We start from the raw sequence: 144,179 nt of genomic DNA on the forward strand, positions 1-144,179 counted from the left end.
CCAATGAGAATAAAGCTCTTCCTATCAGAACCTTTGGGACGCAGCGAAAGAAAGCACTGCTCGGAGGTCAATTTATATCAATAAATGTACATATACAAAAACAAGAAAGGGCCAAAATCAAAGAATTATCCCTAAAACTTGAACATAGAAAGAAAGCAACAAAAGAAACTTTCAGGCACCAGAAGAAAGCAAATAATAAAAATTAGAGCAGAATTAAGTGAAATAAAAAAACGGAAAAATAATCAAAAGAATTAAGAAGACCAAAAGCTGGTTCTTTGAAAAAATGAACAAAACTGATAAACCACTGGCCAAACTGACAAAAGAAAAACAGGACAGGAAGCGAATAACTCAAATAAGAAATGAGATGGGTGATATTACAACAGATCAAACTGAAATTTAAAGAATCATATCAGCTTACTACAAAAATTGTACTCTAACAAATTTGAAAACCTGGAAGAAATTAATAATTTCCTAAAAACACACTACCTACCTAAACTAACACAAATAGAGGTAGAACAACTAAATAGATCCATAACAAAAGAAGAGATTGAAAAGGTAATCAAAAAACTCCCAACTAAAAAACAGCTCTGCCCCGGATGGCTTCAATGCAGAGTTCTACCAAACATTCAGAGAAGCGTTAACACCACTACTACTAAAGGTATTTCAGACCATAGAAAAGGACAGAAAATTCCCACACTCATTCTATGAAACCAGCATATTCCTGATACTAAAACCAGGTAAAGACACCACTAAAAAAATTACATGGGCCAAGATGGCTCACTAGGTAGAAGCTACTGCAGACCCCTCTTGCAACAAAGACTCGGAAAAACAAGTGAATCAATCACATACATGACAATCTACAAACCCTGACCATCAAACACAGAACTAAGGAGTTGGCCTGAGCGACAGGAGCGAAAAGTCGCACCCTGGAGCAGTGACTGCTTCTGGAACCGGCATCCCACGCCACAGCCTTGAGCCCTCACAGTTCCCTGGTGCCAGAGTGGTGGGGCTGATTGTGGCTTACTAAGACGGGACAAGCATGGGATGCAGCCCTAACCCCTAACCCCCTGAAGTAACCTTGGTAGAGACTCAGCCAGCGCAAGCAGGCTGCACACTGATGCGGCTGACAAGAGAACAGGCAACCATGGGGAAGCAGTGACTGTTTTTGGAGCCTGGAGCCAGCGTTCTACCAGGAAACCTTGGCGCCGGGTTTTGGGCTAAGAACAGAGGAGCTGGGCACAGCTTCCCGAGACGGTGCAAACACGCAATGCAGCCCTAGCCCCCTGAAGTAACCTCGGCTGCACACCCAGCGGACACAGGCTGCACAAAGACGTGGCTCAGGTGAGGAGAAATCACGGGGAAGCAGCAACTGCTTTTGGAGCCTGGAGTGCAACATCCCAGCCAGAAAACCTTGGCACTGGGCTTTGGACTAGGAGAGGAGGAGATGCTCACGGCTTCCTGAGAGGGTGCAAGCACGGGATGTAAGCCTGACCCTGGGGGGCACTCTCAACCCAGCCAGTGCACACAGGCTATGTGCCCCTCTGGAATCTCAGAGAAAACAGTCATCACCAAGCAAGATAAGTAACTTTCTCTATATTGCCTTGCGCTACTCTCTCTTATCTGATCCCTCCCCTCCCTGCCCCAGGTGGCTTCATTAACATTGGAATTTCCTGGGCCAGAGAGTGAAGTGCTCTGCAGGGTTTTTTTATTTTATTTTGTTTTTCCCTAACCCTTTCTTCTGGCCTGAGAAGCAGCAATTAACAATCCAGGGGGGAAAAAATCATTCCCTGGCTTCCGTAAACTGGAACAAAAATACAGAACCAGCTCCAGCCAAGCATATTAGATCCACAGTCTTTGGTTTTCATCCCTACAGGGAACAAGGTCACTAATATAATGCAAAGTCAATTCCAATAGAGATCTGACTGTAATCATTTCAGTGGAGCAGTGGAAAGACAAGTTTTCGAGGTCTGATACCTCTCTACCTATTAAACAGAGCCCTCACTGATCCACAGCAGGGAACTGAGGGCTGAAGCTCCACCCAGACGACCTATGCCCTATGAGGATAGTGATACCTAGCATTCTTTAGAGGTACAAGTATTGGGTACCTAAGGTACAGCTGCAGAGCCCACCCACCAAAGTGCTCTAGGAATAGAGACACACCTACCTCACTGACACGTGGGGGAAGGCTGTCAGCATCCTGCCCTCCTTGGAGTGTGACCCTCTGACGCTACTAGAACCTGGTGAACACAACGATCACCACTACTCCTCTAAGCTAACAGGTGAGAGTCTACACCACATGCGTGGTGACCCAAAATCAGAACACCTAAGCTGATTCTATTCAAGAATACTCAATGGACTCTTACGCTTATATATCCGGTAACAACTCAAACCAGCTGGTAGTAAGACATAAGTGATTCAAAGACTACAACAATCAAGATAGCGCAATCAAATAGCCCATCCACGTATACTGAAACAAAACAAAACAAGAAGACTCAGCGAGCAAATATAAAATAAATCATTACAATATCTTATAGATGGCTCGGAGACAACAGTCAATATCAAATCACATAAAGAAGCAGACCATGATTGCTTCTACAGATCCCCAAAGTAAAGAATCAAAATCTTTCCCAAATGAAGACACACTCCTGGAATTGCCAGATGCAGAATATAAAAAATTAATATACAGAAAGATTCAAGACATCAGGGATGACCTCAGAAATGAAATAAGGCAATCAACAGAAAAAGCCAGGGAACACACTGATAAAGAAGTTGAAGAAATCAAAAAGATTATTCAAGAACATAGTGGAAAAATGAATAAGCTGCAAGAATCAGTAGACAGACAGCATTCAGAAATCCAAAAGATTAACATTAAAATTACAGAAGTAGACAACTCAATAGAAAGTCAGAGGAGCAGAACGAGGAACTGGAATGCAGAGAGGGGGAGTTGGAGGATAAGGCAATTGACACCAATATAGTTGAAGAAAAATCCGATAAAAGAATTAAAAGAAATGAAGAAACCCTAAGAATCATGTGGGACTCCATCAAGAAGAATAACTTGCGTGTGATTGGAGTTCCAGAACAGGGAGGGATAACAGAAAACACAGAGAGAATACTTGAAGATCAGCTAGCAGAAAACTTCCCTGGCATCATGAAAGACGAAAGGATATCTATCCAAGATGCTCATCGAACCCCATACAAGATTGAACCAAAAAGAAAATCACCAAGGCATATTATCATCAAACTTCCCAAAACCAAGGATAAAGAGAAAATTTTAAAAGCAGCCAGGGATAAAAGAAAAGTCACCTACAAAGAAGAATCAATAGGAATAAGTTCACAGTACTCAGCAGAAACCATGCAGGCAAGAAGGCAATGGAATGACATATATAGAGCACTGAAGGAGAAAGCCTCCAGCCAGGAATCATAAATCCAGCAAAACTCTCTCTCAAATATGAAGGTGAAATTAAAACATTTACAGATAAACACAAGCTTAGAGAATTTGCAAAAACCAAACCAAAGCTACAAGAATTACTAAAGGAAATTCTTTGGTCAGAAAATAAATAATATAAGATACCAACACAACACAAGGTCACAGAACAGAACATCCTAATATTGACTCAAATAGGGAAATCACAAAAACAAAATAAGATTGTTTTAAAAAAAAAAAAAAAAGATCAAAACAGGGAATCATTGAAGTCATTACGTAAAAGATTACAATAATTAAAAAAGAGGGACTAAATACAGGAGGCATAGATCTTCCATATGGAGAGGAAAAGAAGGTGCTACAGGATGATACAAGTTAGGTTTTTACTTAGAAAACTAGGGGTAAATATTAAGATAACCACAAAGAGATCTAACAATTCCATACTTCAAAATAAAAACCCAGAAAAACATAACGACTCAGCAAAAATAAATTCAACTACTATGAATATGAGGAACACACAATTTACAAAGAAAAACTTCTCAGTGCAAAAAAGAAAGTGGAAAAATGTAATTGTCAACAACACACACAGAAAGGCATCAAAATGACAGCACTAAACTCATACTTATCTATAATTACACTGAATGTAAATGGACTAAATGCACCAATAAAGAGACAGAGAGTCTCAGACTGGATAAAGAAACACGATCCATCTATATGCTGCCTACAAGAGACACACCTTAGAATTAGAGACACAAACTAAAACTCAAAGGATGGAAAAAAATATCAAGCAAACAACAATCAAAAAAGAGCAGGAGTGGCAATATTAATTTCTGACAAAATAGACTTTAAAGTTAAATCCACCACAAAGGATAAAGAAGGACACTACATAATGATTAAAGGGACAATTGACCAGGAAGATATAACCATATTAAATATTTATGTACCCAGTGACAGGGCTGCAAGATACATAAAGCAAACTTTAAAAGAACTGAAAAGTGAGATAGACACCTCCATAATTATAGTATGAGACTTCAACACACCACTTTCGGAGAAGGATAGGATTTCCAGTAAGAAGCTCCATAGAGACACGAAAGATCTTATTTCTACAGTCAACCAACTTGACCTCATAAACTTATACAGAACACTCCACCCAACAGCTGCAAAGTATACTTTTTTTCCTAGTGCACATGGAACATTCTCCAGAATACATGACATATTAGGACATAAAACCTTTGCAGAATCCAAAACATCGAAATATTACAAAGCATCTTCTCAGACCATATGGCCATAAAAGTAGAAATCAATAACAGAAAAATCAGGGAAAAGAAATCAAATAATTGGAAACTGAACAATACCCTACTCAAAAAAGACTGAGTTACAGAAGACGTTAAGGAGGGAATAAAGAAATTCATAGAATGCAACGAGAATGAAAATACTTCCTATTAAATCCTCTGGGACACAGGAAAAGCAGTGCTCAGAGGTCAATTTATATTGATAAATGCACACATACATAAAGAAGAAAGCCAAAATCAGAGAAGTATCCCTTCAACTTGAACAGTAGAAAGCGAGCAACAAAAGAATCCGTCAGGCACCAGAAGAAAACAAATAATAAAAATTAGATCAGAATTAAATGAATTAGAGAACAGAAAACAATTGAAAGAATTAACAAAGCTAAAAGCTGGTTCCTTGAAAAAATTAACACAATTGATAAACCATTGGCCAGACTGACTAAAGAAATACAGGAAAGGAAACAAATAACCCTAATAAGAAATGAGATGGGCCCTATCACAACAGACGCAACTAAAATTTTTAAAAAATCATATCAGATTAATACGAAAAATTGTACTCTAACAAATTGAAAACCTAGAACAAATGGATGAATTCCTAGAAACACACTACCACCTAAACTAACACAATCAGAAGTAGAACAACTAAACAGACCCATAACAAAAAAGAGATTGAGAAGGTAATCAAGAAACTCCCAAGAAAAGAAAAAAGCCCTGGCCCAGACGTCTTCACTGCAGAGTTCTACCAAACTTTCAGATAAGAATTAATACCACTACTACTAAAGGTATTTCAAAGCATAGAAAAGGATGGAATACTACCTAACTCATTTTATCAAGCCAGCGTATCCCTGATACCAAAGCCAGATAAAAACACCACAAAAAAAGAAAATTACAGACCTATATCCCTCATGAACATAGATGAAAAAATCCTCAACAAAATTCTAGCCAATAAAATTCAACAACAATTCAAAAAAATAATCCACCACCACCAAGTGGGATTTATACCAGGTATGCAAGGTTGGTTCAATATTAGAAAAACAATTAATGTAATCCACCATATAAATAAAACAGAAGACAAAAACCACATGATCTTATCAATTGATGCAGAAAAGGCATTTGACAAAGTCCAACACCCATTCATGATAAAAAAAACTCTCAGCAAAATAAGAAGGAAAATTCCTCAACATAATAAAGGGCATTTATACAAAGCCAACTGCCAACATCATCCTGAATGGAGAGAACCTGAAAGCATTTCCCTTGAGAACGGGAACCAGACAAGGATGCCCTTTATCACCGCTCTTATTCAACATTGGGTTGGAGGCCCTAGCCAGAGCAATTAGGCTAGACAAAGAAATAAAGGGCATTCGGATTGACAAGGAAGAAGTAAAATTATCTCTATTCGCAGATGACATGATCTTACACAGAGAAAACCCTAAGGAATCCTCAGGAAAACTACTGAAACTAAGAGAAGATTTCGGCAGTCTCAGGTTATAAGATAAACATACAAAAATCAGTTGGATTCCTCTAAATCAACAAAAACAACACGGAAGAGGAAATCACCAAATCAACATCATTCACAGTAGCCAAGAAGATAAAATACTTGGGAATAAATCTTACCAAAGATGTAAAAGACCTATACAAAGAAAACTAAAAAGTACTACTGCAAGAAACTATAAGGGACCTACATCACTGGAAAAACATACCTTGCTCATGGATAGGAAGACTTAACAGTAAATCTGTCTATTCTACCAAAAAGCCATCTATATATACAACGCACTTCTGATCCAAATTCCAGCGACTTTTTTTAATGTGATGGAGAAACACATCACCAACCTCATATGGAAGGGAAAGAAGCCTCGGATAAGTAAAGCATTACTGAAAAAGAAGAACAAAGAGGGAGGCCTCACTCTACCTCATTTTAGAACATATTATACAGCCACAGTAGTCAAAACAGCCTGGTACTGGTACAACAACAGACACATAGACCAATGGAACAGAATTGAGAACCCAGATATAAATCCATCCACATATGAGCAGCTGATATTTGACAAAGGCCCAGTGTGATTTAATTGGGGAAAAGATATTCTTTTTAACAAACGGTGCTGGCGTAACTGGATATCCATCTGCAAAAAAAATGAAAAAGGGCCCATACCTCACACCATGCACAAAAACTAACTCAAAATGAATCAAACACCTAAACATAAAGAATAAAATGATAAAGATCCTGGAAGAAAAAAAATAGGGACAATGTTAGGAGCCCTAATACAAGGCATAAACAGAATACAAAACATTTTTTAAAATGATGAAGAGAAAACAGATAACTGGGAGCTCCTAAAAATCAAACACCTATGCTCATCTAAAGACTTCACCAAAGGAGTAAAAAGACTACCTACAGATTGGGAAATAATTTTCAGCTATGACATCTCCGACCAGCACCTCATCTCTAAAATCTATATGATTCTGTTAAAACTCAACCATAAAAAGACAACACAATTAAAAATTGGGCAAAGGATATGAACATTCACTTCACTAAAGAAGATATTCAGGCAGCTAAAAGATACATGAGGAAATGCTGTCGATCATTAGCCATTAGAGAAATGCAAATTAAAACTACTATGAGATTCCATCTCACTTCAACAAGGCTGGCATTAATCCAAAAAACACAAGATAATAAATGTTGGAGAGGCTGTGGAGAGACTAGAACACTTATACACTGCTGGTGGGAATGTAAAATGCTACAACCACTTTGGATATTGATCTGGCCTGTCCTCAAAAACGTAGAAATAGAACTACCATATGACCCAGTAATCCCACTCCTTGGAATATATCCCAGAGAAATAAGATCCTTTACACGAATAGATATATGCACACCCATGTTTATTGCAGCTCTGTTTACAATAGGAAAAAGCTGGAAGCAATGAAGGTGTTTATCAACGGACGAATGGATCAATAAATTATGGTATATTCACACAATGGAATACTACGCATCGATAAAGAACAGTGAGGAATCTGTGAAACATTTTATAACATGGAGGAACCTGGAAGACATTATGCTGAGTGAAATTAGTCAGATGCAAAAGGACAAATATTGTATAAGACCACTATTATAAGATCTTGAAAAACAGTTTAAACTGAGAACACATTCTTTTGTGGTTATGAGAGGGGGAGGGAGGGAGGGTGGGAGAGGGTTATTTACTGATTAGATAGTAGATAAGAAGTACTTTATGTGAAGGGAAGGACAACACTCAACACAGGGGAGGACAGCACAACTGGACTGGACCAAAAGCAAAGAAGTTTCCTGAATAAACTGAATGCTTCGAAGGTCAGTGGAGCAAGGGTGGGGGTTTGGGGACTATGGCTTCTAAGTCAATTGGCAAAATAAATTCTATTAAGAAAACATTCTGCATCCCACTTTGAAGTGTGGCGTCTGGGGTCTTAAACGCCAAGCGGCCATCTAAGATGCATCAATGAGTCTCAACCCACCTGGATCAAAGGAGAATGAAAAACACCAAGGTCACAAGGTAATTATGAGTGCAAGAGACAGAAAGGGCTACATGAACTAGAGACTACATCGTCCTGAGACCGGAAGAAGTAGATGGTGCCTGACCACAACCGATGACTGCCCTGACAGGGAGCACAACAGAGAACTCCTGAGGGAGTAGGAGAACAGTGGGATGCAGACCCCAAATTCTCATAAAAAGACCGCACTTAATGGTCTAAGACTAGAAGAATCCCGTTGGTCATGGTCCCCAAACCTTCTTTTGGCCCAGGACAGGAACCATTGCCGAAGACAACTCATCAGACATGGATTGGACTGGACAATGGGTTGGAGAGAGATGCTGATGAGGAGTGAGCTACTTGCATCAGGTGGACTCTTGAGACTATGTTGGCATCTCCTGTCTGGAGGGGAGATGGGAGGGTAGAGGGGGTTAGAAACTGGCAAAACGGTCACGAAAGGAGAGACTGGAAGGGGGGAGCGGGCTGACTCATTAGGGGGAGAGTAAGTGGGAGTATGTACTATGTGTATATAAGTTTATATGTGAGAGACTGACTTGATTTGTAAACTTTCACTTAAAGCACAATAAAAATTATTTTTAAAAAAGAGAAAATTACAGACCTTATCCATATGAACTTAGATGCAAAAATTCTCAACAAAATTCTAGCCAATGAAATTCAACAACATATCAAAAAAAAAAAAATTTCACCATGACCAATTGGGATTCATACCAGGTATGCAGGGATTTTTCAACATTAGAAAAACAATTAATGTAATCCGTCATGTAAATAAAACAAAAGACAAGGATCACATGATTTTATCAATTAATGCAGAGAAAGCATTTGACAAAGTTCAACACACATTCATGATAAAAACCCTCAGCAAAATAAAAATAGAAGGAAAATTCCTCAACATAATAAAGGGCATTCATACAAAGCCAATAACCGACATCATCCTAAATGGAGAGAGTCTGTAAACTTTCTCCTTGAGATCAAAAATCAGATAAGGATGCCCTTTATCACCACTTTTATTCAACATTCTGCTGGAGGTCTTAGCCAGAGCAATTAGGCTAGAAAAAAAAAACTAAAAGACATTCAGATTGGTAAGGAAGAAGTAAAAGTATCTCTGTTTGCAGCGGATATGATCTTATACACAGAAAACCCTAAAGAATCCTCAAGAGAACCACTGAAAGTAATAGAACAGTTCAGCAGATTACCAGGATACAAGATAAATATACATAAACCAGTTGGATTCCTCTACACCAACAAAAAGAACTTTGAAGAGGAAATCACCAAATCCATACTATTTACAGTACTGCCCAAGAAGATAAAATAATTAGGAGTAAATCTTACCAGAGATGCAAAAGACTTATACAGAGAAAACTACAAGACACTACTGCAGGGAACCAAAAGAGACCTACGTAAGTGGAAAAACCTACATTGCTCACGGATAGGAAGATTTAACATTGTAAAATTGTCTCTTCTACCAAAAGCCTCTATAGATACAATGCAATTCCAATCCAAATTCCAATGACATTTTTTAAGGAGATGGAGAAACAAATCAACAAATTCATATGGAACAGAAAGAGGCCCTGAAGAAATAAAGCATTACTGAAAAAGAGGAATAAAATGGGAAGCCTCACTCTACCTGATTTTAGAACCTATTATATACCATTGCAGTAGTCAAAATAGCTTGGTACTGGTACAACAGATACACAGAGCAATGAAAGACAATTGAGAATCCAGACATAAATCTATCTACATATGAGCAGCCGATATTTGCCAAAGGCCCAAGGACAGTTTAATGGGGAAAAAACAGTCTTTTTAACAAATGGGGCTGGCATAACTGGATATCCATCTGCAAAAAAATGAAACAAGACCCATATGTCACACCATGCACAAAAACTAACTCAAAATGGATCAAAGACCTAAATATAAAATCTAAAATGATAAAGATCATGGAAGAAAAAATTGAGACAATGCTAGGAGCCCTAATACATGGCATAAGCAGTACACAACACATTGCTAACAATGCACAAACACCAGAAGAGAAACTAGATAACTGGGAGCTCCTAAAAATCAAACACCTATGCTCATCCAAAGACTTCACCAAAACAGTAAAAAGAATACCTAGAGGCTGGGAAAAAGTTTTGGTTAGGACATTTCCGATCAGTGCCTGATCTCTAAAATCTACATGATACTGCAAAAACTCAACTACAAAAATGCAAATAACGCAATTTAAAAACGGACAAAAATTATGAACAGAGGCTTCATTAAAGAAGCCATTCAGGCAGCGAACAAGTATATGAGGAAATGCTTACGATCCTTAGCCCTTAGAGAAATGCAAATCAAAACTACAATGAGATTGCATCTCCAACAAGGTTGGCATTAATCCAAAAAAACACAAAATAATAAATGTTGGAGAGGCTGTGGAGAGACTGGAACACTTATACACTGCTGGTGGGAATGTAAAATGGTAAAACCACTTTGGAAATCAATTCAGCGCTTTCTGAAAACGCTAGAAATAGAACTACCACACGATCCAGCAATCTCACTCCTTGGAATATATCCTAGAGAAATAAGAGCCTTTACATGAACAGATATATGCACACTCATGTTCATTGCAGCACTATTTACAATAGCAAAAAGGTGGAAGCAACCAAGGTGCGCATCAACGGATGAATGGATAAATGAATTATGTATATTCACACAATGGAATACTATGCATCAATGAAAAACAATGATGAATCCATGAAACATTTCATAACATGGAGGAATCTGGAAGGCATTATGCTGAGTGAAATTATTCAGTTGTAAAAGGACAAACATTTTATAAGACCACCATTATAAGAATTCGGGAAACACTTGAAACAAAGAAGAAGATATTTTTTGATGGTTACGAGAGTGGGGAGGGAAGGAGGGAGACAGAGGGTTTTAGCAATTAGATACTAGATAAGAACTATTTTAGGTGAAGGGAAAGACAACACAAAATACAGGAGAGGTTAGAACAACTGGACTAAACCAAAAGCAGTCTCCTGAATAAACTGAACGCCTCGAAAGCCAGTGTAGCAGGGGCAGGGGTTTAGGGACCATGGATTCAAGGGAAATCTAAGTCAATTGGCATAATAAAATCTATTAAGAAAACATTCTGCATCCCACTTTGGAGAATGGCGGCTGGGGTCTTAAATGCTAGCAAGCAGCCATCTAAGATGCATCGATTGGTGTCAACCCACCTGGATTAAATGAGAATGGAGAACACCAAAGACAGAAGGTAATTATGAGCCCAACAGACTGAAAGGGCCACATAAACCGGAGAGTACATAAGCCTGAGACCAGAAGAACTAGATGTTGCCCAGCTACAACTGATGACTGCTCTGACAGAGAACACAACAGAGAACCCATGAGGGAGCAGGAGACAGTGGAATGCAGACCCCAAATTCTCATAAAAAGAACAGACTTAATGGTCTGACTGAGACTAGAAGGACCCCGGTGGTCATGGTCCCCAGACCTTCTGTTACCCAAGACAGGAACCATTCCCAAAGCCAACTCTTCAGACAGGGATTGGACTGGACAATGGGATAGAAAATGATACTGGGGAAGAGTGAGCTTCTTGGATCAAGTAGACACATGAGACAATGTTGGCATCTTCTGTCTGGAGGGGAGATGGGAGGGTGGAAGGGGTCAGAAGCTGGCTGAATTGACATGAAAATAGAGTGGAGAGAAGGAGTGTGCTGTCTTATTACGAGGAGCACAATTAGGAGTATAGCAAGGTGTGTATAAATTTTTGTATGAGAGACTGACTTGATTTGTAAGCTTGCACTTAAAGCACAATAAAATTTTTTTAAAAATTATTCTAACACACACACAAAAGGAAAGAAATGATGAAGTAAGAGAACTGAACAGAAGATTTCAAAGGGCAGCTTGAGAAGACAAAAAGTAAAGTATTACAATGATATGTGCAAAGGGCTGGAGATAGAAAACCAAAAGGGAAGAATACGCTCGGCATTTCTCAAGCTGAGAAAAAATTCAAGCCTCGGTTTGCAATAGTGAAAGACTCTATGGGGAAAATATTAAACAACACAGGAAGAATGAAAAGAAGATGGAAGGAATACACAGAGTCATTACACCAAAAAGAACTAGTCGATGTTCAACCATTTCAAGAGGTAGCATACAATCAGGAACCAATGGCAGTGTTGGAAGAAGTCCAGTCTGCTCTGAAGGCATTGGTGAAAAACAAGGCTCCACGAATTGAGGGAGTATCAATTGAGATGTTTTAACAAACAGATGCAGCACTGGAGGTGCTCAGTTGTCTATGCCAAGAAATATGGAAGACAGCTTCCCAGCCAACTGACTGGAAGAGATCCATATTGATGCCTATTCCCCAGAAAGGTGATCCAACTGAATGTGGAAATTATAGAACAATATCATTAATACCACACGCAAGCAAAATTTTGCTGAAGATCATTCAAAAATGGCTGCAGCAGTATATCGACAGGGAATAGCCATGAATTCAGGCTGGTTTCAGAAGAGGACGTGGAACCAGGGATATCATGGCTGATGTCAGATGGATTCCGGCTGAAAGCAGAGAATACCAGAAGGATGTTTACCTGTGTTTTATTGACTATGCAAAGGCATTCGACTCTGCAGATCGTAACAAATTATGGATAACACTGCGAAGAATAGGAATTCCAGAACACTTAATTGTGCTCATGAGGAACCTTTACATAGATCAAGAGGCAGTTGCTCAAACAGAACCAGGGGATTGGTTTAAAGTCAGGAAAGGCACGTGTCACGGTTGTATCCTTTCAGCATACATTTTCGATCTGTATTCTGAGGAAATAATCCAAGAAGCTGGACTATAAGAAGAACAATGGGGCATCAGGATTGGAGGAATAGTCATTAACAGCCTGCATTATGCAGATGACACAACCTTGCTTGCTGAAAGTGAAGAGGACTTGAAGCACTTACTGATGAAGCTCAAAGACTACAGCCTTCAGTATGGATTACACCTCAACATAAAGAAAACAAAAATCCTCACAACTGGACCAGTGAGCAACATCATGATAAACAGAAAAAGTATTGAAGTTATTAAGGATTTCATTTTACTTGGCTCCACCATCAACGCCCATGAAAGCAGTAAAAAATCAAATGATGTATTGCATTAAGCAAATCTGCTGCAAAAGACCTCTTTAAAGTGTTGAAGAGCAAAGATGTCACTTTGAGGACTAAGGTGTGCCTGATCCAAATCATGATATTTTCAATCACCTTATATGCACGCAAAAGCTGAACAATGAATAAGGAAGACCGAAGAAGAATTGATGCCTTTGAATTATGGTGTTGGTGAAGAATAGTGAATGCCAGAAGAACGAACAAGTCTGTCTTTGAAGAAGTACAGCCAGAGTGCTCCTTGGAAGCAAGGATGGTAAGACTTCATCTCATGTACTTTGGACATGTTATCAGGAGGGACCAGTCCCTGGAGAAGGACATTATGCTTGGTAAGGTAGAGGGTCAGTGAGGGTAAGAAGACCCTCAATGATACGTATTGACACAGTGGCTGCAACAATGGGCTCAAGCATAGCTATGATTGTGAGGATGGTGCAGGACCAGGCAGTGTTTCATTCTGTTGTACATAGGGTTGCTATCAGTCAGAACTAACTCAACAGCACCTAACAACAACAACAAATAACATAAGGGAGAGCCATGTGGTTTTGATGAACTACTTTTCTCATTATAGTCATTTCAGCATTCATTTCTTGGAGTCATCAGGCAGAATTATTTAATATGTTCTGAATGTACTTAGTCAAAACTTTGACATGTTATTAGTTTTTGAAACATCTGATTCTTATATTAAAAGAGGGAAAGGAAAATTAATCTAGAAATTAGAACACTGAACATCAGCAATATTTTTTAAAAACCCTTACAGTAATTCTTTTACTCAGTCCCGCATAGCTAATTTTGGTTCCATGCTATTCTGGATAAGCAGCAACTTGAAAAACCTCATCAGTTTCTATACAAGAATTCTAAAAATCCTGATTTAGTCCAATTATGTACATGTTTGAAATATTTTGGTTAAGTGTTTTCAGTGAATCCGTAAAGAAAAATTTATCTGTGAATGACAGACTTAAAAATGGCTATGGTTAATTTATAATAATATTAATTCTTAAAAATGAAAAGACTTGATAGGCATTAATTATAAAAGTAATGCCAAGTCAAATAAAAATTTAAATAAAAATATCTTTAAACATGATGATTATCCTCATTTTCAAAGAGCTTCAGATGTAACACTTAATAATTTTGAGACATGGTACCATATAATCAGGACACACCAAGAATATATTAAGCTAAACATATGAATGGTAATAAAAACTTTATGGGTAAATGATTCGACTTCTTTAGTTGAAACCCTTGGCTTTGATGATGACAGATTTAAAGGAAACAAAGTTGTGACTGAGTAGCCATTGAAATAATACAATTATGACATAATATCATGTGCTTATCTGGTATTAGGTAAATATTATTGACATATAATTTTTAATTCAAAGGAAATTAAGCACTTTTCCTGATTTATATATATATATCCTTTTCTGTGGCATAGAAGAGTCTATAAACTTTAATTATAATGACTATTAGTCTAATATTAGTAAGTTACCTAGTAATTTAAGTTTATATGTTACAAAATATAACTACTGTAAGCAGTTTAACCTCTTCTTATTCTGAAATTAATAAAATTCTTTCTTTTTGCTAAATAAAACATTTTTTATATAATGTTGTTATGTGCCATCAAGTTGGTTCTGACTCATAACAACCCTATGTAAAACACTGCCTGGTCCTGCACCATCCTCAGAATTGTTGCTGTGCTTGAACCCATTGTCGTAGCCACTGTGTCAGTCCATCTCATTGAGGGACTTCCTCTTTTTCACTAACCCCCTAACCCTACCAAGCATGATGTCCTTCTCCAGGGACTGGTCTGCCTGATAACATGTCCACAGTACATGGGACAAAGTTTAGTCACTGTTGTTCCCAAAGAGCACTCTGGCTGTATTTCTTTCAAGACAACCTTTTCATTCTTCAGGTAGTCCATGGTATATTCAATATTCTTTGCCAACACAATATTTTAAAGCATCAATTCTTCTTTGGTCTTCCTTATTCATTGTCCAGCTTTCACATGCATATGAGGTTATCGTAAATATCATGGGCTGGCCACACCTTACTTAGTCCTTGAAGTGACATCTTTGTTTTTCAGTACTTTAAAGAGGTTTTTTGCATCATATTTGCCCAATGTAATATGTTGTTAAATATTACATAATAAAAAAGAAAAAAATACTTAGCTTATTCAGGAAGGTTTTGATTTTAATATTGACATTTCAGTCTTTATTAGAACAAATTCACCTTTATTAATTCCTGAAAATACATGGACTATTATTAATCTTATATAAGTGGCTATTTATTATTAAACCAATTAGAGCAAGTTCTTTGAGGAAATATTACAATCTAATTTAATAACTTAATAATACCATACAGAGGTAAGAAATTATTATATTTACATCATCCTGTTTTTTGCATGCTTCATAGGAATCTTTTGAGAAAGCAATTCAGAATAATTTGTTTCTTTATAATGCCTTGGTATACCAACCAAAATAAAACACTTTATCCTTTCTAGTGCACCTTTAAATAGACTGATTTATATCGAAGTTTCTCAAAATGTGTACTGCGATTCTTTGGTAAGATCGACCTAAATTTAACAGAAAACACATTCTCACATTTTTGTTTAAGTAGTTTTAAATTGCTTACAAACAAATTAAAATAGGCATACTTGCAAGCACTATTAACCTGCACATGCAAGCAAAAAAACAAAACAATAGTAGAAAGCTCAAAAATCCTGAAAGTAGCCACTAACCTAAATTTTTCCTAGTCAGGTAAAGCCATGTTACAGGACCAGAGCACAAGACAGGCAGGAGCTGCCACCTTCCCTTGGAATTGGCACTACCCATAGCCCTGGTGGCATAGTAGCTAAGTGCTACGGCTGCTAACCAAAGGGTCGGCAGTTTGAACCTGCCAGGTGCTCCTTGGAAACTCTATGCGGCAGTTCTACTCTGTCCTATAGGGTCGCTATGAGTCAGAATCCACTCGACGGCAATGGGTTTGGCTTTTTTTTTTTGGTTATTATCTCCTTAAAGGTTCCTGAGGAATGGGAGCTGAACCAAATACCCCCTTTAAGGTCCTTAGATGTGCACTCGAAAAGAAAGGTGAGTAACCTTACAAAACAGGCAAGAGCTGTCATCTCTCCCTGCGCATTGGAACCCATCAAAATGTTCAGAGAGTGAGCTAAAAAACAAAGGTACAAAAGAGAAAACACAGATAACCAAATCTGGCCAGCTCAAAATCCCAATTTAAAAAAAATGTAGGAGATGCTTAGAAAAATGAGCTCAAGTAGGAATAATATTTTAAAGGAGTTTCTTGGCTATAAAAACAGCAGTAGCATTGAAGCAGGGAAAAGCCTCAACTTAAGGGGAAAATATAAAAATTATCACTAATACAGACTTATAATTGTTTGAGGGTGGAAGCTGAATGAAATCTGCCATTGAAGTATTGGTAGAGGAAATCTCTCAGGGGGAATTTTAAAAGGTTGTCTTAATTTAATAGGGAGCAGATAAGACATTGAGAAGCCACTTGTTTAGTGGCTTCATAAAAGTGCCCTTACCAATATTTCTTTAAAATTTTTATCATTTTTTCTCAAATGGGAACCCTCATGCAGAGATCTAATTATGGGAACATGCTAATGTTTGGGTAAAACTAATTTGCAACTTGGCCCTGTTTATAATTTCATATCAGGGTCTTGTTAACAGCCTTCCTTTTTCTAGTTTTCCTATGTATTAATTTGAGCCCTTTGCTGATGTTTCCTAAGGCTATTCAGAATTCTAGTGTTCTTCAGCCTATTGTTGGCCTTTTCTAGGTCCTATTAACATATTTTGGAAGAAGTACAGCCAGAATGCACCTTAGAAGTGACGATGGTGAGAGTTCATCTCATACACTTTGGACATGTAATCAGGAGTGACCAGTCCCTGGAGAAGACATCTTGCTGGGTAAAGTAGCTGTCAGTGAAAAAGAGGTAGACCCTCAATGAAATGGATTAACAAGATGGCTGTAACAATGGGCTTACACATAGCAACAATTGTGAGGATTTCACAGGACTAGGCAATGTTTTGTTCTGTTGTACAAAGTGTCACTATCAGTTGGAACCGACTCGATGGCACCTAACAATAACATTAACATATTAATCAATTGAAACAAATCTTGATAAACCAGGTTTACCAGTTTTTATATAGGTGTCATATTTACAGGTGTTATTACTGTTCTGTCATTAACTATTTCCTCTTTTCATCATGATTGTGAGTGGGATTATTTCTGTCATGAATGAGGGTGGTGTTCTTAAAAGATGATTGGGAACTTTCGGACAGCTGCAGGGGGCTTTGCTTTTGACCAGAGAGTAGAAGTGGCTCTAGAAGGTTTATCTTTGTCCTAAAGTGAGGTTTTCTCCCCTTCTTCATAGGGCCACTAGGTTTAGAGTAAATCTTAAACTCATTGTTATTTCTAGGGCTTCTTTTTTGAAATGAGTATTTCTCAGCTGGCTGGGCTTGGAGCTACCACAGAGCTGCAAGCCATTAATTCACTTGTCTTAGCAGTCTGTTTAGGTTCTATGGTTTGAGCTGGTTCATGACCCAAGTCTGTTAGCTCAACAGGAGAAATTTTTCAATCAAGCCAATGCATTTTTACTAAGGCTGAAAGTTCAGAATTAACGGTGTTTTTAGTTTCAAGTAGATATAGGTGGAGAGGAAAACAAAAACAAACAAGCAAACAAACAAACAGCTGGCAAAGCAGCAGAGAGAACTTTACCAGGTGCGTGAATCTTAACTTGGCTGATTCTTTTTTAGAGCTCCTTTTTTTCTAATCCAATGTGCAGAAAAGTTAATCATACTGAGCTCAAAACTTTTCCAGACTGATTCCTTATCTCTGGTAAGTGCATGCCATTTCCCAAGAAACTGAACTGAATTCGGTCCATAGTTCTTAATTACATAGGCAGCCGGAGTACTAGAGGGAGGACTATGGTCCAATGAGGCCGCTTTATCCAGCTTACCAGAGTTCAGCGTGTGTGACCTTGAACTTCAGAAATCTGCAATCAGCAATCTCAGAGACAAACTGCCTGCCCTGTAGAGAACTACTTTCAGTTTTTCCCAAACCACAGAGAAATCGTATCAGGGAATGCCATGAGATGTGGGCAGTGGTTTACGGTGGTTCAGAACTCCTTGAAAGTAGATTTACCCCTGCACTAACTAAGAAACTCAATTTGAGACACCATAAGCAGATGAAAGCATACCAAGACATCTGAGAAAATCCAAATAGACACAGAAAAAGACTTAATAAAAGATCTCTGATAACCATGATGTAAGTCACAGGGTTCAAATCCAAGAGCATTTACCTTTACAGGTTCCCTGCAGTCTGTGCAAACGGTAGGGCACAAGTGACCCAGTCGCTGGCACCATTTCCAGTCCTTGACTCATCAGGGGTCCTGCTAAGGGAAGACAGCTTTGAGTTCTGTGCACTACATCAAAATGCATTAAGGGAAAAAGACCCCACACTCAATCCCAATCCAGAGATTTATATTAAACCAAGACAAAGACAATCATTTGAATGAGGGTTCTGCCAGTGTGCACCAGGCACAAGAGACTAACAGAATCCACTGAATCACAGCCAGGGAGCAGCTAATATACTATTATGGAAGGAAGTCAGTTAAGAAAAATTCTGATTGGTTACTTCTTAACATATCATCGTCAACGGCAGGATAACTGAAGTGGGGACTTTACGCCAATAGGTTAAAAGACTTTTCATTGACGTAATTACCACTTGGTAATAGGTTTAATTAAAGAGTTTTTGTTGACTTAGTTATTGCTTAGTGACCAGGAGGGGATTTCCTTAGGAACAAGCTGACAACACTTTTGGCTTAGTGACTGCAGCGGGTTCACAGGACAGTCATAGGGTAATTGCAAGGCGTTAACTACTGAAAATATAGTGATTACATAACCACTCTTTGGGGACAAACTCCCAACATTATTCTTGGCAGGCAGAACTGCCGTAACCAGTTCGGTTTTCTAGTTCTATGGGTTTTCTATACAAAATAGATTCCGTGGCCTGGACCCCAACCCAGCATCTTTTACTCTGGTCAAGACCTCATATAGTTTTAGTGTCTCTATATTAATATGTTGGAAACCCTGGTGGCATAGTGGTTGAGTGCTATGGCTGCTAACCAAAGGATCAGCAGTTTGAATCTGCCAGGCGCTCCTTGGAAACTCTATGGGAGAGTTCTACTCTGTCCAATAGGGTTGCTATGAGTCAGAATCGACTCAATGGCAATGGGTTTGGTTTTGGTTTGGTTATATTAATACGAGAAAACACTGGTGGCATAGTGGTTAAGTGCTACAGCTGCTAACCGAAAGGTCGGCAGTTCTGATCCACCAGGTACTCCTTGGAAACTTTATGGGACACTTCTACTCTGTTCTACAGGGTAGGTGAGTTGGAACTGACTCGACGGCAATGGGTCTGGTTTTTGCCTTTTTTATCTCAGTACGAAAAGGCAAAAGATCTAGAGTAACCAAAACAATTTTGAACAAGAAAAACAAAGTTGAGAGTCTTATACTACCTGATTTCAGAATTTACTATAAGGGTATACTTATAAATGCAGTGTGGTATTGGTAAAAGGGTAAACTTGTATCAATGGAACAGAATAGATAATACAGAAATAAATTCACACAAATATGGCCATTTGATTTTTTACAACTCTGTGGAGAAAGAAGAGTTTTTTTTCAACAAATGCTGCTAGAACATTTGAATGTCCATATGCAAAAAAAAAAAAGTAACATTAACTTATACCTCACATCTTGTGTAAAAAATTAACTCAAAATATAGATTTAAATACTTAAAACTCTAAAACTTCTAGATGGCTGTATAGTTGAAAATCTTTGTGACCTTGGGTTAGGGAAGTTTTTTTTTTTTTTTTTTACCAAAATCACAATTCATAAAAGTAAAAATTGATAAATTGGGCTTTATTAAAATTAAAAACTCCTCTGTGAAAAACACCATAAGACAATGAAATGACAAGCCACACACTGGTAGAAAAAATTTGCACACCACATTTCTGATAAAGCACTTGTATACAGAACATACGAAGATTTCTTAAACTCAATCACAATAATCCAATTAAGAATGGGAAAAAGATCTGAACACGCACATTACTAAATTAAATATATGGCTGGCACATAAGCATGTGAAGAGATGACCATCAGTCATTAGGGAAATGCAAATTAAAACCACAATGACACCTTCATACCCATTTAGAATGGCAAAAACAAACTAACAAAAAAGACCTGAAATGCTTCTGTGGATGATGAGCAACACGAGTTCTTACTCATTGTTGTTTGTAATTGTACAAGAATTTTGGAAAACAGTTTTACTGGTTTTTTTTGCTGTAAATTTAAATATATACAGTTATGCAACTCAGCAATCCTACTCCTAGGGATTTACCCAGGTGAACTAAAAATTTATGTCAACACAAAACTTTAACACAAATGGTTATAGTATTTTATTCACAATCACCAAAACAGGTAACAACACAGATATCTTTCAACAGGTGAATGGATAAACAAACTGTGGAACATCTATAAATGGGATACTATTCAGCAATAAAAAAAAAAGGAAACAACTTTAGTGAATCTCAAGTGAATTTTTCTAAGTGAAAGAAGTAAAAAGCAAAAGCTGTGTATTATATCAACCCATATAGTTGACATTTCAAAAAAGGTAAATTATAGAACACAGATCAGTGGATGTCAGGTGCCGGGGGAGAAAGGAGTATTTGAGTAACAATGGGCTGCCCAATCATCAAACATAAATATTACAATATATAAAAGGAGAGAGAAGTGAGCAGAGAGAGAGGGACCTACTACTACCAAGAAAGAAGAGCTGGGAGCGGAGCATGTCCTTTGGACCCAGAATACCTGCATTGAGAAACTCCTCAACCCAGGGGAAGATTGATGACAAGGACCTTCCCCAGAGCTAGCAGAGAGAGAAAGCCTTCCCTGGAGATGGTGCCCTGAATTTGGACTTCTAGCCTCCTAAACTGTAAGAAAATAAGTTTGTTTGTTAAAGCCATACACTTGTGGTATTTGTTAGACCAGCCTAAATAACTAAGACAGAATTTGGTACCAGGAGTGGGGTGCTGCTCTAACAGATACCTACAATGTGGAAGCAGTTTTTGGAATTTGGTAATGGGTAGAGGCTGGAAGAGTTTTAAGGCATCTAATAATAAAAGCCTAGATTGCCTAGAAGAGACTGTTGGTGGAATTATGGACATTAAAGGCAATTCTGGTAAGAGCTCAGAAGGAAGTAAGGAGAGCAGTAACACTGGAGATGGTACAAGACATCGAGAAGTGACAGCAGAGAAATGGTGGCAACAGAACAAGCAGACCAGCAGGGGACTGCAGGAGATGGTGCAGCAGGTTTCCCAGCCCACAGAGTGAGAAAGTTGAGTGGCTTTGGGCATGAGGCTTGCTACAGAGTAGGGTGCCTCTGAGGACTTGGTGGAGCTAGGTTTGCTGACCCACGGAGCTACAGCTGAATGCCTTGGGGCTGAGGCTTACTGGCGGAGTGGGGTGCACTTATCAGCAGAGCTAAGAGTTCTGTCTGAGCAGGACAGAGGTAGGCCAAGGTGTCAAGGGCCAGAGCAAGACCTGCTTGAGGGCACACCTGAGAAGAGGCTGTCCTGACTGAAGTACTTTATCCTGAGTGTTCCTGAACCTTACAACTTGTAACTTCCCTAATAAACCCCATAAACATGAGTATGGTCTGTGAGTTTTGTGTGGCCACTGCAACAAATTACTGAACCTTGCAGAGAAGTAAAGAGTGCAGTGCGAAGACAGATGATGTCAGAATTGGTAAAGATAGTGGAGAGAGGAGGTATGTCTGACCTCTGCCTCATAGCAATCACCCTTGGGCTGTTGACCTTGATTCTCCTTCCCCCTCGTGAAGTTGGAGGAGGTCAGATGTCCCCGCCATGCCATTTTTACAGTTGGCATCAGAAGTACTCATGTGGAACCTGTACACAGACCAAGAGGTGGTCGTTTGAACAGAACAAGGGGACACTGCCTGGTTTAAAATCAGGAAAGGTGTGCATCAAGGCTGTATCCTTTGGCCATACTTATTCGATCTGCATGCTGAACAAACAATCTGAGAAGTTGGACTATATGAAGAACGAGGCATTAGGATTAGAGGAGGACTTAGTAACAACCTGTGATATGCAGATGATATAACCTTGCTTGCTGAAAGAGGACTTGAAACACTGACGAAAATCATAGACTACAGCCTTCAGTATGGATTACACCTTAACATAAAGCAAACAAAAATCTTTACACTGGACCAATAAGCAACATCATAAGTGGAGAAAAGGCTTAAGTTGTCAAGAATTTCATTTTACTTGGATCCACCATCACTGTCCATGGAAGCAGCAGTCAAGAAATCAGATGCCATATTGCATTTGGCAAATTTGCTGCAACAGAGCTCTTTAAAGTGTTCAAAAGCAAGGATTTGTCACTTTAAGGTGCGCCTGACCCAAGCCATGGTATTTTTCAATTGCCTCATATGCATGGGAAAGCTGACAAGGGGTACAGAAGACTGAAAAAGAGTTGATACCTTTGAATTATGGTGTTGGCAAAGCATACTGAATTTACACACCACGGACTGCCAGAACAAACACGTCTCTCTTGGAAGTACAGCCAGAATGCTCCTAAGAAGCAAGGATGGTGACTTTGTCTCACCTACTTTGGACATGTCATCACAAGAGACCAATCCAAGGCAGACATCATGCTTGGTAAGGTAGGGTCAGCAAAAAAGAGGAAGACCCTCAACAAGATGGACTGAAACAGTGACTGCAACAGTGGGTTCGAACATAGCAATGACCGTGAGGATGGCACAGGACCGGGCAATATTTCGGCCTCTTTTGGATCCTATGATCTGGAACCCACTCATGACACAACATAAGGCAGAGAAGAACTGCCCCATGGTTTCCACGGGTGTATATCTTTATGAAGCCGACTCCCAAATCCTTCTTCCACGCTTGTGGGTTCAAACTGCCAGTGGTTTGGTTAGTAGCTGTATGTTTAACCACTGCACCACCAGCGCCCCTTAAAAAACAAAACAAAAAAGACCCTACTGGATAGGTGCTATTACTAGCTTCATTTTACAGTTCAATAATGTGAGGTAAGAACAGCCCAGTCACTTGCCAACACATCGCGTCTGTAAGTTACACCCACTTTTCCCACCGGCACCGAAGACCCAAGGTCCAGCTCCCGCCACTGCGTAGCGCTGTGCCCGCCCTGCTTGGCCTGGGCCGCCGCGCCCCCTCTGCGCATGTGCATCCCCGCCTTCTCCTCCTGGCAAGTCCTTCCCAGGCCTCCATCCTCTTGTGGGTGGCAATCGCTGGATACGCGGCGTGGGACTGGCGGGTGAGTAGCAGAGGCTGGGCGAGGGCCAAGGACAGCCACCGCGCGGCTCGGGGAGCGGGCGGCGGCTGGTGCTCGGCGGTGGAGAGGAGGTCCTGCGACCTCGCGGCTAGACTCCTAGCGCCTGCGACTCCGGCGGGGATTAAACGGTGCCGGGCAGGGGCGTCTTTCAGACGAAGGGGCCGGGCCCGGCATGTAACACAAAGAGGCCTTTTAGCGGGATAACATGTGTCCAGTCCTTGCGCTGCGCGGAAAGCGCCGGGTCCGTGAGGCCACGGGTGGGGAGTGCGCGTGCGTAAACTGAGAGGGTTGGCGAGGGGTGGGCTCCGGGCTCCAGGGGAGAGCGCTGCGCGTGCGTGACGTCGTGCGTGCGAGGCGTGGACGTGCCGTTTGCGCGGGGACGGCCGGAGGGGGCCGGGCTGTGAATGCGCAGGTTGGAGCCGGGATGAATGAATTACCCAGGCCAGGTAACTGTCGTGAGACTGGTTTCCTTATCTGTAGAATTCGGATATCTAGAATACCTGCTGCTTTGGAAACTCCAGTGGCGTAGTGGCTAAGTGCTACGGCTCTTAATCCACCATTCGAATCCACCAGCCGCTCCTTGGAAAATATGGGGCAGTTATACTGTGTCCTATTTAGAGTCGCTATGAGTCGGAATCGACTCGACGGCAACGGGTTTGGTTTTTTTTGGTTTTGAGCATTTACATTTTCTTAGGTGTTATTGTGTTCAATTTTTTTTTTTAGTAGGTAGTACTCGGCGAGGGCCCCAGGGCAATTCACTTTGTGCCTAATTTCCTCACATTTGAGATGGAAGAGTGAAGGGGCTGGGGTAGCTAGTACTAAAACCCTTTCCTGCCTCTGGCATTCCCAGATCCGAAGTTAGTATTTATTATGCGTTCATTTCTTATTATGTATAATCATGAAGCCGTCAAAGGTTGTGTGATGGCGGAAAGTCGGATAGGATTAAGAAGAGACAGGAGCTGGCGGAAGGGTGGGCATGAGGCAGGCTGCACAGGAAACTCTGGAGAGTTTGTGAGGACGTGGTTCAGGATGCAAGGCTTACCAGCCACAGCCAAGGAAATTCAGTCATCACCCTTCCATAGGCCCCCCTGTACCCCTCATTGTCCCGTCACTCTTCCCCAAAGTGAGCTCCTCTCAAGAAGCGACGTTCCATACCACAGGTGGCAGGCATCTAGACGGGTGCTGAGGTTCCTGCTCTCCTGGTCTTATACACACACAGAATGGTAGTGCAGGATGGTCCTTTTATGCGTGCTTATTTATTTTACCTTATTTGAAAGGTGAAAAAAAAATTGTGAGGTGACTGGTTCAGATCATGTGATTTGTTAGTGGCAGAACCAAAATTGAAAGTCGGGTCTGCTATTCCTGGGTCACGCTGTCTGCTTTGTCATTATTAGATCAAAGTTACTTATTAAAATTTTTTTTTGAGAAATTATTAGCAACTTAGAACAAACATTTAAGAAAATTTGTATTTGTCCTAAACACGCCCATCCCTTTTTTCACAGGTTTCTTGGGTTATCTGTCCTCAAAGAATTAATGGTATGAACAGGTAAATAAATAATATAGCTTGAGTATTTTGTTTCCTACAACATTGCTATGACAAAGCCATAGTGTTTTCGCCTTAGATTACTGTTACTTATTAAACTCATCCTCTCATGTTTTTTATTTTTCTGTGCCACAGAACCTAAATTGGTAATATATCACTAAGAAACAAATGTTTATATTCACTCAGTGAAAAGTGTCATGTCTAAGTTCAACATATATTGGAATTACACATGGACATGTAAGTATCTCATGTGTGGAGTTGTATAGGCAAGTGAATCCAGGAGCTGCCAGGCAGGCCAGATCTCTCTTGATGTCTTCCTTTCTTCTCCCCCAGCTTCAAGAAGAGCAGAAAATGAACAAATCTCAGGTGAGTTTTTTCTTTATTTCCACTTTGTTTTGAAATTGATTTTCTGAAGTTTATAAGGATTGTTGTTGTTGTGTGCTTTTGAGTTGATTTTGACTCATAGTGACCCTATGAGACAGAGTAGAACTGCCCCCATAGGGTTTCTAAGGAGTGGCTGGTGGATTCGAACTGCCAGCCTTTTGGTTAGCAGCCTGAGCTCTTAACCACTTAGCCACTAGGGCTCCTTGAAAGGAAAATTAGAAGCTGGCAAAAACTAACATTATGAGAAATACAGCTAGAGTAGCAGATCAAAAGCAGGGCGTCTGGCAACGTTAAATCCAGGACTTTTTATTTTACAGAATTATCAAAGTTACTGTAAAATTTTTTCTGAACTTTCTAACAGTAACCCGAAATAAATGCAGTATGTTACCTGTAGTCATTTCTTGTTGGAAACAAAGAGCATAGTGCCAAAGCAGAACTCAGTTCTTAAACTTTTCAGGCAACTAAACATTGATGTTTGAGTAGATAGCTCTCTGTGGCTCTGCTTGGTCCAAGACGAAAACATTGAAAATCTGGAGAAATGGAAGGACTACATGTCCTCACAATAACTCGCCATAAATATTTGTGTCGGCTTGATTATATATAAGATGGTGCTGGCTTATGTTTCTGCCATTTGCATTTCAACTTCATGAGTGTAGTCTTGCACCTTCACCACCAGTCACCTGAATCAGGCTTGGAAAAGGCCATCAAATTAAAGGCCACCAATGGATTTTTTTTTTTTTTTTTTAATCTTGACCCTCCTGCAACATCGGAAAGCCTGGTGGCATAGTGGTTAAGTGGCCAAAAGGTCAGCAGTTTGAATCCACCAGGCGTCCTTAGAAACCATAGGGGGCAGTTCTATGATTTGGAATCGACTAGACAGCAATGAGTTTGGTTTTCTGCAGCATTTGATATTATTATCCATGGTCTCTGTTTTGTAAAGTCTTTTCTGTTGGTGTCTATGTCACTACCCTCTAAACTTTCCTTTTTTTTAAAAACTCTGAATGGTTTCCTTTTTATCCCTAGTGGAGTCTTTTTCCTTTTGCCCCAGTCATTGCTTATTCCCAGGTTTCCATCCTTGGTCCAGTGCTCTTCTGAGTCTAGCTGTTTTTCCTGACTGGTTTCATCTCTCTGTTTTTTTTTTTTTTCCTCATAAAATATTTTTGAATTGGTGGTATATTAACATGGTTAAAAAAATTAAATGATACACAAAGATGTGAGTTTTAAGAAAAGGTATAAAACGTTGTACTCCCGTGCCCTTTCTCCCACTCCTTCTAAGTAGGGTGACTTTTATTTATCATTTAAATCAAGGCACTTTCACTGAGAGTGAAAGAGGTACTATAAATGTATATGCTGGGACATCGGTGTATTTTGGGACAGTCCTAGACAAACTGGAGTGTATGATCATCCTAGTAGAGGATACCCATTTTTTTTTCTAGTTTCTTGTTTATCCTATCAGTATATCTTTATGCAGTTCAAAGAAAATACGAGTGCACATTCTCATATGACTCTCCTTTTTTAAAAAATGGAATCCATTATCGTTAGGGCTTCTCAAAATTTGATGCACCTGTGAATTGTTTGAATTTTGTTAAAATGAAGATTCTGATTTAGTAGATCTTGATGGTGCTTAGGATTCTGCATTTCTAATAAGCTCCCAGTTGAAGCTAATTCTGTTGCTCAGGGGACCACACTTTGAGTAGCGAGTCTATACACTATTTTCCAGTGGGTTGTTTTTTTTTTTTTTTTTAAGGTATGTCCCAGGGATCTTTTGTACGTCACAACATAGATCGATTCTTCTTTCTTTGTCACCGTCGCATAGCAGTTCAAGTGTGGATGCTCCATAGTTTATTACACTATTGTAGCCTTTTGTTATTACCAACCATGTTGTAATGAATAACCTTGTAATGTGTATATATTTTTTTATTGTGGCAAGATATAAAATTTACCATTCTGTCCATTTTTGAGTGTGCGATTTAGGGGTGTATATCCGCAGTGTTGTGTAACCATTAAACCCATTGCTGTCCAGTTGATTCCTACTCGTAGCAACTCTGTAGGACAGAAAAGGACTGCACCGTAGGGCTTCCAAGGCAGTAATCTTTACTGAAGTAGACTGCCACATCCTTTTCCTGTAGAGCGGCTGGTGGGTTTGAACCACTGACCTTTTGCTAGCAGCCAAATGCTTCACCACTGCGCCACCAGGGCTCCTTGTATAGCCATTACGATTCTCTATTTCTAGATCTCTTTATCAGCCCAAACAAAAACTCTATCCTATTAAACAATGACACCCAATTACCCCTTCCCCCCAAGCCCTGGTAACCTGTATTCTGCTTCTGTCTCTCTGAATTTGCCAATTCTAAATACCCCATATAAATGGAATCATACAGTATTTATCCTTTTGTGTTTGGCTTATTTCACTTAGCATAATGTCTTCTAGTTTCATCCATCTTGTAGCATGTATTAGAACTTCATTCCTTTTTATGGCTGTATAATATTTCATTGTATGGCTATACCACATTTTGTTTATTCATCCATTGACAGACATATGTGTTGTTTTGCCTTTTACCTACTGTGAATGATGCTGCTATGAACATTGGCGTACAAGTATCTGTTTGTGTTCCTACTTTCTATTTTTTTTTTTGGTATATACCTAGGAATAGAGATGCTGAGTAATATAGTAATTAATTTTATGTTTAACATTTTGAGGAACCACCAAACTATCTTTCACAGTAGCTGTACCATTTACATTCCCACTAAGACCTAATTATTTTCCTTTTTTTAAAATTTTATTGTAACCATACTTACTATTAGGTGTGAAGTGATAATCTCATTCTGGTTTTGACTTGCATTTGGTTTGCAATGGATAAGCCCTTGGCTGCTAACCCAAAGATTGGTGGTTTGAACCTACCAGCCACTCAGCCCTATGGGAGAAAAAACCTGATGATCTGCACCCATAAAGACTGCAACCTAGGAAACCCTTTAGGGCTGTTATATTCTGTCTTATAGGGTCGTTATGAATTGGAATAGACTCGAGGCACACAACAACAACAAAAGTGGCTAATGATGTTGAGCATCTTTTCATGTGCTTACTGACGATTTGTGTATTTTCTTTGGAGAAATGTCTGTTCAAATCCTTTGCCTGTATTTTAATTGGGTTTTTTGCTTTTTTGGCGTTGGGTTATAAGAGCTTTTCACATATTCTGGATATTGATGCATATTACATAGATGATTTGCAGATATTTGTGGGTTATCTTTTCACTCTCTTGATAGTGTCCTTTGGTGCACAAAAATTTTTGATTTTAATGAAGTCCAATTTATCTATCTTTTCTGTACTGCCTGTGTTTTCACTGTCATGTCTAAGAATCTGTTGCTACATCCAAGGTCATGAATCTTTTTCCCTGTGTGTTTTTTGAAGATTATTATAGTTTTAGCTTTTGAATTTAAGTCTTTGATGCATTTTGAGTTGATTTTTGTGTATAGCATAAGGGATGAAGCCAGCTTCATTGTTTCGAATGTGTATATCCTGTTTTCTCACCACCGTTTGTTGTAAATGCTGTTATTTCCCCGTTAAATAGTCTTGGCATCCTTGTAGAATACCATTTGACTGTATATGTGATGGTTTATTTCTGGGCATTCTGTTCTATTCCATTAGTCTAGATGTCTATTTTTATGCCAGTACTACAGTGCTTTCTAATTTACTATACCTTTTAAATAAGTTTTGAAGTAGAGAGGTGTGAGTCCTCCAACTTTATTCTTTTCAACATTGTTTTAGCTATTTGGAGACCCTTTAAAATCCACAAAAATTTTAGGATGGATTTTTTTATTTCTGTGAAAAACACCCTTGGGATTTTGATAGGGCTTGCATTGAATTTGCAATTGAATATTGCTTTAATATTAACAGTATTAACTCTTTCAACCCATTAACATGGAATGTCTTTCCATGTATTTAAGCCTTTAATCCCCCACGTGTCTGTCAGTTTGTCGTACTCTGGGGGCTTGTGTGTTGCTGTGATGCTGGAAGCTATATGCCACCGGTATTCAGATACCAGCAGGGTCACCCATGGAGGACAGGTTTCAGCTGAGCTTCCAGACTAAGACAGACTAGGAAGAAGGACCTGGCAGTCTACTTCTGAAAAGCATTAGCCAGTGAAAACCTTATGAATAGCAGCGAAACATTGTCTGATGTAGTGCTGGAAGATGAGCCCCCCAGGTTGGAAGGCACTCAAAAGATGACTCGGGAAGAGCTGCCTCCTCAAAGTAGAGTCGACCTTAATGACGTGGATGGAGTAAAGCTTTCGGGACCTTCGTTTGCTGATGTAGCACGACTCAAAATGAGAAGAAACAGCTGCAAACATCCATTAATAATCTGAATCTGGAATGTACAAAGTATGAATCTAGGAAAATTGGAAATCGTCAAAAATGAAATGGAACTCATAAACATAGATATCCTAGGCATTAGTGAGCTGAAATGGACTGGTATTGGCCAGTTGGAATCGGACAATCATATAGTCTACTATTCTGGGAATGACAACTCGAAGAGGAACGGTGTTGCATTCATTGTCAAAAAGAGCGTTTCGAGATATATCCTGAAGTACAGCGCTGTCAGTGATAGGATAATATCCATACACCTACAAGGAAGAGCAGTTAATATGACTATTATTCAAATTTACTCACCAACCACCAGGGCCAAAGATGAAGAAATAGAAGATTTTTTATCAGCTGCTGCAGTCTGAAATTAATCGAACACGCAATCGAGATGCATTGATAATTACTGGCGATTGGAATGCGAAAGTTGGAAACAAAGAAGAAGGACCAGTAGCTGGAAAATACGGCCTTGGTTATAGAAACAATGCCAGAGATCGAATGATAGAATTTTGCAACACCAGCGACGTCTTCATTGCAAATACCTTCTGTCACCAACATAAATGGTGACTATATATGTGGACCTTGCCAGATGGAACACACAGAAATCAAATTGACTACATCTGTGGAAAGAGACGATGGAAAAGCTCAATATCATCAGTCAGAACAAGGCCAGGGGCGGACTGTGGAACAGACCATCAATTGCTCATTTGCAAGTTCAAGCTGAAACTGAAGAAAATCAGAGCAAGTCCACGAGAGCCAAAATATGACCTTGAGTATATCCCACCTGAATTTAGAGACCATCTCAAGAATAGATTTGACACATTGAACACTAGTGACCAAAGACCAGACCAGTTGTAGAATGACATCAAGGACATCATCCATGAAGAAAGCAAGAGGTCACTGAAAAGACAGGAAAGAAAGAAAAGACCAAGATGGATGTCAGAGGAGACTCTGAAACTTTCTCTTGAGAGTCGAGCAGCTAAAGCAAAAGGAAGAACTGATGAAGTAGAATAACTGAGCAGAAGATTTCAAAGGGCCTCTCGAGAAGACAAAGTAAAGTATTATAAGGACATGTGCGAAGAGCTGGAGATGGAAAACCAAAAGGGAAGAACGCGCTCGGCATTTCTCAAGCTGAAAGAACTAAAGAAAAAATTCAAGCCTTGAGTTGCAATAGTGAAGGATTCAACGGGGAAAATGTTGAACGATACAGGAAGCATCAAAAGAAGATGGAAGGAATACATAGAGTCATTATACCAAAAAGAATTAGTCAATATTGAACCATTTCAAGAGGTGGCATATGATCAGGAACCGATGGTACTGAAGGAAGAAGTCCAAGCTGCCCTGAAGGCATTGGCAAAAAACAAGGCTCCAGGAATTGATGGAATCTCAATTGAGATGTTTCAACAAACAGATGAAGCTCGTCTATGCCAAGAAATATGGAAGACAGCTTCCTGGCCAGCTGACTGGAAGAGATCCATATTTATGCTTATTCCCAAGAAAGGTGATCCAACCGAATGTGGAAATTATAGAACAATATCGTTAATATCACATGCAAGCAAAATTCTGCTGAAGATCATTCAAAAACAGCTGCAGCAGTATATCGACAGGGAACTGCCAGAAATTCAGGCTGGTTTCAGAAGAGGACGTGGAACCAGGGATATCATTGCTGATGTCAGATGGACCCTGGCTGAAAGCAGAGAATACCAGAAGGATGTTTACCTGTGTTTTAATGACTATGCAAAGGCATTCGACTGGGTGGATCATAACATATTATGGGTAACATTGGGAAGAATGGGAATTCCAGAACACTTAATTGTGCTCATGAGGAACCTTTACATAGATCAAGAGGGAGTTGTTCGGACTGAACAAGGGGATACTGATTGGTTCAAAGTCTGGAAAGGTGTGCATCAGGGTTGTATTCTTTCACCATACCTATTTAATCTGCATGCTGAACAAATAATACGAGAAACGACTATATGAAGAAGAACGGGGCATCAGGATTGGAGGAAGACTTGTTAACAACCTGCGTTACACAGATGATACAACCTTGCTTGCTGAAAGTGAAGAGGACTTGAAGCAGTTACTAATGAAGATCAAAGACCACAGCCTTCAGTATGGATTACACCTCAACATAAAACAAAAATCCTCACAACTGGACCAACGAGCAACATTGTGATAAACGGAGAAAAGATTGAAGTTGTGAAGGATTTCATTTTACTTGGATCCACGATCAACAGCCATGGAAGCAGCAGTCAAGAAATCAAAAGACACATTGCATTGGTTAAGTCAGCTGCAAAGGACCTCTTCAAAGTGTTGAAGAGCAAAGATGTCACCTTGAAGACTAAGGTGCGCCTGACCCAAGCCATGGTATTTTCAATCACATCATATGCGTGTGAAAGCTGGACAATGAATAAGGAAGACCGAAGAAGAGTTGATGCCTTTGAATTGTGGTGTTGGTGAAGAATATTGAATATACCATGGACTGCTAAAAGAACGAACAAATCTGTCTTGGAAGAAGTGTGGCCAGAATGCTCTTTAGAGGCAAGAATGGCGAGACTACTTTGGACGTGTTTAGGAGGGATCAGTCCCTGTAGCAAGACATCATGCTTGGCAGAGTACAGTGTCAGTGGAAAAGAGGAAGACCCTCAACAAGGTGAAGTGACAGAGTGGCTGTAACAATGAGCTCAAGCATAACAACGATTTTAAGGATGGCGCAGGACCGGGCAGTGTTTCTTTCTGTTGTGCGTAGGGTTGCTATGAGTCAGAACAGACTCAACGGCACCTAACAACAACAACAAGCCTTTAATTTCCTTCAGCAATGTTATATGGTTTTCAGTGTACATGTCTTTCACCTCCTTGGTTTAAATTTATTAGTAAGTATTTTATCTTTTAGATATACTATTGAAAATGGGATTGTTTTCTTAATGTCCTTTATAGATTACTCATTGCTGATTTTTCGATGTTACTTTTGTACCCTGCAAATGCTGAATTCATTTATTAGTTGTAGTAGATTTCTTGTGTATTTTTTGGGATTTTCTGTATATGGGATCGTATCATCTGTGAGCAGAAATAATTTTACTTCTTTCTCATTTGGATGCCTTTTGTTTTTTACTTTCTAATTGCTTTGGTTGGAACTTAAGTACTATGTTGAATACAAGTGGTGAACGTTGACATCTCTGACTTACTGCCAGATCTTAGGGGCAAAGTTTTCAGCCTTTCACCATTGCATATGATATTAGCTGTGGGCTTTTCATATGTGGCCTTTATCATGTTCAGAGTGTTTCCTTCTATTCTGAATTTATTGAGTGTTTTTATCATGAAACGGTGTTGAATTTTATCAAATGCTTTTTCTGCATCAATTGAGGTGATTTTTTTCCTTCATTCTAGTAATGTGATATATTGATTGATTTTCTAATGTTCAACCACCCTTGCATTCCTGGTGAGTCCCACTTCATCATGGTGTATAATCTTTTTAATATGTTTTTGGTTTTGGTTTGCTAGTATATTATTGAGGATTTTTGCATCTTTATTCATAAAGGTTATTGGCCTGTGATTTTCTTTTCCTGTCATGTTTTTGTCTAGCTTTGGTATCAACGTAATGGTGGCCTTATAGAATGAGTTTGGAAGTTTTCCCTCCTTTTCTATGTTTTGGAAGACTTTGAGGCCAAAAAAAGAAACGACCAAACCCGTTGCTGTTGAGTCGATTCTGACTTCGAGCTACCCTGTAGGACAGAGTAGGACTGCCCTATAGGGTTTCCAAGGCTGCAGTCTTTACAGAAGCAGACTGCCACATCTTTCTCCAAGGAAATAAGTAAGGAGCAGCAGGTGGGTTCTAACTGGGGACCTTTCAGTTTTCAGCCTACCACTTAACCACTGTGCCACCAGTACTCTTTACTTTGGTAAGGATTTGTGCTAATTCTTTACATGTTTGGTAAAATTTACCAGTGAAGCAATCTGGTATTAGGCTTTTCTTTTTTGGAGGTTTTTGATTCAGTCTTCCTTACTTGTTATAGATCTATTTAGATTTCTTTTTCTTCTTGAGTCAGATGTTAGAATTTCTATGTTTCTGTGAATTTATCCATTTCATTTACCACCATCACCAGTTGCTGCTGAGTTGACTTTGACTCCTGGTGACTCACCATGTGTATCAGAGTAGAACTGTTCCACAGGGTTTTCAGTGGCTGACGTTTCAGAAGTAGTTTGCCAGACAATTTTTTTTTGAGGTGCCTCTTAGTGGACTTGAACTTCCCATTCTTCAGTTAGCTGCTGAGCATGTTAACTGTTTGCACCACCCAGGGGCTCCCCATTTCATCTAGGTTGTCCAATTTGTCGTTCATAGTATTCTTGTTTTTATTTCTGTAAAATTGGTAGTGATGTCCCCATTTTTATTTCTGATTTTAGTAGTTTGTGTCTTCTCGTAGTCTAGCTAAAGCTTTGTCAATTTTGCTGATCTTTTCAAAGAACAACTTTTGGTTTCATCAGTTCTCTCTATTGTTTTTCTGTTTTTTCTTTCTTTTATCTCCTCTGTATTCTTTATCATTGCCTTCTTTTTGCTAGCCTCGGGTTTAATTTGCTTCTTTTTTCCTAGTTCCTCAAGGTCTCAAGTTAGACAGCTGATTTGAGATTTCTTATTTTTTGTTGTAGACATCTACTGCTGTAAATTTTCTTCTGAGCACTGCCTTTATTGTATCCCATAAATTTTTTGTCTTATAGTTTTGTTTTCATTTGTCTCGTATTTTCTAATTTCCCTTGTGATTTCTTCTTTGACCCATAGAATTTTCTTTAGTTTCCACGTATTTGTGAGTTTTCTAGTTTTTCTTCTGTTACTGGTTTCTATCTTGATTCCATTGTGGTCAGACAAGATTCTTTGGATGATTTCAGTCTCTGTAAATTTATTAATACTTATTTTGTGGCATAACATATCACTTATTCTGGAGAAATTCCGTGTGCCCTTGAGAAGATTATGTATTGTCTATTTATTGGGTGGAGTATTCTCTGTATGTCTGTTCTGTCTAGTTGGTTTATAGTGTTGTTCTTCTATTTCCATATTAATCTTCTGTCTAGATGTTCTGTCTATATTGTTATACATTAAATTATGTCCCCCCAAAATATGTGCTGTAAATCCTAACCTCTATACCAAAAGGAGCCCTGTTAGCACAGTGGTTAACCACTCAGCTGCTAACTAAAAGGTCAGTGCTTCGGATCCACCAGTTGTTCTGAGAGAGAAAGATGTGGCCGTCTGCTTAAGTAGAGATTACAGCCTTGGAAACCCTACTGGGGTAGTTCTATTCTGTCCTATAGAGACATTATGAGTCAGAATCAACTGGATGGCAATGGGTTTGGTCTGCTTGTGCTTATGGATATATTCCCATTTGGGATAGGTTTTCTCTGTTGTGTTAATGAGGCCATATCAGTGTGGGTGTGTCTTAAACCAGTCAGTTTTTAGATGTAAAAAGAGCACGTTAGGTACAGAAGCAGGGAAGCACAAATGGAGAAAGATTGATGCCATGTGGAGATCGCTAAAGGAAACAAGCAAGAGAAGCTGAAAGAGACAAGAATTTTCCCCCAGAGTGGACAGAGAAAGCTTTTCCCTAGAGCCAATGCTCTGAATTCAGACTTCTACTCTCCTAGATTCAGAAAACAAATTTGTGTTCATTAAAGCCACCCACTTGTGATATTTTTGTTATAGGAGCACTAGGAAACTAAGATATACATTGAAGGTGGAATACTGAAGTCTCCAGCTATTATTGTAGAGCTGTTTCTCTATTCAATTCTTTTAATATTTACTTCATATTTTGGGGAGCTCTGGTTTTATGTACATATAATTGTTACATCTTCTTGATAGATTGACCCTTTTATCAACATATATGTCCTTCTTTGTCTCTTGTAACAGTTTTTTACTTAATGTATTTTGTCTGATACTAATATAGGCACATCAGCTTTATTTTTTTCCCTTTTTTTTAAAATTGTGCTTTAAGTAAAAGTTTATAATTCAAGTCAGTTTCTCATACAAAAACTTACACACACGTTGTTATGTGACCCTAGTTGCTCTCCCTACAATGTGACAGCCACCTTGTATTTCTTGTGTCCAGTCATTCAGCTCCTGTCCCCCTCTGCCTTCTCATCTTGGCTCCAGAGACGAGCTGCCCACATAGTCTCATGTGTCTACTTGAGCTAAGAAGTGCACTCCTCATCAGTATCATTTTATGCCTTACAGTCCAGTCTAATCTTTGTCTGAGGAGTTAGCTTCGAGAATGATTTTAGTTTTAGGCTAATAGGGAGTCCAAGGGGCATGACCTCTGGGTTCCCTCCAGTTCCAGTCAGACTATTATGTCTGGTCTTTTTACTAGAATTTGAGGCCTACATCCCATCATCATTCTCTGTTGTGTTCCGTCAGGGCAGTCATTGGTGGTAGCTGGGTACAATCTACTTCTTCCCGTCTCACACCGATCTAGTCCCTGGTTTATGTAGCCCATGTTTCTCTTGGGCTCGTACTTCCCTTGTGTCTTTGGTGTTCTTCGTTCTTCTTTGTTCCAGGTGGGTTGAGACCAGTTGCTGCATCTTAGATGGCTCGTTGCCAGCTTTTTAAGACCCCAGACACCACCACTGACAAAAGTGTGATGCAGAATGTTTTCTTAATATACTTTGTTATGCCACTTGATCTAGATGTCCACTGAAACCATGGTCCCCAGAACTGGGCCCCTGCTACTCTGTTCCTTGAAGTGTTTGGTTGTATTCAGGAACCTTCTTAACTTTTGGATTAATCCAGTTGTGCTGACTTCCCCTGTATTGTGTGTTGTCCTCCCCTTCACCTAAAATAATTCTTGTCTACTATCTAATTAGTGAATACCCCTCTCCCTCCCTCCTTCCCTCTCTCTCCACCCTTGTAACCATCAAAGAATGTATTCTGTGTTTAAACCTTTTGTTGAGTTCTTATAATAGTGGTCTCATAGAATATTTGTCCTTTTGTGACTGACTAATTTCACTCGGCATAATGCCTTCCAGATTCCTCAGTGTTACAAGATGTTTCATGGGTTCATTGTTCTTATCCTTGCGTAGTATTCCATTATGTGAATATGCCGTAATTTGTTTATCCATCTTTTTGCTATTGTAAACAGTGCTGCAGTGAACATGGGTGTGCATATATGTATTCATGTGAATGCTCTTGTTTCTCTAGGATATATTCCAATAAGTGGGATTGCTGGATCTTACGGTACTTCTAGCTTTCTAAGGAAGCGCCAAATCAATTTCCAAAGTGGTTGTACCATTTTATGTTCCCACCAGCAGTTTATAAGTGTTCTAATCACTCTACAACCTCTCCAAGATGTATTATTTTGTGTTTTTTGGATTAATGCCAGCCTCGTTGGGGTGAAATGGTATCTCATTATAGTTTTGATTTGCATTTCTCTAATGGCTAATGATCATGAGCATTTCCTCAGGTATCTGCTAGCTGCCTGAGTGTCTTCTTTAGTGAAGTGCCTGTTTACATCCTTTGCCCATTTTTTAACTGGGTTATTTGTGTTTTTTTGTTGAGGTTTTGCAGTGTCTTGTAGATTTTAGAGATTAGATGCTGATTGGATTTGTTATAGCCAAAAAAATTTTCCCAGTCTTTAGGTTGTCTTTTTACTCTTTTGGTGAAGTCTTTGGATGAGCATAAGTGTCTGATTTTTAGGAGCTCCTAGTTCTCTAGTTTCTCTTCTGGTGTTTGTGCGTTGTTAGTAATGTTTTGTATACTGTTTGTGCCATGTGTTAGGGCTCCTAGCATTGCCCTATTTTTTCTTCCATGATCTTTATTGTTTTAGATTTTATATTTAGGTCTTTGATCCATTTTGAGTCAGTTTTTGTGCATGGTGTGAGGTATGGGCCTTGTTTCTTTTTTTTGCAGATGGATATCTAGTTATGCCACCAGCACCATTAGTTAAAGACACTGTCTTTCCCTATTTAACGGACATTGGTTCTTTGTCAAATATCAGCTGCTCATAGGTGAATGGATTTATGTCTGGATTCTCAATTCTGTTCCATTGGTCTATGTATCTGTTGTTGTACTAGTACCAGGCTGCTTTGACTGCTGTGGTGGTTTAAAGGTTCTAAACTCAGGTAGTGTGAGGCCTCCCACTTTGTTGTTCTTTTTCAGTAATGCTTTACTTATTTGGGGCCTCTTCCCTTTCCATATGAAGTTGATGATTTGTTTCTCCATCTCATTAAAAAAAGCCATTGGAATTTGGATGGGCATTGCATTTTGTCTGTAGATCTCTTTGGAAAGAATAGACAGTTTTACAATGTTGAGTCTTTCTATCCATAAGCAAGGTATGTTTTTCCATTTACGTAGATCTCGGTTTCTCGCAGTAGTGTCTTGTAGTTTTCTTTGTATAGGCCTTTTTTGTCTCTGGTTAGATTTATTCCTAAGTATTTTATCTTCTTAGGGGCTGTTTTAAATGTATTGATTTGGTGATTTCCTCTTCAGTGTTCTCTGTGTTACTGTAGAGGAATCCAGGTGATTTCTCTATGCTTACCTTGTATCCCGATACTTTGTGGGAATTGTCTATTTTCAGTAGTTTTCTTGTGGATTCTTTTGGGTTTTCCGTGTATAAGATCATATCATCTGCAAATAAAGATTCTTTTACTTCTTCCTTACCTATTTGGATGCTCCTTATTTCTTTTCCTAGCCTAATTGCTTTATCTAGGACCTCCAACACAATGTTGAATAAGAGTGGTGATAAAGGACACCCTTGTCTGGTTCCTGTCCTCAAGGGGAATGCTTTCAGATTCCATTTAGGATGATGTTGGCAGTTGACTTTGTATAAATGTCCTTTATTATGTTGAGGAATTTTCCTTCTATTCCTATTTTGCTGAGAGCTTTTATCACGCATTGGTGTTGCACTTTGTCAGATGACATTTCTGATTCAATTGGTAAGATCATGTGGTTCTTGTCATTCGTTTTATTTATGTGATGGATTACATTGTTAGATTTTCTAATGTTGAACCATCGCTGCATACCTGGTTTGAATACCACTTGGTCATAGTGAATTTTTTTTTTTTTTGATATGTTGAATTCTATTGACTAGAATTTTGTTGAGTATTTTTGCATCTGTGTTTATGAGGGATATTGGTCTGTAATTTTCCGATTTTCTGTGTGTGGTGTGTGTGTGTGTCTTTACGTGGTTTTGGTGTCAGGGTTATGCTGGCTTCATAGAATGAGTTTGGGAGTATTCCATCCTTTTCTGTGCTCTGAAATATCTTTAGTAGTAGTGTTGTTAACTCTTCTCTGAAAGTTTGGTAGAATTCTCCTGTGAAGCCACAAGGACCAGGGGTTTTTTTGTGTTGGGAGTTTTTTAATTACCTTTTCAATCTCTTCTTTTGTTGTAGGTTTCTTTAGGTGTTCTGCCTCTGTTTGTGTTAGTTTATGAAGGTAGTGTGTTTCTAGAAATTTGTCCATTTCCTCTAGCTTTTCAAATTTGTTGAAGTACAGTTTTTCATAGTATTCTGTTATGATTCTTTTAATTTCAGTTGGGTCTGTTGTGATACCACCCATCTCATTTCTTATTCGGGTTACTTGCTTCCTCTCCTGTTTTTCTTTTGTCAATTTGGTTACTGGTTTATCGATTTTATTGATGTTTTCAAAGAAACAGCTTTTGGTCTTGTTAACTCAGTTGTTTTTCTGTTCTGTATTTCATTTAATTCCGCTCTGATTTATTATTTGCTTTCTTCTGGTGCCTGATGGCTTCTCTTGCTGTTCTCTTTATATTTGTTCAAGTTGTAGGGCTAATTCTTTGATTTTGGCCCTTTCTTCTTTTTGGATGTGTGCATTTATTGCTGTAAATTGACCTCTGAGCACTGCTTTTTTTGTGTCCCAGAGGTTTTGGTAGGATGTGTTTTCATTCTCATTTGATTCCACGAATTTCTTTATCACGTCCTTAATTTCTTCTGTAACCCAGCAGTTTTTGAGCAAGGTGTTGTTCAGTTTCCATGTGTTTCATTTTTTTTTTCCTTCCTTTTTCTGTTATTAATTTCTACTTTTATGGCTTTGTGGTCAGAAAAGATGCTTTGTAGTATTTCGATGTTTTGGATTCTGTTAAGGCTTGCTTTGTGGCCTAATATGTGGTCTGTTCTGGAGAAATGTTCCATGCGCATTGGACAAGAAAGTATGCTTGCTACTGTTAGGTGAAGTGTTCTTTATATGTCTATGAGGTCAAGTTGTCTGATTGTGGCATTTAGGTTTTCCGTGTCTTTATCGGATGTTCTTGTTGGGTATTCTGTCCTTCACCAAAAGTGGTGTGTTGAAGTCCTCTACTACTGTTGTGGAGCTGATTGTCTGTTTCTCTTTTAAATGCTGTTAGTGTTTTATGTATCTTGGAACTTTGTCGTTGGGTGTGTAAATATTTATTATGGTAATGTCCTCCTGGTGTATTGACCCTTTAATCATTATATGTTGTCCTTCGCTATCCTTTGTGGTGGATTTTACTTTAAAGTGTGTTTTGTCAAAAATTGATATTGCCACTCCTGCTCTTTTTCGATTGTTATTTGCTTGATACATATTTTTTCCGTCCTTTGAGTTTTATTTTGTGTCTTTCAGTCCAAAGTGTGTCTCTTGTAGGCAACGTATAGATGCATCATGTTTATTTATCTGTTCTGCCACTCTCTGTGCCTTTATTGGTGCTTTTAGTCCATTTACGTTCAGCTTAATTGTTGATGGGTTTTTTTATGAGTTTAGTACTGTCATTTTTGTTGTTTTTTTTTTTGTGTGTGTGTGCGTGTGTTGTTAACAGTTTCTTTGTTCCACTCAATTTTCTGTGCTGAGTCATTTTTCTTTATTTTTTTTTTCTCTTTTTCATTGTTGATTTTGTATTTGCTGTCTTTATGTTTTTTTGTTTTTTATTTTGATGTGTAGGATTGTTAGTCTACTCTGTGGTTACCTTAGTTTTTCCCCCTATTTTTCCAACTGAAAACTAATCTTTTATTTCTTTATGTTGCCTTAACTTCTTTTGTATATGAAAGATCTATGACTACATTTTTTAGTCCTTCTTTTTTGATTTTATGTTGTCATCTTTCACATAATGACATCTCCGTGTCTGTTTTTGCAGTGTTTTAGCTTTGATTTGTTTTTGTAATTTCCCTGTCTGGGTTGATATCTGGTTGCCGTGTCCTTTGTTCTAGTTTTGCGTTGTTACCTGATGTTACTGACTTTCTAACCAGAGGACTCCTTTTAGTATTTGTTGTAATTTTGGTTTGGTTTTTGCAAATTCCCTAAATTTCTTTTTTTCTAGAAGTGTTGTAATTTTGCCATCATTTGAGAGACAGTTTTGCTGGCCATTTAATTCTTGGCTGTCAGTTTTTTTTTTCCTTCAAGGTTTTGTATATGTTATCCCATTGCCTTCTTGCCTGCATGGTTTCTACTTAGTGTGAGCTTAGTCTTATTAACTCTCCTTTGTGGGTGACTTTTTGTTTATCCCTAGACGCTCTTAAGATTTTCCCTTTATCTTTGGTTTTGGTAAGTTTGATTATAGTATGTCTTAGGACTACTTTGGGGATCTACCTCGTGTGGGGTTTGATGAGCATCTTGGATACATATCTTCTCATCTTTTACAATATCAGGGAAGTTTTCTGCTAACAAATCTTCAACAATTCTTTCTGTATTTTTGTTACCTACTCTGTTCTGGTACTCCAGTCACTTGTAGGTTTTCACTATTGGGAGAGTCCCGCATAATTAGGGTTTCTTCATTTCTAAAAAACCTTTTATCTGATTTTTCCTCAAATATGTTGATGCCAAGTGTTTTATCTTCAGTCTCTCTAATTCTGACTTCCATTGCTTCAATTCTGCTCTTTTGACTTTCCATTGAATTGTCTGATTCTGAAATTTTATTGTTAATCTTCTGAATTTCTTTTTGCTGTCTCTCTGTGGATTCTTGCAGCCTATTAAATTTGTCATCATGCTCTTTTCTAATCTGCTTAAGTTCCTCTAATGCTTTGTCTGTGTGGTGCTTGACTTATCCTGCTTCTTGCCTGATCTCTTTCCTGATATTTTGAAGAGTTCTGTATATTAACCTTCTGTATTCTACCTCCAGTAATTCCAGGAAGTTCTCTTCGTCTGGAATATTTCTTGATTCTTTGTTTTGGGAGCTTGCTGAAGCCATCATGGTCTGCCTCTTTATGTGATTTGATATTGACTCTTGTTCCAAGCCATCAGTAAGTTACTATATGTATTTATTTTATGTTTGCCTACTGTCCTAGCTTCTTGTTTTGGTATGCCCAAATAGGCTGCTCGAGTGAGCTAGCTTGATTTTTGGTGCCTTGAAGCACTAACATCCTGTCATCTGGCGTTTAGAGCTGTCACTAGGTATGTGATCCCAGAAGTCCGTTCATTTCTTCTGTATGATTCAGCTCAGGTGTATCAGTATTCAGTCAACAGGGGTGTGGTGAAGGCTCTCACCTACAATCCTAGACAAGCAGGGGTGATTGGTGTAGGCACAGGTATCTGGGTACAGTAGGGTGTCATGCCTTCAGCAAGGCAGGGGCTGACAACCGTCTCTGAGTGTCTCAAGGAAAAGTGTGTCCCTGTTCCCTAGAGTGTGTAGGTGGGTGGGTTTTGCACCTGGTCTATGGGCAGCCAGTGCTGTTGGCTGTAAGGACTGGAAGGCACCACTTATTTTTACACAGCTGTCGTGGGTGGCTAGGTGTCATGGGTGGAGCCACCAGTCCTCAGGCCCCTGTTGTGGGTAGGTGAGGACCCTGTTCCATAGGCAGAACGGTGTCAAATGTCACGAACCCTACCCTCCACCATGTAGCTGGAACAGTTGAAGTTAGACTTTCGGTACATACCCTGTTGTACTGGGCTAATGAGGGCTTATGCTGTCGAAATGGGCCCACACGGGTCTATGCAGGGCTGAAAGGCATTCATAAGCCTGTGGACCCCTTATGCTTGTGCCTAAGCAAAGGAGCTGTTTCTGCCCTGAGTTCCTGCCTTAGTGGAGCGGGCACATTATTTTTTCACCTGTTAATTTTTTCCCTCTCCACGGGTGGGAGAATGACTCAGGGAGAGTGCAGGGTCCTCCTTCTGGCTGGGACCCAGTGCAGAACAGGAAGGGAGCCGGTAAGTTAGTGAGACGTTTTTCCCAAAGGGGTATTTTTTGGATTTGCAAGTTAGGTTGAACACAAGTACTTATCTTTTGCTGACTGAGTGCCGCTTCTCCCTTGTTCTGGAACCTTGAGCAGACTCTCTACCACTTGTTCTCTCCCGATGTGGAAAATGCATCCTGAACTCCACTGCTTGTCTTAAGGCACTTGCACCAGAGGAATTGACCTCTGGGGTGCTGGTTCGCGCTGGTTCAGGTCTCGCAACTCCTCGCTGCTTCCGAACCATTTCTCTCTCCCTGTGCCGCTCAATCTGATTCCTCACCTTTGCCTTTGATGTTCAGGGTTCCCATCTTGTCATTTAAAATCAATTCACATGTTTTTTCAGGTTTTTGTTGTAAGAGGGACCACAGGAAGCATCTGACTACTCCACCATCTTGGCCCTGCCTCGCCGTATCACCTTTGTAAGGCCATTCTTGCCATGATCTTGTAACTGCCACTAAATGACTGGATGGAACTATGCAAATGAGGTACTTGAGGCCCACAGGGGGATTGGATAACTTGCTAATAATGTGAATAAGGTGCACAGCACCCTTGTGGGGATGGGGCCATGCAAATAAGGTGTTATGGAATCCTAAACGAGGGAATTGATCAGTTTCACCATCCCACTAGGTTTAAAATGAGCCATCCCAGAGGTGGAAAGTGGGAACCTCACAACCATCAAGAAAGAGAAATGTGTTCTTTGGATCCAGGGTTCCTTGCTGAGAACCTCTTTAGACCCAGGAGACAGGGAGAGAGCTTTAACAGCAGAGATGGCGAGAAGCATTTCCAGAGAAATGATGCCAGCAGAGGCAATAGAATCGGGACCAGCAGGAGGTGGCGTGGTGGGCTTTTCCAGCCCAGGGAGTGAGAAAGTTGAGTACCTTCAGGCAGGAGGCTTGCTAGCATATTGGAATGCTTCCTGACAGTTGTAGTCATAGCTAGGCTCACCAACCCATGACCCATGAAGAGAGAGAGCTCTGCAGCTTTCAGCCAAGGCTTTCTGGCAGGGTAGGGTGCCCACAGGCACTTACTGGCAGAGCTAAAGAGCTTTGTAACACTTGGCCAAGCAGGGCAGAGGTGGGGCTGAGGGGCCGAGAGTCAGAGAAAGGCCTGCTTGTGGGTATGGTTGAAAAGAAGCTGTCCTGATCTAAGAACTATATCCTGAGCATTCCCAAATCTGGATTGTAACCTAATAAACGCCATAAATGTGAGTATTGTCTATGAGCTTTGTGTTGGCATTGTAACAAAATATCGAACTCAGAGAAGTAGAGAGTGCCATGGGAAGCACAGTGGTGTCAGAACTGGTAAAAAGGTTGGAGCGTGAAGGTATGTCTAAACTCCACCTCATGGGAATCAGTCTTGGGCTGTTGATCTTTTTTGTTTCCTGATTTTTTTTTTTAATTGTGCTTCAAGTGAAAGTTTACAAATCAAGTCAGCCTCTCATACAAAAACTTATATACACCTTGCTATATATATATGTATATTTATATATATATATATACTCCTAATTACTCTCCCCCTGATGAGACAGCACACTCCTTCCCTCCACTCTCTTTTTGTGTCCATTCACTTTCTTCTGGTGCTTGACGATGTCTTTTGTTGCTCTCTAGTTCAAGTTGTAGGGATAATTCTTTGTTATCCTTCCTTGTTCTGATACTCCAGTTACTCGTAGGTTATTTCTCTTGATAGAGCCCCACATGATTCTTAAGGTTTCTTCATTGTTTTAAATTCTTTTATCAGGTTTTTCTTCAAATATATTGGTGCCAAGTGCTTTATTTTCAAGTTCACCAATTCTGCTGTCCACTCACTCAATTCTTCTCTGACTTTCTATTGAGTTGCCTAATTCTGTAATTTTATTGTTAATCTTCTAAATTTCTGATTGCTGTCTCTGTATGGATTCTTGCAGCTTATTAAATTTTTCATTATGTTCCTGAATAACCTTTTTAATTTCTTCAACTGCTTTATCTGTGTGTTCCTTGGCTGTGTATCTCTGAGGAAAGTGTTTTCCTCTTCCCTAGAGCGTACAGGTAGGGGGGTTCTGGAGATGGACCATGGGCACCCAGTGTTTTTGGTTGTGAGTACTGGGAGGTACCAGTTATCGTTGGACCCCTTTTGCGGGTGGTTGGGTGACCTGAGTCCTTAGGCCCCTGATGTGGGTAGATGAGGACCCTGTTTAATAGGCAACGTGGTGTCAAACATCAAACACCCACCTCTCCACCACGCAGCTGAAACAGCTGTAGTCTGCCAGCAAGGGCCTATTCTTCTGAAATAGGCCCACACAGGTCCATGCAATGGGGAAAGGTATTCAAAGTCCATGGAACGTTTATGCCCGGACAGGAGCCGCTTCTGTCTTGAGCTCCCTGTGGTTAGTGGAGCTGGCAAATTATCTTTTCCCCCAGTTGCATATTTAATCCTTGTCCATGGCCAGGAGGATTGCTCCAGGCACTCAGCAGGGTCTGTCTCAGGCCCAGGGAAATCAACAGCCACTGAAGCCGGCTAGGGGGTGGGGACCGGTAAAATACACCCAAGTACTTAGGTTTTGCCAAGAGCGCCATTGCTCTCTGGTTCCCGAGGTGTGAGTAGGCTGTGTGGCTGGCTACTTTTCCCTGAGGAAACCGTGGCCCAATGCTACTACTAGCCCACTACAGCCACTCCTGGGAATGGTTCCTGAGGGATCCCGGCAATTCAGGTCCGGCAACTCCTTTTTGCTTCTGAACCGCTTCTTTCTCCCCCTGCCACTCAGTCCGTTTTCTAACTTTGTCTTCGATGTTCAGGGCTCCTAGGTTGTCATAAAAATAATTGTTTCACTTGTTTTTTCACGTCTTTGTTGTAAATGGGTTCGTGGGAAGTGTCTGGATAGTCTACCATCTTGGTCCTGCCTCCTGGGCTGTTGATCTTAATTCTCCTTCCCTCTTGTGAAGTTAGAGGAGTTCAAATGCCCTCTCCACACCATTTTTGCAAACTCTACCCCTGGTATCCACTAATAGACATAGTTTCTGTATATTTACCTGTTTGTGTCATTTCATAAAATAGAGAACATACGATATTTTTTTGTAGTTGATTTGTTTCACTCAATATAATGTTCTTCTGGTTCATGCATGGTGTAAAATGTTTCGAGAACTCACTTTATGGCTGAATAATAGTATGTATGTATGTACCACATTTTACTTAACAGTTTATCCACTGGTGGGCACTTAAGTTGTTTGCATCTTTTTGCTATCGTCAGTAGTGCTACAATGAACATAGACGTTCGTATGTCCGTTCCTGTCACTTTGATTCGATCCCTAGAGTATATACCTAGGAGTGGAATTGTTGGGTTGTATGGAAGATCTACATCTAGTTTTTGAGGAACTGCCAGCCTGTTCATAACGGCTGTACCATTTTGCATTTCCACGAGCAACGGATGAGGGTTCCAATTTCTTCATGTCCCATGTGTTATGGATTGAATTGTATCCCACAAAAATGTGTATCAATTTAGCTAGGCCATGGTACCCAGTACTGCATGGTTGTCTGCTGTTTTGTGATCTGCTGTAGTTACCCTGTGTGTTGTAAATCCTAACCTCTGCGATGTTAATGAAGCAGGATTAGAGGCAGTCATGTTAATGAGGCAGGACTTAATCTATAGGAATAGATTGTATCTTGAGTCAATCTCTTTTGAGATGGAATACAGCAGAGAAAATAGGGACCTTATGCCACCAAGAATGAAGGACTGGAAGGGGAATGAGTCCTTTGGACCCAGGGTCCCTGTGCTGAGAAGCTCCTAGACCAGGAGAAGATTGATGACAAGGACCTTCATCTAGAGCCAATGAAGAGAGAAAGAAAAAGCCTTTCCCCGGAGCTGGCACCATGAATTCGGATTTTAGTTTCCTAGACTGTGAGAGAGTAAATTTCTGTTTGTTAAAGCCATCTACTTGGGATATTTCTGTTATAGCAGCACTAGATAACCAAGATACCCTTCAACAGTTGTTACTGTCCCCTGTTTTTTTTTTTTTTTTAACCTTACCCATCCCAGTGGGAGTGAAATGGTATTGCATTGTGACTTTGGTTTGCATTTCTCTGTTGGTTAATGACATTAAACATTTTTTCATGTGTCTGTTGGCCATTTGAATATCCTCTTTGGTGAAGTGTCTGTTCATGTCCTTTGCCCAATTTTTTATTGGGTTATTTGTCTTTTTGCTGATAAGTTTTGTAGAAGTTCCCTTTAAATTTTAGATATTACACACTTATCAGTTACATTGTCCTCAAAGATTTTTCCTAGTTTGTAGGGTATTTCTTTACTCTTTTGAAAAAGTCTTTCGATGGACATAAATGTTTAACTTTTATGAGGCTCCATTTATTTGTTGCTTGTGAATTTGTTGTTGTGTTTGATAATCTATTATCGAAAAAAAAAAAAAATAGGTCCCAGAGCTTTGCTCCTATTATTTTCTTCTAAGACATTTATGGTTTTAGCTTTAACATATTAGGTCCTTGATCCTTTTTGAATTACTTTCTGTGTATGGCGTGAGGTATGGGTCATGTTTCATTTTTCTGCATGTGGAAATTCAGTTTTGCCAGCACCATTTGTTGAAGAGACTGTTCCTTCCCCATTGAATGGATTTGGCTCCCATGTTGAAAATCAATTGATTTATTTTTGGGTTTTCAGTTATATCCCATTCTATTCTGTGTGTCTGTCATTAAACCAGAAACCCTGGTGGTGTAGTGCTTAAGAGTTACAACTGCTAACCAAAAGGTTGGCAGTTCTCATCTACCAGACACTTCTTGGAAACCCTATGGGGCAGTTCTATTCTGTCCTGTAGGGTTGCAGTGAGTCGGAATTGACTCGACAGCAACAGCTTTGGTTTTTGGTTTGGATCATTAAACCAGTATTAGACTGTTTCCATTACTCTGGCTGCATAATATGCTTTGAAGTTATGAAATGTGAGGCCCCTTGGTTCTTCAAAATTGTTTTGGCTATTCAGGGTCTCTTGTCTTTCCACATAAAATTGAGGATTAGTTTTCCATCTTGTAAAGAATGCCATTGCAATTTTGATCTGTATTGCCTTGCATCTCTGGATCGCTTTGAGTAGTATTTTTACACAGATAATGTGCTTTCTGCATCTGTTTGCCAGTTGTGCCCACCCCTCACGAAGTATTATTGTAAGTGTGGTATGCCAGCTTTTTTTTTTTTTTTACAGCAGAGAGAGAGGATTGGTATGGTGGCGATTGTGAGGGTAGGTCACAGTGGGAGGGTGCAAACGGCAAACAAATGCAGAAAGTGCACATTACTTATGTAAAAATACAGTATGTTTTCTAGTCCATGAAGGTGAAATGTCTTCCCATCTATTTAGGCTTTCTTTACTGTTTCAGCAGGGTTCTATGATTTTCGTGTATAATCTTTCACATCCCTGGGTAAATTTATTCCCAGATATTTTATTCTCTTCTCTACTATTGTAAATGGATTTGTGTTCTTAAGCTTTCAGGTTTCTCATTGTTGGTGTATAGAAACCCAACTGATTTTATGTGTTGTCCTTGTGTTATGAAACTGCTAAATTTCTCTATTAGTTCTAAAAGTTGTTTTTGGCAGATTCTTTGAAATTTTGTATGTATGGGATCATGTCATCTGTGAATAGAGAAAGCTTCACCATTTCTTTTCTAATTTGGGTATCTTTTATTTATTTTTCTTGCCTTATTGCTCTGTCTAGGACTTCAGTATAATATTGAATAGAAGTGTTGAGAGTGGGCATCCTTCTCCTGTTCCCATTTTCAAGGGGAAAGTTCTCATTTTCCCTTGAGTATAATGTTGGTAGTTTTTCAGAAATACCCTTAATTATGTTGAGGAGCTTCCCTTTTATTCCTGTCTTGTGGAGAGTTCTTTATCAAGAAAGGTTGCTGGATTTTATTACATTCCTTTTCTGCGTCAGTTGAGATAATCATGTGGTTCTTTTCCTTTGTTGTATTACACTGATTGATTTTCTAATGTTGAACCAACCTTGCATTGCTGGAATAAATCCCACTTAATCATGGTGTGTAATTCTTTTAATAGGTTGTTGGATTCTATTTGTTAGTTTTTTTTTTTTTGAGATTATGGTATCCATATTCATAAGAGATATTGGTGTGTAGTTTTCTTGTGGTACCTTTGTTTGACTTTGGTATCAGAGTAATACTGGCTTCATAGAAAGAGGGAACATTTCTTCTCTATTTTTTGGAATAGTTTGAACAGAATTGGTTTCAGTTCTCTATATATTTGATAGAATTCCCCAGTGAAGGTATCTGGGCCTGGACTTCCCTTTGTTCAGGTATTACATCTCCTGGTACCTGGTATGCAACTGTTCATCTGGCTAATGTCTTTTTCTCCATACCTGTTTTGGAGGACCACCAGAAGTAGTTTGCCTTTAGCTGGTAAGGTCAACAATACACCTTCAGCATTCTACCTCAGAGCTATATCAGCTCTTCAACCCTATGTCATAATTTAGTCCGCAGGGTCCTTTTCATCTTTTCCTTCCACAGGACATCATGCTAGTCCATTACATGGAGGATATTATCCTGATTGGAGCTAGTTCAAAAGAAGTGTCAGTGACTCTGGCCTTATTGGTAAAACATTTTCATGCTAGAGGTTGGGAAATTAATCTGACAGAAATTCAGGCCCCTTTCATCTCAGTGAAATTTCTAGAGGACCAGTGGTGTGGGGCATGTTGAGATATTCATTCTAAAGTGAGGGATAAGTTACTGCATCTGGCCCCTCAAGCCGCTAAAAGTAGGCACAAGGCCTAGTGGGCCGCTTCGGATTTCGGAGGCAACATGTTCCTCATTTGAGTGTGCTACTCCAGCCTATTGATAAAGTGACTCAAAAAGCTACTAGTTTTGAGTGAGGCCCAGAACAAGAGAAGGCTCCGCAACAGGTTCAGGATGCTGTCCAAGCGGCTTTGCCTCGTGGGCCGTATGACCTGGCTGATCCGATGGTACTTGAAGTGTCAGTTGCAGATAGAGATGCTGTTTGGAGTCTTTGGTAGGCCCCTGTTGGTGAATCACAGAGCAGACCCTTGGGACTTTGGAGCAAAGCCCTGCCATCTGGTGCAGATAACTACTCTCCTTTTGAGAAACAGCTTTTGGCTTTGTTACTGGGCCTTAGTAGAGACTGAATGCTTAACCATGTGGCTGAGCTGCCCATCAAGAAAACTGGGTGTTGCCTGACCTACAGAGCCATAAATTTGAATGTGCAGAACTCCATCATTAAATGGAAGTGGCATATATGAGATCAGGCCTGAGCAGCACCTGAAGGCACAAGTAAGTTGCATGAGAAAGCAGCCCAAATGTCCATGGTCTCCACTACTGTCATATTACCTTCCATCTCCCAGACTGCACTTATGGCCCCGTGGGGAGTTCTTTATCATCAGTTGACCACGGAAGGGAAAACCTGTGCCTGGTTCACAGATGGTTCTCCATATGGAGGCACCACTCAAAAGTGGACAGTGGCAGCACCATAGCCCCTTTCTGGGACCTCCCTGAGGGACAGTGGTGAAGGAAAATCCTCCCAATGGGCAGAACTTCAGTCAGTGCATCTGGTTGCCCGCTTTGCTTGAAAGGAGAGATGACCAGATGCGTGATTGTATACTGATTGATTTACCATGGCCAGTGGTTTGGTTGACTGGTCAAGGACTTGGAAAGAACCTAATTGGAAAATGGAGACAAGGAAATATGAGGAAGAGGTATGTGGATAGACCTCTCTGAATGTGTCAAAGAAGTGAAGATATTTGTGTCTCAGGTGAATGCTAACCAAAGGGTGACCTCAGCAGAGGAGTACTTTAACAACCAAGTAGATGGGATGTCACATTCTGTGGAAACCAGTCATTCTCTTTCCTCAGCCAATCCTGTTATTGCTCAGTGAGCTCGTGAACCAAGTGGCTTTGGTGGCAGGGATGGAGGTTATGCATGGGCTCCACAACATGGACTTCCATTCACGAAGGCCAGCTTCGCTATGGCCACTGCTGAGTGCCCAATGTGTCAGCAGCAAAGACCAACACTGAGTCCCCAGTATTGGCACCATTCCTCCAGGTGATCAGCCAGCAACCTGGTGGCAGGTTGATTACATTCGACTGCTTCTGTCATGAAGGGACATTTTCTTGTTCTTACTGGAATAGTCACTTCCTGTGGATACGGATTTCCCTTCCCTTCATGCAGTGCTTCTGCCAAAACTATCATCTGTGGCTTTATAGAATGCCTTATCTACTGTCATGGTATCTCAAGTATCATTGTATTGGATCAAGTGACTCAATTCACAGCAAATGAAGAGCAGCATTGGGCCTATGGTCGTGGAATTCACTGGTCTCCTATGTTCCCCATCATCCTGAAACCGCTGGCTTCATAGACTGATGATATGGTTTTCTAAAGACAATTATGACACCAGCTAGGTGGCAATACCTTGCAGGGTTGGGACAGTGTTTTCCAGGAGGCTGTATGTTGTCTAAACTAGCATCCAATATATGGTGCTGTTTCCCCCATAGCCAGAATTCATGGGTCCAGTAATTGAGGGATGGAAACAGAAGTAGCAGTACTAATACCCCTCTTGACCCACTCCCAACATTTTTGCTTACTATGCCTAGAAGCCTATGCTCTGAGCATCCATAAGTCTTAGTTTAATGCAGGAATGCTCCTACCTGGAGACTTACCACTGATTCCACTGAACTGAAAATTAAGAATGCCACCCGTGTCTTTGGGCTCCTCATGCCTCTGAGGAGACAAAGAAGGGAGTTACTGTATTGGCTGGTGTGATTGATCCTGATTACAAAGAGGAAATCAGATTGATATTATGTAACAGAGGTAAAGAAGATTATGTCTGGAATGCAGGAGATCCCTTAGGATGTCTCTTAGTATTGTCATGCCCTGTGATTAAAGTCAACAGGAAACAACAGTAACGCAATTCAGATATGACTGCTAACAACCTAGACCCTTCAGGAATGAAAGTTTAGGTCAATCCACCTGCGAAGAACCATGACCAGCTGAGGTGCTTGCTGAGGGCTGAGGGAATACAGAATGGGTGGTGAAAGAAGGTAGCTCCGAATACCAGCTATGACCATGTGACTAGTTCAGAAACGAGGATTGTAATTGTTATGAGTGTTTCTTCCTTATCAGTGTGCATCAAATATATTTTCTTCACTTATAAAATATAAGCTGTGAACAGGGCTGGTGTGTTTTTAGTAGTACACATGTTAGTTGTATCACGTTAGGCTCAAGTTTGACTTCATAATTGTCTTATTCAAAGAGTACGTGTAGGATTTAAGGATCTTTGTACAGGTACCAAGTTGACAAGGGGTGGAGTGTGATGGTTAAGGTTGTGTGTCACGTGACTGGGCCATGATTCTCAGTGGTTTGGCAGTTGTGATGTAGTTTGGCAGATGTATAATAACATGATCACTTCCATGATGGGATCTGCTGTAAGTAGTCAGTTGAAATGGAGTTTTCTTGGGGGTGTGGCCTGCATCCAATATAGGTGGACTTCTTGGCAAGGCTTTTGCTTACTCTGGATCCTGCAGCTGACTCCTGTTCATCTTACATCCAGTTCTTGGGACTTCAGGTAGCAGCTTGCCTGCCATACTTGAGATTCATCAGGCTCTGTGGTCAGGATCTTGGGTTCACCAGCCCCTGCCAGCTAAATAAATCGGGAGAAGCCTCCAGCCTGACCTACAGATTTGGGACTTTCCAGTCTCTAAAGCTGCATGATCCATTTCTTTGATATATTTATCTGTGTTTTTCTGTCTTTATATATATACAGATGCCTCACTAGTTTTTCTTCTCTAAAACCAGCCTAAGAGAATAGGCTTTTTATTACTAATTCAATATCTGCCTGTTATGGGTCTGTTGAGCTTTTTTCTTTTCCTTTTGAGTCAGTTTAATTGGGTTACATTTTTCTAGGAATTTGTTCATTTCATAGAAGTTATCTATTTTGTTGCAGTATAGTTGTTCATAGTATTCTCTTTAGAATTTTTTTTTACTTCAAATGGGACAGGTGTATTGTCTCTGCTTTCATTTCTTATTTCTCATTTGCATCTTCTCTCTTAGTCGAGCTAGTGGTTTGTCAATTTTATTGATCTTTGCAAAGAAGCAGCATATGTATTTGTTGATTCTTCTGTTTTTCTGTTTCATAATTTTTTTCTCTAATTTTGTTATTTTTTCTAGTAGCTTTAGGGTTAGTTTGCTTTTCTTTTTCCAGTTGCTCTTGCTGTATAGTTTGTTTATTTGAGACTTTTCTTTTTGAATTTAGGCATTTATTGCTATAAATTTTACTGTGAGGACTCACTTTACTGCATCCTATGTTTTGGTATAATGTGTTTTCATTTTCATTTATCTCCAGGTATTATTTTATTCACTCTTGATTTTTTTCTTGACCCAATAGTTATTTAATGGTGCATTTTAAAATTTGCATTAATTTGCATGTTTTCTAGTTTTGCTTCTGTTGTTAATTTCTAATGTTCTTTTGTGGGCAGAGAAGATACTTTGTATAATTTCAGTCTTTTTAAATTTGTCGAGGCTTGTTTTGTGGCCTCACATTTGGTTTATTCTGGGAAATGATCAATGGGCACAGGAGAAAAATGTGTATTGTTTTGATGATCAGTGAGGTGTTCTATGTATGTCCATTAGGCCTGATTCGCTTATAGTGTTATTTAAGTCCTTACTAAGGAGCCCTGGTGGCATAGTGGCTAAGTGCTAAGCTGCTAACCAAAAGGTTGGTGGTTCAAACCCACCAGCCACTGTGCCAGAGAAAGATGTGGCAGTCTGCTTCCATAAAGAGTACAGCCTTGGAAACCCTATGGGGCAGTTTTGCTGGGTCCTCAAGGGTTGCTATGAGTTGGAATCAATTTGATGGCACACAACAACTTGTCCTTGGCAATCTTTTTAGAAGTTCTGTCCAGAACTGAGTGATGTATTGAAGTCCCCAGCTGTTATCGTGGAGTTGTCTATTACTCCTTTCATATCAGTCAGTACTTTTTTCATGTATTTTGGAGCACTGATATTAGGGCCATATGTATTTATAATTGTTACATCTTCTTGATGGATTGACTCTTTTGTTATTATGTGATGTCCTTCTTTATCTCTTATAATTGTGATTTAAAGTCTATTTTATCTGATATGAATATGACCACCTCGCTATTTTTTGGTTACTAGTTGCATGGAATTTTCTTTTCCATCCCTTTCCTTTCAGTCTGTTTGTATCCTTTTTTCTAAGGTGTGTCTTTTGTAGGCAGCACAACGATGGCTCACGTTTGTCTATTCATTCTGTCACACTCGGCCTTTTGAATGGGGAGTTTAGACCATTTGCATTTAAAGTAATTGCTGGGAATGAAGTACCTACTTCAATTTGCTGATTGATTTTTGCATGTCTTCTATCTTCTTTGTCCCATTATTTCCATATTTCTATTATTTTTTGTTTAGCTGCTTTCTTGCGCTGAGACTTTTTGATTTTTCTTTCTTCCCTTCTGTGTATTTTTTCTAAGTTTTTTCTTGGTGGTTACTGCAAATATTATATTGAACGAGTTACAATTGGAGCAACTATTTTGGCTTGCTGCCAGCATTTAACATTCAAACAACAAATAACATAAAATGATAACGTAGTATATAACTTTATACCTGTTTTGCTACTCCTCCCTTTTCTGTGGTTGACTCTCCAATTACATCGTTATGCGTGCTACATCTGATAGGTTTAATTTGTAGTTATTTCTTATGCACTTGACATTGTATTTGTTTGTGGAACCCAACTATTGAGTTTACTCCCTGAAAGTGCCGTGTACTTGGTTCTTAAATTTGCCTGTGTTGTTTCCTTCATTGTAGAAATCTCCCTTTTCCATGTGTAGGTTTGAATATTTGTCTATTATTCTTTCCTTTCAGTCTTAAGAACTTTCTTAAGTAATACTTACAGAGCAGATCTGGTAGTAACAAGTTTTCAGAACTTCTGTTTATATATGACTGTCTTGATTTCTGCCTTATTTCTGAATGACAGCTTTGCTGAGTAAAGAATTCTTATTTGACAATTGTTTTCCTTCAGTACTTTATACATATTGCTCCATTGTCTTCTAGCCTCCAGGGTTTTTGAGTTGAAATCCACACTAATTCTTATGATATATTGTCCTTTTCTTTTGCTGCTTTCAGAATTCTCTCCTTGTCTTTGGTTTTCAAGAATTTTATTACAGTGTGCCACAGTGTAGACCTCCTTATATTCCTTTTGCTTGAAGTTTGTCTAGCTTCCTGGATAGGCAGGCTCAATTCCTTATTCAGGTCTATGAAATTCTTGAAGTTTATCTCTTGGAAAATTCTTTGTCGTTTTTTCTATCCTGTTGTTCTGAAATTCCACAAATCCTAATGCTGGACTTCTTAATTGAATCCCACATTTCTTTTGGGCATAGTTCGCTTTTCTCTGTTCTTTTGTCTTTAACCTTCATAAGGTCAGTTACCCAGTCTTCTAGTTCACCTATTCTGTCTTCTGTCTACTCAAATCTATTGTTGAATGTTTCTCTTGCATTTTCTCTTTTTAGAGATAGTAATGTAAATATATTTTCACAAATGAAATTATCTTGTACATGCTATTTATATACTGCTTTTGGTTTTTTTTTTTTCTGTTAGTGTGGATTGAGATCTTATCCCTGACATCATATATTTTTCTAATATTTGCATTTTTAGTGAATGTTTACACAACAGTTCAGGTTCCCCTTCAACAGCTCCTGCACAGGTTGTTCAGTGACCCTGGTAACATTCTTCACAATCTGTGAACATTGTCATTGTTTCTGCTCTGATTTTTCTGTTTCCATTAATCTACTTTCTCTGCCCCCTACATTCTCATCTTTGTTTGAAAATAATTGTTCACTGTTTGTCTTCATATAATTCTCTTGTATTTTCTAATTCAATTATTCTTCAATTCCACTATTTTTCTTTAAAAATGTTTTCAGTCTCCTTATTGTATTTCCCATATTTTTCTCTTATCTCCATGTAGTTTGTTTTCTGTGCGTTCTTTGTTTTCTTTGAACATATTTCACATTGTCGTCTAGAAGTCTTCTATTTGTCCCGTTAACCTAGTCTCCATCAGAGAAATTTTAGCTTCTTTATGTTTTTGTTTATATTGAGCCATCTCCTGTGGTCTTGTATGTTTTATAGTTTTTAGCTGAATGTACGACATTTCAGTATCTTACTGTGATAATCTGGAACTCAGAATTTTCTTTATTTCCTAGGAAATGGATAGTGCCTTCTTGCCTCTGGTCTAAGCAAGACTTAGTAGCATTCTCCCCAAGTATTTCATATTCCCTGTGCCTCTCCCCAAGTGCATGTTTGGGCTTCCCTGCTCCCTGCTTGTGAATTCCCACAGCCAATCTGCACCACTTTAATCGGGCCGCACTTTCCTTAGTTTAACGGATTTCAAATCTACTTTGTGCCAATTTTCCATGCTTCTCAGTTCTGCCCTAACTGAGAAAGCACCTCACCCCTTTTTTCAGACCTTACCAAGTCTGTTTACCTAGTATCTCTGAGCCAGTCTGCCTTCAGTGTAGATGTTGTCTTGGGTTCTTTGTTGAGTGGTAATGCCTCATCTTGCCCCGAAAGGGTCACAGTGAGCTGAGCTGCCAGGTAGAGTGCCAGCAGTCATCGAATCCAGCCTTTCTGCCGCCTCCACTCTATTATATCCTGAATCAGGGATCACCTTGGTTCTCCAGCACTCCCACTGCTGTCCGTAGCTCCAGAATTCTGTCTGTACTAATTTTTATTTTTTGTTCACTGGCTTAGTTGTAGGGGGATGTAAGGGAGTGATCACTTAAGCCACCATTTTGCCCCTCCCTTTCTCCATGGTTTCTAATGAGAAATTGGCTGTTAATATTATTGAGGACCCTTTATATGTGACAAGTTGCTTCTTCCTGCTTCCAAGATTTCTCTCTTTTCTTTTGGTTTTCAACAGTTTGATTATAATGTGTCTTCCTGTGGATATCTTTCACTTGGAATTTGAAATTTGTTGAGATTCTTGGTTGTGTGGACTCGTGTCTTTCAAATTTGAGAAGTTTTCAGCCAGCATTTCTACATACATTTTTTCTACGCCTTTTCTCGTAGGAGTCCCATAAAGCATGTGTTGGCCTGCCTGAGGCTGTCCCATAGCGCCTTTAGGCTCTGTCCACTTTTTGTAGCTGTAGTGAATTTTTCATTTCAGCTACTGTACTTCTCAGCTCCAGCATTTTTATTTAGTGGCCATTTATACTTTGTCTTTTTATTCATACACCCACTCCATACTTATTGACATGGTTAGATTCCAGAGTCCAGGTTGTTATGTGAAAAAGGAGGATGACCAAATCAGATTACAAATGGAGTATGACTACATCATTACACATATTCCAAATTTCATTATTACATAATTACTGTTATTGATTGAGATGTGTCCCCCCAAAACATGTGTCGACTTGGCTAGGCCATGATTCGCACTATTATGTGGTTTGTTCTCCATTTTGTAATCTGATGTAATTTTCCTAGGTGCTGTAAATCCTAATCTCTGCCTGTGATAAATGAGGCAAGATTAGGTTATGTTAAAGAGAGTTAGGGTGGGATGCAGCATTCTTACTCAGGTCACCCTGATCCTGTGTAAGGGGAGTTTCTCTGGGGAAACTCCTTGCATCACCTTTTATCTTGCAAAAGATAAAAGAGAAGCAACCAGATAGATAGGTACCTTACACCACTGGATGCTCCCTTTGGCAGCACGTAGACTAAAACTGAAACAATACAGAGAAGCTTTGCATCGCCCCTATGCAAAGATGACACACAAATTCCTGAAGCATTCCATATTTTTGGAACCATGTAGGGAAGAAGGCAATGGGATAACCTATATAAAACCTTTAAGGAAAAAAATTACCAGTCAAGAATTATATATCCAGCAAAACTGTCTGTCGGATATGATGGTGAGATTAGAGCATTTCCAGATAAACAGAAGTTTGGGGAATTTGTAAAAACCAAACCAAAATTACAAAAAGTCCTAAAGAGAGTCCTCCTGTTAGAAGATCAGTAACATCAGATAACAACCCAAGACAAGAACACAGGACAGAACAACCAGACATTAACTCGGGTAGGGAAGTCTCAAAAATAAAGCTAAAACACTGAAAATAGGGAAACAGAGATGTCAGTATGTTAAAGATGACAATATTAAACAAAAAAGAGGGACTAGATAATGTAGTCATACAATTTACATATAGAGAGGAAGTCAGGGGGTATCAAGAAATAAAGTAGGGTGGGACCAAGATGGCTGACTAGGTAGAATCTTCCATTTATCCTTCTTGCAACAAAGACTCAAAAAAACAAGTGAATCGATTACATACATAACAATCTACAAACCCTGACCATCAAACACAGAACTAAGGAGTTGACCTGAGTGACAGGGGAGCGAAAAGCCGCATGCTGAAGCAGCGACCATTTCTGGAGCTGGCGTGCCATGATGCAGCCTTGAGCCCTTGTGATTACCTGGAGCCAGAGTGGTGGGGCTGGTCGCAGCTCACTGAGATGGGGCAAGCACGGGACGCAGCCCTAACCCCCTGAAGCAACCTCGGCGGGGATCCAGCCAGCGCACGCAAGCAGCACACCGACGTGGCTGACGGGGAAGCAGCGACTTGTTTCAGAACCTGGAGCACAGCATCTTAGCCAGGAGACCTTGGTGCTGGGCTTTGGTATAAGCGAGGATTTGCTGAACACGGCCTCCTGAGACAGCACAAGCACGGGACTCAGCCCTAACCCTCGGGGGAAGTCTCGGCAGAGACCCAGCCAGTGCACACAGGCTACACACCCTTATGGAATGTCAAATAAAACAGCCCTCACCAAACAAGATAAGTAACTTTTTCTTGCCACAGCTGCTCTCTGCTATCTATCTGATCACTCCTTTTTCTGCCCCAGCAGGCTTCATTAACGTTGGAATTCCTTGGGCCAGGGAGTGAAACGGTCTGCAGGGTGTTTTTTCTCTTCTAACCCATTCTCCTGGCCTGAGAAAAGCAGTAATTAACAATCAGGGGAAAAAATCCTTCCCTGACTTCCCTAAACTGAAATATTAATACAGAACCAGTTCCAGCCAGGCATAAAAGATCCAGTCTTGGGCTTTCATCCCTACAGGGAACCACATGGCTATTATGATGCAAAGGCAATTCGGTTAGAGCTCTGACAGTAATTATTTTAGCTGAGCAGTGGAAAGGCAAGTTTTGGAGGTCAGATACCTCTCTACCTATTAAACAGAGCCCGCACTGATCGACAGCAGGAAACTGAGGGCTGAAGCTCCATCCACACCACCTAGCCACCTGCTAAAGGGGTCTGAGGATAGTGACACCTACCAGTCTTTAGAGGTACAAGCATTGGGTGCCTAAGGTACAGCTACAGAGCCCACCCACCAGAGTGCTCTAGAGATCAGAGACACTCCTACCTCACTTGCACATAGGGGAAGGGTGTCAGCATCCTACCCTTCTCGGAGTGTGACCCCCTGCTGCTACTAGAAACTGGTGCATACAGCCATCACCACTACTCTAAGTGAATATGTGACAGCCTACACCACACACTAGGTGACCCACTATCAGGGCACCTGAGCTGATTCTATTCAAGAATAGTGAATGGACTCATAGGCTCATATACCTGATAACACCTCAAGCCAGCTGGTAACAGGACATAAGTGATTCAAAGGCTACAACAGTCAAGATAGTGCAGTCTAGTAGCCCATCTGGGAGTATCGAAACAAAACAAAACAAGAAGATAAGACTCAATGAGCAAATATAAAAGAATTTGTTACACTATCTTATAGATGGCTCGGAGAGAGCAGTTGATATCAAATCACATAAAGAAGCAGAACATGATTTCTTCCACAAACCGCCAAATCAATCAAAATCTTTCCGAGATGAAGATACTTTCCTGGAATTGCCAGATATAGAATATAAAAAACGAATACACAGAATGATACAAGACATCAGGGCTGACCTCAGAAATGAAATAAGGCAATCTAGAGAAAAAGCCAAGGAACACACTGATAAAGCAGTAGAAAAAAATCAAAAAGATTATTCAAGAACATAGTGGAAGAATTAATAGAGAGGCAGCATTCAGAAATTCAAAAGATTAACAATAAAATTACAGAATTAGACAATTCAATAGGAAGTCAGAGGAGCAGAATCAATGAACTGGACTGCAGAGTTGGGGAGATGGAGGATAAGGCAATTGACACCAAAATAGTTGAAGAAAAATCAGATAAAAGAACTAAAAGAATGAAGAAACCCTAAGAATCATGTTGGACTCTATCAAGAAGAATAACTTGCGTGTGATTGGAGTTCCAGAACAGGGAGGGATAACAGAAAATGCAGAGAGAATAGTTGAAGATCAGCTGGCAGAAAACTTCCCTGGTATTGTGAAAGATGAAAGGATATCTATCCAAGATGCTCATCGAACCCCATACAAGATAGATCCCAAAAGAAAGTCACCAAGACATATTATCATCAAACTTGCCAAAACCAAAGATAAAGAGAAAATTATAAAAGCAGCCAGGGATAAACGAAAAGTCATCTACAAAGGAGAATCAATAAGTTTGGACTCCTCGACAAAAACCACGCAGGAAAGAAGGCAGTGGGATGATACATATAGAGCATTGATGGAGAAAAACTGCCAACCAAAAATCATATATCCAGCAAAACTCTCTCTCAGATATGAAGGTGAAATTAAGACATTTACAGATAAACACGAGCTTAGAGAATTTGCAAAAACCAAACCAAAGCTACAAGAAATACTAAAGGAAATTGTTTGGTCAGAAAATCAATAATATCAGATGCCAGCACAACAGAACATCCTGATATCAACTCAGGGAAATCACAAAAATAAAATAAGATTAATTAAAAAAGAATGCTCAAAACAGGGAATCATTGATGTCATTCTGTAAAAGATTACAGTGATCAAAACGAAGGGACAAAATATAGGAGGCATACATCTTCCATATGTAGAGGAAACCAAGTCGATATAGGACGATACAAGTTAGGTTTTTACTTAGAAAAATAGGGGTGAATATTAAGGTAACCACAAAGAGATCTAACATTTCCATACTTCAAAATAAAAAGAAAGATAACATAACGACTCATCAAAAAAAATTCTACTACTATGAGAAAAGGAACACGATTTACAAAGAAAAACTTCTCAGCACAAAACACTAAGTGGAAAAACGAAATTGTCAACAATGCACAAAAAAAGACAAAATGACAGCACTAAACTCATACTTAGCTATAATTATGCTGAATGTAAATGAACTAAATGCAGCAATAAATACACGGAGAGTTACAGACTGGATAAAAAACACGGTCCATCTATATGCTGCCTAAAAGAGACACACCTTAGACTTAGAGACACAAACAAACTAAAACTAAAAGGATGGAAAAAAATATATCAAGCAAAAAACATTCAAAAAAGAGCAAGAGTGGCAATACTAATTTCTGACAAAATAGACTTTAAAGTTTAATCCACCACAGCGAATGAAGAAGGACACTACATAATGATTAAAGGGACAATTGACCAGGAAGATATAACCATATTAAATATTTATGCAGCCAGTGACAGGTCTGCAAGATACATAAAAGAAACTTTGACAGAATTGAAAAGTGAGATAGATGCCTCCTCAATTATAGTAGGAGACTTTAACACACCACTTTCATAGAAGGACAGGACATCCAGTAAGAAGCTCAATAGAGACACGGAAGATCTCACTGCTACAGCCAACCAACTTGACCTGATAGACATATACAGAACACTCCACCCAACACCTGCAAATTATACTTTCTTTTCTAGTGCACATGAGACATTCTCTAGAATAGATAACATGTTAGATCATAAAACAAGCCTTTGCAGAATCCAAAACATCGAAATATTCCAAAGCATTTTCTCAGACCACAAGGCCATAAAAGCAGAAATCAATAAAAGGAAAACTAGGAAAAATCAAATACTTGGAAACTGAACAATACCCTGCTCAAAAAAGACTGGGTTTTAGAAGACATTAAGGAGGGAATAAAGAAATTCATAGAATGCAATGAGTCTGAAAACACTTCCTGTCAGAACTTTTGGCACACAGCAAAAGCAGTGCTCAGAGGTCCATTTATATCAATAAATGAACACATACATAAAGAAGAAAGAGCCAGAATCAAAGAACTGTCCCTATAACTTGCACAAAGAGGAACAGAGCAACAGAAGAATCCATCAGGCACCAGAAGAAAACAAATAATAAAATTTAGAGCAGAATTAAATGAATTACAGAATAGAAAAACAATTGAAAGAATTATCAAAGTCAAAAGGTGGTTCTTTGAAAAAAATTAACAGAATTGATAAGCCATTGGCCAGACTGAATAAAGAAATACAGGAAAGAAATGACCGTAATAACAAATGAGATGGGCCATATCACAACAGACTCAACCGATATTAAAAGAATCATACCTGATTACTACAAAAAATTGTACTCTAACGAATTTGAAAACCTGGAAGAAATGGATGAATTCTTAGAAACGCTACCTAGCTAAGCTAAAACAAACAGAAGTATAACAACTAAACAGACCCATAACAAAAAAAGAGATTGAGAAGGTAATCAAAAAATTCCCAACAACAACAAAAAAAGTCCTGACCTGGACAGCTTCACTGCACAGTTCTACCAGACTTTCAGAAGAGTTAACACCACTACTACTAAAGGTATTTTCAGAGCATAGAAAAGGATGGAATACTCCAAAACCCATTTTATGAAGCCAGCGTATCCCTGATACCAAAGCCAGATAAAAACACCATAAAAAAAGAAACTATATCCCTCATGAACATAGATGCAAAAATCCTCAACAAAATTCTAGCTAATAGAATTGAACAACATATCAAAAGAATCCACCATGACCAAGTGGGATTTATACCAGGTATGCTAGGATGGTTCAATATTAGAAAAACAATGTAATCCACCATATAAATAAAACAAAAGACAAAAACCACAGGATCTTATCAATTGATGCAGAGAAGGCATTTGACAAAGTCCAACATCCACTCGTGATAAAAACTCTCAGCAAAATAGGAATAGAAGGAAAATTCGTCAAGGTAGTGAAGGGCAATTTATGCAAAGCCAACAGCCAACATCATCCTAAATGGAGAGAGCCTGAAAGCATTTCCCTTAAACGGGAATCAGAGAAGGATGCCCTTTATCACTGCTCCTATTTAACATTGTGCTAGAGGTTCTAGCCAGAACAATTAAGCTAAACAATGAAATAAAGGGCATCCAGATCGGCAAGGAAGCAGTAAAATTATATCCATTTGCAAATGTCATGATCTTACGCACAGAGCACGCTAAGGAATTCTCAAGAAAACTACTGAAACTAATAGAAGAGTTCAGCAGAGTTTCAGGTTACAAGATAAACATACAAAAATCAGTTGGATTCCTCTACATCAACAAAATGAACATTGAAGAGGAAATCACGAAATCAATACCATTCACAGTAGCCCCCAAGAAGATAAAATACTTAGGAATAAATCTTACCAAAGATGTAAAAGACCTATACAAAGAAAACTATAAGGTACTACTGCAAGAAACAAAATGGGACCTATATAAGTGGAAAAACATTCCTTGGTCATGGATAGGAAGACTTAACATAGTAAAAATGTCTATTCTACCAAAAGCCATCTGTATATACAATGCACTTCCGATCTAAATTCCAGTGATGTTTTTTAATGTGATGGAGAAACAAATCACCAACTTCATACAGAAGGGAAAGAAGCCCCTGATAAGTAAAGCATTACTGAAAAAGAAGAAAGTGGGAGGCCTCATTCTACCTGATTTTAGAACCTATTATACACTCACAGTAGTCAAAACAGCCTGGTACTGGTACAACAACAGGCACATAGATCAATGGAACAGAATTGAGAACCCAGATATAAATCCATCCACATATGAGCAGCTGATGTTTGACAAAGGCCAAGTGTCAGTTAATTGGGGAAAAGACAGTCTTTTTAACAAATGGTGCTGGCATAACTAGATATCCATCTTCAAAAAGGTGAAACAGGAGCCATACCTCACACCCTACCCAAATTCTAACTCCAAATAGATCAAAGACCTAAACATAAAGTCTAAAACGATAAAGATCATGGAAGAAAAAATAGGGACAACCCTAGGAGCCCTAATACAAGGCATAAACAGAATACAAAACATTACTAAAAATGCCAAGGAGAAACCAGATAACTGGGAGGTCCTAAAAATCAAACACCTATGCTCATCTAAAGACTTGACCAAAAGAGGAGAAAGACCACCTACAGACTGGGAGAAAAGTTTCAGCTGTGACATCTCTAACCAGTGCCTGATCTGTGAAATCTACATGATTCTGTTAAAACTCAACGACAAAAAGACAAACAACCTAATTTAAAAATGGGCAAAGGATATGAACAGGCACTTCACTAAAGAAGACATTCAGGTGGCTAACAGATACATGAGGAAAAGCTCTCAATCATTAGTCATTAGAGAAATGCAAATCAAAACTACAATGAAATTCCATCTCACTCCAACAAGGCTGGCATTAATCCAAAAATCACAAAATAATAAATGTTGGAGAGTCTATGGAGAGATTGGAACATTTATACACTGCTGGTGGGAATGTAAAATGGTAGAAGTACTTTGGAAATCAATTTGGCACTTCCTTTAAAAGCTAGAAATTGAACTACCATACGACCCAGCAATCCCACTCTTAGGAATATATCCTAGAGAAATAAGACCCTTTACAGGAAAAGACGTATGCACACCCATGTTTACTGCAGCACTGTTTACAGTAGCAAAAAGATGGAAGTAACCAAGGTGCCCATCAGTGGACGAATGGTTAAAGGAGTTACGGTAGATTCACACAATGGAATACTATGCATCAATAAAGAACCGTGATGAATCTGTGAAACATTTCGTAACATGGGGGAATGTGGAAGGTATTACGCTGAGTGAAATTAGTCAGATGCAAAAGGACAAATATTTTATAAGACCACTATTATAAAAAAAAAACCATTATAAGGTCTTGAAAAAGAGTTTAAACTGAAAAGAACACACTCTTCCGTGGTTATGAGAAGGGGAAGGGAGGAAGGGTGGGAGAGGGGTATTTACTAATTAGATAAGAACTACTTTTGGTGAAGGGAAGGATAACACTCAATACAGGGGAGGTTAGCACAGCTGGACTAAACCAAAAGCAAAGAAGCTTCCTGAATAAACTGAATGCTTCGAAGCCCAGCGTAGCAGGGGCGGTGTGTTTGGGGACCATGGTTTCAGGAGACATCTAAGTCAATTTGCATAATAAAATCTATTAAGAAAACATTTCTGCATCCCACTTTGGAGAGTGGCGTCTGGGGTATTAAACGCTAGCAAGGGGCCATTAAGATCCATCAATGAGTGTAAACCTACGTGGAGCAAAGGAGAATGAAGAACGCTAAGGACACAAACTAATTACACGCTCAAGAGACAGAAAGGGCTACATGAACCAGAGACTACATCATCTTGAGACCAGAAGAACTAGATGGTGCTCTGCTACAACTGATGACTGCCCTGACAGGGAACACAACAGAGAACCCCTGAGGGAGCAGGAGAACAGTGGGATGCAGACCCCAGTTCCTCATAAAAAGACCAGATTTAATGGTGCTATTGAGACTAGAAGGACGCCGGTGGTAATGGCCCCCAAACCTTCTGTTGGCCCAGGCAGGAACCATTCCCAAAGCCTACTCGTCAGACATGGATTGGACTGAACAATGGGTTGGAGAGGAATGCTGATAAGGAGTGAGCTACTTGGATCAGGTGGATACTTGAGACTATGTTGGCATCTCCTGCGTGGAGCGGAAATGGGAGGGTAGAGGGGCTTAGGAGCTGCCAAAATGGACATGAAAAGAGAGAGTCGAAGGAGGGAGCGGGCTGTCTCATTGAGGGGAGAGTAATTGGGAGTATGTAGTAAAGTTTATATAATTTTTTATCTGAGCGACTGACTTGATTTGTAGACTTTCACTTAAAGCACAGTAGAAATTATTAAAAAAGAAATAAAAGACTGGTTTAAATTTAGAAAAATAAAGGCAAATATTAAAGTAACCTCAAAGGAACCTAAGAGTTCTGCACATCAAAGAAAAAACAAAACAAAACAAAAAAGCTCAGCAAATATAAAGTCAACAAGTATGAAAAAGATGAAGATACATAAAAGAAAATGACTCACCACAGAAAATAAAGTGGAACAAAGAAATTGTCAACAACACACAAAAAAGAAAAAAACACTTCAAATGACAGCACTAAACTCATCGCTACCAATAATTACACTAAATGTAAATAGACCAGCAAGGAGCCAGAGTAACAGATGGAAAAAAAAAGCATGATGCATCTATATGCTGCCTACAAGAGACACACCTTAGACTCAGAGACACCAGCTAAAACTCAAAGGATAGAAAAAAAGTATATCAACCAAACAACAATCAAAAAAGAGCAGGAGTGGCAATGTTAATCTCTGACAAAATGGGTTTTAAAGGAAAATCCACTGCAAAGGATAAGAAAGGACAGTATATAATGACTGAAGGGTTAGACCACCAGGAGGGCATTAACATAAGAAATATATACACACCCAATGACAGGGCTCTAAAATACATAAAATCTAACAGCATTGAAAAGAGAAATAGACAGTTCCATAATAATAGTAGAAAACTTAACATATCACTTTTGTTGGAGGACAGAACATCCAGAAAGAAGCTCCATGAAGACACGGAAGATCTAAATTCCACAGTCAGTCAACTTGAACTCATAGACAACTACAGAACACTCCACCCAAGAGCAGCCAAATATACTTTCTTTTCCAATACACATGGAACATTCTTCAGAATAGATTTTATATATTAGGCCACAGAGGAAGTCTTAACAGGATCCAAAACATCAAAATATTACAAAGCATCTTTTCTGACCACAGAGCCGTAAAAGTAGAAATCAATAAGAGAAAAAGCAAGAAAAAAAATCGAATACACGGAAAACGAACAACACCTTACTCCAAAACTACTAGGATATAGAAGAAACTAAGGACAGAATAAAGAAATTCATGGAATTAAATTAGAATGAAAACTTCCTATCAGAACTTTTGGGGCGCAGCAAAAGCATTGCTCAGAGGTCAGTTTACAGCAATAAATGAACACATCCAAAAAGAAGGGCCAAAATCAAAATATCAGCCCCACAATCCAAACAGAGCAGGAAAAGAGGCCCTCAGGCACCAGAAGAAAGGAAATAGTAAAAAATAAATAAATAAAAGTAAAAATTAGAGCAGAATTAAATGAAACAGAGAGTAGAAAAACAATTGCAAGAGTTAACAAGCCCAAAAGCTGGTTCTTGAAAAAGAACAACAAAATCGATACACCATTGACTAAACTGACAAAAGGAAAACAGGATAAGAAGCAAGTAAGTGGAATAAGAAATGAGATGGGCAATATCACAACACACCCAACTGAAATTAAAAGAACCACAACGGAATACTATGTAAAATCATACTCCAACAAATTTGAAAACCTAGAGGAAACGGACAAATTTCTAGAAACACACTACCTACCTAAACTAATACAAACAGAGGTAGAACACCTAAAGAAACCTGTAACAAAAATGAAGAGATTGAAGAGGTAATTTAAAAACTCCCAATGAAAAAAAAGCCCTGGCCCTGACAGCTTCACTGAAGAATTCTACAAAACTTTCAGAGACGAGTTAACAGCACTACTACTAAAGGTATTTCAGAGCATATAAAAGGATGAAAACCTCCCAAACTCATTCTTTGAAGCCCTGATACCAAAACCAGGTAAAGATGCAAAAGAAAAGAAAAGAAAAATTACAGACCAATATTCCTCATGAACATAGATGCAGAAATTCTCAACAAAATTCTAGCCAATAGAATTCAACAACATATCAAAACAGTAATTCATGATGACCAAGTGGGATTCATACCAGGTATGCAGGGATGGTTCAACGTTAGAAAATCAATGAATGTAATCTACCACATAAATAAAACCAAAGACAACCACATGATCTTGCTAATTTATGCAGAAAAGGCATCTGATAAAATAAAACTCTAATTCATGATAAACTCTCAGCAAAATAGGAATAGAAGGGAAGTCCCTCAACACAATAAAGGATATTTATACAAAGTCAACTGCCAACATCATCCTAAATGAAATCTGAAAGCGTTCCTGTTGAGAGCGGGAACCAGGCAAGGATGTCATTTATTCTTATTCAACATTGTGTTGGAGGTCCTCGGCAGAGCAAGGGGGCAAAAAAGGGAAATAAAGGCCATGCAGATTAGTAAGGAAGAACTGAAAGTATGTCTATTTTTAGATGCTATGATCTTATGCACAGAAACCCCCAAAGAATCCACAAGAAAACTACTGAAACTGATAGTTTTCTGCAAAATACCAGGGTACAAGATAAACATACAAAATCAGTTGGGTTCGTCTATATTGACAAAGAAAACTTCGAAGAGGAAATCACCACATTGATACCATTTACAATAGCCCCCAAGAAGATAAAATACTTAGGAATAAGTCTAACCAAAGATGTAAAAGGCCTGTATATAAAGAAAACTACAAGACACTATTGAAGAAGCCAAAAGAGACCTACATAAGTTGAAAAACATACCTTGCTCATAGATAGGAAGACTCAACATTGTGAAAATGTCTGTTCTACCCAAAGCAGTATGGAGACACAATGCAATCCCAACCCAAATTCCTGTGGCATCTTTTAAGGAGATAGAGAAATCACCAACTTCGTATAGAAAGGGAAGAGGCCCTGGATAAGTAAAGCATTACTGAAAAAGAACAACAAAGTGGGAGGCCTCACACTACCTGAGTTTAGAACCTGTTACCACCACGGTCGTCAGAACAGCCTGGTACTAGTACAACAGATACATAGACGTATGGAACAGAATTGCGGATCCAAACGTAAATTCATCCACCTGGAAGCTTTCATTTGACCAAGGCCCCAAATCCCTTAAATGGGGGAAAAGACAGTCTATTAAATGGTGCTGGCATAACTGGCTATCCATCTGCAGAAAAAAAATGAAACAAGACCCATACCTCACACCGTGTGCAGAAACTAAATGAAAATGTGTCAAAGATGTACATATAAAATCTAAAATGATAAAGATCATGGAAGAAAAAATAGGGGCAATGCTAGGAGCCCTTTTACATGGCATAAACAGTATACAAAATATAACTCACAATGCACAAACGCCATATGAGAAACTAGATAACTGTGGGCCCTAAAAATCAAACCATATGCTTATCAAAAGACTTCATCAAAAGAGTAAAAAGCCACCATACAGACTCGGAAATAATTTTTGGCTACGACGTATCTGATCAGGGTCTAATCTCTAAAACTGACAAGATACTGCAAAACTTCAACAACGAAAAAGGCAAATAACCCAATTAAAAAATGGGTGAAGATATGAACATGCACTTCACCAAAGAAGGCATTCAGGTGGCTAACAGATACATGAGAAAATGCTCAGGATCATTAGCCATTAGAGAAATGCAAATCAAAACTACAATGAGATACCATTTCACCCCAACAAGGCTGGGACTGATTCAAAAAACCCAAAATAATAAATATTGAAAAGGTTGTGGAGAGACTAAAATGCTTATGCACTGCTGTTGGGAATGTAAAATGGTATAATCACTTTAGAAATCGATTTGATGCTTCCTTAAAAAGCTGGAAATAGAAGTACCATACAATCCAGCAATTTCACTCCTTGGAATATATCCTAGAGAAATAAGAGCTGTCACAAAAATAGTTACATGCACACCCATGTTCATGGCAGCACTGTTCACAATAGCAAACGGATGGAAAAAATCTAGGTGCCCACCAGTGGACGAATGGATAAACAATTTATGGTATTTTCACACAATGGAATACTATGCAATGATAAAGAACAATTGTGAATCCACGAAACATCTCATAACATGGATGAATCTCAAAGGCATTCTGAGTGAAATTAGTTGCAAAGGGATAAATATAGTATGAGAACACTAGTATATGAACTCAAGAAAAAGTTTAAACACAGAGGAAAACATTCTTTGACAATTACAAAGGTGGGGAGAGAAGGAGGGAGAGGGGAATTCACTAACTAAATAGTACACAAGATCTATGTTAAGTGAAGGGAAAGACTGTATACAGTATAGGGAAGTCAGCATAACTGGACTAAACCAAAAGCTAGGGAGTTTCCTGAACACAACCAAACCTTTAGAGGAACAGAGCGGCAGGGGCCTGGGGACCATGGCTTCAGGAGACATCTAGGTCAATTGACATAACAAAATTTAATAAGAATGTTTGGATCCCACTTTGGTGAGGGGCATCTGGGGTCTTAAAAGCTATTGAGCAGCAGTGGGTCCCTACCTGCCTGGAGCAAAGGAGAATGAAGAACACCAAAGACACAAGGAAAATATTACCCAAAGAGACAAAAACGGTAACATAAACCAGACTGCATCAGCCTGAGAACAGAAGAGGTAGATGGTGTCTGGCTACCACCTATGACCTCCCTGATAGGGAACGCAAGAGTCCCTGACAGAGCAGCAGAAAAGTGTGGTGCAGAACTCGAATTCATGTAAAAAGACCAGACTTAATGATCTGACTGAGACTAGAGGAACTCCAGAAGACATGGGCCCCAGACTCTCTGTTAACCCAGAACCAAAACCATTCTAGAAGCCAACTCTTCAAAGATTAGACTGGACTGTAAGACATAAAATGATACTAATGAAGAGTGTGCTTCTTAGTTCAAGTAGATAGAGAAGAGTAAATGGGCAGCTCCTGTCCGGAGGTGAGATGAGAAGGTGGAAAGTGGTAGGTTGAATGGCTGAATGGATATGGTTTCTGGGGAAGAAAGGGGGAGCTCAGAAGAGAAGTGACTCCTGTCCAGCATAAACAGTCCATGGACTTTCAGAACCTGTCCCCTCTACGTGGACCTGTGTGGGCCTATTTCAGGAGAATAGGCCCTTGTTGGCAGACTACAAGTGTTTCACCTGTGTGGTGGAGAGTTGGGTGTTTGACACAACTTTGCCTATTAAAGAGGGTCCTCACCTACCCACATCAGGGGCCTAAGGACTGGTGGCTACACTTAGGTCACCCAGCCACCCACAAAAGAGGTCCAGCGATAACTGGTACCTCCCAGTACTCACAACCAAAAACACTGGGTGCCCATGGTCCATCTGCAGAACCCACCCACCTGTATGCTGTAGGGAAGAGGGAAACGCTTTCCTCAGAGATACTTGGGGGATTATTCTCAGCCCCCTGCCTTGTTCGGAGCATGACCGCCTGTTTCAACCAGATACCAGTACCTACACCAATCACCCCTGCCCCTCTAACACTGTAGGACAGAGCCTGTACCACACACTTGATGATCAGCTCCCTGGACACCTGAGCTGAATTCATACAAAAAAAGAGAATGGACTCCTAGACTGATATACCTCATAACAGCTGTAGCCACCTGGAGACAGGACGTCAAAGCTTCTAAGGCAAAAATAATCAAGCTAGCTCACTCAAGCAGCCCATTTGGGCATATCAAAACAAAAGAAAGCAAGGAGCTATGATACAGTAAGCAAACATAAATTAATACAATAACTTATAGATGGCTCAGAGACAACAGTCAATATCAAGTCATATAATGATCGCCTCAGCAAGCTCTCAAAACAAAGAATCAAGGGATATTTGAGATGAAAGTGCCTTCCTGGAATTACCGGATGCAGAATACAAAAGTTTAATATACAGAACCCTTCAAGACATCAGGAAGGAAATGAGGCAGTACGCAGAACAAGCCAAGGAACACACAGATAAAGCAGTTGAAGAAATTAAAAAGGTTATTCAGGAGCATAATGAAAAATTTAATAAACTGCAAGAATCCATAGACACCAATCAGAAATTTAGAAGATTAATGATAAAATTACAGAATTAAACAACTCAATAGAAAGTCAGACAGGCAGAATTGAGTGAGTGTAAGGCAGAATTGGTGAACTTGAAGATAAAGCATTTGGCACCAATGTATTTGAAGAGAAACCTGATAAAAGAATTTAAAACAATGAAGAAACCTTAAGAATCACGTGGGACTCTATCAAGAGAAATAACCTACGAGTGACTGGAGTACCAGAACAGGGAGGGATAACAGAAAATAGAGAATTGTTGAAGATTTGTTGGCGGAAAACTTCCCTCATATCGTGAAAGGTGAGAAGATATCGAAGATGCTCATCGAATGCCACGTAAGGTACATTTTAAAAGAAAGTCACCAAGACATATTATAATCAAACTTGCCAAAACCAAACATAAAGAGAATTTTAAGAGCAGTGAGGGATAAACAAATAGCCACCTACAAAGGGGAGTCAATATGAATAAACTCAGACTACTCAGCAGAAACCATGTAGGCAAGAAGGCAATGGGATGACTTATATAAAGCATTGATAGAAAAAAATTACCAGCCAAGAATCATATGTCCAGCAAAGCTGTCTCTCAAATATGAAGGTGAAATTAGGACATTTCCAGATAAACGGAAGTTCAGCAAATTTGTCAAAACCAAACCAAAAGTACAAGAAATACTAAAGGGAGTTCTTTGGTTGGAAAATGAATAATATCAGGTATCAACCCAACACTAGAACACTGGACAGAGAAATCAGATGTCAACCCTGACAGAGAAATCACAAAAATAAATCAAGATAAAATGCTCAAAACAGGGAAACAGCAATGTTATGTAAGAAAAGACAACATTAAAACAATTAAGAGGGACTAAGAAATGTAGTTACAGATCTTTCATATGGAGAGGAAGACAAAATGATACAAAGAAATAAAAGTTAGGTTTAAATTTAGAAAAATAGGGGTAAATATTAAGGTAACCACAAAGAAGACATGCTGTCCTACACATCAAAATAAAATACAAGACAAAAATATTCAAAAAAAACAAAATCAACAAAATGAGTAAGAGGAAAAGACTATATAAAGGTAAACTACTCAGCACAAAAAATTAAGTGGGAAAAAGAAACTGTCAACAACATACAAAAGAAAAAAAAAGACACATGACAGCACTAAATTCATACCTGTCCATAATTACCCTGAGTATACATGGACTAAATGCACCAATAAAGAGACAGAGAGTGGCAGAATGGATTAGAAAACGTAATCCATCTCTATGCTGCCTACAAGAGACACACCTTAGAGACAGAAACAAACTAAAACTCGAGGATGGAAAAAAACATATCAAGCAAACAACAGTCAAAAGAGAGCAGGAGTGGCAATATTAATTTCTGACAAAACAGACTTCAAAGCTAAATCTATCATAAAGGATAAGGAGGGACACTATGTAATGATTTAAGGGACAATTTTTACAAGGATATAACCATATTAAATATTTATGCACCCGTTAACAGGGCTGCAAGATACATAAGACAAACTTCAACAACATTGAAATGTGACATAGACGGCTCCACAATAATAGTGTTTTTCTTTTATTGTTAGGTGCTGTCGGGTCGGTTCTGACTCATAGCGACCCTATGCACACCAGAACGAAACACTGCCGAGTCCTGAGCCATCCTTACAATCGTTGTTATGCTTGTGCTCATTGTTCCAGCCACTGTGTCAATCCACCTCATTGAGTGTCTTCCTCTTTTCCGCTGACCCTGTACTCTGCCAAGCATGATGTCCTTCACCAGGGACTGATCCCTCCTGACAACATGTCCAAAGTATGTAAGATGTAGTCTCGCCAGATTTACCCAATGCAGTGTGTCTTTTGATTTCTTGAATTCGGCTTCCATGGCTGTTGATTGTGGATCCAAGTAAAATGAAATCCCTGACAACTTCAATCTTTTCTCTGTTTATCACGATGTTGCTCATTGGTCCAGTTGTGAGGTTTTTTGTTTTCTTTATGTTGAGGTGCAATCCATACTGAAGGCTGTGGTCTTTGATCTTTAGTAGCAAGTGCTTCAAGTCCTCTTCACTTACAGCAAGCAAGGTTGTGTCATCTGCATAATGCTGTTTGTTAATGAGTCTTCTTCCAATTCTGATACCCCATTCTTCTTCCTATAGTCCAGCTTCTCGTATTATTTGTTCAGCATACAGATTGAAAAGGTGTGGTGAAAGAATACAACCCTGACACACACCTTTCCTGACGTTGAACCACTCAGTATCCCCTCGTTCTGTCCAAACAACTGCCTCTTGATCTATGTAAAGGTTCCTTGTGAGCACAATTAAGTGTTCTGTAATTCCCGTTCTTGGCAGTGTTATCCGTAATTTGTTATGATCCACACAGTCGAATGCCTTTGCATAGTCAATAAAACACGGGGAAACATCCTTCTGGTATTCTCTGCTTTCAGCCAGAATCCATCTGACATCAGCAATGATATCCCTGGTTCCACGTCCTTTTCTGAAACTGGCCTGAATTTCTGGCAGTTCCCTGTCAATATACTGCTGCAGCCATTTTCGAATGATCTTCGACAAAATTTTGCTTGCGTGTGATATTAATGGCATTGTTCTATAATTTCCACATGCAGTTGGATCACATTTCTTGGGAACAGGCATAAATGTGGATCTCTTCTATTCTTCCATGTGTCTGTCAGTTTTTCATACTGTGGGGGCTTGTGGGTTGCTGTGATGCTGGAAACTATGCCACCGGTATTCAGATACCAGCAGGATCACCCATGGAGGTCAGGTTTCAGCTGAGCTTCCAGACTAAGACAGACCAGGAAGAAGGACCTGGTAGTCTACTTCTGAAAAGCATTAGCCAGTGAGAACCTTGTGAATAGCAGTAGAAAAATAATAGTAGGAGACTTCAAGACACCACTTTCGGTGAAGGGCAGCACATCAATAAAGAAGCTCAGTAAAGGCATGGAAGATCTAAATGCCAGTATCAGTCAACCAACTTGATCTCATAGACATATACAGTACACCCCACCCCACAGCATCCAAGTATACTTTTTCTAGTACATATGGAATGTTCTCTAGAAGAGACCACGTATTACGTCATAAAGGAAGCCTTAGCAGAATCCAAAACAGTGAAGTATTAGAAAGCATCTTCTCTGACCATAAGGCCATAAATGTAGAAATCAGTAACAGAAAAAGCAGGGAAAAGAAGTCAAATACTTGGAAACTGAACAATACACCATTCAAAAAAGACTGGGTTATAAAAGACATTATCGATGGAATAAAGAAATTCATAGAATCCAGTGAGAATGAAAATACTTCCGAGCAGATCCTTTGCGATATAGGGAAAACAGAGCTCAGAGGTCCATTTATATCAATACATGCACACATCCAAAAAGAAGAAAGGGCCAAAACCAAAGAATTATCCCTACAACTTGAACAAATAGAGAGCAAGAAAAGAAACCCTCAGGCACCAGAAGAAAGGAAATAATAAAAATTAGAGGAGAACTGAGTGAAAATAGAAAACAAAACAAAAAAAAAATTGAAAGAATTAACAAGACCAAATCTGGTTCTTTGAAAAAATTAACAACATTGAAAAACCATTTGCCAAACTGACAAAACAAAACAGAGGAGAGGAAGCATATAACCCTAATAAGAAATGAGATGGGTGATATTACAACAGACCCAACTGAAATTAAAAGAATCATAGCAGATTACTATGACAAATAGTACTCTAACAAATTTGAAAACCTAGAAGAAATGGACGAATTTCTAGAAACACACTACCTACCTAAACTAACACAAGCAGAGGTAGAACAACTAAATAGACCCATAACAAAAGGAGAGATTGAAAAGATAATCAAAAAAAGGCCCAACAAAAAAAAGCCCTGTCCTGGACAGCTTCACTGCAGAGTTCTACCAAACATTCAGAGAGGAGTTAACACCACTACTGCTAAAGGTATTTCAGAGCATAGAAAAGGACAGAATACTCCCAAACTCATTCTGTGAAGCCAGCATATCCCTGATACCAAAAGCAGGTAAAGACAACACAAAAAAAGGAAATTACAAACCTGTATCCCTCATGAACTTAGATGTAAAAATCCGCAACAAAATCTCAGTAGAATTCAGCAGCATATCAAAAAAATAATTCACCATGACCAAGTGGGAGTCATACCAGGTATGCAGGGATGGTTCAACATTAGAAAAACAATTCATGTAATTCATATTTATAAAACAAAAGAATCACATGATTTTATCAGTTGCTATAGAAAAGGCATTTGATAAAGTTGAACACCCATTCAGATAAAAACTCTCAGCAAAATAGGAATAGAAGGAAAATTCCTCAACATAATAAAGGGTATTTATACAAAGCCTATAGCCAACATCATCCTAAATGGAGAGAGTGAAAGTATTCCCCCTTGAGATTGGGAATCAGACAGTGATGCCCTTTATCACCACTCTTAGTCAACATTGTGTCCTAACCAGAGCAGTTATGCGACATAAATAAAGTGCATCCAGATTGGCAGGGAAGAAGTAAAAGTATTTCTATTTGCAGATGACATGGTCTTATACACATAAACCCTATGGAATCCTCCAGAAAACTACTGAAACTAATAGATGAGTTCAGCAAATTATCAGGATACAAGATAAATATAAAAAATTCAGTTGGATTCCTCTACACCAACAGAAAGAACATCAGAGAGGAAATCACCAAATCAATACCATTTATAGTAGCCCCCAAGAAGATAAAATACGAATAAATCTTACCAGAGATGTAAAAGACTTATACAAGGAAAACTACAGAACACTTGTGCAAGAAACCAAAAATGACCTACGTAAGTGGAAAAACATACCTTGCTCATGGATAGGAAGACTAACATTGTAGAAATGTCTATTCCAAAAGCCATCTATCGATTTAATGCAATTCCGATCCATATTCCAATGACATTATTTAATGAGATGTAGAAACAAATCACCAACTTCATATGGAAGGGAAAGAAGCCCCGGATAAGTAAAGCATCGCTGAAAAAGAACAAAGTGGGAGGCCTCACTCTACCTGATTTTAGAACCTATTATACCACCACATTAGTCAAAACAGCCTGATACTGGTACAACAACAGATACAGAGACCAGTGGAACAGAATTGAGAATCCAGACATAAATCCATCCACATATGAGCAGTTGATATTTGACAAAGTCCCCAAATCGGTTAAATGGGAAAAGATAGTCTTTTTAACAAATGGTGCCTGCATAACTGGATATCCTTCTGCAAAAAAAGGACACTAGACCTGTACCTCACACTGTGTACAAAAATTAACTCAAAATGGATCGAAGACCTAAATATAAAATCTAAAACAATAAAGATCATGGAAGAAAAAATAGGGACATTAGGAGCCCTAATACATGGCAGGAACAGCATACAAAACATTACTAAAAATGCAGAAGAAAAACTAGATAAGTGGGAGCTCATAAAAATCAAACACCTATGTTCATCCAAAGACTTCACCAAAAGAGTATAAAGATTTCCTGCAGACAGGGAAAAAGTTTTTAGCTCTGACATTTCCAATCAGCACCTGATCTGTAAAATCTACATGATACTGCAAAAACTCAACTACAAAAAGACAACCCAGTTAAAAAATGGGCAAAAGGTATGAACAGACACACTTCACCGTAGAAGACATTCACATAGCTAACAGATACATGCGGTTATGCTCACGATCATTAGCCATTAGAGAAATACAAATCAGAACTACAGTGAGATTCCATCTCACTCCAACGAGGCTGGCATTAATCCAAAAAACACAAAATACTAAATGTTGAAGAGGTTGTGGAGAGACTGGAATGCTTATACACTGCTAGTGGGAATGTAAAATAATATAACCACTTTCAAGATCGATTTGGTGCTTCCTTAAAAAGTTGTAAATAGAACTGCCATACAATCCAGCAGTCCCACTCCTTGGAATATATCCTAGAGAAATTAGAGCCTTTACTTGAATAGATACATGCATACCAGTATTCATTGCAGCACTGTTTACAATAGCAGAAAATGGAAGCAACCAAGGTGCCATCAATGGATGAATGGATAAATAAATTATGGCATATTCACACAATAGAATACTGTTCATCCATAAAGAACAGTGATGAAACTGTTAAACTTTTCATAACATGGTTATGCTGAGTGACAGTCAGTTGCAAAAGGACAAATATTGTATAATAACACTCTTAGAAGAACTCGAGAAATAGTTTAAACAGAGAAGAAAGTATTTTGATGGTTTTGAGAGGGGGGAGGGAGTTAGGGAGGGAGAGAGGTATTCACTAATTAGACAGTAGATAAGAACTACTTTAGGTGAAGGGGAGGACAACACACAATACAGGAGAGGTCAGCACAACTGGACTAAACCAAAAACAAAGAAGTTCTCTGAATAAACTGAATGCTTCGAATGCCAGTGTATCAGGGGCAGGGTTTGGGGGACCATGGTTTCAGGGGACATCTAAGTCAATTGTCACAATAAAATCTATTAAGAAAACATTCTGCATCCCACTTTGGAGAGTGGCCTCTGGGGTCTTAAACGCTAGTGAGTGGCCATCTAAGATGCATCAATTGGTCTCAACCCACCTGAGCAAAGGAGAATGAAGACCACCAAGGACACAAGGTAATCATGAGCCCAAGAGACAGAAAGGGCCACATTATCAGAGACTACGTCAGCCTGAGACCAGAAGAACTATGACTCCCTGACAGGTAACACAAGAGACCCCCTGAAGGAGCAGGAGAGCAGTGAGATGCAGACCCCAAATTCCTGTAAAAAGACCAGACTTAATGGTCTGTCTGGGACTAAAAGGAACATGGTGGTCATGGCCCTAGACCTTCTTTTAGCCCAAGACAGGAACCATTCCCAAAGCCATCTCTTCAGACAGGGATTGGACTAGACAATGGGATAGAAAAGATGCTGGTGAAGAATGAACTTCTTGGATCAAGTAGATGCTTGAGACAATGTTGTCATCTCCTATCTGGAGGGGAGATGAGAGAACAGAGGGGGTCAGAAGTTGGAGGAATGGACATGAAAAGAGAGAGTGGAGGGAAGGAGCGGGCTGTCTCATTATGGGGAGAGCAATTAGGAGTGTATAGCAAGGTGTATATAAATCTTGTATGAGAAACTGACTTGATTTGTAAACCTTCACTTAAAGCACAGTAAAAATTTAATAAGCTATAAAACTTTCCTGTCATTTTTAAGGCCAAGTTTTTTTTTTTGATTCAGCATTTGTTTGATTGCTGTAAACTCCAAACTATTTTCTAGAGTTTAACAAAGTTGGTTCTGACAGATTGTGTTTGTTTTTCTATGTTTCTGTGGACGGTTAGGAGCTTCGAGCTGCCAGTATTGCCATCTTGCTAACATTACTTCATTTTGTTAGTCTTGTATTCTTATTTATCCAGTATACTTTTTTATTAATAAACTTTTTTGGTTTAGAATTGTTTCAGATTTACAAAAAAAGTTTAAAAATAGTACAGAGAGCTTCTATATTCACCCTCCCCAATTCTGCATGAGGTTTATTATTAACGTCCATCTTTTCCATCTGGTGCTGCTGTAACAGAAATACCACAAGTGGATAACTTTAACAAAGACCAATTTATTCTCTTACAGTGTGCTAGTCTGGAAGTCCAAATTCAGATCACTGCTCCAGGGGAATGCTTTCTTTCTCTATTGGCTCTAGAGAAAGTCCTTGTTATCAATTTTCCCTTGGTAGTGGAGTGGTTAAGAGCTACGGCTAATAACCAAAAGGTTGGCAGTTCAAATCCCCGAGGCACTCCTTGGAAACCCTATGAGGTAGTTCTCCTCTATCCTGTAGGATCACTATGAGTTGGAATTGACTCAGTGGCATTGGATTGGGTTCTTGGCCTAGGAGTTTCTTCGCTCAGGAACCCTGGGCGCAAATGACGTGGTCTGCTCCCAGCAGTGCTTGTTTGGTGGTATGAGGTTCCCGTGTCTCTCTGCTCACATCTCTTTTTTATATCTCAAGAGAGATTGGCTTAAGACACAATCTAATCTTGTAGATTGAGTCCTGCTTCCTAACATAACTGTCACTGATCACATCTCATTAACATCACAGAAATAGGATTTAAAACACATAGGAAAATCCCATCAGATGACAAAATGGTGGACAATTACACAATACTGTGAATCATGGCCTGGCCAAATTGATACAGTATTTTGGGGGGACACAATTCAGTCCATGACAGCATGTTATATGGAAGGAGCCCTGGTGATGTAGGTGTTAAGCACTTGGCTGCTAGCTAAAAGATCAGTGGTTTGAACTCACCAGCCACTTTGTGGGAAAAAGGTGTGGCAGTCTATTTCTGTAAAGATTACAGCCTTGGAAACCCTATGGGGCAGTTCCAGTGAGTCCTATAGGTTCACTATTAGTTGGAATTGGCTCAGTGGCACTAGGTGTAGTTTTTAGGTTATAGTTACGTGGTACATTTGTTATACTTCATGAACCATTACTGATACATTCTTTTTAAGTGATGCCCACTTTATTCACATTTCTTTAGTTTTTCCCAAATGCTGTTTTTCTGTTCTAGTATATCATATTACAGATAATCATTATATCTTCCTGGGCACTTCTTGACTGTGACAGTTTCTTATTCTTTTCTTGTTTTTGATCTTGACAGTTTGAAGACATACAGGTCAGGTATTTTGGTGAATACCCCTCAATTAGATTTATCTGTTTTTCTTAGACAGTTTTTATGGGCTTCTGGTAGGAAAGCCACTAAGATTTAAAAAAAAAAAATGTCATTCAGTCACATCATATGAAAGGTATCTGCTATCAACATGACTTACATCATTCTTGGCCACTTGGCTGTGTGTTTCTCCACTGTAAAGTTACTCTTTTTTCAGCTGTTCATATTGTACTCTTTGGAGTGAAGTCACTTTGTGCAGATTACTCTTACGGAGTGGAGAATTACCTATATATCTGGAATTCTACATAGGAGATTTGTATATTCTCCTCCAGGTGTTAATTTATTCAATCATTTATTTATTATCAGTATAGGCTCATGGTTATTACATCTTGGGTTATGAGCCAGTACTATTTATTTATTTTGTTGCTCAGATTGTTCCATCCTTGGCCATTGGGAGAGCTTTCAGTTGTTTCCTTGTGTCCCTTTGATATACTACCACTATTTTGTGTGTGTGTTCTTTTAGCACTTCTTTTCTGACATCACAAGATATTCCACAGCTGATATATTCCCTACCTGTCCTGAGTGCATTTGATTTTAAAACTCAGCTGTCATCCTGATGGGGCGAGACAGGGAGTAATCTCCCATAGCCCAGGTTATATATACAGGTAGTCCCCAACTTACAGCGGGGTTCCATTCTGACAACTCCGTTTTAAGTCAGCTCTGATGTAAGTTGAATGCCTCGTTTTTTTTTGTTTTTTTTTTTATCATCAGTGTCTTTATAACACCTGACCTTTATTTGTCTTTGGGAGTTGGAAACATTACGTATAAACTTACTAATATATTTTAATACATACAAAAAAATACACAGATCATAAAAATTTGCTCCAATGATGGAGAAGAGTTGGATGATGCTGGCATTTTGCCAGTTGCAGTAATAATTCCACATGTGGAAGGTTCTGAATCAACTGGATTGTCCCTGGAAACGGGGATGGCATTTCGAGTCAGAAAATTAGTGAGAGTTGTCTGTACAGTCCTTTCTTTTTTTCTTCATTTATTTTGGAGTAACATCTCACTGCTTCCCGAATCTGCCTGTCAACTTTAGCAAAGTGATCAGTGTTTGGGTCCATTTTTTCAAGCAACCGAAGCCCCTAATTTGGTTTAGGAAACTAAATTAGCAGTGTTTTGAATGGTAAATCATAAAATCGAACATCTGCAAATGAACATCTGAGAATGATAACATCAGCAAATTAGGTGCTCCAGCATTTTATATGGTACATACTACAAATGATAAGATGTACAAAAAAAAAAAACCCAAAAAGGGATTGTAGTAAGTGCAGTTCATTGTAATTTGAGCATGTCGTAAGTCAGGGACTACCTATATTGCCCCGATGGAAAGTCACCCTTCAACCACAAGACACAAAAATGGATTAAAGAGCTTCATTACTCACAGATCCTGGGGGTACACAATGTGCACTTAGGCCATGGCACAGGTGGGAAGGTGGTGGGTAAAGAGAGAGAGACCTAGGTCACAGTCTTTATTAGGGTACAGGGGTGGGGTGTTCATTAGTTTTTTTTAAACTAAGAGCGGGAAGTAAGTGAGAGTGGCTATGGAAACTAAATGGGACCACTATGGGGAGCTGAGGACTGGAAAACATTGATGAGGAGGTGGCTCAGCGTGGATGCTGAGGCATCATGTGAGATGGAGGCCAGCTAATACTAAATTGTCTGAGCCCTAGAATCAGTCATTTCTTCAAGAAGCCTTGGTTCTTTTTATTGGAGAATGATACGAGAAACCAGAATCAGGGTGCTAAGTTTGCTTATTTCTACTGATGTGCTGTTGCTTTCAGATCTCTCAGCTGACAGCAAGAAAATATATGTGTATACTAACTCGTTTATATACGCATATTTATATTTTTTAAAATATATTGTGTTTTGGCAAAAGTTCGAATAGCAAATTAGGTTCCCTTTTAACAATTTCTGTACATATTGCTCAATGACATTGGTTACATTTTTCACAATGTGTCAACATTCTCATTATTTCCATTCTAGTTGTTCCATTTCAAGTAATCTAGTTTCCCTGCTCCCCGTTTTCATCCTCGCATTAGGGTAACTGTTGAGCATTTGGTCTCACATAGATTTTTTTCTTAAAGGTGCAGAGTACTCACAGGTGATACTCTTTATTTCATGAGCGAGTCTGTTATTTAGCTGAAAGGTGAGTTCCCGGGGTGGTTTCACTTCAAAGTTTCAAGGGTATCCCAGGTTGATAGTCTCGGGGGTTGCTCTAGTCTCAACTGGTCCAGTAAGTCTGACCTTTTTTAAAAGAAATTGAAATTTGTTCTACATTTTTCTCTCATTGTATCCAGGACCATTTATTCTGTCCCCTGGTCAGAATGGTTGGCCATCTAGTTCTTCTGGTCACATATATATGAAATCTGTGAGAGCTGGAACTCTGTGGGACTGTCGTGTTTTTCTGGGTATCACAATTTTCCACCTTTGACAGGGTGCAGTCTTACTACTTTTCTTTTGCTTAGTGGAAAATATTTGAGTTTTCCTTCTCTGACAGGTTTCTGCCTTACACAGGTTCTGGCTTTTGTGGATTTTACTGTATTTCTGTATGTAACCATTCGTATATATATTATGCTAAGCATGAGGTCATGCTGGTGTCTCCTACTGTAAACTCTTGCCTCAAAGAACATTCTGGTCTTCTCCCCTTCTTTGTAACCTCCAGTTCCAACAGTGAAAAATCTGGCTACCACTGTCCACTGTCCATTTACTTAATTCTTCAATTCCATTATACACATATAGTTCTTTCAAAGTTGCTAATGTATGCCCCATGGCAAACAACTTCATCAACTAGAGTACAGTAATTATGTACAGTTCATTTTGCCTTTATTGTATAATCTTCACTCATTTCTAAAGCTACTTAAGTCATTACTTTTTTCATCCATCTCTTTCTGTGTGGTTGTTTCATATATTTGTAATAAAATTGGATGCTGATACCACCCCATACATCCTCTTATGGTCCCTGTGTGGCACAAATGGTTAAGCACTCAGCTACTAACCAAAAGGTTTATGGCTCAAATCCACCCAAAGGTGCCTTGGAAGAAAGCCCTGGTCATCTACTTGCAGAAGATTAAAACCATTGAAAACCCCAAGGAAGGGAAACTCCTCAACATAATAAAAAGTATTTATGAAGAACCCACAGCTAACATTATGCTCAGTGGGGAAAGACTGAGAGCCTTCTCATGAAGGTCAGGGACAAGATAAGGATGCCCACTCACATCACTGCTATTCAGTATCATTCTAGCGTTACTAGCCAGGACAATCAGGCTACGATAGAAAAAGAGATCTAAATGAAGAATGTGGAAGTAAAACTATTTTTTTTAAATGAAGAATATGGAAGTAAAACTATCCCTTATACACAGATGACATGATCTTATGCACAGAAAACCCCATAGATTCCACAAGGAAGCTATTAGAACTAATAAATGAATCAAGTAAGGATCAACACAAAAGTCAGTAGGGTTTCTACTGAACAAACTGAAAAATGAGGAAATATTACCATTTACAATAGCATCTGATAGAGTACCTAGGAAAAAATTTAGTCAGGAAGGTGAAAAACTTCTACACAGAAAGCTATAAAATATTTCTATAAGAATTAAAGAAGATCTAAATAAATAGAAGGACATTTTGTATTCATGGATTGGAAGGCTTAATAGAATTAAATTAATATTACCAGAAGCAGTCTATAAATTCAATACAATCCCCTCAAAATGACAACAGCTTTCTTTATAGAATTAGATACGCCAATCCACAAATTTATATGGAATGACAAGGAACTCCAATAGCTAAAGCAATTTTGAAGAATAAAGTAGGAGAACATTTCCTAATTTCAAAACATGCTGCAAAGCTACAGTAATTTTAACAACCTGTTGTTAGGTGCTGTGGAGTCAGTTGCAACACTGCCCGGTCCTACGCCACCATCATAGTCATTATGCTTGAGCCGATGGTTGCAGCCACTGTGTCAGTCCATCTTGTTGAGGGTCTTCCTCTTTTTCACTAACCCTCTACTCTACCAAACATGATGTCCTTTTACAGGGACTGGTCTGTCCTGAGTGGAAACCCTGGTGGAGTAGTGGTTAAGAATTTGGCTGCCAGCCAAAAGGTTGGCAGTTTGAATCCACCAGGCGCTACTTGGAAACCCTATGGGGCAGCTCTACTCTGCCCTTCCTACAGGGTCACTGTGAGTTGGAATCAACTGGACAGCAATGGGTTTGGTTTTTGGTTTGGTCCTTCCTGATCACGTGTCCAAAGTACGTGAGACTAAGTCTCGCCATCCTCGCTTCTAAGGAGCATTCTGGCTGTATTTCTTCCAAGACAGATTTGTTTGTTCTTCTGGCAGTCCACAGTATATTCAACATTCTTCACCACCACCATAATCGAAATGCATCAATTCTTCTTTGGTCTTCGTTATTCAGCTTTCACACAGATATGAGGCGATTGAAAATACCATGGCTTGGATCAGGCCCACCTTAGTCCTTAAAGTGACCTCTTTTTTTTTTTAACACTTTAAAGAGATCTTTTACAGCAGATTTGTCCCATGCAAATCATTTGATTTCTTGACTGTTGCTTCCATAGCTGTTGATTGTGGATCCAAGTAAAATGAAATGCTTGACAACCTCAATCTTTTCTTCATTTATTATGATGTTGCTTATTGGTCTAGTCGTGAGGATTTTTATTTTCTTTATGTTGAGGTATAATCCACACTGAAGGCTGTGGTCTTTGATCTTCATCAGTAAGGGCTTTAAGTCCTCTTAGCTTTCAGCAAGCAAGGTTGCGTCATCTGCATATGGCAGGTTGTTAATGAGTCTTTCTGTAATGCTGATACCACGTTCTTCTTATAGTTCAGCTTTTCAGATTATTTGCTCTGCATTACAGATTGAATAAGTATGATGAAAGGATACAACCCTAATACACACCTTTCCTGATTTTAAACCGCTCAGTGTCCCCTCATTCTGTTCAAACAGCTTCCCCTTGGTCTACGTACAGGTTTCGCATGAGCACAGTTGTGTTCTGGAATTCTCATTCTTTGCAACATTATCCGTAATTTGTTATGATCCACACAGTTGAATGCCTTTGCATAGTCGATAAAGCACAGGTAAACATCTTTTTGGTATTCTCTTTCACCCAAGATCCATCTGACATCAGCAGTGATATCTCTCATGTGTTTATGTGGTGGAATATTTTGGAAAAGGATAGCTATAAGAGTCGAAATCAACTTGACAGCAATGGGTTTGGCTTGGTTTTGGTTTAATGGTGATACAGTATGAAAAATGTCATCAATGTCATTAAATTGTAAATGTAGAAGTTGTACTGGCAAGTGTTTTGGTGTGTATATTTCTGCACAATTAAAACAAAAAAAGCTGTCGAGCACAGTTTGACATGTGGGGTTGCCAGGAGTTGGAATCAACTCGATGGCAACTTTTTTTTTTTTTTTTTAAATATTCCATATTGTAATCCCCTGACCTCTCAGATGAGTTTTTAAAATTTGCCTAGATTAAGGTTTATTCTTTGTGCTGTAAGTTGCTGTGTTTTCTTACGTAGCCACCATTATAGTATACAGAATTGTTTCACCACTCTAAAAAAATCCTGTTTGACCTCTTCAGTCCTTTTCCCTCCCCAGCTTTTGGCAACCACTGTTTTCTTTTTCGGAAACCCTGGTGGTGTAGTTGTTACGTGCTATGGCAGCTAACCAAAGGGTCAGCAGTTCAGATCCGCCAGGCGCTCCTTGGAAACTCTATGGGGCAGTTCTACTCTGTCCTATAGGGCTGCCATGAGTCGGAATCGACTCGACGGCACTGGGTTTGATTTTGGGTTTCTTTTTCATCTCTATAGTTTTGCCTTTTCCAGAACATATAAATGGAATCATACATATGGTATGTATCTTTCCTGACTGGCTTCTTTAACTTAGCAACATGCGTTCAAGGCTCACCTATGTTTTTGAATGGCTTCATAGCTCATTCTTCTTTTTGCCTAATAGCATTCCACCGTATGGGTGTATCACAGCTTGTTTATCCGTTGAAGGAATCTTGGTTGCCTCCAGTTCTTGGCAATTATGAATTAAGGTGCTAGATACATTCATGTGTAGGTTTTTGCATGGACATAAGTTTTTAAATACCTAAGTTGAGATTGCTGGACTGTGTGGTAAGACTATGTTTAGCTTTATAAGAAACTGCCAAACTGTTGTTCAGAGTGGCTGTATTGCACCAACTATGAATGAGAATTCCTGTTTTTCTGCGTCCTGCCAGAAATTGTCCATTTTTTAAATTTTACCCATTTTAATAAATGGGTGGCAGTATCTCATTTTTGTTTTAATTTGCATTTCCCTAATGATAGATGATATTTGACCGTCTTTTCAAATGCTTCTTTGTTATCTGTGTATCTTTTATGACAGATGTTTTATGTATTTCTCAACTGGGTCATTTGTTTTCTTATTGCTGAGTTTTAAGAATTCTTTTGCATTAGATGCAACTCCTGTACAAAATATGTGTTTTGCAAATATTTACTCCCAGTCCATGACTTATTCTTTTTTTTATTAGCAGTGACTTTTGCAGAGCCGAAGATTCTAATTTTAATAAAATCTAATCTATGTATTTTTTCTCTTGGATCATGCTTTTGTTGTTTTGTCTAATAGCTCATTATTGAATCCAAGGTCATGTAGATTTTCTCCTCTGTTTTCTTCTAGAAGTTTTATAGTTTTGCATTTTATATTTAAGTCTGTGACTCATTTGGAATAAAATTTGTGAAAAATGTAAGTTCTGTGTCTAGGTTTGTTTTTGGCCTGTGGATGTCCAGTTAGTTGTTCCGTACCATTTGTTATAAAGGCTGTCCTTTCTCCATTGAATTGCTTTTATTCCTTTATCAAAGACTGTATTTTTGTGGATCTGGTCCCTCTATTATGTTCCATTGATTTATATGTCTATTCTTGCATCAATAACATGCTGTCTCGATTACTTACAGCTTTATAGAAAGTCTTGAAATGAGGTAGTTTGAATCCTCCAACTTAGTTCTTTTGTATTATTTTGGCATATTAGGTCCTTTCCCTTTCCGTATAAATTTTAGAGTCATTTTGTTGATATCTACAAAATAGTTAGCTGGAATTTTAACTGGGATTGTATTAACTTCATTGATTAAGTTGGTAAGAATTGTATCTTAACAATATTGTCTTCCAGTTGTTGAGCATGGAATATATCTAAATTTGTTTAGATTTTCTTTGATTTCTTCCATCAGTGTTTTGTGGTTTTCTATATATCCTGGTATATATTGTGTGATTTATACCCAAGTACTTCTTTTTTTCTTTTGGTTCTTGTTTGGTGCTAATGTAAATGATACATATTTTTTCGTTTTAGATACTGAAATTCCAGTTGTTTATCCTGGTATACAGGAAAGCACTTTACTTTTTCATGTTTACTTTGTATCCTGCGACCTTGCTATACTTACTAGCTCCAGAAGTTTTGTTTTTTTGTAAATTCTTTGGGGTTTTCTACGTAAACAGTCATGTTATCTTTGAATAAAGACAGTTGTATTTCTGCCTTTTGAATTGTATGCCTTTTGTTTCTCTCTTTTGTATTATTGTACTAGCTAGGACTTCTAGTACAGTGTTGAATGGGACGGTGAAAGGGGACATCCTTGTCTTAGTCCCAATCTTAGGGAGAAAGCATCTAGTTTTTCACCATTAAGTATGATGTTAGCTGTATGTTTATCGTAGTGTTTTTATCTTTATTTTTCAAGTTGAGAGTACAGTCCTTCAAAAGGCCAGCTACGAGTTTGGCCCTTGGTTCGCATCTGGGAACCTGGATTTCAGCAGGGTTCTTACAGCTATACCTGATAAGAATGGCTTACTGTACGTAAACTCTCTGTGTAAACATTATGGTTTATGCTGAGCACCTAGTTTGAGTCGGGGTAGCCTAGAATACTGGTACATGTTAGGCAGAGGCTGCTTATGTGAACAGCCTCAACAAAAACCCTAGACAGTGACCTCTGATGAGTTTCACTGGTAAACATTTCACATGTGTCACAGCTCATTGCTGGAGGAATTAAGCATATCCTGTGAAACCCTGGTGTCATAGTGGTTTAGAGCTATGGCTGCTAACCAAAAGGTCGGCAGTTCGAATCCAGCAAGTGCTCCTTGGAAACTCTATGGGGCAGTTCTGCTCTGTCCTGTATGGCCGCTATGAGTCAGAATTGACCTGATGGCAATAGTTTTTTTTCCTTCACAGTAGAGGACTCTTGGAAGCTTGTGCCTAGTTTCCTCTGGATTATGCTCTTGTACCTTTTCTCTTTGTTGATTTTGTTTTCTGACCTTTCTGTGTAATAAATCATAGTCATGAGAATGACTATACATTGAGTTCTGTGAGTCACCCTAGTGAATCACTGAACCTGGGGCTGGTCTTGGGGACCTCTAACACATGTGTACATGTGCATACGTGTATACATGAAATAGGCATTATAGGCTGAAAAATAGAACATCTGTAATTAACAACCCATTACATCATTATCAAAATGATGTTGAACAAAGAAGACATAACAATCCAAAAAGGATATGCACCTAAGAAAAGACTGCCAAAATACATAAGGCAAAAACTGATAGAACTGAAAGGAGAAATAGACTTTAACACTCCTCAGTCAGCAGGCAGAAAATCAGTCAGGAGGTAGATGACCTGCACAGTAGCACTATCACTTAACTTGATCTAACTGACTTTACAGAATTCTCCATCCAAAACTTAAGAATATACATTCTATTTAAGCTCATGTGGAACATTCAGCAAGGTGGATCTCATTCTGGGCCGTAGAACACACCTAACAAACTTAGAACAATAGAAGTCATAAAAAATGTGTTCTCAGACCACAATGAAATTAAATAGAAATCAGTAAGAGATAGGTGGAAACTCCCAAATATTTGAAAATTAAGCAATACACAAAGTAAAAATGAAACTACCATTTATTAAAACTTGTGAGAAGCAGTGAAGGGGGAACTGTGTAGCAACAAATGTACATATTGTAAAAGAAACATTTAAAAATCAGTAACCTAAGCTCTCATCTTAGTAAAGGGGGTTGGGGGCTGGGTAGGAGGGCAGAGCAAATTTGGCCTAAAGCAAGCAGAAGAAAGGAGGAAAAAAAAAAGGGATATAAATCACTAAAACTGAAAACAGGAAAAAAAAATTGAGAAAAAATCAATAAAATCTAAAGCTATTTCTTTGAAAAAGATCAGTAAAATTAGTAAACCTCTAGACAAGATACCCAAGAAACAAAGAGAAAAAACAAATTAAAAATCTCAGAAATGAAAGAAAGGTATCATCTAGTTTTGACCACTTCACATAGAAAAGGAATATGCTGTTACAGGAACAAGTGTCATTCAAGGATGTGTGTGTGGATTTCACCCAGGAAGAATGGTATCTACTGGACCCCGCCCAGAAGATACTCTACAGAGATGTGATCCTGGAAAATTACAGCCACATTGTCTCAGTAGGTAAGGATTATTTTCCCATGTAACTCTTAGTAGCATGCGTTTCTTAGTTGCTGAAACGTGAGCTCCCTGTAGAATTTTCTGATTTGAAGCTTGAGATTCAGGGTTCTAAACTGACTGAGCCCTTTTGGCCACAATTTAAAAAAATGCTGTGTTCTTACCTCTCTAGAATTGGTTCATTTGGACACTTTCTTTTGGCAGCTCTTGATGCTGTATCTTCCTTCTCCATTATTTTTTCAGAGTTCCCGAAGACAAGGTGTTTAATCCATGCCTGTATTATTTTCTCTTAACAGGGTGTTGTGTTACTAAGCCAGAGGTGATCTTCAAGATAGAGCAAGGAGAAGAGCCCTGGATATTAGAGGAGGGATTCTCAGGCCTGCGCCACCCAGGTGAGTTAGTGAGTTTGCAGGCAGGTGAAAGCCAGAGGAAATTAGATCTCAGTTCATCAGTTTAGGGTTTGCCACCTTTGGAATATTTTTTAGAAATTTCTTTTTTGAGCCACAGGCCTTTGGAAGTGACCAGACACTTTTGACTCACATCCCTCAGTTACCTAAATCACTCCTCTGTATGTCACTGTCACTCGTAAATGCTTTGCTTTTGTATTTGAAATTTTGGAGAAATTTACCTGTACTCATAATCCAAACCTAGTCTGCTTCATCTTACATATATTTTCTTGGTTATTGTCTTTTTCTCTAGCTGTTAAAATTGTTTACCTTCCCACCATTGTTTTTGGATACAGTTTGTTAGCTGGCATTTATTCATATAATACTTTTATGTATTTATTGAATATATAATGAATACTCGGTATGACCCAGTAATGTTTCAGGTAATTAACAGAATAATGTCTCTGTTATCGTAAAGTGTATATTAAAGCAAGGGACAAAACACACAACACAACACACACATGCATATATCATACACACAGACAAACTGTTGGGTGATGGTTAAGTACTGTGTAGAAAGTTAAAGCAGGGGAAGGGGGTTGGAGAAAATTAAAAAACAAAACAAAACCCATTGCTTACATTGATTCTGACTCATAGCGACCCTATAGGACAGAGTAGAACTGTCCCATAGTTAGCATGTGCTATTTTTGGGAAGAAGGTCAGAGAAAGCCTCTCTGATGCGGTCACAATTAGGTCACTTTAATAAATTGAGAGTGAACTATGTACATTCTAAGTATTCCAGGTAGAGGGGACATCAGGTGCTGAACCTCTTATACAGGGGTGTTCTTGGAGTGTTGGAAAAATGGCAAGGTGGTTAATGTGGCTGCAGGCAAATGGGTGAGGAGGAGATTGGAAGGAGATCATATAATAAATAGCTGGGGCAGCGGCAGATATATTAATTCTGTTTTGAGTGATGCGAGACTTGGTTCTTTATGAGTAAAGTAAATCAGATAATCAAGTTACCAGATATGGTTTACAGTTTAAAAGGATATCTGAATTCTGTGTGGTATATATACTGTAGTGAGTGGGTGATGGTTGGACATGAACAAAGAAAGAATACCAGTTAGAAGACTATTAAATACTCCAGAGGAGAGAGGGTAGTCACTAAGGCTGAGCTGGAGATGCTGGAGGTGATGAGAAGTGGTATGTTCCTACATACATCTTTTTTTTTTTTTTTAAATAATATTTTATTGTGTTTTCAGTGAAGGATTACACAGCAGTTTAAGTTCCCATTTAACAATTTCTACACAAGTTGTTCAGTGACATTGGTTACATTCTTCACAGTACATTAACATTCTCATTATTTCTGTTCCATTTGTTGTGTTTCCATTAACCTAGTTTCCCCACCCCGTTACAGTCTCTGCTTTGCTTTGATGTAATTGTTGAGCATTTGCTCTCTGTCTTAGGCTGAGTTCTCTAGAGAAGCAAAACCAATGCAGTGTATAAATATATACAAAGAGAGATTTCTAGAAAGGAAATAGCTCACACAGTTTCAGCGGCTGGAAAGTCGCAAGTCCATGGTACAGGCTGGAGGCTTCTCCTGTCTCACATAGCCACAGGTGCTGGTGAATCCAAGATCAGAAAGTCATATAGCAGGCCTCTGGCTCACAGGCTGTGAAGGCTGATAAATCCCGAGATCAGTAGGTAAAACAACAGGTAAGCTGCTAACTCAAGTCCCAAGAACTGCAGGTCAGGTGAATAGGAGCCAGCTGCAGAATCCAGAGTGCACACAAGCCAGCAAGCCTTAACAAAAATTCCGTGTACGTTGGATGCAGTGCACGCCCTCAAGGAAACTCCCTTTTAACTGATTGGCTGCTCACAACAGATCTCATCATGGAGGCGATCACATTATATCAGATCTCATTATGGAGGTGATTACATCATTAAAAAGCTGCTGAACTACATCATAACTGTTAAACTATGGAGGATCATGTCCTTGCCAAGTTGGCATACAACCTTAACCATCACAGTCTCATACAGGTGGTTTTTAAAAGGAGTACAGTATTTATGGGTGACAGTCATTATTTTTTGAGCCAATTTGTTTTTTCATTCCCAGGTGACCCCAGAGGTTAGTTTCAGTTCAAGGTTTGAAGAGCAAAAGAGTATCTCAGGCAGTAGTCTTGGGGAATCCTCCAGTCTCAACCAATTCAGTAGGTCTGTTTTTTTTTTTTTTTTCTTAAGAAATTTGAGGTTCTGTTATATATTTTTCTCCCATTCTAACAGGATCCATCTGTTGTAGCCTTGATTAGAATGCTAGGTAGCCAGGCACCATCTAGTTCCTCTGGTCTCAGGGTAGATGAGGCTGTGGTTCGTGTAGACAATTTGTCCTGTAGACAGATTTCTTCTGTGAGCCTTTGGTTTCCTTATTTCTCTTTTGGTCTGGATGAGTAGAGACCAATAGTTGTGTCTTAGATGGCAGACCCCAGATATTACTCACCAAACTAGGATGTAGAATATAACTTCAGAAACTACATTATGACAATTGGCCAAAATTTCCTAAGACACCATGGTTCTAATCTTAGAAATCCAGTCCCGTGAGGTGTTCGGTCTAAGAAGTATCTGTAACTGTGCCTCCTATATACTTTATTATTTATATATGAAAATATGTGCGTATAGTAATAGATGCATGTACATATTCCTATATATACATACAGTGTTCCTCTGCTATTCATAAAGTTTTCACTGGCCAGTTTTTTCAGAAGTAGGTTGCCAGATCCTTCTCCCTAGTCTGTCTTAGTCTGGAAGCTCTGCTGAAACCTGTCCACCTAGGGTGACCGTGCTGGTATTTGAAATACCAGTGGCAAATAATCCAGCACCACAGCAACATGGAAGCCACCACAGTACAGCAAGCTGACAGACATGTCAGATGCACCCCTCAGGTTGGAAGTCACTCAGAATACTGCTGGGGAAAAGCTGCCTTCTCCTCAAAGGAGAGTCGACCTTAATGATGTGGATGAAGTCAAGCTTTTGGAACCTTCATTTGCTGATGTGGCAAGACTCAAAATGAGAAGAAAGAGTTGCAAACATCCATTAATAATCAGTACGTGGAATGTACAAAGTATGAATCTAGGAATATTGGAAGTCATCAAAAATGAAATGGAACACATAAACATCGATATTCTAGGCATTAGTGAGCTGAAATGGACTGACATTAGCCATTTTGAATCAGACAATCATATAGTCTACTGTGCCAGGAATGACACCTTGAGGAATGGTGTTGAATTTATCATCAAAAAAGAACATTTAATGTCTATCCTGAAGTACAGCACTGTCAGTGATAGGATAATATCCATACAACTATAAGGAAGACCAGTTAATATGACTGTTATTCAGATTTACATGCCAACCACTAAGGCTAAAGATGAAGAAATTAAAGATTTTTTACCAACTTCTGTAGTCTGAAGTTGATCAAACATGCAGTCAGGATGCATTGATAATGACTGGTGATACAAATGTGAAAATTGGAAACTAAAAAGTATCAGCAGCTGGAAAATATGGACTTGGTGATAGAAATGATGCAGAGATTGCATGATAGAATTTTACAGGACCAATGACTTCTTCATTGTAAATACCTTTTTTCAACATTATAAACAGTGATTATACACATGGACTTCACCAGATAGAATACACAGGAATCAAATCAACTACATCTGTGGAAAGAGATGACAGAAAATCTCAATATCACCAGTCAGAACAAGGCCAAGGGGCAACTGTGGAACAGACCATCAGTTGCCCATAGGCAATTTCAAGTCGTAGCTGAAGAAAATTAGAACAAGTCCACGAGAACCAAAGTATGGCATATTGAGTATATGCCACCTGAATTTAGAGACCATCTCAAGAGTAGATGTGATGCATTGAACACTAATAATTGAAGACTACATGAGTTGTGGCATGACATCATACGTGAAGAAAGCAAGAATTCATTAAAAAGACAGGAAAGAAAAGACCTAAATGGATGTCAGAAGAGACTCTGAAAGTTGCTATGGAATGTCGAGTAGTTAAAGGGAAAGGAAGGGTTACTCGAGAAAACAGAATAAAGTATTATAATGAAATGTGTAAAGACTTGGAGATAGAAAACCAAAAGGGAAGAATGCACTCAGCATTTCTCAAGCTGAAGGAACAGAAGAAAAGTTCAAAGCTTCTAGTTACAATGTTGAAGGATTCTGTGAGGAAAATATAAAAGAAAAATATTAAATAGTAAGCATCAAAAGAAGATGGAAGGAATATACAGAGTCACTATGCCAAAAAGAATTGATTTGACATTCAGCCATTTCAGGAGGTAGCGTATGATCAGGAACCAATGGTACTGAAGGAAGAGGTCCAGGGTGCACTGAAGGCGTTGGCGAAAAACAAGGCTCCAGGATTGACGGAATACCGATTGAGATGTTTCAACAAATAGATGCAGTGCTGGAAGTGCTCTTTTGTCTATGCTAAGAAATTTGGGAGACAGCTACCTGGCCAACAGACAGGAAGAGATCCATATTTATGGCTATTCCAAAGAAGAGTGGTCCAACCAAGTGCAGAAATTATCAAACAGTATCAATAATATCACACACTCCGTAAAATTTTGGTGAAGATCGTTCAAAAGCAGCCGCAGCAGTACATCAACAGAGAACTGCCAGAAATTCAAGCAGATTCATAAGAAGACATGGAATGAGAGATACCATTGCTGATGTCATATGGCTCCTGGCTGAAAGCAGAGAATACCAGAAAGATGTTTCCCTGTGTTTTATCTATGCAGAGGCATTCAACTGTGTGGATCATAACAAATTTTGGATAACATTGCAAAAAATGGGAATTCCAGAACACTTAATCGTGCTTATGAGGAATCTATACATAGATCAAGAGGCAGTCGTTCGAACAGAACAAGGGAATATTGTGTGGTTTAAAGTCGGGAAAGGTGTGTGTCAGGGTTGTATCCTTTCACCATACATATTCAATCTGTATGCTAAGCAAATAATCTGAGAAGTTGGACTATATGAAGAAGAACAGGGCATTAAGATTGGAGGAAAATTCATAAATAACCTGCATTATGAAGATGACACAACCTTGCTTGCTCAAAGTGAAGAGGACTTGAAGCACTTACTGATGAAGATCGAAGATCACAGCCTTCAGTAGGAACTACACCTCAACATAAAGAAAATTATTCTCACAACTGGGTCAGTAAGCAACGTTGTGATAAATGGAGAAAAGATTGAAGTCGTGAAGGATTTCATTTTACTTTGATCCACAATCAACACCCATGGAAGCAGCAGTAAAGAAATCAAATGACACGTTGCATTGGACAAATCTGCTGCAAAAGACCTCTTTAAAGTGTTAAAAAGCATAGATGTCAACCTGAAGACTAAGGTGCACCTGACCCAAGCCATGGTGTTTTCAGTCACCTCATATGCGTGCAAAAACTGGACAATGCAAAAGGAAGACCAAAGAAGAAATGACATTGTCAGGTATTGAATTGTGTCCCCCCAAAATATTTCAACTTGGCTAGGTCATGGTTCCCAGTATTGTATGATTGTCTACCATTTTGTCATCTGATGTGATTTCCCTATGTGTTGTAATCCTATCACTGTGATACTAATGAGATGAATTAAGTTATATAGATGAAATCTATAAGATTAAGTAGTGTCTTCAGGCAATCTCTTTTGAGATATAAAAGAGAGAATCTAGCAGAGAAACACAGGGACCTCATACCACGAAGAAAGAAGGGCAGGAGTACGCGTCCTTTGGACCTGAGGCCCTTGCGCTGAGAAGCTCCTACTCCGGGGGTAGATTAATGACAAGGACTTTTCTCCAGAGCTGAAAGAGAAAGCCTTCCCCTGGAGCCGATGCCCTGAATTTCAACTTGTAGCCTACTAGACTATAACAGAATAAACTTCTGTTTGTTGAAGCCATCCACTTGTGGTATTTCTGTTACAGCAGCACAAGATGACTAAGACAGATGCCTTTAAATTACAGTGTTGATGAAGAATATTGAATACAGCATGGACTGCCAAAGGAATGAACAAATCTGTCTTGAAAGAGGTATAACCAGAAAGCTCCTTCAGAGCAAGGATGGCGAGACTATTTGGACATGTTATCAGGAGGGATCAGACCCTGGAGAGGGACATCATGCTTGGTAAAGTGGAGGGTCACCGGAAAAGAGGAACATCCCCAACAATATGGATTGACAACAGTGGCTGCAACAACGGGCTCAAGCATAATGATTGTGAGAATGCCGCAGGACTGGGCTGTGTTTTGTTCTGTTGTACACAGGGTCGCTGTGTGTCAGAACTGACTCAGCAGCACCCAACAACAACATTGGAATCTCATTTGCATACTGAATCAGCAATTGGATATACAAGTAGGGAGCACATAGTTGAGGCCAGAACCAGAAGTATCCGCTGGAAAGGCGTCGACGTTAGATGGTATTAAAGGCACGGGGCTACATGAGCTCTTCTAGATTAGATGCTGGCAGACTTTTTTGTAAAAGACCAGATAGTAAATCTTTAGGCTTAGTGAGCCAGCCACTTATGCTCTCAGTTATTGCTACTGTGGTACTATTGCTGCACCTTTTACCTCTTAGTCTTCCTCTTTAGCTTGCTCTTCTTCTTCCTCTCCTCTCTCTCCTCCTCCTCCCTCCTCCTTCTTCTCTTTAAAACTGTAAAAGCTATTCTTAGCTCAAAGGCCATTTCCTTTGTCGTTGTAGTTTGCTGACCCTTTTTCTAGAGAGTGGCTGTATGTAGGTGAGAAAAAAAAGAACTTGGACAATACCACATTTAGAAGGCAGATAATGCCGTTAAATCCCTTCATTAGAGGAGACTGAGAAGGAAAGCCTGAGCTATAGGAAAACCAAAGAGCCTGGTGTCCCAGGAGTCAATAAAGAATGTTCTACCATTTTACTGCTATCATAAATAGCAACCATGGGGTCACTGAATCTCCCAAACCCATAATCATCTCTAACTGGCCTCTTCATATGCCTGCTGTTATTTTCCTTTCTGAACCATCTTCTATATCTGGTCATATCCTCACTTTTCTCTGACATCGCTCAAAACCAAAACTTCAGTTTTCTCATTTCTTGTTTGCTCAGTTTCTAATGGGTTCTTTGTTTTTTTTTTTTTACCTAAAGGTTCCATTTTATCTTTCACTGGCCTGACAAAGTAACCTATAATTGCTCTTTTTAGTAAATAATAATTAAATTCCACTTGCATTGACTGGAATCCCTGGGTGGTGCAGATGGTTAATGTGCATGGCCGCTAACTGGAAGGTTTGTGATTTGAGTCCACCCCAAAGCTCCTCAGAAGAATGACCTGGTAACCTGCTTTGAAAAATCAACCATTGAAAATCTGTAGAGCATAGTTCTACTCTGACACATACGGGGTTGCCACGAATCAGAGTCAATTATGGCAACTGGTTTTTGGTTTGGGTTTTGGTTCATTGACTATTACAGTATGGTCTTATTCTCACTGTCTATATGTCTTTCTACTGTCCATAATTCATATTAAACCCCATACTATTTTGTATCTTAAATTTCACTTATAAATGTTTTTTATCTACAACTTCCATACATACCTGTTTACTTTGCTTGTTCCAAAATAATTAAATGAGCTAATACAGCACGTGAAGTGTGCAAACATTGCATAGCACATAGTGATGGCTTCTTGTTATTATTTCACTTCTTTTTTATTGTGGTAAAAATACACAGCAAAACACACCAATTCAACGATTTCTACATGTGTAATTCAGTGACATTGCCTTCTTCAAGTTATGCAGCTGATCTCACTATCGTTTTCCAAATTATTCCACCACCGCTAATATAAACTCACTGCCCCCTAAGCCAAAACTCCCTATTACCCCCCCAACCCCTGGTAATCATTAATAATTTTTACTTTCTGTATATTTGCTTATTTTATGTAAGTGAGATCATACCAGCTTCTTTTTCCCAGCATGTTTTCAGGGTTCATCCCTGTTGTGGCGTCTATCAGAACATCACTTGTTTTTATGGCTGAGTAATACTTCATTGTATGTGTATACCACATTTTGTTTATCTATCTATCTGTTGATGGACGCTTCATTTGTTTTCACCTTTTGGCTGTTGTGTATAGTGCTGCAGGAAACCTTGGTATGTGTGTATCTGTTTGCGTTGCTGCTTTCATATACCTAAGAGTGGAATAACGGCCATATGGTCGTTCTACGTTCAACTCTTTGAGGAGCCACCAAACTTTTCCACAGAGGCTATATATGTACTTTTTTACATTCCCACCAGCAATGGATGAGGGTTCTGGTTTCTCTACAACCTGTGGTTTCCCTTTTTTTTTTTTGATCATTGCCATTCTCATAGGGGTGAGATGGTGTCTCATTGTGATTTTGATTTGCATCTCCTTCCTGGCTAGTGAAAGGAGCCCTGGTGGTACGGTGGTTAAGCACTTGGCTGCTGACTGAAAGTTTGGTGGTAATCTACCAGCTGCTGCACAGAACAAAAGACCTGAAGATTTGCTCCTTTAAATATTACAGCCTGGGAAATGATATGAGGCAGTTCTGTTCTGTTCTGTAGGGTTGCCGTGAGTTGGAATTGACTCAACAGTGCACACAACAGCAGCTAATGAGCTTCAGCATCTTTTTGTGTGCTTATTGGCTATTTGAGTACCCTTTTGGTGAAATGTCTGTTCAAGTCCTTTGCCCATTTTTTGATTGGATTGTTTGTCTTTTTGTTGTTAAAAATATTTTATATACTTTGGATATTAGACCCTTTTCAGAGATATGGTTCAACAAAATTTTCTCCCAGTCTGTAGGTTATCTTCTCACTTTTTTGATAAAGTCCTTTGGTGAACAGAAGTATTTAATTTTTATGAGGACTCATTTATCTATTTTGTCTTTTGCTGCTTAATTTCACTTATTTTAAGTTAGAGCTAATATTTTGCTGTAACTTAAAACAGTCCATGTTTTATACCTACTTAGTGGCTGTGTTCCACAAAACTCAGACCTGATCGTGTAGTTGTTGCCTGTGGATTTTTCCCTATTAAAGATTTTGTTCTCCTGAAGAGCAGACCCTGTCTTACTTTTCCTAATTCTGATATTTTAATACTTTGTTGATTAACTATGAAGCCAAGTTGAGCAGAGATCATTCTTTTTCATTCATTCAGAAAGCATTTCATAGTACTCTTTCTAAATTCACATTCCTATATTTTAATGCTGGTGGCATAGTGGTTAAGTGCTACAGCTCCTAACCAAAGGGTCCGCAGTTCAGCTCCTAACCAAAGGGTCCGCAGTTCAGATCCGCCAGGCGCTCCTTGGAAACTCTATGGGGCAGTTCTACTCTGTCGTATAGGGTCACTATGAGTCGGAATTGACTCGACACCACTGGGTTTGTTTTTTTGGTATATTTTATCCTGCTGTTGCAGTTCATCAAGTGCAGATTGAAAATAATTCACTTTATATTGCTTTTAAGAATCATTAATGTACTGCCTCTTTTTTCCTTGTAAGAGGAAACAAGATTTTAATAACACCTGCTGAGAGCCCAGTTGTGGTCATGACAGAGGCTATAGCATTGAATAAGGGATTGATTTTACATTAAAATGAATGATATAGACAGTAACTTCTAATGGTGGGAGCAAGTGGAGCTTTCAGATGGTAGGGATATTGTAAAATGTTTTTTGGCTTTTTTTCTTATTGTGGTTATTAATACTATTTTTTACTTTATAAATAAAGGAGAGAAAACATTTTAAATAAAAGGAAGTAGCATCTCACTGAAGGATATTTAGTTCCCAAGCAGAGCCAAAATGAGGTGCAGTTAGTTGTGGAAAAGGCATGTGGTTGGGAATGAACGATTTATGAGAGACTAATTTAAATACCTAGTTAGAGGATTTTTTTTTCGTGGCTGTAATCTTTTTTTTTTTTTTTTAATTGTGCTTCAAGTGAAAGTTTACAAATCAAGTCAGCCTCTCATACAAAAATTTATATACACCTTGCTATATAGTCCTAATTGCTCTCTCTCTAATGAGACAGCACACTCCTTCCCTCCACTCTCTATTTTTGTGTCCATTCGGCCAGCTTCTGACCCCATCTGCCCATTCATCTCTTCTTCAGACAGGAGCTGCCCACATAATCTCATGTGTCTACTTGATCGAAGAAGCTCACTCTTTACCAGTATTATTTTCTATCCCATAGTCCAGTCCAATCCCTGTCTGAAGAGTTGGCTTTGGGGATGGTTCCTGTCTTGGGCTAACAGAAGGTCTCAGGACCATGACCTCTGGGGTCCTTGCAGTCTCAGTCAGTCCATTAAGTCTGGCCTTTTTATGAGAATTTAAGGTCTGCATCCCACTGCTCTTCTGCTCCCTCAGGGGTTCCCTGTTGTGTTTCCTGTCAGGGCAGTCATTGGTTGTAGCTGGGTACCATCTAGTTCTGGTCTCAGTCTGATGTAGTCTCTGGTTTATGTGGCCCTTTCTGTCTCTTGGGCTCATAATTACCTTGTGTCCTTGGTGTTCTTCGTTCTCCTTTGCTCCATGTGGGTTGAGACCAATTGATCATCTCAGATGGCTGCTTGCTAGCATTTAAGACCCCAGATGCCACTCCTCTCCAAAGTAGGATGCAAAATGTTTTGTTAATAGATTTTATGCCAATTGACCTAGATGTCCCCTGAAAACTGTAGTCCCCAAACCCCGCCCCTGCTACACTGGCCTTCCAAGCATTTGGTTTATTTAGGAAACATCTTTGCTTTTGGTTTAGTCCAGTTGTGCTGACCTCTCCTATATTGTGGGTTGTCCTTCCCTTCACCTAAAATAGCTCATATCTACTATTAGTTAGAAGATATTTTGATGGACTTGTGGAATGGTGGCCTGAGCACTTAATGTGAATCCAGTTGGTGAAAGTTTCGTTTCGATCCCCCCCCCCCCCGCAGATAATAGCTTTTACCTGTTTGTCCTTGGGGCTGTAGGCTCAGGGTTGTCATAGATTTTTTTTTTACGAAATTAACATTTTTGCATTGGGTAACAAGTTTTGTGATAAAGTTTACTGAGATTTTTGGTATCATATAAAGAAATGTGATCCCTGTGTTTCACAAGTAAGTAAAAACCACAGATGAGGAAACCCAGATATAAAAGCAGACTTTAAGGATCTGTTGCCTCATGAAAAAAAATTGTTTTGAGGAAAAGTAACTCAGCTGATTGAAGTGAAAAAACATTTCAGTAGATGGTCAGGACAGATTCATTAACAGTTGTGAGAAAATTGAATCTGGTTCTTTCGTAAGAATGGCCTGCCTACTCATTTGTTTTGTATTTCCTGTTAGACATTTGTGTTCCTGTGAATCCCACCTAGATGGCAAATTAGAGCCTGGGATAAAGCAATATTCCTTAAAACATGAGAAAATACGTGCTTTTAGTAATTTCTTTTGATGTTGATAAATCAAATGGAAGGAAAAGAAAAATGGACGCTTGCATATTTTTTTTTTTTACTACCACAGTAATCAAGAGATGAGAAGAACCTAAATCATGATCTACCTCCACAAACTTAATTCTTCCTCTGATATATCTCCTGAACATCCTATTTATTTTCCTTGACAAAAATAACTTGTTGAGCTCATTCAGTTTTCTGTAAGTTTCCTGCTCCCTGAATCAACAACTCTTAGAAAATCTCCACCCCATTTCACCTTCTCTATCCTGCTTCTCCTACAGCATATTAAAAAAAAAAAAAAATTCCTTGTGAATTAAAGGAGAAATTAGATCCCGAGCTATAGGACCATTCCTTTGAACCTGAGAAAGTTGGTGTCTTCAGAAGTTTAATTTGATGTTGATGTATAGAATACATGTATTCTACTGGTACTCTTACACAGGTTATCTGTGTTTAAGGGGATCTGCTCCTCCTCCATCAAGTGTAGTTTATCCTCTGAAAGCTCTCGTCTACTAACATTTGCTGTCATTTTATTTGGTGTTCATTGTCTGTATTGGGCTCACCCCATTTCAGAGTTTCCCGCCTTCTGAATCAGCCACTTTTTAGTTCCGATGCTTTGAGTTTTAGCTCACTTTTTTTTTTTTTCCAGTTTTGAAGGTTATATTTATAAAGTGTTAAATATATGTGTGGTCACTGCCAGTTTCCTCTCCTTGTTTCCAGTGCAGCATGCTTTTTGTTTCTTCCTTTTTTTTTCTTTACTCAAACCAGAGGAGTAGAGGAAATACATACTTGGATTCAGTCACACCAGAAAACTGAGCCTGAAACAAAAGAGTGAACTATATAATGGGACATTTGTATAAAACTTCAGTTCTATCGGAAATGTATTAAGATTCATAAGATGTTATTTTTCTCATTTCTAGAGGACTGGAAAGTTGATGACCTGATAGAGAGAAGCCAGGAAAATCAAGATGAACGTTTTTGGCAATTTGTATTCACCAACAACAAAACACTAAATAAACAGAGTGGTAACAGAGCAGTGAAAACTTTCAACCCGGGTTTAGACCCTGTTTCTTCAAGAAATAACCCCTATAGAATATGTGACTCGTGTGAAATGAGTTTGAAAAATATTTCAGGCTTAATTATTAGTAAAAAGAACTCTTCAGGAAAAAAACCTGGTGAGTTTAATGTATGTGAGAAATTGCGCCTTGATATTAGGCGTGGAAAGATTCCTACTGGAGAGAAATCTTGTAACCAAAAGACGAATGTCTTCAGTTATAGCAAGGATCTCACTCAGTCAATTTTTGACCAACCTTTTGAATATAATCAAAATGAGAGAGACTTCCATGAGGAGCCAGCCTTTACAAATAAGAAAGTTCAGATAGGAGAGACACTCTCTAAATATAATGAATGTGGAAGAGTCTTCATCCAAAGTGTAAAGTTCAATATATCTCAGAAAACTCATTTGGAAATGGAGCCATATGAATGCAGTATATGTGGGAAGCCCTTCTATATGACTTTAAGATTGGGACATGAGAGAGCTCTTACAGAGGTGAATCCTTATGAATTTAATGAATATGGAGAAATCTTGTGTGACAGTTCAACTTTCATTATTCATCAGGGAGCTTACACAAGAAAGAGTCACCATGAATGTAAAGTAAGTGACAAAACTTGGGAAAAATCCACCCTCTTTAAACATCAGATAGTACACATGGAGGAAAAATCCTATAAATACAGTGAAAATGGGAATAATTTCATCAAGAAATCACATCTCACCCAACTTCGGAGAGCTCACTCAGGAGAAAAAACCTTTGAATGTAGTGAATGTGGGAAAACATTCTGGGAGAAGTCAAATCTCACTCAACACCAGAGAACACACACAGGAGAGAAACCCTATGAATGTATTGAATGTGGGAAATCATTTTGCCAGAAACCACACCTTACAAACCATCAGCGAACACATACAGGGGAAAAACCCTATGAATGTAAGCAGTGTGGAAAAACGTTCTGTGTGAAGTCAAACCTCACTGAACATCAAAGAACACACACAGGGGAGAAACCCTATGCATGTAATGTGTGTGGGAAATCCTTCTGCCACAGGTCAGCTCTAACCGTACACCAGAGAACGCACACAGGAGAGAAACCCTTTATATGTAATGAATGTGGAAAATCTTTCTGTGTGAAGTCAAACCTCATTGTACATCAAAGAACTCACACAGGGGAGAAACCCTATAAATGTAATGAGTGTGGAAAAACCTTCTGTGAAAAATCAGCTCTCACTAAACATCAAAGAACCCACACAGGGGAGAAACCCTATGAGTGTAACGAATGTGGGAAAACTTTTAGCCAGAGATCAGTGCTCACTAAACATCAGAGAATTCACACAAGGATGAAAGCTGTCTCTGCATCCTGAATGTTCAGAAGCCTTCATCCACCTGTCAAATTTGTGTTACTGTTTAAAAAATGACATTAGAGAAACCCAAAGAATGCCACAGACTACTAAGAAATGACATTGTATTTCAGATAATTGATACTAGATTAAAACCAAAGCTTTCAAGAAAAAAACTTCCATCAGAAAGTTTGTACTGAGGGAAATCTGTTCATTTAAGTAATGTAAAAAATCCTTATCTAGAATTTGTAGTGTCATATTCCAGATGTGATATCAAAATTTTATTGTAAATATAATAGATAATATCTACTTATACCTGTATTCACAGTGGAATCTGAAGCTTAAAAAAAATCGAATGCCAACAGCATTAAACATGTGGAGAGTCCTTGATGTTTGTAGGCTTCATGTGAGTATGCAACTGTAACAGATTCGGGGTATGCTTGATTTGCATATTGTAGCCCAACATGGTTGTGAGAGACAATATGAACTCTTAGTTTAGTAACTATTATGGTACATATTAATATTTGTCACACTGAATACCACCAGTGTCTTTATAGCATCACATAATTATATACATATATATGTAAATATATTTATACACATACAGTGATATACCAGAGTCAGCTCCTACTGGCTCACAAGTGCTGACTGCTAATTTTTCAGGAATTTTGTGAACCAGTTTTTAAACACAGTCATTAAAAATTATGTTAACTACCCAGTTAAATTATATTAAAAAACAAAGATAATAAATATTCAATGCTCATCACTTCCTAATTATTTTACTACATTTTACTATTATCTGTACTCTGGTTACTTATATTACTTAATTTGTATGATGAAAATGCTGTGTAACGGTATTATCCCATTGATAGCTTGAAATTGCAATAGTGTGAGTATTTATACCATGGACTTTGGCAAACTCTACAGATCAGGGTTTTTAGTTTCCCGGAGAGCATACTGTCAAACATTTACCAGGTCATCACTGTACGTGTGAATATATTTGGCAAATTTAAAGTACAAACTTCTCCCATTTCCCAGTATAAATAAATGGCTGTGGCCGTTATTACTGAACTGCCTCTTCACTAAAGAAGCCAAAAAGTGTTTTTGTGTTTTTTTTAACTACCTTCGGATCATCCTATTCTAAATACTACCAGAGTCGCTTCATAGCTTGACCAATATATGTTTTAAGTGAAATATTATTTCACAAAGAACCACATCACCTACATTTTCTGACTAGGTATGGCCATTATTACTGGACTACCACTTCAATAAAGAAGCCAAACTATATTTTTCTGAGGTTTTTCAGCTGCCTCTGGGTTAATCACTAAGGTAAATTATGTTATTAAGAACAGTAATCACATAAATTATGTGAAGGTTAGCATCAGTTAACATCAGTTATGGACTGTAGTACTGCACTCTACAAATAAAAAGTGGTATATAATAAAACTCCTTTTTAATAGAACTCATGATACTTCACTGTGGTATCTATTTAGGCATGGTATGTGTTACCCAGAACTGTGTATTTGTGTTTAATATAATAGAGTGGCATATTGTATACTGTCCCTGCCTCCTTTGTCCTATTTCCTACACTTCCTTGGAACACATTGTTAAGCAGTTCTAAGGAACCCTTCCTCCCCACCAACCATTCTCTTCTGCTGCGTTGCTAGGCTCTGTTTCGTTCCTTTCCTTCCTTCAGATGATTTAGGGGGTCAAACAAGGTTAGTCTAATCATGGAAATTCCATTCAGATGATGGTTTGGGATGGACATGTAAACAATGAGATGTTTGGGAAAATATTCGGCAGTAATTCTGGAAAAGATATCAGTGATAAAAGGAGACACGAGACGAGATTGTCCCTCTGCTGAATTTTTTCACACCTATTTGTGATAACAGATTGTAGCTTGTGGTCCTTTGGGGCAATAATGTGAAGATGACAGTGCACAAGATTAGAAAAGCCTGGCCCAAAGGTCATGGTGTTGAGCTGTTCAACTTGCTCATTCTGTACCTGCTGTCTATTGGAACCTTTGCATTATATGCAATAAAGCTGTTATTTATTCTTAGGACTTTCTGTTACGTAGAACTGAGTGCATTCCAACTGACACAGGAATACTTTCTCGTGCTAATGTCCTACACAGCAATTTTGGGGATTTTTTTTTTTTGGCAAGTTGTACAGGGATGTCTGTATTCAACTAAAGAGAAATTAATGGTAGACTTATTACAGAAGTATAGGGTGGCTATAAGTCAGAACTGACTCAACAGTACTCAATTCGAAAGAAACAAGGGGTACTGAAGCACCTAGAGGCAAGCCATTTCTAAAGCCTAAAGGGGCAAAGGATGGAAACAGTTTTACTAGAGTCCAATGAGAGCTGCTTTCATAGAGTGGGGGACACCTAGGAGGAGGTACGGTTACTACCAGACTTCTGATACCAAATTGCTGGTGCCTCTCTTTGGAGAACCCAACCAGATGTCATCTGCAGTGGAACCCAAGTGGGCATAGAGAAGGGTGGAGAAGAAGGTCTGGGTGTAGCAAATGAAGAATGAGCAGCAGTTTGTTTTTTCCACAAATCCCTATGTTAAAGGCTAGGTATTAGAAGTAAAGTTACTGTAGTTGAAAATTTAAGTTTTTCTGCTTCATTGTGCTTTCATATTGGCATAAGTAAATCCCTTTTGGAATCGAGCACTGTGGCAGATACGATTCCTTTGACATGTACGAAGCAGACATGTTAAATGATTCATATATTCCTGTGTGGTGTTTATTATATGTGGTGTAATTTAAGCAACTCTGTATTCTTCCAAATAGCCGGTTGTCCTTGCACTATTTGATTAATTCACACTTTTTTTTGTTGTTGATTTGATGTAGCATTGGTACCAACTCGAACATACACATGGCTGTTGCTTTTGTTTGCTCGGTGGGACATTCTTTTTGTAATAGAACCTGCCCTTGTGATCACAGAGTTGGCATTTAACTCAGATGGTACCATCTCTTCCTCGCCCATATTTGTACTGATCTAGAAATGGTCATTTGTTCCAAAATAGGTCAGTGAAAACCAATCCTAGGATATATTTATTGGGAGATCACCATAGACCAGTTAGTTTGTGTCCATGGGGCTGCCAGTAGCCATATCAAGAAAACACATGTGCAAAGGAGAGACTCATGGTGATATGAAATAAATAAATAGTGAAAGCTGTCAGAGGGGCAGTTTGATTTTAAATAAGGTAAAGAGGGGAAGACCTCATTGGGAAGATTGCATTTGAGGGATTGAACCATGTGGATACCTGGGTCATGTGTATGTAATACATATGAATGTATAGCCAACAATATGCATCTAAGATTTTGTTTTATGAAGTAATACTCTCATTATTGTAAAGTACTTGGATATTTTGTACTACATTGTAATCAAAGAAATACTTATTCCTATATACTAAACATAACCAATGAGTAGGTCGCCTCCCAGAGCTTGAAATCCAGTGCTTTATTGTGTAAAACTAGGAAGGAGTTTGCAGGGTTGTAGGTATGTGGTTTCCGAAATGACTAAGCAATTTATGCTACCAATGTCTGGAAATTGGTTTTCTTATTAACACCTAAAATGATGTTCTTCTGAAATTGGGAACATTTTGTCTTGACCTTGGCCTCTCCTTACCTATCACTTTAACTTAGTAGGGAAAGGTAGAGCCATAGCTTATATGAGGGTTCAACCCTAGATGCCCTAGATGCCCTCAACATGCTTGGCTGCCCCAATCAGAGACTGCAACTGTGGCTACCTTGAACCTACCTCTTCTACCTCTTTCTCTGGTGAAGACTTAGCCTGTTTTGATTTCCTCTGTTTCCACCAAACTTTCTTCTGCCACTTAGTCACTGGATACTGAATAATTCCAGCCTTCTCCCTTTTATCTGGGGGACTCAACTGCCCCTTTCCTAGCCTGTCCCTTCTCTTAGACCTTGCATCTGTAGCCTTCTCTTTCAGATAGTGAGGAACTAATGTCTACTCTTATATACCATTTTCAGTGATAAGGTCTCCAGATAGTTGGGGGAGGTGCAAAAGTTACACCTAATATCTTGTCCTCCCATGTCTAGAGTCTATACTTTAGGATGGTCAGTCTTCTTTGGGATCAGTTTCTTCAACTACAAAACGGTATAATTATCCTCATATGAAAATTATCCCCATCCCCTTTCCACTGAGCTTGCTTCAATACTAACAAGCCAAAAATGTCATTTTACCAAACCCCCAAAGGAAGCCCAGGTCCTCAGTAAGGGGGGAGCTCAGAAATTCTTTTAACTCGAGCCCCAAATGAAATCATGCCCTGCCCATGTTCCTTAAAACAGAAAAGGAATTTGGCAGCCATGACTGGTGCCCATGGGATAATGGGGCTTCCTTGGCCTTCCCAGTACTGGGTGCTCCTCCGCAGCAAGGTCAGTACTAGGAACTGATACTGGGAGAAGAAAGCATAAATATTTAGAACATAACAGATGAGTATTCTTCACACCAAATACTGGTTTTCTCCTCTGAAGTTTTCAGTTCCGTGTGTATCCTGGCCTTTTTCCATGAATTTTAATCCATATATATGTACCTATAGAGAATTTGTAATATAATGCAGTCATGGGCATTTGAGTTTTGTCATAAAATAAAGTTTATATTACATGCAAAATTAAAAGTGGTGCAATAAATTATTGTTTTCTGAAGTTAAATTTGGCATGCCCAGTTTTTTGCAACTAAAGACACTATCTTTAATATCCTGAGAATTAACCACTATTATGGTTTTTGGAGATTTTTCACATGATTTGAATTCAGAATATTTGTGCAGATACTCTGTTATCATAGTTTTAAAATTTTTTTAAATTCCTGTAACAATGTTATCAAAGGAAGGGCGTTGCAAGATGGCAGCATAAGCAGTCACATGTTCCTGTTCCCCTACAAAAAATCCAGAAGAAACAAGCAAAAACTGATGAAATCGATAATCTCAGAACTTTGGACACCAATAAAGGTTTGGGGGACCAAAATGAATGCTGAATTAAGGAAAAATGTAGCATACAAATCGTGGAAGAATATAGGTTTGCCACATGTGTCACCCCACCCACCTCCCCAGTTTAGTGCAGCCATCTTGGGGTAGGTGTGGCTGGTGCCCATGGGCAGGGAGCCCATGATTGGAACAACCTGGTGAGCCCAAAGTCAGTCATACTTGAGACAGAGTGAGTCAGTGTGCATAGTTCAAGCTGTAGTGCCCATGAGGCCTGGTAAAGAACAACATGGTGGGTGCAGCATGTGCCAGAATACATGGTTAGGCCTGGGACAGAGGTGCAGTGGGCACCGCATCGGCCAAGGCACCTGAGTGGTCAGACTTGGGACAGAACAATTCGGCATAGCATGGGTAAGAGTCGTGTGAAAGAGTCGTGTGAGTCCCAGAAAAGCAGTGTGGTGTTTTTCAAAACACCTGAACGGTCAGACCTGGGACAGAAAACAGCAGCATAATGAGCACAGTTTGGCTTAATTTCCTGAGCATTCAGTCCTGGGACAAAGAGATTTAGTGAGCACTGTGCTGGTTGAAACATCTGAGCAGTCAGAGCAGGGTCAGAGCAGCTTGTTGAGCATTGCACAGGCTGGAGTTCCCATGAGTCCTAGTGAGTCCTGGGAAGAAGCAATAAGATCAGTGCAGTCTGGAGTTAATGAACAGTGAGGGTGTGGTGAATTCACAACAGCAGCTGCTTCCAGGGTGAAATTTGGGCTAGTACAGCACAGCCAAAGCTTCTGGTAGCGGAATCTTGGGGTGTGTCTGTCAGGTGCAGCTCCTGGCTTGGAGTTCTAGGGCCAGAGTTGCATGGTGAGCACTGCAGGAAGAGGGGGGGAAGATTCATTGTGGTCAATCAGAGATAGCCAGTAATTGAAAATCGGAGGGGGGGGGGCAGTGGCTGGAAGGGCATAGCAGGCATTCCTGGGGTGAGGGAAATTGGTACTGGAGTAACTCAGCATCGCCAGTATCTGGTGGAAAGACAATTGCTCCAAGTGCAACAAGCCATAGACTTAGGTGCACCCCCACTCAGACAACCTAGAGGTAAAACAGTGATAGCTGGCATCCTAGGAAGGGAGAACAATAGGGGAGGGATAGCAGGAAGTGCAACTAGCCTGGGAGTCTGAAGTTGAAGCAGAGGATTACAATCTTCAGTAATGTAAAATAATAAAGAGCAAACCCTAGAGAAAGGGAAGAGTATGATCTCCAGAGTTAGCACAGTAACATAGCTTAATGTCCCAATTACAACAATCACAAATTACTTGAAGAAGCAGGAAAAGATGGCCCTGCAAAAGACCAAACTAAGAGGACAGAACCTGTCCCTGAGGAAGGACAGATAACAGAATCACTAGACAAAGATTTTAAAGCAATGTTATTAAGCATACTCAAAAAGTTAAAGGAAAAAGAACTAAAGGAATTCAGAAAAAAGATACAAGAACAAAACAATTTTGATAAAGAATTTAAAAAAATTAAATAGAAATAATGGAGCTGAAAAAAATGCAATAACGAATGAATTCTCTGGAAAGGCTTAGCAGCAGATTTGAATGGAGAAGAATGAATCAGTGAACTCAGACTGGGCATTGAGTTTGTTCAGTGTGAGGAACAAAAATGATGAATGATGAAAAATGAACAAAGTCTCTTTAGGGATCTGAGAGACATTCTTAGTTATATAGTGCTGCTATTACAGAAATATCATAAGTAGGTAGCTTTAACAAAGATTTATTTTTCTCACAGGTGGCTAGACATCCAAATTCAGGGTGTCAGCTCTAGGGGAAGGCTTTCTTTCTTTTGGCTCTGGAGAAAGGTCCTTGTTTCTTTTGAGCTTCTGTTCCTGAGCAATCTTCATGAGGCTCAGCATGTGTCTTCCCCCATCTCTGCTCTGTTGCTGCTTGATTAATCTGCTTTTTTATCTCAAAAAAGCTTGATTTAAGACACAGCCTACTCTAGTTCTGCTTCATTAACAAAACTCATTCCCGAATGGGACTATAACCACAGGTGTAAAACCAGAAAAACCCAAACCCACTGCCATCGAGTAGATTCTGAATCATAGCAACCCTATAGGACAGAGTAGAACTGCCACATAGAGTTTCCAAGGAGCACCTGGTGGCTTCAAACTGCCAACCTTTTGGTAAGCACTTACCACTACATCACCACAGGTATAGGGGTTAGAATTTATAACATATTTTTAGGGACACAATTCAATATCTAACAGACATCATCAAGTCTAACAATATATGTGTAAGAAAGTCACAGAAGAAGAAGAGAGGAAGGGACGGGAATAATTTTTGAATAAATAATTGCTGAAAACTTCCCAAATATGGTGAAAGACATAGACTTACACATCCAAGAAGCTCAGCAAACTCCAAATAGGATGAATCTGAGAAGAGTCACACTGAGGCATATTATAATCAAACTCAAAAACCAAGGGCATAGAGAAAATTTTGAGAGCAGCACAAGAGAAGTAAAATGTCACATACAATGGGTCCTCAATAAGATCAAGTACTGATTACTCCTTAGAAACCACGCAAGCAAGAGGGTAGTGGGATGACATATTTTAAGGTGCTGAAGGAAAAGAACTGTCAGCCAAGAATACTATGTACAAAACTTTTATTTGCAAAGGGTGTTTGATATAGTATCACAAAATCATACACCTGAAAAATGTTGAATTGGCATATATTCTGTTACATATTTTTTCACAAAAATAAAAAAGAGGGCAATATTAAGAAATTCTCAAAAGTTGAGGGAATTTGTTACCACCATGCTGGTCCTACAAGATATGCTAGAGGGCGTTCTTCAGAAGGAAGAGTAGACACTAGAGAGACTTGAAGTTGTACATACAGGGGGATATTTTTTCCATTTAAGGGATGTCTTGATAAGAATAAAGGTCAGATTTCAGGTATTTTTTGGTTGGCAAATATTAAGTTGGTATCTACATAGACCAGGTTGTTACATATGTAAGATGTCAGACACAATCCTTATGGTAAAACCTGTGAACCTCTTGCCTTCCAGTTGATTCCAACTCATAGAGACCCTGTAGGACAGAGTAGAACTGCCGCATATGGTTTCCAAGGAGCGCCTGGTGAATTTGAACTGCTGACCTTTTAGTTAGCATCCATAGCGCTTAATCACTACACCCCCAGGGTTTCCAATCCTCATGGTAGACACAAAGTGAGAAATTATACACAAAAATAAAATGGCTGAATGCACACAAAAATCTATACACAAAAGAAGTCAACACTGGAAGGAAAAAGGGACAAACAAGGTATTAAGTCACACACACACACAACAACAACAAAATGGCAGAAGTTTAGCTTTATTGAAAATTACGATGAAAGTTAATTGAGTAGATAATCAAGAGACCGATTGGCAGATTGGATATGTAAACATAACCCATCTATATGCTGTCCACAAGAGACACACCTTAGGCGCAAACACACAAATAGGTTGAAAGTGAAAGGATAGTGTAATCTAACATCTGAAGTCATCTAAATTCCCAAGGGATAAGAAACAGGATCAGCACAAAGTTGGTTCCCATGAGGTGTGTCTGACCTCCAAGCTTTTCACCATTTCTGACACCAGCTGTACCCCCCTCCCCCCATGGGACTCTATAGTTCTTTGCTTGGTTTGATAATTTGTTGCAGTTGGCCACACAGAACTCACAGACTATGCTCACAGTTATGTGGTTTATTAGGGAAGTAGCAGGCTACATCTCATGATCAGGATCTCCTTGGAAGTAACAGGATACAGCTCAGGAGACAAGATCAGCTTCCTCAGTCAGGACAGCTCCCAACTAGTACAGCTCTCAACTTCATCTTGGCTGTGCTAGCTGACAACCCTTCTTGGCTGTGCTAGCCAATGACCCTCCTCAGCCATGCACGTAGGTAGGCCCTTCTCTCAGACATGCACACGCCATTCTTAGCTGAGCACATGCTCTTCTCTGCCTTCAGCATCCCTGCTGTCATCCTCTCTGCTGCTAACTGGCCCAACCCATGGCTAGGGTAGTAGCTGCTTGGCTACTGCCTTCCTGGCAGCAACTTTACACTGTCCCTGCTGGCTCTGCTGCTTGGACCCTCTTTTTGGCATCACACCACCAGCTCTGTCACTAGGCCTTTCCTAGGCTGTTCTGCTCCCAGGCCCCTTCCCAGGCTGTTCTGCCATTAGGCCCCTTTAGGCCTTTGCCACTGGGCCCTTCTAGGCCTCTGCCACCAGGCCACTGTAGGCCTCTGGCCTGCTTGTGCAAGTGATTCAGCCCTTTAGTTCCACCAGCAAGTCCCCTGCCCAGAGACACCAACCAGCTCTGTTTCTCCATGGGCCAACAAGCCCACAGCGCTCTCTCACTCTATCTTTTGCCTTCTTGTGTAGTCTCATGCTATCTCATGCTGTCTTCGTGTTATATCTCTTGACCCATATTACAGCTCTTTCAGGGGATTCCCTCCTCTCCTTACCTCTAAAATCCTCTGTGCGGTTGGCTGCTTATATAAGCAAACTCCTTGTCAATTTCAAGGCGTGTTCCTCCCAGCGGGACCACAAACTGACCAATTTTCCCAAGTCATTCAAACCTATTGGGTGGTTTTATACACCACTTAACCACTATGCCACCAAAAGGTCGGCAGTTCAGATCACCACATGCTCCTTGGAAATTCTATGGGGGAGTTCTACTCTGGCCAATAGGGTTGCTATGAGCCAGAATCGACTCGATGGCAACGGGTATTTGCATAGCAAATCAACAATGCCCCAACCAGTTATTTTTGACAGAATTATAAACCCAAGGCCAGAAGGGCCATATGCAAGAGAAACTCATTGCAGTGCAGATGGAGAGTGGGGGGAACCCAACATTTCATGCAGTCATCACAAGAGACCAAATGTGAGAATTTTAATACCAGATAAAATAGACTTTAAGCCAAAATGTTTTATGATTACAAAAAAGAACACTACATAATGATAAAAAGGACAACTTATCAAGAAGTTATAACAATTATACATATTTCTGCACCTAACCTCAGAGCCCCAAAATTTATAAAGCAAACACAGATTTGAAGGGAGACATACGTCAGTAATAAGAGTTGTACACTTTAATACACCACTATCAACAACTAGAAAAAAGATCAATATAGAAATAGAGGCAGGGCCAAGATGGCAGAGTAGTCAGATGCTTCCAGTGATCCCTCTTACAACAAAGACCTGAAAAAACAAGTGAAACAATTATGTTTATGACAAGCTATGAGCCCTGAACATCAAAGGCAAAGTTAGAAAATGGACTGAGTAGCAAGGGGAGGGAAAGACAGTTCAGAGGTGGAGAGGAGTGGCCAGACCTGAATCACTGGAAACCCTCAGGTACCATTCCCTGGAGCAACCATGGTGGGGTTGGAATAGTGTTCTGGACACAATATCCTCAGGGAGAGACCGTGAGCCGCACAGCCTACTCTTACCTCTGGAACCAGAGAAGAACAGTGCTCTTAGCAAAAGCTAAGTACTTGCGTTCATTTTCCCGTGGCCCCAGCCCCTAAACTGGCTTCAGTGGCAGTCAATTTCCCTGGGCCTGAGATAGGTTCTGCTGAGTGCTCTGAGTCATTCTCCAGGCCTTGGAGAAGGAATACATTCACAACTGGGGGAAAAGATAATCTGCCAGCTCCAAGAAGCTGGGGAGCTCAGGACAGAAGGGATGCCTGTCCAGGCATAAACAGCCCCTGGACTTTGAATGCCTTTCCCCCCTGCATGGATCTGTGTGGGCCTATTTCAGGAGAATAAGCCCTTGTTAGCAGACTGCAACTGTTTCAGCTGTGCGGTGGAGAGGTGGGTGTTTGATATTCCACACCGCTTTGCCTATTAAACAGGGCCATCACATAGCCACATAAGGGGCCTAAGGACTGGTGGCTCCACCCATGTCACCTAGCCACCAGCAACAGGGGTCCAAGGATAAGTAGTACTTCCCAGTCCTTACAACCAAAAGCATTGAGTGCCCATGGTCCGTCTGCAGAACCCACCCACCTGTGCACTCTAGGGAACAGGGACGCACTTTCTTCACAGACACTGGGGATGGTTGCCAGCCCCCTGCCTTGTTCAGAGCATGACCCTCTGATGCAACCAGATATCTATACCTACACCAATCACCCCTGCCCCTCTAATACTGTAGGACAGAGCCTGTACCACACTCTTGATGACCAACTACCTGGACACCTGAGCTGAATCCATACAAGAAACGTGAATGGACTCCAGGCTTATATACCCGATAACAACTCTAGCCATCTGGTGAAAGGACGTTAGAGCTTCAAACGTGAAAATGAGCTAGCTCACTCAAGCAGTCTATTTGGGCATATCAAAAAAAAAAAAAAAGCAAGAAGCTAGGATACAGGAAGCAAACATAAAATAAACTAATACAATAACTTATAGATGGCTCAGAGACAACAGTCAATATCAAATCACATAAAGAAGCAGACCATGATCGCTTCAACAAGCTCTCAAAACAAAGAATTGAGGAATCGTCTGGATGAAGGTGCCTTCCTGGAGTTACCAGATGCAGAATTCAAAACATTAATATGCAGAACTCTTCAAGACATCAGGAATGAGATTAGGAAGTAGATCAGGCAAAATGCAGAACAAGGAATACACAGATAAAATGGTTGAATTAAAAAGTTATTCAAGAACGTAATGAAAAATTTAATAAGCTGCAAGAATCCATAGAGAGACAGCAATCAGAAATTCAGAAGATTAACAATAAAATTACAGAATTAGACAACTCAATAGAAAGAGGAGTAGGATTGAGGAAATGGAAGGCAGGATTAGTGAGACTGAAGATAAAACACTTGGCACCAATATTTAAAAAAAAAAAAATCAGGTAAAAGAATTAAAAAAAATGAAGGAACCCTAAGTATAATGTGGGACTCTATCAGGAGAAATAACCTACACATGATTGGAGGACCAGAACAGGGCGGGAAAACAGAAAATACAGAGAGAATTGTTGAAGATTTGTTGCCAGAAAACTTCCCTGATATGGTGAAAGATGAGAAGATATCTATCCAAGATGCTCATCAAATTCCACATAAGGTACATCTCAAAAGAAAGTCACCAAGACATATTATAATCAAGCTTCCCAAAACCAAAGATAAAAAGAATTTTAAGAATGGCTAGGGACAAATTAAAAGTCACCTACAAACGAGAGTCAATAAGAATAAGCTCAGACTACTCAGCAGAAACCATGCAGTCAAAAAGGCTAAGGGATGGCTTATATAAAGTGTTGAAGGAAAAAAAAATTGCCAGGCAAGAATCATATATCCAGCAAAACTGTCTCTCGAGTATGAAGATGAAATTAGGACATTTCCAGAAAACAGAAATTGAGGGAATTTGTCAAAACCAAACCAAAACTACAAGAAATACTAAAGGGAGTTCTCTGGTTAGAAAATCAATAATATCCAATATCAATCCAAGACTAGAACACAGGACAGAGCAACCAGATATCAACCCAGATAGGGAAATCACAAAAATAAACTGCGATAAAAAAAGTTCAAAACAGGGAAACAGCGATATCATTATGTAACAGAAGACAACATTAAAACACTAAAGAGGGACTGAGAAATGTAGTCGTAGATCTTTCATATGCAGAGGAAGTCAAGGTGATATGAAGAAGTAAGCGTTAGGTAAAAACTTAGAAAAATAAGGATAAATATTAAGGAAACCACAAAGGAATCTAACAATCCTACTCAATCCTACAAGAAAAAAATAGAGACTCAGCAGCAACAAAATCAACAACGAATCAGAGGAAAAGACTGTATATAGAGATAACCTACTCAGCACAAAAAATTAAGTTGGAAAAAGAAACTCTTAAAAACACACATAAAATACATCAGCATGACAGCACTAAACTCATACCTAACCATAATTATGCTGGATGTACATGGACTAAATGCACCAGTAAAAAGACAAAGAGTGGCAGAATGGATTAAAAAAAAAAAATGATCCATCTATATGCTGCCTACAGGAGACACACCTTAGACACACAAACTAAAAATGAAAGGATGGAAAAAATATATTATGCAAACAAAAAAGAGCAGGAGTGACTATTAATTTCTGACAAAATAGACTTTAAAGTTAAATCCACCAAAAAGTATAAGGAAGGACACTATATAATGATTAAAGAGACAACATACCAGGAGGATACAACCATATAAAATATTTATGCTCTCAATGACAGGGCTGCAAGACAAATAAAATATAACAGCATTGAAAAATGAGATCAACAACTCCACAATAATAGTAGGCAACTTAAACACACAACTTTTGGTGAAGGACAGAAAGAACCAGAAAGAACCTCGATAAAGACACAGATGATCTAAATGCCACAGTCAACCAACTTGAACTCATAGACATATACAGAACACTCCACCCAACAGCAACCAAGTATACTTTCTTTTCTAGCCCACATGGAACATTCTCTAGAATAGACCACATATTAAGTCATAAAGCAAGCCTTAGCAGAATCCAAAACATCGAAATGTTATGAAGCACCTTCTCTGACCATAAGGTCATAAAAGTAGAAATCAGTAACAGAAAAAGCAGGGAAAAGATATCAAACACTTGGAAACTGAACAATACCCTTCTCAAAATGGACTGGGTTATAGAAGACATGAAAGATGGAATAAAGAAATTCATAGAGTCCAATGAGAGTGAAAACACTTCTTATCAGAACCTTCGGGGAACAGTTAAAGCAGTGCTAGAAGTCAATTTCTATCAATAAATGCACACATCCAAAAAGAAGAAAGAGCCAAAATCAAAGAATTGTCCATACTACTTGAATAAATAGAAAGAGAGCAACAAAAGAAACCCTCAGGCACAAGAAGAAAGGAAATAATAAAAATTAAACAGAATTAAGTGAAATAGACAAGAGAAAAACAATTGAAAGAGTTAACAAGACCAAAAGCCTGTTCTTTGAAAAAATTAACAAAACTGATAAGCCATTGGCCAAACTGACAAAAGAAAAACAGGAGAGGAAACAAATAACCCCAATAAAGAATGAGATGGGTGATATCACAACTGACATTAAAAGAATCATATTCAGACTACTACAAAGAATTGTACTCTAACAAATTTGAAAACGTAGAAGAAATGGATGGATTTCTAGAAATGCACTACATACCTAAACTAACACAATCAGAAGTAGAACAACTAAATAGACCCATAACAAAAGAAGAGATTGAAAACGTAATTAAAAAACTCTCAACAAAAAAAAAGCCCTGGCTCAAAGAGCTTTTTTACTGGAGAGTTCTACCAAACTGTCAGAGAAGAGTTAAAACCACTACTACTAAAGGTATTTCAGAGCATAAAAAAGGGTGGAGTACTCCCAAACTCATCAGCATTTCCCTGATACCAAAACTAGGTAAAGACACGACAAAAAAGAAAATTACATACCCATATCCCTCATGAATCTAGATGGAAAAATCCTCAACAAAATTCTAGCCAATAGAATTCAACAACATATCAAAAAAAATAATAATTTACCATGACAAAGTGCGATTTATACCAGACGTGTGTGGATGGTTCAACATTACAAAAACAACCACGTGATTTTATCAATTGATGCAGAAAAGGCATTTGACAAAGTTCAACACCCATTCATGATAAAAACTGTCAGCAAAATAGGAACAGAAGGAAAATTCCTCAGCATAATAAAGGGCATTTACAGAAAGCCAACAGCCAACATCATCCTAAATGGAGAGAGCCTGAAAGCATTCCCCTTGAAAATGGAAACCAGACAAGGGTGCCTTTTATCAACACTCTTATTCGACATTGTACTGGAGGTCCTAGCCAGAGCAATTAGGCTAGAAAAAGAAATAAAGGCATCCAGATTGGTAAGGAAGAAGTGAAATTATCTTTATTTGCAGATGACATGATCTTATACACAGAATACCCTAAAGAACCCTAAAGAAAACTACTGAAACTAATAGAAGAGTTCAGCAGAGTATTAGGATACAAGAGAAACATACAAAATTCAGTTGGATTCCTCTAGACCAACAAAAAGAACATTGAAGAGGAAATCTCCAAATCAATACCGTTTACCGTAGCCCCCAAGAAGATAAAATGCTTAAACATAAACCTTACCAGTGATGTGAAAGACCTATACAAAGAAAACTACAAGACACTACTGCAAGAAACCAAAAGAGATCTACATAAGTGGAAAAACATACTTTGCTCATGGATAGGAAGACATTATAAAAATGTCCATTCTACCAAAAGTGATCTATAGATTTAATGCAATTCCGATCCAAATACCAACAACCTTTTTTTTTTAATGAGATGGAGAAACAAATCACCAACTTCATATGGAAGGGAAAGAGGCCCAGGATAAGTAAAGCATTACTGAAAAAGAAGGACAAAGTGGGAGGCCTCACACTACCTGATTTGAGAACCTATTACACCACCACAGTAGTCAAAACAGCCTGATACTGGTACAACAGATACATAGACCCATGGAACAGAATTGAGAATCCAGACATAAATCCATCCACATATGAATAACTGACATTTGACAAAGGCCCAAAGTCAGTTAAATGGGGGAAAAGACAGTCTCTTTAAGAAATGGTGCTGGCATAACTGGATATCCATCTGCAAAAAAAAGGAAACAAGACCCATACCTCACACCATGCACAAAAATGAACTTGAAATGGATCAAAGAACTAAATATAAAATCTAAAATGCTAAAGATCATGGAAGAAAAAATAGCTATAATGTTAGGAGCCCTAATACATGGCATAAACAATATACAAAACATTACTAGCAATGCACAAACACCAGACGAGAAACTAGAGACGTGGAAGCTCCTAAAAATCAAACACTTATGCTCATCCAAAGACTTCAGCAAAAGAGTGAAAAGATTACCTACAGACTGGGAAAAAGTTTTTAGCTATGACATTTCTGATCAGCGTCTGATCTCTAAAATCTACATGATACTGCAAAAACTCAACTACAAAAAGACAAATAACCCAATTAAAAAATGGGCAAAGGATATGAACAGGCACTTCACTAAAGAAGACATTCAGTTACCTAACAGATACATGAGGAAATGCTCACGATCATTAAGCAACCAAGGTGTCCATCAGTGGATGAATGGATAAATAAATTATGGTATATTCACATAATGGAATACTATGCATCGATAAAGAACAATGATGAATCTGTGAAACATTTCATAACATGGAGGAATCTGGAAGGCATTATGCTGATTGAAATTAGTCAGTTGCAAAAGGACAAATATTGTATGAGACCACTATTATAAGAACTCAAGAAATAGTTTAAACAGAGAAGAAAATATTCTTTGATGGTTACGAGGGTGGAGAGGGAGGGAGAGGGTATACACTAATTAGACAGTAGACAAGAACTATTTTAGGTGAAGGGAAAGACAACAGACAATACAGGAGAGGTCAGCACAGCTGGAGTAAACCAAAAGCAAAGAAGTTTCCTGAATAAACTTCACACTTCTAAGGCCAGCATAGCAGCGGTGGGGGTTTGGGGACCATGGTTTTAGGGGACATCTCGGTCAATTGGCGTAATAAAATCTATTAAGAAAACATTCTGCATCCCACGTCTGTCTTAAATGCTAGCATGTGGCTACCTAAGATGCATCTCTTGGTCTCAGCCCACATGGAGCAAAGGAGAATGAACAACACCAAAGACACAAGGTAATTATGAGCCCAAGAGACAGAAAGGGGCACGTAAACCAGAGAGTACACCAGCCTGAGGCCAGAGAACTAGAGGGTGCCCGGCTGCAACCAATGACTGCCCTGACAGGGAACACAACAGAGGACCCCTGAGGGAGCAGGAGAGCAGTGGGATGTAGACCTCAAATTCTCGTAAAAAGACCAGACTTAATGGTCTGACTGAGACTAGAAGGACCCTGGAGGTCATGGTCCCTGGAATCATTCCCAAAGCCAACTCTTCAGACAGGGACTGGACTGCACTATAGGATAGACAATGATACTGGTGAGGAGTGATCTTCTTGGATCAAGTAGACCCGTGAGACTATGTGGGCAGGTCTTGTCTGGCGGGGAAATGAGATGGCAGAGGGGGAGAGAAGCTGGCTGAATAGACACCAAAATAGAGGGTGGAGAGGAGTGTGCTGTCTCATTAGGGGGAGAGCAACTAGAAGTATAAAGTAAGGTGTATTTTAATTTTTGTTAGAGAGACTGACTTGTAAACTTTCACTTAAAGCACATCAAAAATTAAAAAAATAAAAAAAATAGGAGACGTGAACGCTAGTAACCAACTAAACCTAACACATATGTCGAACACTCTGCTCAATGTACATTCTTCTCCAGTGCACATAGATCGTTCTCTGGAATAGACCATATCTCAGGGCACACAGCGAATTTCAATAAATTAAGAAGATTGTAATCATACAAAGTATGTTTTCTGATCATAATTAAATGAAATACAAATTAGTAAGAAAACTGGTAAGTGCACAAATATGTGAAAACTAAATGGCACTACTAAACCAATGGGTGAAAAAAAAATAAAAAGAGAAATAAAAGAAGTACTTAGAGTTGAAGGAAAATGGTAATACAACATACCAAAACCTATTAGATGCAGTGACAGCAGTTCTCAGAAATTTATAGCAATAAATGCCTACAATAAAAAATAAGAAACATCTCAAGTCAATAGCCTAGTTGTACAACTCGAGGAGTTAGAAAAAGAAGAGCGAACTAAGTGTAAAGCTACCAGAAGAAAGGAAATAATGAAGATCAGAGCAGAAATAAATGAAATAGAGTATAGAAAAAGCAGCATAAGCAATAAAGCCAGAAGTTGTTTTTTTAAAAAAAGAACAATAAACTTGACAAACCTTTGGCTACACTGACAAAGAAAAAGAGAATACGCATATTATCTAAAGTTAGAAATGAAAGTGGGACATTACAACTGATTACAGAAATAAAAGATTGTAAGGGAAAACTGTGAACAGTTGTATGCCAAAAAAAAAAAAAAGCTTTGAGAATTTAGAGGAAACAGACAAATTCCCTTGAACACATAAACTCCCTACATTGACTGAAGAAGAAATAATGGATCTCAACAGGCTCCTAACAGGTAAAGAGAATAAATTAGTAATCAAATACTGTATGATCTCACTTATATGAAATAAGTAAATAGGTAGAAACCAAAGATTATTAATGATTACCAAGGATGGGAGGGAACGGGAAAGGGAGAGTTTTTGTTTAGGGGCCATTGAGTGTATGTTAATGATGGTGGAATAATTTGGAAAAGGATATGATTGCATAACATGAAGAATGTAATCAGCATCACTGAATTGTACATATAGAAATTGTTGAATCGATGAATGTTTGGTTGTGTATATTTTCACCAGAATTAAAAAATGTTACCCAAGCGTTTTTAAACAGTTAATGTTAGTGGTAATGATGAAAAACATTTAAACACCAATATCTTTAGAAGAGCCCAGAAAGATACATTGCTGTCGAGTCAATTCCGATTCATAGTGACCCTATAGGACAGAGTAGAACTGCCCTGTAGGGTTTCCAAGGCTGTACTCTTTATGGAAGCAAATGCCACATCTTTTTCTTGCAGAGGAGCAGGTTGAGTCAAACCACCATCCTTTCAGTTAGCACCCGAATGCTTTCAGATATGACATAAGGCTGTGCAGAACTTTAACAATGTTACACAATTCAGTTTATTTAGTAGGTAATCATGAGACAATAATAATGCTGAGAAGATAGAAACTAAGGCCACTGAAGTGGCTTTAATGCACCTCCAAAGTCATAGACTTCACACTCTAAAAATACATTTATCTGCTTTATTTATTTACATGGAAAAATCAGTGAAAAAATTAATACTAGTCTCTGTTATCTGTAGGTAGCTTGATAGTTTTTTCCATTTGTGGTTTTTTATTTCATTTTGTTTTAGTTTGGCTTCTTATATTTCAGTGTTTTTTTTTTTTTTTTAGGATACGCACTGTGAAGTGTTGTCATGCATTGAATTGTGTCCCCCCCAAATATCTGTCAACTTGTCTAGGCTATGATTCTCTTGTATGATCGTATGATTGTCTACCATTTTATCTTCTGATGTGATTTCTCTATGTGTTGTAAATATTACCACTATGATGTAATAAGATAGATTAATGGCAGTTATATTGATGAGGTCTGCAAGATTAGTGTCTTAAGCCAATCTCTTAGAGATACAAAAGAGAGAAGCGAGCAGAGAGACACGGGTGCCTCATACCACCAAGAAAGCAGTACCAGGAGCAGAGCATGGCCTTTGGACCTGAGGTCCCTGCACTGAGATGCTCCCAGACCAAGGGAAGACCGATGACAAGGAACTTCCTCCAGAGCTGACAGAGAGAGAAAGCCTTCCCCTGGAGCTGAATTTGGACTTGTAGCCTGCTAGACAGCAAGAGAATAAATTTCACTTCATTAAAGCCATCTACTTGTGATATTTCTGTTATAGCAGCACTAGATGACTAAGACAGGCATGGAACCCCCTTGCAGTAAATAATGTGGCATTTGGTCCTGGTTCCTGAAAGCAGGACCATACCTGAGGCCAGTGAATGGGGGTTGACCAGACCAACAGGAACCATCTAGGGGCCCAATGCTGACCAAGCCTCAGGAAGCATTATGTAATCTAGCATGGCCATGTGGTGAGGCCAATAAAAGCCTTAGAAGATGGAGGTTCAGTGGACCTTCCTGAGTGGTGAGAGCAAGCACCTGCTCTTGGGAGGGTAAGTGCATTCCCTGAGGACATGGAAGCTCTGCACTGAGATCCCTCCAAGTCCTCACCTTATGTGTTTGTATCCCTTTTTCTACTAAATTAAAGATCATCCTTTCCACAGAGTTTGGGAGTCATTGCAATGGATTATCTGACCTAAGAAACAGAGAAGGGGCTGGTAACCGCTGACCAAAACCCCAGTGAATAGGGATGAGAGAATAACAGCTGCGTGGAAAAACTGGGGCCTGAACTGACTAGGGAAGGGCAGCTGAGATTTCTACAGGACACAGTTGGTGTGTGAAATGGGATTTATTTATTTTTTATTGTGCTTAAGGTGAAAGTTTACAGCTCAAGTTAATTTCTCATACAAAAATTTAAACACATATTGTTATGACACTAGTTGCAATTCCTATGATGTGACAGCACACTCTCCCTTTCCACTCCAGGTTTCCCATGTCCATCCAAACAGATCTGTATCTTCCTTTTCATCCTGCTTCCAGACAGGAGCCTCCCTTTTGGTCTCATTTATCTGCTTAAATTAAGCAACACACTTTTCATGAGTATTATTTTATGTTTTATAGACCAGTCGAATCTTTCTCTGAAGAGCAGAATTCGGGAATGGTTTTAGTTGTGGATTAACAGAGTGTCCGGAGACCATGGCTTTGGGGGTTCCTCCAATCTCAATCAGACCATTAAGGCTGGTCTTTTTATTTTGAGTTCTGCTCCACACTTTTCTCCCACTACTCCAGAACTCTCTATTGTGTTCCCTGTCAGGGCAGTCACTGGTGGTAACCAGGCACCATCTAGTTCTTCTGGTCTCAGACTGATGGATTCTCTGGTTTATGTCACCCTTTTGTCTCTTGGGCTAATATTTTCCTTGTGTTCTTCATTCTCCTTTGCTCCAAGTGGGTTGGGACAAATTGATGCATCTTAGATAGCTGCTTACAAGCTTTAAAGACCACAGACTCCACTCACGAAAGTGGGATGCAGAACATTTTTTTTTTATTGTGCTTTGAGAGTTTACAATTCAAGTCAGTTTCTCATACAAAAACCCATGCACACGTTGTTATATGACCCTAGTTGCTCTTCCTACAATGTGACAGTACACTCCTTCTCTCCACGCTGTGTTTCCTGTGTCCATTCAACTCACTCCTGTTCCCCTCTGCCTTCTCATCTTGCCTTCAGACAAGAGCTGCCCACACACTCTCATGTGTCTGCTTGAGCTGAGAAGCTCACTTCTCAACAGTATCATTTTATGTCTTATAGTCCAGTCTCATCTTTGTCTGAAGAATTGCCTTCCAGAATGGTTTTAGTTTGGGGTTAACAGAGAGTCTGGGGGCCATGACTTCTGGGATCCCTCTAGTCTCAGTCAGACCATGAAGTCTGGTCTTTTTACTAGAATTTGAGGTCTGCATTCCACTTTTCTCCTGCTTCATCAGGGATGTTCTGTTGTGTTCCCTGTCAGGGCAGCCCTTGGTGGTAGTTCACCGTCTAGTTCTTCAGGTCTCAGGCTGATAGAGCCTCTCATTTATGTGGTCCTTTCTATTTCTTGGGCTCCTATTTTCCTTGTGTCTTTGGTGTTCTTCATTCTCCTTTGCTCCATGTGGGTTGAGACCCATTGATGCATCTTACATGGCTGCTTGCTGGCTTTTAAGATCTCTTACCAAAGTAGGATGCAGAATATTTTCTTAATACACTTTGTTATGTGAGTTGACCTAGACATCTCCTGAAACCATGGTCCCCAGACCCCCACCCCTGCTACTCTGCCCCTTGAAGTGTTTGGTTGTATTCAGGAAACTTCTTTGGTTTTGGATTATTCCAGTTGTGCTGACATCCCCTGTATCATGTGTTGTCCTTCCTTCACCTAAAATAATTCTTGTCTAGTGAGTACCAGTCTCTCTCCCTCCCTCTCCACCCTCGTAACCATCAAAGAATATTTTCTTCTCTGTTTAAACTATTTCTTGAGTTCTTATAATAGTGGTCTCATACAATATTTGTCCTTTTGCAACTGACTAATTTCAATCAGCATAAGGCCTTCCAGATTCCTCCATGTTACCAGATGTTTCACGAATTCATTGTTGTTCTTTACCGTTGCCTAGTATTCCATTGTGTGAACATACCATAATTTGTTTATCCATTCATCCATTGATGAGCACCTTGGTTGTTTCCACTTTTTTGCTATTGTACTGAAATGAACATGGGTGTGCATATATCTATTCATGTGAAGGCTTTTATTTCTCTAGAATATATTCCAAGGAGAGGGACTGCTGGATCATACGGTAGTTGTATTTCCAGCTTTTTAAGGAAGTGGCAAATCGACTTAAAAGTGGTTGTACCATTTTATATTCCTACCAGCAGTGTATAAGTGTTTCAGTTTCTCCACAATCTCTCCAACATTTATTATTTTGTGTTCTTTGGATTAATACCAGCCTTGTTGGGTTGAGATGGTACCTCACGGTAGTTTTGATTTGCATTTCTCTAATGGCTGATGATCATGAGCACTTCCTCATATATCTTTTATCAGCCTAAATGTCTTCTTTGGCAAGTGTCTATTCATATCCTTTGCCCATTTTTTAATTGGATTGTTTGTCTTTTTGTTGTTGAGGTTTTGTAGTATCTTGTAGATTTTAGAGATTAGACACTGATCGGATTTGTCATAGCCAAAAATTTTTTCCCAGTCTGTAGGTTGTCTTTTTATTCTTTTGGTGAAGTCTTTGGATGAGCAGAAGTGTTCGATTTTTAGGAGCTCCCAGTTCTCTAATTTCTTCTCTTCTGGTGTTTGTGCATTGTTAGTAATGTTTTATATACTGTTTATGCCATGTGTAAGGGCTCCTAGCATTGTCCCTATTTTTTCTTCCATGATCTTTATTGTTTAAGATTTTATATGTAGGTCTTTGATCCATTTTGAGTTAGTTTTTGTGCTTGCTGTGAGGTATGTGTCTTGCTTCCTTTTTTTGCAGATGGTTATGCAGTTATGCCAGCACCATCTGTTAAAGACTGTCTTTTCCCCATTTAATGGACTTTGGATTTATGTCTGGATTCTCAATTATGTTCCATTGGTCTATGTACCGGTACCAGGCTGTTTTGATTACTTTGGTGGTATAATAGGTTCTAAAATCAGGTAGTATGAGGTCTGCCAATTTGTTCTTCTTTTTCAGTATTGCTTACTTATCTAGGGCCTCTTCCCTTTCCATATGAAGTCGGTGATTTGTTTCTCTATCCTTAAAAAATGCCATTGGAATTTGGATTGGGATTCATTATATCTGCAGATTGCTTTGGAAAGAACAGGCATTTTCACAATGTTGAGTCTTCCTATCCATAAGCAAGGTTTTTTTTCCACTTATGTAGATCTATTTTGGTTTCTTGCAATTTTCTTTGTGCCTTTTATGCCTCTGGTTAGATTTATTCCTAAGTATTTTATCTTCTTGGGGGGCTATTTTAAATAGCATTGATTTGGTGATTTTCTCTTTGTTCGTGTAGAGGAATCCAATTGATTTTTGTATGTTTATCTTGTGTCCTGATACTTTGCTGATATCTTCTATTAGTTCTAGTAGTTTTCATGTGGATTCTTTAGGGTTTTCTTTGTATAAGATTGTATCATCTGCAAATAGATACACTTTTACTACTTCCTTACCAATTTGGATGCCCTTTAGTTCTTTTTCTAGCCTAATAGCTCTGGCTAGGAGCTCCAACACAATGCTGAATAAGAGTGGTGATAAAGGACACCCTTGTCTGGTTCCCGTTCTCAAGGGGAATGCTTTCAGACTCTCTCCATTTAGGATGATGTTGGCTGCTGGCTTTGTATAAATGCCCTTTATTATGTTGAGGTATTTACCTCCTCTATCCCTATTTTGCTGAGAGTTTTTTTTATCATGAATGGGTGTTCGACTTTGTCAAATGCCTTTTGCAGAACATTTTCGTAATAAACTTTGTTATGCCAGTTGACCCAGATGTCCCCTGAAACCATGGTCCCCAGGCCACAGCCCCAATTACCCTGTCCCTCAAAGTGTTTAAATGTATCCAGGAAACTTCTTAGCTTTTAGTTTAGTCCAGGTGTGCTGACTTCCCCTGTATTCTGTACTGTCCTTCCCTTCACCTAAGATGATTCTTGTCTACTATCTGTTTAGTGAGTTCCCTCCCTTTTGGTCCCCACCTTTGTAACCACCAAAGAATGCTTTTTTCTCTGTGCTAACCTTTTCTTGAATTTTTATAATAGTGGTCTCATACAATATTTGTCATTTTGTGATGAATAATTTCACTCAGCATAATGCCTTCCAGATTCAACCATGTTGTGAGATGTTTCGCGGATTCATCATTGTTCTTTATCGTTGTGTAGTATTCCATTGTATATATGAACCATAATTTGTTTATCCATTTTTCTATTTATGAGCACTTGGGTTGTTTCCATCTTTTTGCTATTGTGAACAATGCTGCAACGAACATGGGTATGCATATATCTATTTGTGTGACAGCTCTTATTTCTCTAGGATATATTCCAAGGAGTGGAATTGCTGTATCGTAAGAAAAAAAAAACTTTTCTTTTTTCATGGTACTTCTACTTCTAGCTTTTTAGGGAAGCACCAAATTGACTTCCAAAGTGGTTGTACCATTTTACATTCCCACCAACAGTGTATAAGTGTTCCAGTCTCTCCACACCCTCTCCAACATTTACTATTTTGTGTTTTTTGGATTAGTGCCAGCATTCTTGGGGTGAGACCATATCTCATTGTAGTTTTGATTTGCATTTCTCTGATGGCTAATGATCGTGGGCATTTCCTCATGTACCTGTTAGCTTCCTGAATGTCTTCTTTGTCGAAGTGTCTGTTCATATCTTTTGCCCATTTTTAAATTGGCTTATTTGTCCTTCTGTTCTCGAGGTATTGCAGTATCTTGTAGATTTTACAGATTAGACCTTTGTTGGATATGTCATAGCCAAATTTTTTTTTCCCAGTCTGTAGGTCCTCTTTTTACTCTTTGGGTGAAGTCTTTTGATGAGCATAAGTTTTTAATTTTTAGGATCTCCCAGTTCTCTAGTTTCTATTCTGGTAATTGTGCACTGTTAGTAATGTTTTGTATTCTGTTTATGCAGTGTTTTAGGGCTTCTAACGTTGTCCATTTTTTTTTTTTTTTTGGTGATTTTTATCGTCTTAAATTTTATATTTAGGTCTTTGGTCCTGTTTGAGTTAGTTTTTTCCCATGGCATGAGGTATTGGTCTTGTTTCATTTTTTTGCAGATGGATATCAAGTTATGCCAGCACCATTTGTTAAAAAGTCTGTTTTTTCCCCATTTAATGGACTTCGTTCCTTTGTCAAATATCAGGTGAACAAAGGTAGATGAATTTACGTCTGCATTCCCAATTCTGTCCCATTGGTCTATGTATCTGTTGTCGTACCAGTACCAAGCCGTTTTGACTACCGTGGAAGTGTAATAGGTTCTCAAATCAGGTAACATGAGGCCTCCCACTTTGTTCTTCTTCTTCAGTAATGCTTTATGGGTCTGGGGGCTCTTCCCTTTCCATATGAAGTTGGTGATTTGTTTCTCCATCTCATTAAAAAATGTTGTTGGAGTTTGGATTCAGATTGCATTATATCTATAGATCGTTTTGGGTAGAATTGACATTTTCACAATGTTGAGTCTTCCTATTCATGACCAAGGTATGTTTTTCCACTTATGTAGGTCGCTTGATTTCTTCCAGTAGTGTCTTGTAGTTTTCTTTGTATAGGTCTTTTATGTCTCTGGTTAGATTTATTAGTATTTTGTCTTCTTGGGGGCTATTGTAAATGTTATTGATCTGATGATTTCCCTTTTGAATTTCTCTTGTTGGTGTAGACAAATCCAACTGATTTTTGTATGTTTGTCCTGTATCCTGATACTTTCCTGAAATCTTCTGTTAGTTCCAGTAGTTTTATTGTGGATTCTTTGGGGTTTTCTGTATATATGATTATATCACCTGCAAATAGGGATACTGTTACTTCTTCCTTACCAGTTTGGATGTGCTTTCTTTCTTTCTTTTTGCCATCTTGCTCTGTCTAGGACCTCCAGCACAGTGTTGAATAAGAGTGATAAATAAAGGGCATCCTTGTCTGGTTCCCGTTCTCAAGGGGAATGCTTTCATACTCTCTCCATTTAGGGTGATGTTGGCAGTTGGCTTTGTATAAATGCCCTTTACTGTGTCAAGGAATTTCCCTTCTATTCCTATTTTGCTGAGAGTTTTTATCATGAATGGGTGTTGGGCTTTGTCAAATGCCTTTTCTGCATCAATTGATAAGATCATGTTCTTCCTTTCTTTTATTTATGTGATGTATTACAGTGATTGTTTTTCTAATGTTTAACCATCCCTGCATACCTGGTATGAATGCCACTTGGTTATGATAATTTTTTTTTTGATATGTTGCTGAATTCTATTGGCTAGAATTTTCTTCAGGATTTTTACGTCTATGTTTATGAGGATATTGGTCTGTAACTTTCTTTTTTTGTGATGTCTTTACCTGGTTTTAGTATTAGGGTTATGATCACTTTATAGAATGTGTTCAGGAGTATTCCTTCCTTTTCTATGCTCTGAAATACCTTTAGTAGTACTGGTATTAACTCTTCTATGAAAGTTTGGTAGAATTCTCTAGAGAAGCCACCAAGGCCAGGGCTTTTTCTTGTTGTTGGGAGTTTATTACCTCTTCGCTGTCTTCCTTTGTTATAGGTTTTAATTTTTTTTTTTTTACCTCTGTTTAGTTTAGGTAGACAGTGTGTTTTTAGAAATTTTTCCATTTCCTCTAGGTTTTCAAATTTGTTGGAGTACAATTTTTCATACTATTCTGTTAAGATTATTTTAATTTCAGTTGGGTCTGTTTTGATATTGTCCATCTCATTGCTTATTTGGGCTATTTGCTTCCTCTCCTGTTTTTCTTATGTCAGTTTTGGCCAGTGGTTTATGGATTTTGTTGATCTTTTCAGAGAATCAGCTTCTGGTCTTGTTGATGCTTTCAATTGTTTTTCTACTGTCTATGTCATTTATTTTGGCTCTAATTTTTATTATTTCCTCTCTTGTTGTGCCCGAGGGCTTCTTTTGCTGCTCTCTTTGTATTTGTTCGAGTTGTAGGGTTAATGTTTTGATTTTGTCCCTTCTTCTTTTTGGATATGTACATTTATTGCTAGAAATTGACCCCTGAGCACTGCTTTTGCTGTGCCCTGAAGATTATGGTAGGGTGAGATGGAGCCAAGATAGCGGAATAGACAGACGCTTCTGGCAAGCCCTCTTTACAACAAAGACCCAAAAAAACAAGTAAAATGAGTATATTTGTGACAAGCCAGGAGCCCTGAGCTTCAAAGGTAAGCTTAGAAAATGAACTGATGGGCGAGGTGGGGGGGAAGAGACCATTCAGAAGCGGAGAGGAGTTACCAGACCTGAATCGCAGGGAACCCTCAGGCACCATTCCTGGAGCAGTGGTGGTGGCGGGCTGGTACTAGTGCTTGGCCACAGTTTCCTCAGGGAGAAGCAGCCAGCCACACAGCATACTCACACCTCCGGAACCTGGGAAGAACGGCACTCTCGGCAAAAGCTAAGTACTTGCGTATATTTTACTGAGCCCTTGCCCCCACCCCCAAGCTGGTTTCAGCGGCTGAATTCCCTGAGCCTGAAATAGGCACTGTTGAGCACCTAGAGCCATCCTCCCGGCTTGGGGAAGGAAAAGAAACTTGCAATTGAGGGAACAGATAATTTGCTAGCTCCACTAACCGGAGGAGCTCAGGACAGAAGCAGCTTCTGCCCAGGCATAAACCGTCCATGGGCTTTGAGCACCTTTCACTTCTGCATGGACCTGTGTGTGGGCCTATTTCACGAGAATAAGCCCTTGTTGGCAGACTCCAACCGTGGAGAGGCGGGTGTTTGATGTTTGACATTGCTTTGCCTATTAAACAAGGTCCTCACCTGCTCACATCTGCGACCTAAGGACTGGTAGCTCCACTCTGTTCACCTACCCACCCGCAACAGCGGTCCAAAGATAACTGGTACCTCCCAGTTCTTATACCCCAAAACTTTGGGTGCCCATGGTCCATCTGCAGAACCCACCCACCTGCACACTCTAGGGAACAGGGATGTGCTTTCCTCAGAGACACTCGGGGGTTGGTTCTCAGCCCCCTGCCTTATTCAGAGCATAATACCCTGCTGCAATCAGATACCAGTATATACGCCAATCACCCCTGCCCCTCTAAAATTGTGGGACAGAGCCTGTACCATACACTTGATGATCAGCTACCTGGAAACCTTAGCTGAATTCATACAAGAGAACTGAATGGACTCCTAGACTAATATACCTGATAACAGCTCAAGCCAGCTGGGGATAGGACACGAGAGCTCCAAAAGCAAAAATAATCAAGCTAGCTCACTCAAGCACCCCATAGGGGTATACCAAAACAAAACAAAGTAAGCAGCTATGACACAGTAAGCAAGCATAAACTAATACAACAATTTATAGATGGCTTGGAGAAAACAGTCAATATCAAGTCACATAAAGAAACAGACCATGATCACCTCAACAGGCTCTCAAAACAAAGAATCCAGGGATCTTTTATATGAAAGTGTATTCCTGGAATTACCAGATGCAGAATACAAAAGTTTAATATACAGAACCCTTCAAGACATCGGGAAGGAAATGAGACAATACGCAGAACAAGCCAAGGAACACACAGATAAGCCACTGAAGAACTCAGAAAGATCATTCAGGAACATAATGAAAAGTGTAATAAGCTGGAAAAATCCATAGACAGACAGCAATCAGAAATTCAGAAGATTAACAATAAAATTACAGTAGACAACTCAATAGAAAGTCAGAGGACCAGAATTGAGCAAGTAGAAGCTAGAATTTCTGAACTCAAAGATATATCACTTGGCACTAATATACTTTAAGAAAAATCTGATAAAAGAATTTTTAAAAAATGAGATCAGGGGGCCAAGATGGCAGATTACGTGGATGCTACCACGGATCCCTCTTGCAACAAAGACTCGGAAAAACAAGTGAATCGATCACATACATAACAATCTACGAACTCTGAACAACAAGCACAGACTTAGAGACGGAAAACGAACAAATACAGGCAGACAGCAACCGTTTTCAGAACTGGGAGCCAGCGTACCAGGCAGGTGACCTTTGGAGCCCAATCTGGGGCAGAGCCCAGGGGGGCAGACGGCACAGACAAGGGGCCCAGCCCTACTCCCCCGAACCCATCCCGGGAGAGAGTCTAGCTGGTTGGCGTGGGCGGCGTAGCGGCGCAGCCGGAGGGAGAAGCACCCGGGAGGCAGTGACAGATCTTGGAGCGGGGAGAGCAGCGTCCCAGCTGGGGAGCCGTCCCGCCGGGAGTTAGGCGAGAAGCGGGCGGGGCGCGAGCGGGGGGGGGTCAGCTATATTTCCCTAAAGCAACCCCGGGGCGGGGCCCACACGTTCGTGCGGGGGGACGCCCACCCAGTTCGCGCCTGTGGCGCGGCGCACCGGAGGGAGAAGTCCCTGGGAGGAAGTGATTGGTCTTGGAGCGGGGAGAGCAGTGTCCCAGCCGGGGAGCCGTCCCACTGGGATTTTGGCGAAAGCGGGCGGGGCATGAGCGCAGGGTCCAATTATATTCCCCTGAATTGACCCAGGGGGCTGGCCCACCCGTTTGTGTGGGAGACACCCACCCAGTTCGCGCGAGCGGTGCCGCGCACCGGAGGGAGAAGTCCCCGGGAGGAAGTGACTGGTCTCGGAGTGGGGAGAGAAGTGTCCCAACTGGGGAGCCGTCCCGCCCGGATTTTGGCGGACGGGGTGGAGCGTGAACGGGGTGATCAGCTCTATATTCTGTGGTGCTACACTCCTAGCTCTCTGATCCCTCCCCCACCCTCCCCAGGCGGCTCCATTAACATCCGAATACCTGGAGCCAGAAGGAGAATTCAGATAGGGATTTGACTGCATTTTTTTTAGCTGATTACCTGGAAAATCTAGTTTCCCAGTGATGGCTCGGAGACAGCAGTCCATATCAAACCACATAAAGAAACAGACCATGACAGCTTCTCCAACCCCCCAAACAAAAGAATCAAAATCTTTCCCAAATGAAGATACAATCCTGGAATTATCAGATACAGAATATAAAAAACTAATTTACAGAATGCTTAAAGATATCACAAATGAAATTAGGATAACTGCAGAAAAAGCCAAGGAACACACTGATAAAACTGTTGAAGAACTCAAAAAGATTATTCAAGAACATAGTGGAAAAATTAATAAGTTGCAAGAATCCATAGCGAGACAGCATGTAGAAATCCAAAAGATTAACAATAAAATTACAGAATTTGACAACGCAATAGAAAGTCAGAGGAGCAGACTCGAGCAATTAGAATGTAGACTGGGACTTCTGGAGGACCAAGGAATCAACACCAACATAGCTGAAAAAAAATCAGATAAAAGAATTAAAAAAAATGAAGAAACCCTAAGAATTATGTGGGACTCTATCAAGAAGGATAACTTGCGAGTGATTGGAGTCCCAGAACAGGGAGGGGGGACAGAAAACACAGAGAAAATAGTTGAAGAACTCCTGACACAAAACTTCCCTGACATCATGAAAGACGAAAGGATATCTGTCCAAGATGCTCATCGAACCCCATTTAAGATTGATCCAAAAAGAAAGACACCAAGACATATTATCATCAAACTTGCCAAAACCAAAGATAAACAGAAAATTTTAAAAGCAGCCAGTGAGAAAAGAAAGGCTTCCTTCAAGGGAGAATCAATAAGAAAAAGTTCAGACTACTCAGCAGAAACCATGCAGGCAAGAAGGGAATGGGACGACGTATACAGAGCACCGAAGGAGAAAAACTGCCAACCAAGGATCATATATCCAGCAAAACTCTCTCTGAAATATGAAGGAGAAATTAAGATATTTACAGATAAACACGAGTTTAGAGAATTTGCAAAAGCTGAACCAAGACTGCAAGAAATGCTAAAGGAGATTGTTTGGCCTAATCACCAATAATATCAGGTACCAGCACAATACAAGGTCACAAAACAGAACGTCCTGATATCAACGCAACTCAAATAGGGAAAGCAGAAAAACAAACAAATTAAGACTAATTCTAAAAAATAAATAAATAAACAAAATAATACACATAACAGGAAATCATGGAAATCAATAGATAAACGATCACAATAATCAAAAAGAGGGACTAAATATAGGAGGCATTGAACTGCCAGATGGAGAGTGATACAAGGCGATATAGAACGATACAAGTTAGGTTTTTACTTAGAAAAATAGGGGTAAATAATAAGGTAACCACAAAAAGGAATATCAATTCCATAACTCAAGAAAAAAGCCAAGAAAAACATAACGACTCAACAAATACAAAGTTAAACATTATGAAAATGAGGATCTCACAATCTACTAAGAAAAACGTCTCAGCACAAAAAAGGATGTGGAAAAATGAAATGGCCAACAACACATATGAAAAGGCATCAAAATGACAGCACTAAAAACTTATTTATCTATAATTACGCTGAATATAAATGGACTAAATGCACCAGTAAAGAGACAGAGAGTCACGGAGTGGATAAAGAAACACGATCCATCTATATGCTGCCTACAAGAGACACACCTTAGACTTAGAGACACAAACAAACTAAAACTCAAAGGATGGAAAAAAATATATCAAGCAAACAATAAGCAAAAAAGAAGAGGAGTAGCAATATTAATTTCTGACAAAATAGACTTTAGACTTAAATCCACCACAAAGGACAAAGAAGGACACTATATAATGATAAAAGGGACAATTGATCAGGAAGACATAACCATATTAAATATTTACGCACCCAATGACAGGGCTGCAAGATACATAAATCAAATTTTAACAGAATTGAAAAGTGAGATAGACACCTCCACATTTATAGTAGGAGACTTCAACACACCACTTTCGGAGAAGGACAGGACATCCAGTAAGAAGCTCAATAGAGACACGGAAGACCTACTTACAACAATCAACCAACTTGACCTCATGGACTTATACAGAACTCTCCACCCAACTGCTGCAAAATATACTTTTTTTTCTAGTGCACATGGAACATTCTCTAGAATAGACCACATATTAGGTCATAAAACAAATCTTTGCAGAGTCCAAAACATCGGAATATTACAAAGCATCTTCTCAGACCACAAGGCTATGAAGCTAGAAATCAATAACAGAAAAACTAGGGAAAAGAAATCAAATACTTGGAAAATGAACAATACCCTCCTGAAAAAAGACTGGGTTATAGAAGACATCAAGGAGGGAATAAGGAAATTCTTAGAAAGCAACGAGAATGAAAATACTTCCTATCGAAACCTCTGGGACACAGCAAAAGCAGTGCTCAGAGGCCAATTTATATCGATAAATGCACACATACAAAAAGAAGAAAGAGCCAAAATCAGAGAACTGTCCCTACAACTTGAAGAAATAGAAAGTGAGCAACAAAAGAACCCATCAGGCACCCGAAGAAAACAAATAATAAAAATTAGAGCTGAACTAAATGAATTAGAGAACAGAAAAACAATTGAAAGAATTAACAAAGCCAAAAGCTGGTTCTTTGAAAAAATTAACAAAATTGATAAACCATTGGCTAGACTGACTAAAGAAAAACAGGAAAGGAAACAAATAACCCGAATAAGAAACTAGAAGGACCACATCACAACAGAACCAAATGAAATTAAAAGAATCATTTCAGATTACTACGAAAAATTGTACTCTAACAAATTTGAAAACCTAGAAGAAATGGATAAATTCTTGGAAAAATACTACCTACCTAAACTAACACATTCAGAAGTAGAACAACTAAATAGACCCATAACAAAAAAAGAGATTGAAACGGTAATCAAAAAACTTCCAAAAAAAAAAAAGTCCTGGCCCAGATGGCTTCACTGCAGAGTTCTACCAACCTTCAGAGAAGACTTAACACCATTACTATTGAAGGTATTTCAAAGCATAGAAAAAGACGGAATACTACCCAACTCATTCTATGAAGCTACCATCTCCCTGATACCAAAACCAGGTAAAGACATTACAAAAAAAGAAAATTTTAGACCTATATCCCTCATGAACAAAGATGCAAAAATCCTCAACAAAATTCTAGCGAATAGAATCCAACAACACATCAAAAAAATAATTCACCCTGATCAAGTGGGATTTATACCAGGTATGCAAGGCTGGTTTAATATCAGAAAAACCATTAATGTAATTCATCACATAAATAAAACAAAAGATAAAAACCACACGATCTTATCAATAGATGCAGAAAAGGCATTTGACAAATTTCAACACCCATTTATGATAAAAACTCTTACCAAAATAGGAACTGAAGGAAAATTCCTCAACATAATAAAGGGCATCTATGCAAAGCCAACAGCCAATATCACTCTAAATGGAGAGAACCTGAAAGCATTTCCCTTGAGAACGGGAACCAGACAAGGATGCCCTTTATCACTGCTCTTATTCAACATCGTACTTGAATTCCTAGCCAGGGCAATTAGGCTAGACAAAGAAATAAAGGGTATCCAGATTGGCAAGGAGGAAGTAAAGCTATCACTATTTGCAGATGACATGATCGTATACATGGAAAACCCTAAGGAATCCTCCAGAAAACTACTGAAACTAATAGAAGAGTTTGGAAGAGTCTCAGGTTATAAAATAAACATACAAAAATCACTTGGATTCCTCTACATCAACAAAAAGAACACCGAAGAGGAAATAACCAAATCAATACCATTCACAGTAGCCCCCAAGAAGATAAAATACTTAGGAATAAATCTTACCAAGGATGTAAAAGACCTATACAAAGAAAACTATAAAACTCTGCTACAAGAAATTCAAAAGGACATACTTAAGTGGAAAAACACACCCTGCTCATGGATAGGAAGACTTAACATAGTAAAAATGTCTATTCTACCAAAAGCCATCTATACATATAACGCACTTCCAATCCAAATACCAATGTCATATTTTAAGGGGATACAGAAACAAATCACTCATTTCATATGGAAGGGAAAGAACCCCCGGATAAGCAAAGCATTACTGAAAAAGAAGAAGAAAGTGGGAGGCCTCACTCTACCTGATTTCAGAACCTATTATACAGCTACAGTAGTCAAAACAGCCTGGTACTGGTACAACAACAGGCACATAGACCAATGGAACAGAATTGAGAACCCAGATATAAATCCATCCACGTATAAGCAGCTGATATTTGAGAAAGGCCCAGTGTCAGTCAATTGGGGAAATGATAGTCTTTTTAACAAATGGTGCTGGCATAACTGGATATCCATTTGCAAAAGAATGAAACAGGACCCATACCTCACACCATGCACAAAAACTAACTCCAAGTGGATCAAAGACCTAAACATAAAGACTAAAATGATAAAGATCATGGAAGAAAAAATAGGATCAACCCTAGGAGCCCTAATACAAGGCATAAACAGAATACAAAACATTACCAAAAATGATGAAGAGAAACCAGATAACTGGGAGCTCCTAAAAATCAAACACCTATGCTCATCTAAAGATTTCACCAAAAGAGTAAAAAGACCACCTACAGACTGGGAAAGAATATTCAGCTATGACATCTCAGACCAGTGCCTGATCTCTAAAATCTACATGATTCTGTCAAAACTCAACCACAAAAAGACAAACAACCCAATCAAGAAGTGGGCAAAGGATATGAACACACATTTCACTAAAGAAGATATTCAGGCAGCCAACAGATACATGAGAAAATGCTCCCGATCATTAGCCATTAGAGAAATGCAAATTAAAACTACGATGAGATTGCATCTCACACCAACTAGACTGGCATTAATCCAAAAAACACAAAAGAATAAATGTTGGAGAGGCTGTGGAGAGATTGGAACTCTCATACACTGCTGGTGGGATTGTAAAATGGTACAACCACTTTGGAAATCCATCTGGCATTATCTTAAACAGTTAGAAATAGAACTACCATACAACCCAGAAATCCCACTCCTCGGAATATACCCTAGAGATACAAGAGCCTTCACACAAACAGATATATGCACACCCATGTTTATTGCAGCTCTGTTTACAATAGCAAAAAGCTGGAAGCAACCAAGGTGTCCATCAACGGATGAATGGGTAAATAAATTGTGGTATATTCACACAATGGAATACTACGCATCGATAAAGAACAGTGACGAATCTCTGAAACATTTCATAACATGGAGGAATCTGGAAGGCATTATGCTGAGCGAAAGAGTCAGTTGCAAAAGGACAAATATTGTACAAGACCACTATTATAAGATCTTGAGAAATAGAAAAAACTGAGAAGAACACATACTTTTGTAGTTACGAAGGGGGAGGGAGGGAGGGAGGGAGAGGGCTTTTTATTGATCAATCTGTAGATAAGAACTGCTTTGGGTGAAGGGAAAGACAACACTCAATACAAGGAAGGTCAGCCTAATTGGACTGGACTAAAAGCAAAGAGGTTTCCGGGATAAAATGAAAGCTTCAAAGGTCAGCGGAGCAGGGGCTGGGGTCTGGGGAACTTGGTTTGAGGGGACTTCTAAATCAATGGGCAAAATAACTCTATTATGAAAACACTCTGCATCCCACTTAGAATTGTGGCGCCTGGGGTCCTAAATCCCAACAAGCGGCCATCTAAGATACATCAATTGGTCTCAACCCACCTGGAGCAAAGGCAAAGGAAGAACACCAAGGTCACACGACAACTAAGAACCCAAGAGACAGAAAGGGCCACATGAACCAGAGACCTACATTATCCTGAGACCAGAAGAACTAGTTGGTGTCTGGCCACAATCGATGTCTGCCCTGTCAGGGAGCACAACAGACAACTCCTGAGGGAGCAGGAGACCAATGGGATACAGTCCCCAAATTCTCATGAAAAGACCATATTTAATGGTATGACTGTGACTAGAGGAATCCCAGAGACAATGCTCCCCAGAACTTCTGATGGCACAGGACAGGAACCATCCCCTAAGACAAATCATCAGGCATGAAAAGGACTGGTCAGTGGGGGGGAGAGAGATGCTGATGAAGAGTGAGCTAATTAAATCAGGTGGACACTGGAGAGCGTGTTGGCAACTCTTGACTGGAGGGGGATGGGAAGATAGAGAGAGAGGGAAGATGGCAAAATTGGCACAAAACGAGAGACTGAAAGGGCTGACTCAATAAGGGGAGAGCAAGTGGGAGAAGGGAGTAAGATGTATGTAAACCTACATGTGACAGACTGATTGGAATGGTGAATGTTCACTTGAAGCTTAATAAAAATTAATTAAAAAAAAATGAACAAAACTTAAGAACCATGTGGGAATCTATCAAGAGAAAACCTATGAGTGATTGGAGTACCAGAACAGGGAGGGATAACAGAAAATACAGACAGAACTGTTGAAGATGTATTGGCAGAAATCTCCCCTGATATTGTAAAAGATGAGAAGATATCTGTCCAAAATGCTCATCGAATTCCAAATAAGGTCATTCTTAAAGTCACCAAGACATATTATAATCAAATTGCCAGAACCAAAGATAAAGAGAGAATTATAAGAGCAGTGAGGGTAAACAAAAAGTCACCTACAAAGGAGAGCCAATAAGAAAAAGCTCGGACTACTCGGCAGAAACCATGCAGGCAAGAAGGCAATGGGATGACATATTCTAATAACTGAAGGAAGAAAATTGCCTGCCAAGATTCTTATATCCAGCAAAACTGTCTCTTACATTTGAAGGTGAAACTAAGACATTTCCAGATAAACACAATTTAGGGAATTCGTGAAAACCAAACCAAAACTACCAGAAATACTAAAGGGAGTTCTTTGGTTAGAAAATCAATAATATCAGGTATCAACCAAGAGTAGAACACTGGGCAGAGGAGCCAGAAGTCAGCCCAGATAGGGAAATCCAAAAAAAAAAAAAAGCAAGATTATATATATATATAAAAAAGCTCAAAACATGGGAACAGCGATGGTATTATATAAAAAACGAGAACATTAAAATAATAAAGAGGGACTAAGAAATGTAATCATACACCTTCCATTTGGAGAGGAAGATATGGTGATACAAAGAAAAAAAGTTAGGTTTAAATTCAGAAAAATAGGGGTAAATAATAAGGTAACCTCAAAGGAGACAAAGTATTCTACTCATCAAAATAAAACACAAGAAAAAAATATAGGCTCAGCAGAAACAAAATTAACAACAAATATGAGGAAAGGACAATATATAAAAATAACCTACTTAGCACATAAAATTCAGTGGGAAAAAGAAACTGTGAACAACACACACAAAAAAAAGACATCAAAATGATAGCACTAATTCATACCTATCCAAAATTGCCCTGAATGTAAATGCACCAATAAAGAGACAGAGAGTGGCAGAATGGATTAAAAAACAAGATCCATCTATATGCTGCCTACAAGAGATACACCTGAGACTTAGAAACACAAACTAAAACTCAAAGGATGGAAAGAAAATATGTGAAGCTAACAACAATCAAAAAAGAGCAGGAGTGGCAATATTAATTTCTGACAAAATAGACTTTAAAGTTAAATCCATCAGAAAGGATAAGGAAGAACACTACATAATGATTAAAGGGGCAATACACCAAGAAGATATAACCATATTAAATATATATGCACCCAATGAAAGGGTTGCAAGATACATAAAACAAACTCTATCAGCATTGAAAAGTGAGATAGACAGCTCCACAATTATAGTAGGAGACTCCAACACACCACGTTTGGTGAAGGACAGGACATCCAGAAAGGAGCTCAATAAAGATATGTAAGATCTAAATGCCAGTATCAACCAACATGACCTCATAGACATATACAGAACACTCCACCGAACAGCAGCCAAGTATACTTTCTTTTCTACTGCACATCGAACATTCTCTAGAATAGACCACATATTAGGTCATAAAGCAAGCCTTAATAGAATCCAAAACATTGAAATATTACAAAGCATCTTCTCTGACCATAAGGCCATAAAAGTGGAAATCAATAACAGGGAAAGCAGGGAAAAGAAATCAAACACTTGGAAACTGAACAACACACTGCTCAAAAAAGACTAGATTATACAAGACATTAAGGATGGAATAAAGAAATTCATAGAATCCAATAAGGATGAAAAGTCTTCCTATCAGAACCTTTGGGACACAACAAAAGCGGTGCTCAGAGGCCAATTTATATCAATAAATGCACACACCCAAAAACAAGAAAGGGCCAAAATCAAAGAATTATCCCTACAACTTGAACAAATAGAAAGAGAGCAACGAAAGAAACCCCCAGATACCTGAAGCAAACAAATAATAAAAATTAGAGCAGAAATAAATGAAATAGGGAACAAAAACAATTGAAAGAATTAACAAGACCAAAAGCAGGTTTTTTGAAAAAAATCAACAAAATTAATAAACCACTGGCCAAAATGACAGAAGAAAAGCAGGAGAGGAAGCAAATAACCTCAATAAGAAATAAGATGGGTGGTATTACAACAGACCCAACTGAAATTAAAAGAATCACATCAGACTAATATGCAAAATTGTACTCTAACAAATTTGAAAACCTAGAAGAAATGGATGAATTCCTAGAAACACACTACCTACTTAAACTAAAACAAACAGAGGTAGAATAACTAAATAGACCCATAACGAAAGAAGAGATTGAAAAAGTAATAAAAAAAACTCCCAACAAAAAAACCCTGTGGTTTCAATGGCTTCACTGCAGAGTTCTACCAAACATTCAGAGAAGAGTTAACACCACTACTACTAAAGGTGTTTCGGAGCATAGAAAAGGACAGAATACTACCAAACTCATTCTATGAAGTCACCATATCCCTGATACCAAAACCAGGTAAAGACACCACAAGAAAAGAAAATGATAAACCTACATCCCCCATGAACATAGATGCAAAAATCTTCAACAAAATTCTAGCCAATAGAATTCAACAACATATCAAAAAAATAATTCACCATGACCAAGTGGGATTGATACCAGGTATGCAGGGATGGTTCAACATTAGAAAAACAAGGTAGTCCCCCATGTAAATAAAACAAAAGACAAGAATCACATGATTTTATCAACTGATGCGGAAAAGGCATTTGACAAAGTTCAACACCGCTTCCTGATAAAAAGTCTCAGCAAAATAGGAATAGAGGGAAAATTTCTCAGCATGACAAAGGACATTTATGCAAAGCCAACAGCCAACATCACCCTAAATGGAGAGAGCCTGAAAACATTCCCACTGAGATCGGGAACCGGACAAGGATGCCCTTTATCACCACTCTTATTCAACATTGTGTTGGAGGTCCTAGCCAGAGCAATTAGGCTAGATAAGGAAATAAAGGGCATCCAGATTGGGAAGGAAGAAGTAAAAGCGTCTGTATTTGCAGATGACATGATCTTATACACAGAAAACCCTAAGGAATCCTCCAGAAAAACTACTGAAACTAATAGAAGAGTTCAGCAGAGTATCAGCATATAAGATAAACATACAAAAAATCAGTTGAATTCCTCTACACCAACAAAAAGAACATCGAAGAGAAAATCACCGAATCAATGCCATTTACAGTAGCCCCCAAGAAGGTAAAATACTTAGGAATAAATATTAGAAGAGATGTAAAAACTTATACAAAGAAAACTACAGTACACTTCTTCAAGAAACCAAAAGAGACTTACATAAGTGGAAAAATATTCCTTGCTCATAGATAGGAAGACTTAAAATTGTAAAACTGTCTATTCTACCAAAAGCGATCTATACATTTAATGCAATTCTGATCCAAATCCCAACGACATTCTTTAATGAGATGGAGAAACAAATTACTAACTTCATATGGAAGGGAACAAGGCCCCGGATAAATAAGTCATTACTGAAAAAGAAGAACAAAGTGGGAGGCCTTAATTTACCTGACTTTAGAAACTATTATACCGCCACAGTAGTCAAAACAGCCTGGTACTGGTACAACAACAGATGCATAGATGAATGGAACAGAATTGAGAATCCAGACATAAATGCTTCCACATATGAGCAGTTGATATTTGACAAAGTCCCCAAAACCATTAAA

The 144,179-nt window shown here is 39.1% G+C and overlaps 1 protein-coding gene and 1 non-coding gene across 12 annotated transcripts; both read left to right on the forward strand.

Moving 5' to 3' along the window:
• The first annotated feature begins 23,663 nt into the window (after positions 1–23,663).
• ZNF248 (zinc finger protein 248) lies at positions 23,664–109,057 on the forward strand. Of its 11 annotated transcripts, XM_049894692.1 has the most exons (8): positions 23,664–23,750; positions 25,271–25,314; positions 25,447–25,548; positions 25,645–25,677; positions 43,511–43,652; positions 90,114–90,240; positions 90,531–90,626; positions 102,962–109,057. In XM_049894692.1, the coding sequence occupies exons 5-8, from the start codon at positions 43,626–43,628 to the stop codon at positions 104,449–104,451; spliced, it is 1,740 nt and encodes a 579-aa protein (XP_049750649.1). In that variant the 5' UTR covers positions 23,664–23,750; positions 25,271–25,314; positions 25,447–25,548; positions 25,645–25,677; positions 43,511–43,625; the 3' UTR covers positions 104,452–109,057. The 11 variants fall into 11 exon arrangements, with proteins under 11 accessions (XP_049750649.1, XP_049750648.1, XP_049750650.1 ...); XM_049894691.1 differs by having other exon boundaries at positions 25,447–25,677; XM_049894693.1 differs by lacking the exon at positions 43,511–43,652.
• On the forward strand, positions 57,843–57,949 carry LOC126082317 (U6 spliceosomal RNA). Its single transcript, XR_007518554.1, has one exon. It is a non-coding gene; the product is annotated as a U6 spliceosomal RNA (small nuclear RNA).
• Positions 109,058–144,179: the final 35,122 nt, after the last annotated feature.

The sequence above is a fragment of the Elephas maximus genome, chromosome 8 (assembly GCF_024166365.1).
Source record: "Elephas maximus indicus isolate mEleMax1 chromosome 8, mEleMax1 primary haplotype, whole genome shotgun sequence".
NCBI lineage: Eukaryota > Metazoa > Chordata > Mammalia > Proboscidea > Elephantidae > Elephas > Elephas maximus.

Excerpts from the sequence above, each read along its gene's own strand:
- ZNF248 (XM_049894686.1), top strand. The coding sequence starts at position 25,621 with ATGTCTTCCTTTCTTCTCCCCCAGCTTCAAGAAGAGCAGAAAATGAAC. Across the intron at positions 90,241-90,530 it reads CAGCCACATTGTCTCAGTAG|GGTGTTGTGTTACTAAGCCA; the intron begins GTAAGGATTATT and ends TTCTCTTAACAG. Across the intron at positions 90,627-102,961 it reads CTCAGGCCTGCGCCACCCAG|AGGACTGGAAAGTTGATGAC; the intron begins GTGAGTTAGTGA and ends TCTCATTTCTAG.